Here is a 144,179-nt window from a genome sequence, read left to right as displayed (position 1 = left end):
TTAATTAACCCAATTGGGTGTTCTTGTGGGCAACTTTCTACATTGCTGACTATTGGTGAGTATTGTACTGGAATGCAGCTGCGGTATACTGTGCCGTGGTTTATCATATGTATATATTGTGTGATAGCTTGAGTATTTTTGATGGAAGTAATGCATTAAACGTTTCTTTATTAAACACTATTGGAAGAAGTCTTACCCTGTTGGCACCTCGCAATGCACACACTGTCCACTGCAATGTCAGACTGTGGAGTCTCACCACGGACTGCTTCAATAACAAACTGCAAGAAAGTGGACAATTCAAAGAGCTATTTTGTAATGTACTAGTTTTATTGAATTAATTCGCCGTGATCACTGTTCCCTGTTGGAATAGGTAAGAATAGTATCCTTGTCAACTGTCTTTATAGTCTCTTACTGTGCAACACATGAACTAAGTATCCTGTCAGCTGTGGCTCAGTGGGTGGCACATTTGCCTACAGATCAGTGATATAGGTTCTAGCCCCTTCCAGAGTCTAGGCTGACACTCCCTGTGTGGTACTGAGAGGGTGCTGTATCGTGGACATGCTGCCTTTTAGATTGAGATTTTAAACATAGACCTCATTTGCCCACTTTTGTGGAAGAGAATGATCCCAGTCCTCCAAGAAAAACAGTATGCATTGGACAATATTCTTTAACACATTTATATTTGGGAGGGAGGCCTCTCATTCTATGGGATCTTAAATATGCAGTCTTTTTTTTAAAAAAAAGCCTGAACTAATCAGATGTGATTAAGGAACATCTGGACAAGGGCAATGCTAATAAACTTACACTGTTGAAAATTCTACAGTTCACATGGCACATCACCAAAAGCTGGTTTGTAGTTGGCCCTCAGTATTTTTTTATTTTGTGCATGGAATGTCAGTGTCACTGGGAAAACTGGCATTGCCCACTCCTAATTATCCCCTGAAGATAATGGCTGGCTGGACCACTTCATATACCAGGTAGGAATTAATCACATAAATAGGTCTGGAGTCATGTATAATGCAGCCAAGATATAGATGGTATATTTCCTTCCCTTCATGGCATTAGTGAATCAAATGTGTTTTAATATAATGGTTTCACTATAATTTGATACTAGCTTTTTGTTTCAGGTTTATAGAATTATTTAAATTTGAATTCCATGCCTACTGTCATGGGATTCAAGCTTGTTTCACCAGATCGATAATCTAGGACCCTGGATACCAGTTCAGTAACTTAACCATTTTTGTATGATGTAATTTAGGAGGCCGGTTTGCTTAATCAGATTAATTTATGAAGTATCACATTTTATTTTAGAGATATTTAAATTCATAATCTCTGGATTACCTAACCAGTATCACAATTGCCACATTGCCAAGCGCACCACCGTGCTAAAGGATCTTCACGTTGATTCCCAAACCCATTTTTCTGCTTCCTGATCACGTCGTAATAATTTGTATTTACATCAGAATATTTTAGGAGAATATAAAGGTCCTTGGGCTCTTTCATAGCTTTTATCTCACTCGCCCACTATTTCACCTCATCCCTCAATCTCACCTACTCGCCATATCCTTCATTCCTACTTTTTCTCAAGTCGCTCAATCCCACCTCCGGTGATATCCCTCAGTCACACCTTCTGCAGGTATTCCTCACCCTCGTTCCCGTCATCACGCCTCTTCCAGATCCCGCAATTTCGCCCGTATAACTGAATTTCCCCTCCTGCCCCATCCCACTTTTCCTCCATATTCTTCCAATTCTGCTTTCTCCATATGTATGTAGCTTTCACTATATTTCTTGACCTCCCCACTATGCATTAGGTGGAGACCTTTTAACATTCTTCAGCCTTTTTTTTCCTTACTTTCAACACCAAAGCTAAAGCCCATGGCAAAGGAGGACATTTGAAGATCTGGTCCGGTTCTTGGAAGACCAGCAGTTAAAGCACCGCATCTTCCTCAAAGGAAGCTTTTCAGTATTATTGCAGCTGAACATGGACCCACCTGCACTTGAGCTTTTCCTCTGTAAGTGGCCTCAGCCAGCTTCCAGACTGGTTGTTGGTTTCCTGTGAAGGAGATGAGCGGATACTCCAAGTTGTCTCCTGTTGGTCAAAACACAGAATATTTTGAAGGAATCAGATGAACATCAGATGGGTATGATAAGCATCCATGTTGGACAAATTAAGGGGCTTTGAATTGTGTAATGGGAGACTTTTATAGGCCTAAAGAGGGCTTTTGATCTGGACAGAGGCCTTTGATTGGGTGCTGGGGCTCCAGATGTTCACAACCAATATCAATGATTGGATGAGGAAACTAAGTTGCTGATGATACAAATCTGGGTGGCAGTATGAGTTGTGAGGAGGATGGGGGGGCGGGGGGGAGGGGGAAGATAATAGACTAGCTAAATAAATGGGTGAAATACTTTGTAGATGGAACCGTATCAGGAAAAATGGGAAAGCTTAGTTTTTTTTAATGGTGAGAGTTTGAAAAGTGTTAATTTTGATGGACAGTCCCACCATTCTGGTGCTTTCCAACTGCTGGATCATTGTGAGGATTGAAGGAATCGGGAGGATGGGTGAAAGTTGGAGCATTTGCAGGCCACAAGTCATGTGATGCAACCTGTAGGATGGCGCCCAAATATAGAGCCAGCAGATCAAGGAAGGACTGAAGCAAACTCCTTCCATGCTGTATAATTCAATACAGTGCCCCCCCCCCCCAACCAACCCAACCCAAACCTCACTCTGGTCTCTCAAAGCTGTATAGTACTTGCCTTGCTTTGCTGCATACACATTTAGCTGCATTCTGGTAGCTGTTCCGTACATGAAATAGTGGAACTTCAACGTAAGGCACTCATTGGAATGGACTACTGGGCTTCTCAGGTGGGATCGGTCACCAGGCATGGTTACAGTTGAATCCATCAACATGTAGTAACCAACTGTAATGAAAGACCAAATGAAAGCAGGAAAGTTTGAAAATATACAACCTCTCAATCAACAACCATGCAATGATGAGTCTTGCTACGAAAACAGGGAGAATTGGAAGCCGTTCGTCCCCTCTTGTCTGTTCTGCAATTCAATAGAATCATTGCTGATCTTTTACTTTAGCACAATTTTTCTACAGTAATCTCTCCTGATTCATTTAGTGTCCAAAAATCCATCCAACTCGGTGACTGGGACTCCCATTATCTCTCTTGAGTGCAAAATTCCAACATTCCCTACCCTCTGGTTGAGTCAGTACAATCTATTTTGTAACATTTTTTATCCTTTGTTTCATGCATCGTACTTCTTATTTGAAATTAATAAAAATATTGAAAAAGAAATATTAAAAGAAAAAGAAGACATTTCTTCACATACTGGTACAGAATGGCAAACTTTTTACTTGAACACTCTGGCTCCTGGCTCTAGAGAGGGGAGATTTCTGATTTTTAGGACCTTTTTGTGTAAAGAAATACTTCCTGACATCAACCCCCAATGGCCTAGCTCTGAATTGAAAGTTATGCCCCCCCCACCGTGTTGTTGCCTCTCCCTCCCCACCCCAATCAAATCAAGCTTCTTTCTATATCTTTAAATCCTTTTATTGCAGACATCAGAATGAGATTCAAGGAAACACAAGCTGATCCTGGGCAACCTTAATATCCTTGCCAAAATCTGCAGGGCAACAACTTCAGGGGCATTATATATGAGATAGGAGGTGCACATCAGACTGAATGCAGAGGTTTAGAAAGCCGTGACGTAACTTTGATCACTTAATATTGCAGCCCTCCCGTATGATCAAGTGTATTATTTTCTGTCGGCTTCATCAGAGTTGAAATCTTGTAGGCCATTTTCAGTGGGCAGTTAAGAGTCAGCAATTCCATAGTGTGGAGCTGCATTTAAACCAACATTGGGTATGCACGGCAGATCTCCTTCCCTAAAATCCACACGTGAATAAGGTAAATTTTGACAAGTTTAGCTTCATGGACACCATTACCCTGATCTGCCCCTTTCATTCAGATTTATTTAATTAACTGAATTTAAAAATTCCCAACTGTTGTGATGAAGTTTCCAGTCAAGTCTCCACAACATTAGATTAGGGCCCTTGATGAATAATCTAGTAATTTAATCACTGTGGTACTATACCCTGCTAACCTGCAGGCTGCAATAAAACTCAGTTATGATGCTAGGTTTCTACCCAAAATATACTGTAGGCTATTCCATGGATGCTGAGTTTTTTGCTCCAGATTCCAGCATCTGCAATCTATTGTGACTATAATAAAATGTAAATAGGTGCTTAAACTATGAGACTTGCACAGTGAGTAGCACTGTAACTCTAAGTCAGAAGATGGCTGTTTCAAGTCTGCATTCTTTTAATTCCATGGAAGGTTTGAATTTAGTTGCTCTACTTTGCCCTCTCATCCATTAACACTCTAACAGAGTTATAGAGAGGTACTGCATGGAAACAGGCCCTTCAGCCCACCGAGTCAAGACAGACCATAAATCACCCATTTTTACACTAATGTTATCCACACCCATTTTATGCTCCCCACATATCCTCTCCTTAAAACTTTCCTTTAAAAATCTACCTCCGACCAAACATTATCTAATATCTAATTTTCCTTCCTGTGGTTCAGTTTCAACTTTGACTGCCTTGTGACATTTTACTATATGAAAGGCTGTCCATAAATAGTTTTTTTTTGTTCAGTCCGCAATCCAAAGACTTGAGCCCTTGATACTTTAGTGCAGTGTAGTCAACTACGTGCTTTCTTTCAGATGAGGTGTTACACCAAGACTGCCTGCCTTCAGGAATCAAACATTTACAAGCATTTTTTAAAATACAAATGATTAATTCAAGGGTTGTGGATACCACTGGCAGTGTTGGCAACTGTTGTCCATCCTTGATAGCCGCTGAACTGAAGAGGCAACAACCTTGTTCAGTCTGGGATTACATTTAATCTAGAGTAGGTGAGGAGGGCAAATTTCCTTCCTGGAAGGACATTTTTATGAGAGTCTACTAGTTTCCTGTTTACAGTTGCTGAGATAGCTCCCAAATTTATTTAAAGTCTAGGTTTATTTAAGTGTCTGCATTAAGTTCTCCAGCTATCGTGGTGGGATCAGAATTCATCCCTGAGGCAGTGGTGCAGATTTGTGTCTGCCGGTCCAGTTATTTGACTGTTATGCTACTATTCTCTACGAACTCTCTCTGACTGCTTCCAAAATCCACAGTAACTTCCAAACATTTCCGCATGGGGGATTTCCATCAAAGGAATGGGTTAGGTTAGAAAGTAAGCATTCCCAAGGTATTCCAAAATCCAAACAATTTCTCAGGCATATCCAAAATAGGTTGATTAATAATTTTAAAAGCAAGCATTCAGACGACGATGATTAAAGGGCCATTATTATGAAAAATAACTGGTGTACAAAACGGAAACATTTTCCTTGGAGGCATTTTAATTTTGGAAATGTGCTAGAAACATAGAGCAGCATCTGTGGAAAGAGAAACAGTTCACGTTTCAGGTCGACGATCCTTTATCCGGTCTGATGAGTGTTTCCAGCATCTGCAGTTTCAAACATGTGACATCCCCTTCCACATCTTCTCATTTTGAGGTGCATTCTTACCTAATGTAATCATTCCTTTAAATATTGCACAAAAATTGACATTGTGATTTGAATTGTGGGTTCCTTACTTCCAGGTTTGGAATAGTCATCATCTGGTCCTGTACTCTCTGTGTCAGTCTGTCCAGTCCATTGATCAAAAGCGACCAGGGGTGGAGCCTGTTCATTGGTCCAGCCACATAGGTTGTCAAACTCATCAAAATCGCAGCTGGTGATGCAATCTGTTTGGGACAAAGAAAGATATATTTACTCTCTTACTCCAATTTAATGCCACAGTGGGAATAGTTATCAATAACATGGTATTGCAGTCAATATTCTTTGACACGTTAATATGTTACTACGATTGGCATCCTTACTGATACAGCAAGATTGGAGTGAGGACCAATATTATGAAGTGACGCTGAGATAACTAGGTCTGTACTCATTGGAATTCAGAAGGATGAAAGATGCTATTGAGGCACACAGGATTCTGTGAAGGAGTGGCAGGGTAAATATCAAGAGGCCATCTCTTGTAGAGAGTCTAGAACTAGGACATAACATCTCAGGATGAAGGGTCATTTAGCACTTTCTTCTGTCAGAAGATTGTGACTCTGGAATGAGCCACTGCACTCAGATGTTATCGAGCAAGAGATCGATAGAGTTCTGGGTTTTAAGGGCATCAGTGGATGTGGGGATCAGGTGGGAAGATGGAATTGAGGGACTGAATCTTGAATGTAGAGCAGATACGGTGGGCCAAATGCCCTGCTGCTAGTTCACTCTTGTGTTATACTGAGTAGGCAGCCCTACACTCTAGTTCTGAGTGTCACATGTCTAAGCTTGAATTGACCCTGGAAAATCAATAGGAAGGAAGGAATTTAAGATTAACAACAATCAGAAATAATCAAGGGAGGATCAAGCTGGGAATATTAATGCATAACAAACTAAAAGTGTGTTAACAACCTGCTAGTCTGCCCTTTGGTGAGTTCAGCGGTGGGAAAAGTATTGGCCAGGGAGAACTCCTTTCCTTTCACTGAAAGAGGGTATTTGAATCTTTTATGTGCACTCAGTAAAGCAGATGGGGTCTTGGTATAGCATTTTATCCAGAAGCAATTACAAACTTAAGCCAATGTGCCATGAGCTGATCCATTCGTTATAAACCCAACAAAGTGTCATCGTTGTGACCGTACATCAGAGTACTTTTTTTTGTCACTGGTGGTCACTGCACAGACAGAATAATATCAGAGTCAATGCAAGGGCTTCAAGAAGATTGAGAGAAAGCCCATGACTTTGAAAACTAGGATTAGGAGGCTTAAACTTTCGTAAACTATTCTTGCTATGAAAATGGAAGATTGAAGGGAAAATGACTGAAGTTCCTGATATAATTGAAAGTGAGAGGTGATAATTTGAGTGGAAAACCAATGGAAAATACTTAGGAAAACCATTCAAAGCAAACAGGATCAACCTCTGATCCTGATCCAACTCTCCCTTTGATTCAAGGTTGAATCAAAGAGAAAGTTGGGTCAGGATGATTGGAGCATTCACTGCTATTTATTGGTTTGTTCAAGGAGGTAAAAGGAAAGTTAATGGTTAAGATATTTCTGGAAGGCAACTTACCAGAGCAGGGTCCTGTCCTGATCCTGATGTTGTCCACAGCATTGTCACATGATGTAGTGGAGCCTCGAACGGATTCAAAGATAACCTGCAATATTGGAGGAACAATGTCAATCATGACAGGTACAAGTCCACAGGAGAGTATAACTAAAGTTAGGCTAGACGTACACTGTCCTAGGACAATAATAAAACAATGGAAATTACTTCAGGTTAATAATGTTCAATCTTCTTGGAATAGCTAATGGATCTCCCAGTAAAATCCTCCTTTGCATATTACCCAATGCTATCCTACCTTTCTAAATCACTCAGTATCCAGCCCAGTGTATTACTCATGGTACCTCATCCAGTGGTATCCAACTCATATTGCATCGACAAATGTTAGGACATCATTGGAATTCTTGTAAACAATTTGCATGTACTGGGGAATAGCCACTATAAGAACCCTTACCTTTATACTTGTTGGGGTCTTGAATGAATGGTCGATTGTTCCGTGTAGCCAGGATGGACTCTGAAGTCCAGTTTTACTCCATATCTGCTTTTCGGTGGAAGACTCCTTCATATATACTCTCAGAGCATTGTCAGAATCCACCCCGTACATGTAGTACCTGAACTCCACACACACTTCCCCAGACACTACCACGGTTGGACTCTCCAGCCTCACAAACTGACCTTTGGTGAAGTCATCAGCTTCTTGATAGATGTAATAACCATCTGGAATGGGGTAGGAGAGAATGATCAGCCCTGTTTGTCCAGTGATCCCTACCAGAGCACTGTAGGTAAAACATGTACACCCACGCTCTTGGAATTCACCCCGTCCCCACCCCTCAGTTTCTCATGAGTGTGATTCTGAAATAATATTCCCAGTTTGAATATAATTAATGCTGTTCCATGCAAAGATAGTTCTGTGAGTAATATCTTGCCCAATGGCATATTATTCAATAGAACGTTGCATAATCTAATTGGATTTTTGTGGTTACTGCAGTGGACATCCCATACAGGACGGCCTCTGTTGCCTGGCTGGCAAACGTGGAGGGACCCAGAGTCTAATGGTGAAAGCTGCAGTTGGTAACTGGACTGAGTATTAAGAAGGAACTTTACATGGGATCTTTGAGGGGAGGGAGAAACGAGGGCAAGCATGCTTGTGCCATGCTTTTGCAGCACAGAGGGGCAGCCCTTCCTTTCTTTTTAAAATGTTGATTTAATGACCACTGCCCACTTTGCCCAAACCGGCACAGTTTCTGCTGAGGGATGCAGAGCTCAAAAGGAGTGCCAACCCTCCAGGACAAAGCTTGAGCCTCCATGGTGAGTAATTCAGGGTAAACTCTCATGGGTATTGGAAAATAATTCTGGCTTTGTTTCTGTTCATTGGTTTTAATCTCTTGAAATTAGTTGGTTATAGGCTGTTTGGGTTGGGAGATCAAAGATGGATGGTCATGTGATGAAATCTCCAGAACTAAGCCCTACCAGATTTGGCAATCCTGGTCTAAAATCAGTTGCTAACTCCTTGCAGCACGAACCACAACATAATCAGCAGTGTTGTGTAGAATACAAGGAAAGAGGCAAGGAAACTTCCATACTTCCATCTGGATAGTCTCCAGAGGGCCCTGTTCCCTGTGTTGGAGATTTCACAGATATTCGACTCCAGTCTCCATCATCGCCAGTTGCTTGGGTCCAGTCACAGAATGGTTTCGTGTTGTCATTGAAATTGCAGGCTGTGAACACCGCTGTAAGATGCAATCAGTAATCATCAGCATTGAACAAGAGCAGGAAAAGCATGGAACCATTTAACACTAATAAATAAGATTGGTTTAACTGTGACCCAGTTCCATATCGCACAATACCTTTTTATGAAAAATATCTATTAATGTCAGATTTTAAATTACCACTTGTTTTAGCATTAATTGCAATTTGCAGAAGAGTTCCAAAAATTGAGTTACTGTTCCCTGTAAAAACTCTTTCCTAACTTCACTCTTTAACCTGAAAGATGTATTTTGGATGAGATCTCGAACCAAAGATCTGATCTGTCTGCCCTGTCAAGTGAAGTGAAACATCCCACTGGTCACGCTTTTTGGAGAATAGCAGGGAAGTTCTCTCTGCTGATTTGGACAGTGCCTACCCTGATCAAGGTTTCTAAAGACAGATTGCCTGGTCATTGCTGTTTGTGGCAGTTTGTGTGCACAAATTGGATGCTTGGTTTGAGATCTAAATCTGGGAGATAGTTTAAAAATTAGAGCCAAGGTTTGGTAATTGGTTTATTATTGTCACACGTACCAAGATACAGTGAAAAGCTTTTATTTGCGCTCCATCCAGACAGATCATTCCATACACAACTACATCAAGGTAGTAGAGGGCATGTAGAGCACATCTCACATTCCCTCTCAGAAGAGTGGTACAGTGGGACAATTCGTAGAGCAGTATTTTATTAGCTGAAACCTGCTGCAGAACATCAGAGCCGTAGAAACACAGCACAGAAATGGGTCCTTCAGCCCAGCGAACTTGTGCGACCATCAACTACTAATTTCCACTAGTTCTACATAATCCCAGGTTTTATTCTCTCCCCACATTCTCATCGACTCTCCCCAGGATGTGCCCCTCACCAGCACATCATGGGAAATTTACAGTGGCCAATTAACCTACCAGCCTGCACATCTTTGAGACGTGGGAGGTAACTGGAGCACTGAGGGAAACTCACGCACGATGTACATACCCCACACAGAGTACCAGGAGTGAACGCTATCGCCATGAGGAAGCAGCTCCATTAGCTGCGCACTGTGTCACCCTTCTGAAAGGGATGTGAGATGTACTGTACAAGCCTTCCACTCCTGAATATTTTGGCTCTGAAAAATCTATACCCCCAGCTCTAAATTCTCAAACCCGTGAAATAGTTTCTTTCTGTGCTAACAATTCTGCTTTGTACTATTGAATATGTTACTTATTCTAAGCTACAATTTCTTTTCCAAGAGGTTAAAGAACCTCTAAAATGTGTAGTTGGCTGTGTCACCTGAAAGTTCTTGACTGGGGCAGAGATTACATCGAGTAGAAGGTCCTTGTATGTAACACTGGACACTTGTGATCTCCTAGGATTAGTGTCTGTCAGGATGCTCTAGCCATTGTTGGGCTTGAGGCAGGTGTGATAGGCCAAGGGCTCTACAGCACCCGTCATACAGACCTCCCTGTATAGTATCCTAACAGTATGTTCTACTTACTCCGACATCACAAAACTCCCTCTACAGTACCCCCACATTATAGTTTCCTGTATGTTATCATGACAGTAGAGAGATCTGTCAACAATATTCTGCCAGTAAAGAGCTCCCTTTATACTGTGCATAGTGTCGAGCTACTCTACATTACCCTGACAGCAGAGTCACATCTACGTTACCCCAACAACACTGAGTGCTCACTGTATTAACCTGACAGTACTCCATTATGTTACCCTAACAGTGCAAAGATTCTTCTGGGTTACCCTGATGGTACTGTGCCGCTTCTACATTGTTTCAACGGCACTGACCTCTCTCTTCATCGTCCCAGTAGTACAGAGTTTATTCCACATTACTCTAAAGTACAGAACTCCCTCTACATTACCCCAGTAGTGCCGAGCTGCCTCTACATTACCCTGACAATACAATCCTCCATCAATACTAGCCCAACAGTGCAGAGATAATGTTACCCTAACAGTTTAGTGCTCCCTTTGTTTCCCTGATAGTGCAGAGCTTCAACATTATCCAGACGGGATAGAGATCCCTCTTCGTTACCTTGACAATACAGAACTCCTATGTTGCTCCCAGTACAGAGCTCGCTGCACTACACTGATAGCACAGAGTTTACTTTACCCCTCAGAACAGAACTATCTCTATGACAGTACAGATCTCCCACTCTAATATATCAACATTATATGTTTAAGGATCGTCCGTACTTTAGTTGTTATAGTCTCTTCCGCACTGACCTGGTTTTGTCCGGTAAAGTTGATGTCCATTCTGATGTGAGATGCGAGCAGGTTGCTTTCCGTGTCTACAAAAGTAAGATACAAGATTAATCAAATGTGTAATCTTCTACTTGTTAGAAATCTCTTGGTCAGAAAGTTATGGATTTGTCCCCATCTAGTGATTCCAGGCTTCAGTGTTGTACTGGGAGCTGCCATACTGTTTGATGGCTGATGTTCAGACAAGATACTAAACAAAAGTTCTGTCTGCCCTCTCAAGTGGACGTGAAATATTCTGTGACCATTATTTTGATTTTGAAGAAAAGTAGATGTATTCTGCTTGATGTCTTGGGCAATATATATGCCTTAGTTGTCAACATCAAAGTAGGTGATTAGGTCATTATCCCACTGACCTGAAATATTAGATCTTTGTCTTTCCATAGATACTGCCTAACCTGCGGAGTGGTTTAGCATTTTCTGTTTTTGTTTCAGATTTCTGGCATCTACAGGTTTTTTTTTATTTTCATTTCCCACAGTTACTGTATAAGCTTGTTGCATTTCCCATATTGGTGAGTTGGTATTATTATTGTCACAGTGAAAAGCTTTTGTTTGCTGCTATCCAGACAGATCATTTCCATACATAAGTACATCGAGGTAGTAAAAAGAAAAACAGAATGCAGAATTTAGTGTTGTAGCTACAGAGAAAGTGCAGTGCAGGTAGACAAAGTGCAAGGGCCACGGCGAGGTATGTTGGGAGATCGTTCGCGTATGAGAGATCTGTGCAAGAGTCTGATAACAGCAGGATAGTAAGTTAGTGATTATATTCTGCTTTTGCACTTTCACGGCTGTAAAGTGCCTTGAGGCAGACTGTGATCATGAAAATGAATATCCAGATTTTGGGGTTTTAAACCTGTCAGAATGAGGTGGCAAGGTATTCACCAGGTGAAGATTAAAGGACGTGCTTTTCTAAAATAAACCATTCCCTGTAACTGGTCTTATCCTGCTGACATTGTGGAGTTTCACGAGGCAAGAATATTCTGCAAGGTGGCTATAGTTCTTGTGGACACCTATCAGTATGAGATTGAATTAAAAGTGCACTTCTCAGTTGGCCGCACTACCACTCAGCACTCAATGAGGGGACTTAAAAATGCTACAGAGAATCAAGGGGAAATCAAGGAAGACTTGCATTTCTGTAATGCTTGTTGCAACCTTAGAGCAACCCAAAATTCTATACAGCCAATGAGGTGCCTTTAGAAATATAGTCACTTTTCTGTTGTGGGAAATGTTGCTACCAGTTTGCACATACAGATCTTCCACGGATTGCAACAAAACAAACAAACTGATAACCTGCTTTAAACTGATGACTGGGGGATAAATATTGGCCTAAGGCTCCAAGGTCAACTCTACTACAAACTAGTGCTTTGAACCTAGAAGGTCAAACTTTAAAACATTTCCTGTGAAGTACAGCATTTCTGACAGTACTACACTCTACCGGTATTGCTGCTCTGCAACATCCCTGAATTTAACCATTCCACCGGTGAAACTCACCAGTCTGATCAAGCTGTGGTTATGTGCCAGTGTCTCCTTAATGAATCAGCATTAATTTTGGTTTGAGAAAGGTCCTATGAAGCAACTTATGATGTTAAAGCTATTATATAAGTGGAAGTTGTTGATGATAACGTTCCACTTAGACTCCCAATCCCACGGACCAGTTTTCCACTTTAGTCCTAGATGCCGATACTACCTCAGGGATGCAACAGCTTCTTGACGACAATGCATTTCAAGTTAGTCGGCCTACATTTTACCCATTATAAACTCAAGGTAACCTAAAACCCATTACCAGCTGATCTGCAATGTTCCACACCTGGTATCAGGTGAGCATCACAGCCTCAGGCACTCTAAACAATGGGGGCATAAGCAGGGCCAGCCATCAGTGAGGTACTGTGGTGTATATGTACATGCCTTTAGAATGACATTTGATACATAATTGTATCAGCTATTGCCTTACTGTTGGTGGCTTTTGGAAGCACCAACGATAAAAAGCATACAAACACTTACAAGGAAGGGGGAAATCTGGAGAAAGAGACACTGCAGAACGTCCAATCTGAGGGCAGGGATAAGACTGTGTGACAAAGACGCTTAGAAGGCACCAAACATCAGGAGGGGAATAGCAGAAGTAGTCATGGAGGGTTTTTTAAATCAATAACACTCTCTGTGATCCTTTTCTGGAGGCAGTAATATCAAATTACAAATATTGGTAATCAGTTAGAAAAGATGTTCAAAAGGTAAAAATCTAGTTGAATCAACAACAGAGTGAAGAACAAAGCCAGAAACTATCAGGTGCTAACGACATTGAGGATCGTAGCATTTGAACTGAGCCCCATGCATTGTGGAACAACGACAAGTAATGGCACACCTTTGATATAGCAATGCATCCCAAAGTGCTTGACAATACTCTGGAATTGACACAGCCACATATAGTGGTAAAGAAGGTAGGTTTTATGGAGTATATTAAAGAGGGAGAGTGAGACAAAGCATATCAGAGCAAATTCCGTAGGTTAAGGCCTTGGCAGTTGGAGGCATGGTGGATGATTAATTTCAGGAGTAATGGAAAGCCAGAACTGGAGAATAGAGAGACCTTGGAATGCTGTGGGGTTGGAGGAATTTTCAGAAGCAGACAGGGTTGAAGCCACGGAGGGGTTTGAACACTAAAACAAGAACTATAAAATCAAAGTGCTGCTGAACCAGGAGCCAGAGCGGGCCAGAAAATGGAGGATGAACAGGATGAGTTACGATATGGGCAGCGTAATTTTAGACAAATTTGAATGTTATAGAGAGTAGAGACAAATTTGAATGTTATAGAGAGTAGAAATCAAGGCAAGGGTCAAGAGTTGAGATGACAAAGGTGTGGATGAGAGTTTCGTCGGCAGATTAGGCACGTCGATGTGTGGCTTTAGGATTTGCATAGTAGGGCCCTGCATCATGAGTCATTAGCACAAGTCCTAGTGGAGGGAGATGATACTCCAGTGGGAGAGGTCATATGTGAACTAGGCTGGGATTAAGAGAAATAAAGTACCGCAAATGCTGGAATCTAGGTGAAAAACACGATGATGCTGGAGGAACTCAGGCCAGGCAGCATGACCAGTTCCCTTATATGATGAGATGGACTCTGACCTCATGATCTACCTTGTTGTGACCTTGCACCTTATTGCACTGCACCTTCTCTGTAGCTGTGACACTTTATTCTGTACTGTTATTGTTTTCACCTGTACTACATCAATGCACTCTGTACTAACTCAATGTAACTGCACTGTGTAATGAATTGACCTGTACGATCGGTTTGCAAGACAAGCTTTTCACTGGACCTCAGTACAAGTGACAATAATAAACCAATACCAATACCATCTGTGGAGAAAAGCAGGCAGTCAAAGTTTTGGGTCAGGATCCTTCTTCAGTACTGAAGATAGGTAAAGGGGAAGCCCAATATTTTGGAGGGGAAAGTAGAGCAGAAATAGGTGGACAAAAGAGGGGAGGCGGGGTGGGCACCAGGTGGTGGTAGGTAGATGCAGGTAAGAGACAGTGATAGGTACAGGGGAGGAGGAGAGACCAGATCCACTGGGGGATGGGTCAAAGGTAAGGAGGAATAAAAGGTGGTAGAAAAAAGAGAGAGGCTAGAAAGGAGAAGTAAAGAGGCATGGTGGGTGTGGAGGTGGGGGGAGAATTCAATGTTCATGCCCTTAGGCTGCAAGGTTCCAAGACAGAAAATGAGGTGCTGTACTTGGAATTCCCCTGGCAGCGGAGGAGGCAGAGGACTGAGTTATCTGTGATGGAGTAGGCTGGAATTAACTTCACGTGCAAGATATGCTGAAGGCTCTAGATAAGGACTTCAAATCGATTCTGGAATCTTGACCTCACAATCTACCTTGTCTGCCTGCACTGCACTTTCTCTGTAACTGTAACACTTTATTCTGCATTCTGTTATTTTCCTTTGTACTACTTCAATGCACTGTTGAAATGATCTGTCTGGATGGCATGCAGAACAAAGTTTTTCACTTACACCTTGGTACATGTGACAATAGTAAACCAATTTACCAATGACATGGACGTAGTCTAACACCTACCGCAGGGCATCACATGGATTAGGGCAAGACACAGAATAAACCATGGCAGTTGGCAAGATGAAGCAACATAATGCAAGAAGCAAGTCCCCACATTGCTCAGTGTTGCTGGATAATATACAATAGAACATCAGGAACATATAATAACTGTGGCAGACAGAGCAGAATAAGAAGAACAATTAACTGAAAAAAGTAACTTGCAGAATAACAAAGCAGAATAATTCATTCTCAGAACAGTAACGAGCAGAAAAATCAGCAAACTATTTGTAATTCAGTTGCTGTGTTCCTATTTTACATCAGTGAAGATGTTTCACAGGGTACCTCACTGACTGTGAAATGCTTTGGGGCATCCAGAAGTTAAGGAAGGCACTGTAGAAATGAAGGTGATTTCTTTTGCTTAGGCAGAGTCAGCAATGCAATTTGTGTTAATTTTTTTTTAAACATTTCCCTCGGCAATGTTCTCCCTTCCCTCAATGGAGACGTTAAACACTTGCTAAGTAACTCAGCTCTCTAGATTCCTATTGCTCTTGGCTACATGGCAGTGGTTAAACCTTGACTGCAGAACATGGCCAGATCACAGCATCACCTAAGTGACTTGTGTTTTCCTGAGCACAATTGGTTCTGAGGCTAACTTTGCTGCCCTGCCAGCTTCCTTCCTCTCCACCCTGAGTGCCGGCAAGGATCGCAGCATCAACCAAGGCTGGGGCTGGGAGGAGGATGTTTGGGATCTTCCTGCTCTCCCTGGCTAAGCACCCACCCTATATTTAAGTCACAGAATCACACTACAGAATTCTGTCACACTTACCTGAACCCTGAAGAGGTTGTGAAGAGGCCAAAAATAATAGCGGTCAGTACTGTTAATTTGCAGCATTGAGTAATCTTCATAATGAAATAACATTTGGGTTCAGCCGCCAAGAGTGAATGGGCGAGGAAGTAAATTGCGCGCCCTTTATAAGTTTAAGATTGATGATCAAAGGTTGACAGAAGATGGGTGTGTTTAGTGTGATTGCAAAGTAACTTTGTCATAGAATCAGAATCAGGCTTATTATCACTGACATAATGTCATGAAATGTGTTATTCTGCGGCAGCAGTATGGTGCAAGATATAGAAATTACGACGTTACAAAAATAGTGTAAAAGAGGAATAACGAGGTAGTGTTCGTGGACCGTTCAGAAACCTGACGGCAGACGGGATGAAGCTGTCGGACCTATTGAGATAAAGTGATAAGTCTCTTGTACCTGATACCTTGCACGGGAGTCTGAGGACTGGAGTCTGCAAGCCATCCCAGACCACAAATTCCGCCCCACGCAAGCACCAGATGGAAAGTCCATGATCCACATGGTCTCTTCAAGATGTCTAGTTTCATGTAACTGTAAAATAGAAAGAACTCTATTGGACTGTGAGATGGTGGTCTCAATGGTCTCATTTAGTTCAGAGGATTTGAGGTGATTGTTGACTTCTGTTCGGGCCATATGATAGTAATGTAAAATATCAGCGGGCTTTCAGATAGAGGTGCCATACAGTAGGCAGTGAGGTAGGAAGCTGATTGGTATATATGGTGGAGATTGGGAGGTCCCACAGCATTGGTGGGTGTGGGATACGCAGTCCCTTGGCATTCATGGGTGCTGAGGATGGGACATCCCTCAGTTTTGGTTGTATGGCGTAGGAGACCCTTTGCCTTACACTGCAAGGCTCTAAAGAGGGTTCTATAATCCTGATGTATAGGATATAAGATAAAGTCTCTCAATGTTGGTGGGCTGTGCATTGGAAGTTTAATCAGTACTGTTGGTCTAAGAGGGAAGACTTTTAGAGTTGGTGGGCTGTATGATGAAAGCTTCCTCAGTATGAAAAGGTAGATCCCTTGGTATTTGTGGGCTGGGAGGTCCCTGGTACTGGTGGGTGTGGGGCGGGAAATCTTTGGTATTGTTGGGTGTGAGGTTCCTTGGTCCTGGTGGGCTAAGGTGTGGGTGCAGTCCTTGCACTGCAAGGCTGTGAGAAGGGCTCTTTAATCCTGATGTATCAGTGATGTGAATATCTCTGAACAGTTCATCGGAAGTAAAAACCAAAAATGCTAGAGATGCTCAACAGGTCAGGCAGCATTTCTGAAGAGAGCAACAGGGCCGGTTAAAGTAATGTGATGTGGAGCAACAAATAGCCTGCTGGAGGAGTTCAGTGGGTCGAGAGCATCTGTGGGGGGGAAGGAACATGCTATGGATATAGGGGATCCAGTGGAAATACTTAGATTTCTAGAACTTTAGTTGACTTGTGAGACAGAAGGAGGCCACTAACTGACATCAGTGGCGATTTACAGTAGTCAATTAGCCTCCCGGCACATCTTTGGCTTGTGGGAGGAAACCAGCGCATCAGGGGAAAAGCCAGTCACAGGGAACGTACAAACTTCATACAGGGAGCACTGGGGAGTTGGAGCTGTAAGGCAGCAGCGTTATCTACTGTACCATGTATTATGGTGGAAAATAAAAGCATGTGGGGTAGGAAGTAACACATTGGCATGTACAGAAGGTCGATTAACTAACAGGAAAGAGTAGGCATAAATGAGTATTTATTTGGTAATTGGTTTATTACTGTCACTTGTACCGAGATGCAAGGAAAAGCTTTTGTTTGCCGCTATCCGGTCAGACCATTCCATACGTAAGTACATCGAGGTAGTAAAAAGAAAATTGAGAACGCAGAATTTAGTGCTGTAGCTATAGAGAAAGTGCAGTACAGGTAGACAAAGTGGTATTGGTTTATTATTGTCACCTGTACCGAGGTACAGTGAAAAGCTTGTCTTACAAACCGATCGTACAGGTCAGTTCATCACACAGAGCAAGGGCCACAACGAGGTATATTGGGAGGTCTTTAGCGTATGGGAGGTCTGTTCAACAGTCCGATAATAGCGGGATACAAGCTGTCCTCGAGTCTGGTGGTATGTGCCTTCAAGCTTTTATATCTTCTGCCTGAGGGGAGAGGCGAAAATGACCGGGATGGGAAGAGATCTCGATTGCGTCGGCTGCTTTCCCGAGGCCGCAGGAAGTGTAGACGGGGTCAGTGGGAACGAGGTTGGTTTGTGCGATGGACTGGGCTGCGCTCACAACTCTCTGCAGTGGTTAGCAAGGTGTAACAGGTAGATGGCACAGGGCGGTTAGATTAGTTTATTGTCACATACATCAGAGTTCAATGAAACTCTTTGCATGAACATCACAGAGTAAAGATTAAATACAGCACTAAATACAATGACGAATGCAAAACAGCAGAATGGTGCCAAGATTGTAGTGCAAACTGAAGTAGTGCAGAAAAAGTGCCCAAGTGACAATAACAGAATAATGGAGAAAGAGCCAAGAGTATGAGGACGTGGCAGCACCACTGGGTTCAGGATTCTGGGACCTTCAACTTTTTATAAACGACTTGGATGAAGAAACTGAAGATGTTGCTGAATTTGCTAATGACGCATGCTAAGGAAAGTAAATTGTGAAGAAAACATAAGAAGGCTGCAGGAAGGTTAAATGTGGGCAAAGCTCTGGTGGTATAATACAGCAATTGTGAAATGGTCCATTTTGACAGAGAAAAATTATAAAAGAAGCAGACTACATATTTAAATTGAGAGTTTGTGGAGGTCAGGTGTAGAGGGATATAGTATTCTAATGCATGATTCTCAAAAGGCTGCCATGCAGGTAGAGCAAGTGATTAGAAAAGCTGACAATGTCGTTATGTCTGGGGGAATTGAGTACAAATGCTGCAGTTATATAGGCAGTTGGTAAGACGATATCTTAAGTATTGAGAACAGTTTTGGTCTTCTGATTTAAGGAGAGATGTTAAAGCATTGGAAGCAGTCTAGCAGAGGTGTACTAGATTAATACCTAGAATGGGTGGGCTGTCTAAATGTTGGACAGGCTAGGCTTGTATCTGCTGGCATATAGAAGAGTGAGGAGGGACCTGACTGAAACGCGAAACCCTTAAAATCATCAGGGTCTCGTCAGTGTGGATGTGGAGAGGATGTTTCCTCTTTGAGAGAATCTAGAACGGGGGTGGGGGTTACTGTTTTAAAAATAAGGGTCTTCCATTTAAGACAGATAAAGTGGAATTATTTCTCCTAGTGGGTTGTGAGTCTTTGGAACTTTCTTCCTCAAAGAGCCGTGAAGTCTTTGAATATTTTTAAGGCTCAGGTGGGTAGGTTCTTGATAAGCGAGGGGCTGAAAGGTAACGGGGGGGGGGGGGGGGCAGTGAGAACGTGATTTGCAGTCATATCAGCCACAAACTCATTAAAGTAGAGCAGGCTCAAGGGGCTGAGTGACTTGGTCCTGCCTATACGTTGCATGTTGTGATATATAGATGTTTATTGTTGGTATTTCAGTTTGATATCTCACCAGAACCCCAGCTCATTGTGCCTAGCCCTCTGTTTTGATCTGTTTTTTTATTGTTTAGAATACCATTTCCTTGGAAACAGTATTGAGAACACTTGAGTATCATTAGGTTGAACATGCACCTTTTTATTCACTGATAGTAAAAAATTTATCTCCCTCTTGTAAGGAAAAGTCATTAACAATGAGTCATGTGAGGAAGCTTTGGCTGACGGTTGGTTCCTCCCCTTACAATCACATGAATGAGTTAAGGGTGAATGGGCCATTGTTTCTATGGGAACCAAAGGTTCTGCAACCTCTGGTTGGGCAAGTATTAATGCAACATGTTTAACTTTGCACATGAATCACTTCCTACACGTATGACTGGCAAATGGAGATACTGTGCCTGTCAGAGACTTCAAACATCAGGAAGATGATGACATTTTCTAATCTAAATACAGTTTTGATTATTGACTAAACAATACGTAACATGGCATTATCAACATATTTAACAATACATCAGTATAACTTATTATTACAACGTCATACAATAATTGAGAGTGACTTGTGGTTTTCAATTGTGAAATGTTTTTGGATAGTACAAAATGAAGATGGTTTGTCTTTTGAGTGAGTGGTACAAAGAGTGGGGTGTAAAAAGCGAAAGTAAAGGTGCAGTGAGAGGAGGAGTGGGGATGAGGGGGGGAGTGGGAGTGTAGGGAGAGGAGTGAGTGGAGGGTAAGAGGATGGGGAGTGGTGGTGTAGAGAGATAGGGAATTGAGCCATAAATGGAGATTGTAGAGAGGGGCGGAGTGGACAGATGGGAGGGATACCAAAAATAAGAGGGCACAGGTTAAAATGAAAGGTAGGAGTTTTAAGAGGGATGTGAGGGGGAGTGAGTTTGTGACTGAGGGGTAGATGTCTGGAACATGCTGCCAAGAGGAGATGGCGGAACCACCTGCAATATTTAAGTGGCATTTAGACATTTAAGTGGGTAAGGCGTAGGAGGGTATGATCCTAATGTGGGCAAATGGGATTAGTGTAGATAGTCAAAAAGGTTAGCAAGGATGTAGTGGGCTGAAGGGCCTGTTTCTGTGCTGTAGGACTCTATGACTGTTGAATGGGCTGGGGAGGTGTAAGAACAGAACAAGGTGAAACTATAGGTTTGGGGGAATCCATAGTTAGGGTGATAGCTGGAGATAGATCTGCATTAATGGATCTCTTGCCCACAGTTACTGGAAAGGCCTTTGCACACTACGTCTATCTACCTCCACGCATTAGTGTAGCAGATGCACAGAATATCTGGAATAAAAACTGGTGACTTTGCAGAATGCATGGTAAGATTCCAATGTTATTTCCCAAAACTTTTTCAGAGGAGTTGCATTGCTTAGTTCATTTAATATTAAACCATAGAACAATACAGGCCCTTCAGTCCACCATGTTGTGCTGACCTTTAACCCTCGCTTAAGACTATCGAACCCCTTCCTCCCACATATCCCTCTATTTTAAATTCCTCCATATGCTTATCTAACAATCTCTTGAATTTGACCAATGTACCTGCCTCCGCCACCGCCCCAGGCAGCGCATTCCGTGCCCCAACTACTCTCTGGGTGAAAAACCTCCCTCTGATATCTCCCTTGAACTTCCCGCCCATTACTTTAAAGCCATGCCCTCTTGTATCGAGCATTGGTGCCCTGGGAAAGAGGTGCTGGCTGTCCACTCTATCTATTCCTCTTACTATTTTGTATACCTCTATCATGTCTCCCCTCATCCTCCTCCTCTCCAAAGAGTAAAGCCCTAGTAAAGTCTCTCCTCATAATGCATACTCTCCAAACCAGGCAGCATCCTGGTAAATCTCCTCTGCACCCTTTCCAATACTTCCACATCCTTCCTATAATGAGGCCACCAGAACTGGACACAGTAAGTGTGATCTAACCAGAGCCACGTGGCATTCCTAGACTACAGAGGGATAAGAAATATTGTGGGAGGTTAGACATGGTGTCAACAGAGTCCTGGGTTTGTGGTGGGGAGCAGCAGTTACGATGGGGGATTTAGCAAGGTGCAAATTCTGTGCTAAGTTGTCACTGTGGTCATTCATCCCACTGGCAGTTTGTGGGCTGAGCACTGGAAAATCACCATGGATTAGTGGAAGACTGCACAGTTCACTAAGGTTCTTCTGGGAAAGGACCCCCCTGTCCCACATTCTGGGCCAAAGTATCACACTTGGTTGATTCACTGCTTTCAATTTACTCTAACAGCTCCCGGTTATATGGCACCTTGCGTAGCTAAAAGCCCCAAAGGCATGTATTAGACAAAAATTCCATTCAGCCATTTAAGATATTGGCAGCTGACGAAAAGCTTCTTGTTCCTCATTGAAGATAATCCTCCTTCAGAGATTTTGAAGGAGGTTTCTTTAATGAGGGAAGAGAAGCAGAGTTCCAGAACTTTGGGCCCAGGCAACTTAGAGTAGAGCCTACTGTGTTAGGATGGGGGGTGATCAAGAGGTCAGAATCAGTGGCATCTATAGGTTTCAGAGGGTTAGGGATGGAGAACATAACAGAAGGAATTGAAGCAAAGGGTGGGAATAAAAGGATCCTGTTCTGGTTGGCTACCGGTTACTAGTGGTGTTCCACAGGGGTCGGTGTTGGGGCCGCTTCTTTTTACCTTGTACATTAACGATTTGGATGAAGGAGTAAATGGTTTTGTGGCTAAGTTTGCGGATGACACCAAGATAGGTGGAGGAGTAGAGGGTATTGAGGAGACAGGAAGGTTGCAGAGAGACCTAGATAGTTTAGGAGAATGGGCAAGGAAATGGCAGATGAGATTCAATGTTGAGAAGTGTGCAGTTGTACACTTTGGAAACAGAAATAAACGGGCAGATTATTATCTAGAAGGAGAGAAAATTCAAAGTACAGAAGTACAAAGGGACTTGGGGTACTCTTGCAGGATACCCTAAGGGTTAACCACCAGGTCAGATCGGTGGTAAAGAAAGCGAATGCTATGTTGGCATTCATTTCGAGAGGTATAGTGTATAAAAGTAAGGAAGTGTTGATGAGGATCTATGGGGCACTAGTGAGGCCTCATTTGGAATACGGTGTACAGTTTTGGGCCCCACATCTTAGGAAGGATGTGCTGATGTTGGACAGGGTTGAGAGGAGATTTACGAGGATGATTCCCGGAATGAAAGGGCTTACGTATGATGAGCGTTTGTCGGCTCTTGGACTGTACTCACTGGAGTACAGAAGGATGAGAGGGGACCTCATAGCGACATTTAAAATGTTGAAAGGACTGGACAGAGTAGATGTGGCCAAGCTGTTTCCCTTGGTGGGTGAGTCCAGGACCAGAATTAGAGGGTACAGGTTTAAAACAGAGATGAGGAGAAATTTCTTTAGCCAGAGGGTGGTGAATTTGTGGAATTCCTTGCCAGGTACAGCAGTAGAGGCCAGATCATTGGAGGCGTTTAAGGAAGAGATAGATAGATACCTAAATAGTCAGGGTATCAAGGGATATGGGGATAAGGCCGGAAATTGGGATTAGAATAGGTTTTTTTCTCCTCCCCCCAATTTCTCATTTCTTATTCTTTTTTCCCTTTCCCTTGGAGCGGACTCGATGGGCCGAATGGCCTACTTCTGCTCCCTTGTCTTGTGATCTTGTGAAGTGAAGGTTGCATTTTTTTTTTAAAAAACAAATATCGCTAAACTGAGAGCCCATGTATGTGGGGGTGAGATCTGGTATGGACAGGACCTGGCACAAATTAACATGTGGGGCAATGGGGACAGAGTGGGATAATGCCACAGAAGTGGAAAAAGTTACAGAACTTTGAAGCTGATTGTCAGCTCCTCGGGGCAGTTGGGACTGAGCAGTGAACACGGCTAGCAGGTTCAATGTCCAGAATGTTCAACGTAATCCGGAGGCATGATAAGTGCTTACATCTGAAGGGCCTTTGTTTATGTGGGCAGCCTCGCGCGTGCAGGCTTGTCATCACTATTACAACACAGTTAAGATAAGATCAATAAAAATGAACTGATAATCTCTCCCTCCCAATCTTAAAAAGTAATTTCTACTTGACTCCTGTCCACGCCACAGCTACAGTTCAGGGGTGTAATCTTGCCTCTGGTTTAAAAGATGGGCGTGGGGTGAGAGAAGGTGGATTTAAGTTTGACTCCAGCGACTTGGACACCAGAGTCCAGGTTAAAGCTCTGGCACAGCACTGAGGGTATGCTGCACTGTCAGAAATGCCGTGTTTTGGCTGAAGTGTTAAACTTTTTGGGCAACGTCAAAGATCCTATGGCTAAAATTTTGAAGAAAAGCAGGGCAGTTTTCCCTGGGTACATGATAGATTATTGCCCTTTTTTTTAAACGTATTCATTCAAGGGATGTGGGCTTTGCAGGCTGAGCCAGAATTTAGTTGCCCTTAGAAGGTGCTGAGCTGCCTTGAACCACTGCAGTCCTTGAGGTGTGGGTATATCCACAATGCTGTTATGGAGAGAGCTCCAGGATTTTGACCCAGTTACAGTGAAGGGATGGTGATACACTTCCCAGTCAGAATGGTGTGTGGCTTAGAGGGCACCTTCCAGGCAGTGGTGTTCCCGTCCTTCTAGCTGGTAAAGATCGTGGGTTTGCAAGGTGGTCTCTAAGGACAATGAGCGAGAACAGATCCAGTCACCAGAGAATAGACCCTGTTCCTGAGAGAACGTGCCCCAATCTCCAGAGAACCCATCCTAGAACCTGGGCAAACAGGCCCTACTCATCAGAGAATAGATCTCAATCCCTAGACAATAGGACCCCTCCACTCTCTGCCTCCACTAACATGAGCAAGAAAGCCCTTCGTGTTAATGCCCTTAGCAGAGACCTGGCATGTGACGTCTTTTAACACTAGGGGGGAAAGCGTCAAACCAGAAAGGCTGTTCATTGTCCAGACAACCAGAGACCATCTGCTGCTGTGGCCCGCATCCACCTTCATCGCAGCAGAAACTGGCAGTCTGGAATACCTGAGAACTGGCCACCCAGGGTGGCCTTGCAGGGAGCACCCAACTTCAAGCACAGCACACAAGTCTCCTCATCACATTGAGGATGCGATGCAATCCAAAGATGGGCAGCAGTGAGAGTCACAATGATCGGTGCTGTGCACCTCCACCTTCGGCACGGCTGTTTATGTACTTCTGGACAGCTGAAAATGATCTGTGAAGCTTATCATGGGCTGCCAAACTGAATGATGTATGAAATGCTGTTAAGGTAATCATTAACTCTGAAGGAATTGAAAAAATTCAAGATTCACCAGCAACCCTGCAATGCCTTAGAGCTTCTCCTAAAGAAAACTCATGGATGTTTGCATGAGGAATCAGGGTGAATATGTGGCAATGAATGAATGTATGATTAGTCAGAGCCATAACTTTGTCCCATCACCTGACATTGACTCCCAATCTGGCAACACCTAGTTTTAAAAACATGTACAAATCCTTCACTGTGTCATCTCAATATCTTAAAAAAAATTGTCCATTTCCTTGTCGAATGTACTCGGCGACTGAGCCTTCACACCCTCTGGGTAGAGAATTACAAAGGTTCACCACTCTCTCGGTGAAGAAATTTCTCCTTGTGCCCTGAATGGCTGACTCCTTATTTTGAGACTGTGACCAGCGATTCTAGACACCAACCAAGGGAGGTATTTTCTTGTCACACAAAAGATGGTTATTTAGCCTATCAAGTCTCTACTGGCGCTCAGTTCATGCCTATGAACTCGCTCCTGATTCTCCTATTACCCACCACACTAGGTATAATTTACAGTAGCCAATTAACCTACCAACCAGCACATCTTTTGTACGTGAAAGGAAAATGGAGCACTCATGGGAAAACCCACGTGGTCACAGGAAGAACGTGAAACTCACACAGCACCAGAAATCAGGATCGAACCTGGGTTTCTGGAGCTGTGAGGCGGCAGTAGCACCATGCCCTGCTGCTGTTATCTCCCTGCAACTATCCTGTCAAGCCCAGTGAGAATTTTGTATGTTTTAATAAAATCACTTCTTATTCTCCAAAATGCAAGAGAGTATTGGCCCAATGTCCTTGATTTCTCCTTGTGTGACAAAGCCATCATCCTAGGCATCAATCTGGTGAACATTGGCTGCGCTCCCTCTATCACAAGTATATCCTGTCCTTCCTTGGGTAAGGAGATCAGACAATCTACAGTATTCCTGGTAAGATTTCTTCGCTCTTATCCTCAACTCCTCTCTCACAAACTTGCTTTCCAAATTGCTTGTTGTTTCTGTATGTTAATTTTAAGTGAAACAGCACCCTCCAATCTCTTGCCATTTTAAAAAAAATACTTCACTTTTATATACTTGTCTATCAGAGAAGATATCACATTTTTTCAACTTGTATTCTATTGCTGCATCCAATTATTCTGCCCATTATATATCCCCCTGAACCCTCACTGCATTCTCCTTACAACCTTCATTGCCAACTAGCTTGGTATCATAAGTAAACCTGAATATCCTATACTTGGTCCCCTCGTTACAAATCTTTAATACAGATTGTGAACAACCAGGGCCCAGGCACCAATCTCTGTGGCATTCCACCTGCTACTCAATCCAATAGTGATCTATTTATTCCTACTCTCTGCTTTCTGTCTATTGACCAGTCCTTGCTACACAATATATTACCCCAAAAACCATCTGGTCCAATTTAGTTTAGTAACCTTTAGTGTAACAGTATTATCAAAGGTCTTCTGAAAGTCCTAAGACTACCACAACCTTCCCTTCCCCCATTATCTATTCTGCTAGTTACATCCTCAAAAATACTTAACAGATTGTCACACGGGATTTCCCCTTCGGGGATCCATGTCGACTCTGTCCAATCCAATTATTATTTTCAAAGAGCTGCAAGTAAGTTCCAGCATTTCCCTACTATCGACGTGGGGCTGAATGGGCTGCAGTCCCTCTTTTCTTAAATGTGGACTCGCATGTTCTACCTTCCAAGGTATAGGAACCATTCTAAATTCACGGAATTTTTGGAAGATCAAAATAGCTACCACTTTCAAAATATCGGAATGAAAGTCCTGGAGATTTATTAAGTTCCATTAATGTCTCCAAATTTTTTGTTTTATTGGTGTTAATTTTTTTTTCAGTACCTCAACCATTTTATTGTTGCCCTTTACTTCCAGGTTTTGAGAGTTCTGATCTCCAATGCTGAATTTAATCACTACGCTGTTGAAGGCCATGCATTCAAGTGCTGAATCAGTAAGCTCTTTATTGCCTCCCTAAACCACTTATGAGATTATTATTAGATGCAACTCTTTGACCAAGCCTCTCATCTACTCCTCCTCTGCCTGGGTGACAAAATTCAGACTGATAGTGACGGGACCCAGTGTGCTAATGCTAAAGAAAAGGCCCAAAGCATTCTCAACCATGGAAATGCCAAACCATGTTCCTGCTGAGGCCCCTACCATCACAGAAACCAGTCTGCAGCCTCGTATCCTTTGATTCCGTTAGTCTGCAAAAATTAATTTTTTCTGAGTTCCACTGCTTAATTTTATACCCGAGGATACTTGGAGATTAAAACCCAAGCTGAGCTCAAGGACTTAATTTTTTTGACATCCAACCCAACCTCAACGCACATAGTTAAGGTCCAGCCAGGCTTGGGTTTGGTATCAGACTCATACTTGCAATCCTCTTGGTGAAGAAATTTCTCTTCATCATATTACTAAATGGCTGATTGCTTATTCTGTGAATGTTCCCCCTTGTCCTGACTTTGCAGCCTGAGAAAACAGCTTCGCAGGATCTATGCATAACCTATCCCAGGTAAAATCCAGACTATTGAGTTTTAATGTAAGGACCTCAAGACCATTGACTGGAAATTCATTGACCTTCAGGAAGGGGAAGTCGGGAGAACACACACCAGTCCTCATTGAGGGATAAGCAGCTTCAAGTTCCTGGGCGTCAACATCTCGGATGAACTACCCTGGGCCCAACACACTGATGAAATCACAAAGGCGGCACGCCAGCAGCTCTACTTCATTAGGAGTTTGTGGAGATTCAGAATGTCACCAAAGACTTACAGATTTCTACAGATGTACGGCAGAGAGCATTCTGACTGGTTGCATCACAGCCTGGTGTGGAGGCTCCAATGCACAGGATCGCAAGAGGCTGCAGAGGGTTGTAGACTCAGCCAGCTCCATCACAGGCACAACCCTCCCCCACTATCGAGGACATCTTCAAGAGACGGTGCCTCAAGGTGGTGGGATCTGTCACTAAGGATCCTCACCATCTGGGACATGCCCTCTTCTCGTTACTACCATCGGGGAGGAGGTACCGGAGCCTGAAGACCCACACTCAATGATTCAGGGACAGCTTCTTCCCCTCCGCCATCAGATTTCTGGATAGTCCATGAACACTACCTCGTTATTCCTTTTTTTTTGCACTATTTATTTTCATGATTTCTTATTGTCTTTGCACTGTACTGCTGTTGCAAAGCAACAAATTTCACGTCATATAAATCAGTGATAATAAATCTGATTCTGATTCTCATCTCTTATTTGAACTACTGTGGATAGCAGTTCCATACAACTGAATGGCTTATTGGGCCCCGTCATATTTAAAGGTCAATTATTATTGAATTGGAATCTCGTAGAGTTCTAGACTTGGTTTCTTTCACTACAGAATGTTGGTAACCATTCACAGAGGTGATCAGCTATATGGTCATTTTAACTGTATGGTCATTTTATAGAGACCAACTTTTAGTTTCCTTTCTGTTGGAAAAGGAAGTTTTGCAAAATCTTGAACTTGTTCTCCAAGACTAAATCCAAGCCTCTGGCTTGCTAAGGATCATAACCACAGTGCTCCTGCTTTGATTTTTACCTTTCTTTAGTTGCCCTGGCATGCTATCACAGAGAATGGCTTCAAAAGGTCAGTCACAAATAGTGTGGATACTCACGTTGTAGGCTGGGTTTCCTAGAAGGGAATGCACAAACCAGTTGGAGTTTTAACAAGCCCCATGGCTTCAATTCACAGCTTGTCCCAGTGGGACTGGGATTCACAGCTTCTGGCATTAGTTCAGCAGGTTTTGGCTGCAATCGGGAAACTTGAGGGGAGAATACAAGACAGAACACATCAAGGGTTTCACCTTACAGGGTCAGCATTTGGCTGGAACAACATTTATAACTTGAGTTTGAGGTTCATAAGGTTTTTGGAGGGCAAGTTTATTTAAACTTGCACCAAGGGCAGTAAGTGACCTATAGTGACCCATCACTTATTTGGGAACGTACAACAGCACAGTACAGGCCCTTCGGCCCATGATGTTGTGCCGACATTTCATCCTGCTCCAAGATCTATCTAACCCTTCCCTCCCACATAGCCCTCCATTTCTCTATCATTCATCTTGCTATCCAAGAATCTCTTAAATGTCCCTAATGTATCTGCCCCCACAACCTCTGCCGGCAGTGCGTTCCATGCACCCACCACTCTGTGCAAAAAAAAACTTACCTCTGACATCCCCCCCCGCCCGTATCTTCCTCCAATCACCTTAAAATTATGTCACTTTATGAAACCTCTGTGGGATTTAATTATGATCCAGATATCTCACCTTGTGCAGAGCCAGCCTCAGATTCTCCTCATGTTTGTCTTGGTAGTTGGGGTGCATGTACCTTTTGGAGCCTGCTGAGAATCACTGAAGCCCCTCAAGGCCCCAAAGACTTAAAAAGCTCTGCTGGGGGGTAAGTGAGTTCCTTGATTCAGATTCCAGCAGCTGTAGTCTCTTGAATCTCTGTTTTCAGGGCAGATTTTATTCCATGTGCAATCGCTGTTAAAGATGACAAGGTGAGGGCAGCTGGAGCAGAACAGGCACCTTAATAGCATGCAGCTGGTTGGGTTGTGGGAACGGGCCAGTGTTGGAGAGAGCCTGATACATTGACAGGTGGGGATAACAGTTCAGACTCCTTTGCAGCGTTCCAGCAGCTTAACAGATAGGAGGAGCAGCAATATTTGAATCACCGGAGTTACTGAGTTGGGGACAGTCGGCATGGCCGGTGTTTGGTGAGGGGCTGTGAATAAAGAGCTGGGAGGGGCAAAGTGAGTGTGTGTGGTTCATGAACACTGGTCCATTCAACCTGCCTGGTCTGTGCTGTAGATTCCAAGGTTAAACTGCACAGAAACAAGAGGCCATTCAGCCCCTCAAGCCAGGTCTAGCATTCACCAAGATGTGACTGATCTTTTACTCAAACACCATTTTCCAGCTTTATCTATCCCATTATCTCTTGATTCCTTTAATACGGTAAAATAGCCATAATCTGTGAAGACCTGACAGTTCAGCATCTTAGTCACTGGGCAATGTCCGATGCACTGCCTTCTTACTCACCAGGGCCCCAGTTCCTGCAGTCTCTTTAAACTGACCAGGACTCCATTTCTTGGGGTCCCTTTATATTTACCAGGTTCACTGAAAGAGTTATAATACCATGCAACATCTGCAAAGCGTGAATTCAAAGCGTGTGGGTGTTTTAATAGGAATAACAGCCAATAGCTTGGAAAATCTGCCAGTCAGGCACCACCAAAGTCCCAAACGTACCAGATTACCGGAGTTTTATTGTATCCCGAAATGGACTTCAATGATTCAGTCTCCACAAGTCTCTGGGCCAAAGGTTCACTACCACCTGAGCGAAGAAACTCCTTACTCCAGTCCTAAATGGCTCACCTGTTATTTTGAGACCATGGCTCCCCAGTTCTAGACCCCTCAGACAGGGGAACGATCCTCCCTACATCTATCTGGTTCAATCTTCAAACTATTTTGTGTGCCTCAATGAGGTCAGGCAGCACTTGTTAGAACTCCTATGATTGGGAAGGTTTGGCATATCCAACCCCCAAGCCCAGATATTAACTCCTTGATGGAACTCCCTGCCCTTTATCTCTGTGGAGGTCCAAAGGTTGCTAGGGGAATGGACCCAACGTCTCAAAGGTTTTGGAAACTTTTAATTTCACTCAACTTGCAACACTGTCAGCACCGTTGACGTTGAGTCACTTCATTCTTCTAGCATTCACACTTTTAATGTGATCTGTAAACAAGCTACACCCATCCTTACCCAGATTGTGTCGCACCCAGGGTCAGTGTCCTATGCATCAGCTCAAACACTTTCATAAGCAAACCGGCTTCATCAACGTGAGATCTCCTGACATTAAATGCAGCTGAGGAAATGTCTCCACAGGCTTCTGGATGGAGTTGGGGGATAGTGAGGAGAGAGAGAATGAGTCAACACATAGACCAGTACAGTCAATACTGATACTGGCAGTAAGAAATTCTATATCCTACCAAAATACCACACACCACACCAGCTATCCTTGCTTTGTGCTTTTTTTCCATTTTAATTACAAGTTTTGTTTTTTGTTGAAGTAATAATAAAAAAAATTACAAGTATGCAGAGCTAATAAAACGGTACTGTGCACAAGGGTTTAGATAAAACAGTTATCATTTGGCTAGATCAAACCCAGAAATCACAGAGTAGCGAGGTAGCAGTCTCTTCACCCTCCACCCCCTCAGCGAGGGGAAAGGGGGAGGGTGGGGGAGGATATTTTAAACAAAGGCTCCTGCAGCTCTCAACCCCGGCTCTGTATAAATTATACACGTACTGCGGGGTAAGGCAAGCAATTATTGCTCTGGTAAAAACAGCTCCCTGAAAGGTGTATCGAGAGAGGAAGCACAAACACCTGCTCACACTGCTGCAGAGGTATCTGCCCTGGACAGATTGACAAGTCTCACACCCACCCAACCTCTCTTCCTTCAACCACACCGCATGCGACACTATAACTGAAGCGCCACTTAACCAAAAGGACAGGGGGCCACAGAAGCATGGAGAGTGGGAGGGCTGTCCAGCTGATTAATCCTGCAGGGGCAGGGACAACTCACTGTTCTGCTTCATGGGGAGCCAAGGAGTATTTGAGACACTGACAGAAGTTCCCAAACCTTTTCCCAAGCAGCTGGGAGATTAGAACTGTGCTCTTTACTTACCCCCACCATCTCCTTGCTATCTACCTCCTATGTACCTGGCTCTCCCACACTTACTCATAGCTCCCACCCTGTGTGTATTACCCTCCTCCCCATCGTTCCTATTGTGGAAATTGCACCCATTTGATTATTTTGTCTATGCAGAGTCTAGAAAGGGACAACTTCAAGAGCAGCCTCACTGCAAGAGCAGGAAATATTCGTTGCTCTCTCTGGGCCAGGGACAATCACAGCTTCTGGCTCCCCATCCTTCCTGGTAATTACGACAACAAAACAGGTTAACCAATAGCTTATGCATGGCAGGATATGGCATGGGATTGGCACAGTGTACCCAGACTCTGAGGGCACAATAATCTAGCAGCTGGATTAGGAGGGAGATGCATGTGAAAAATAGGAAACGTGTCAAAACCTCTGCAAGAACAAAAGGAAATGGATATCATCCTTTCCTGACCCTTGCAACCTATGCAAACTAAAGGGCTCGATGCTCTTACTGAGCTTCAAAGTGTGGTCTTGGTGCTGGGCAGATCTGGGTAAAGTAGAAACACATTCCCAACTGATAGATGTGTCACTCCCTCACCGGGGTGTAGACCCAGTCCAGTCCAGATTTTCCCTTCTGGTTCTAGCTCAGTAACCTCCAACTAGAAGAGACAAACTTAAAATGAGAGAGAGTTTTAACTTTAAATCCCGGAGAAGGATTTTTTAAAAATAAAGCAGCTTTCATACTTTCTAAAACATTCTTCCACCATTTGTAAATATTACAAATTTCTGCAAGTTTCACTTGTACTAAATCAAACCAGTGATATTCATCAAATGGACAAACTAAAATTCAAACAACTTCAAGAAAGGCATAACAATAGAGCAGATCTTGTAGCCTGATGTCTCAGCACGTACTGCAGCTCTGCATGCTGCATCAGAAGTAGGGCAGGACAATCTGTCGAAACCAAACTAAATAAAAGTGGGGCTGGGGTGGATGCTCAAGCCTTCTCACGTCTAGGCTGCATGCCTGTGGATCCTTTTAACCTTGCCACCCACTTAGTGCCCACGTCTGCAGGCTCTCAATGATCTGTCCTTTTCCTCCTCCCCCCCTTAGACACTCCTCCCAAATATTCCCTCCTGCTGCTTATCAATTCAGGTGAAGACGTCAAGGTGGGGCTGATGGACACTCCCTTCCTCCCCTGATCACCATCTAACGAGATCACCACCATCCATGAAGCATGTTGTTTAGGCCAAGCTATTTTCCACCCATCTCAAATGCAGCAGAAATGTTCCATAAGTTTCAACACTTACACAAGGAGTCTGACTGGATGAGACTCAAAGAACTTAGATACGTTATTTGCAAGTGTTTCAGGCAACCCTTCTCTACTGTACAGTGAAGGGCAAGTGGGAGCCATCAATTTTAAGCTGTCGTGGGGGGGGGGGGGGACAAATGCGTGCCAGCAAGACTTGGGAAACCAAACTGCGGCAGCGTTCTCCGACGTAACCCAACACGGGTCGTATCTCGGTCACACAACTGCGGCAGGCTTAATGCTTCCTGCCATTCCTTCAGTTTCCAGCTTAAACCCCACCTCTCCAAAGGGGCTGAGCAAAGGCACAAGAGCTTTCCAAGTCACCACTCATTGATTGGGATCTTTCTATTCATGGCAATCACCATAACAAAACACGGACTTAGTTACGCTGATATATAGAGAAAATCAGTTGGTGCTGGCTGGCGAGGTAAAGTAAGGTTTTATGTACCAATTTTGTGTTTTTTTAAAAAATAAGCCCTCTGCAGAGAAGTTGCACCTTTTACCACCTACCCCGACAGAGGAATCTTGTACAACAGGATTAGGATAGGAGTGGGATGATGAAGGGGAAATGGGCTGATGTACCCTTGCACGGTGTGGAGCTGAAGAGTGGGAGACTTTAACATTTCCATTTCCTTGCACACGGTTGCTCCCTCCGTCCTCACCCAGATACGTGGCGGGGGTAGACTATACCCTCAAGCCCATTTCCCCCTCCCCAAACCTAGAACAAAAGTCCCAAAGCAACATTGTTCTCTTTCTAACCACCCCCCCAGTCTTATTAAAAAGGCAGCAAATGCCAGGTTAGCAGCATCACGTAGATCAGTCTGTTTAAGCTGGGAGTCGGTGGGCTTGGCATTGGAGTGTAGGTACCGGAAAGCGCTGGCAGTTTAGCTTGCGATGTTGCGTAGTGTTTCAAGGGGAGGAGGACCCCTCTCCTTTTCTCTGCCCACCAGAGCGTTTCCCCTAAATGGCTCCTCAGGCAGTAGACGTGCTGGCAGGTGAGGAGCCCGAGGATCCGCCGCTGCTTCCCGCGGTCCGCATCTGGGCCTGGAGCTGGGAGAGCTGCTCCGGGTTGGCCAGGGACTTCAGCAGGGCGTTTTCCCGCTCCAGCAGAGTGTTCCGGTCAATCAGCTCCTTGATCTGCTCCTTCAGCACCTCCACCTCCTCGCGGACTGCGTACATCAGGTGACTCTTCACCAGGTCCTGCAACGGCACAGGGGAGGGGTGGGGAGAACAACAGAAGCTCTCAGTCACACGGAAAAGAGGACCCGGGGATGTAGTACCTAGCTTAACAATCAGAGGGATTCAATACACCCAATAGCCTCCCTCCAACCCCAACCTCTCGCTAGTAGTCTTTGCTATTGTCTCTGCTGCTTACTAAGATAATCACACAAACTTAAACAGTTCATAGAACAGTACAGCACAGGAACAGGCCCTTCAGCCCACAATATCTGCACAGAACACGATGCCACATTAAACTAAACCTCTTCTGCCTGCACTGCTCCATATCCCTCCACTCCCTGCATATTCAGGGGTCAATCTAGCAGCCCCTTCAAATGCCACCCTCCTGATAAACAAGAGGCTGAATCAGCGCAATTTTAGAAGCGTATTGTGAGTAAACTAAAGAGAACATCTAGACTCTAGGAGTTTAAACAACAAGGAAGGAAGGAAAACAGTAAGGGGAGGGTGGGAGAGAAAGGTGAAGAGACAGAACTGGGAAGTACCGGCAGCACTCTGTGCCTGAGCCTAAACAAAACCCTCCCGCACCCAAACCACTTCAGGCCACAGTGGCTCTCGTCAGCCGACTGCAGTGGTGATCATCTTGTACCTCAGGCATCCTGGCTGGGTGGTCGTCCCTGGAACAGTGAGCACAGGCAGATCCCTCGGCATGGGCTGCGTAGCTCTCTGCCACCCTTCAGTTGTGGCTATTTCTCTTTAAACTGCACCCACAGCCTCCGCCCTTTATATACGTGTATATTAATACTCTGGGACGGGGAACCAATTGGCGGCGACCGTTGCGATTATTTCCTGTTTTTGGGCAACACCCTAGAAGGCAAACCAAGTCTCCCCGGCAGGGAGGAAGTGCTAACCACAAGAGCTGCCTTGCATCAGACCGCCCTGATGGTCTGATGGGTTAGTCTTGGGACTCGAGGCTCTCGCTGATGACGATGGCAGAGCTATCCAGGATGCGGTGTAGCTTGTCATCCAACCTGGAAGTGTGAGCTTCAGACACCTGCGTTTATGGCGTTGAAGGATTTGGGGGGAAAGAATGTGCAGCAGGGTCAACCTCCGACCCCCCACCTCCCATTGACGTGCACAGTCGGTGGGTTAATTGGCTGCTGTAAATTACCCCCTAGTGTGTGAGTGAGGTGTAGAATCTACGGGAAAGTCAATAGGAATGTTGGGGGAATGAAATGGATTAGGGTAGGATTGGTGTAAGAATGGGTGGTTGACGGTCTGTGCGGACTCGGGGGGGGGTGGTGGGGGGGGCTGCAAAGAGCCTGTTTCTGTGCTGAACAATTTTATGACCTCACCATCGCCTAACAGCAAGGCTTGATAGCCTCGTGGTTAAGGTAACAGTGCTTAACCAGAAATAACAACCCTCATTTCCTCCTCTTCCACTGCCTGACATGCTGACGATTTCCAGCCTTCCCTAAAATCAGTGGTAAATTTCTGGATTAGTTTCCAGAAACCTGGGCCATTGATGCTGAGACGCATCTAAATCCCACCTTGGTGTCCAGGGAATCTATATTCAATTAAGATAATCTGGAATAAAAAGTTAGTGTCACTAATAGCTATCCTAAAAACTGAATTGTTATAAGGACTCCTTGTGGTTCACAAATGTCCTTCAAGGAAGGAAGTCTGCCGCCCTTACCCAGTCTGGCCCATATGTGACTTCAAGTCCACTGGGATGTGGTCGACTGTTAACTGTGCTCTGAGATGGTTGAACAAACCATTCGGTTCGAGGGCAGGTTAGGGATGGCCAATAAAAGCCAGCCTTGCCGGCAATATCCACACCCTCTTAAAGAATCAAACTTCAAAACAGAGAGCTGTTGAGTTTCAGCTTCTGCTGCCTTTACAATTCCCTTATGGGATGTGGGTGTCACTCTTTAGCCCAGTGTTCACTGCTCACCCCTAACTGCCTTTGCATCTGGGCCACTTCTGAGAGCCAATAAGAGTCAGAGTTAATCACATCAGTAGATTGGGAGTCACACATGAGCCAGACTGGGTAAGGATGGCAGATTTCTTCCCCAGATTGGCATCAGTGAACCAGTCAGGTTTCTAGAACAAGTCTCACTTCTGGCAAGACTTATCAATGTCAACCTATTATTGGAAATGTATTTTATTCATTGGGTCCCATGGTGAAATATGCACTTGCATCTGAGGATCATTTGTCCAGGCCCCTAATTTAGCCCAACACACTCAAACAACCCAAGGTGTATTACTCGCACACTATGCGCCCAGTTAGGGGCCTCACTGTGTAGCTGGTGGTGGAACTGGGACTGTGGATGAAAAGTAACGGGTTAACGAGGCACCCCGGAATGTCAAAGGCACCATGTCAATGCATGTTTTCCCCTTTTTTCCATCTACAGCCCACGGACACTTACCATGGCTTGTTCAATCTTGTTGTCGATGGCAACCATGCTGCTGCTGGAACCACTGGGAGAGAGGAGAACAGTGAGTCAGTGAGAGCAAGAGGAGGCAGAGAATACATCAATACTCACAGCAGCGCACAGTCCATCACTGAGGGAGAAATTACTTTCTACACTCAGATCGGGACCAGACTGTTCACACCTTGTTGTAGTGTTTGTCCTCAGATGGGCGACACACATACTAAGGCCACCTATTCCAATGTCTGTAACATTACCTAACTCCATCCCTGCCTTGACTCACCTGCCACTGAAACCCCCATCTGATCCTCTGTTGCCTCTGGACTATTCCTCTCCCCCGACCGGTCTCCCACAGTCTGCCCTCGATTAACGAAGTCATCAAACACACAGCTGCCGATGTATTTGCTCTCACCGTATCTCGATCATCCGTCATAGACTCGTACAGCACGGAAACAGGCCCTTCGGCCCAACCGGTCCATGCTGGCCAAGATTCCCATCTAAGCCAGTCCCACCTGTCCGCATTTGGTCCATATCCCTCTAAACCTTTCCTATCCATGTACCTGTCCAAGTGTCTTTTAAATGTTGTTAATGTGCCTGCCTCAACCACTTCCTCTGGCAGCTCGTTCCATATACTGACCACCCTCTGGGAGAAAAAAGTTGCCCCTCAGGTTCCTATTAAATCTCTCCCCTCTCACCTTAAACCTCTCTAGTTCTTGATTCCCCAACCCTGGGAAAAGACTGCGTATTCATCCTATCTATGCCCCTCATGATTTTATACACAGTCTCCTACACTCCAATGAAAACAGTCCCAATCTACTCCCTGTTCAATTCCATTGGCTGCTGATCCAACAAAGCCAACATTTTGTTCTCATCCTTATTTTCAATTCCCTTCTTAGTTTGGCGTCTCCCTGGCTCGGCATTCTCTGCTGGTCCTGCAGTCCTCAGATATCCAAGCCCCTTCAGCTCTCAACTCCTGATAATCCTCCAGTGTAATCCCTCCACCATAGGAGGCCGTGCTTTCAGCTGGCAAGGCCCTGAGCTCTGGGATTCCCTCCTGGCTCCAGCTCTCGCCTTTAACACTTCTTAAAACCCTGTTTTGACCCCAGTTCATAGTTATCGACCCGATACTTCATTAACCTGACACGCTCAGAACTCAGTGCTGCCAGACGAGATTTGCCGAACTATTGAAAATTATTTCATTAATATTCCATCGCACTTCTAATTCACTTTCTTTCAGAACGATGTTACAGAATAGAATAATATATTTTCCGGTGAACCCAGTAAGTTTAAAGAGAACGCGGGAACTAGGCCCCAGTGAGTGGGAAGGGAGTGTTGGAATGCAGATGCAGAACCATTGGCATTGCCAAGTAGTTAGATAGTGGATTATTGGATTACTGTAGCTTCGTGTGGCACAACCAGGTTTAATTCGATAACATTCCTGAGAGACACTGTGGGACATTCTGCCACATTAAAAAGATTCAATGTAAATACTCATTGTTAACCATTATGACTAGTTTGACACGGTAGCCGGGCAGCACGGTAGCGTAGTGGTTCAATTCCAGCCACTGTCTATGAGGAGTTTGTACATTGTCCCCGTGGGTTTCCTCCCATATTCCAAAGACGTACGGGTTACGAGGTTGTGGGCGTGCTATGTTGGCATTGGAAGTGTGGCGACACTTGCGGGCTGCCCCCAGAATGCTCTACGCAAAATATGCATTTCACTGTGTGTTTTGATGTACGTGTGACTAATAAAGAAATCTTATATAAAGCAGCAAATCCCCACACCTTACAGAAAAGTTCAATCTATTTGAAATGTAAATTGTCCAAGTTTTGCCACAGCTGTACAGAGGCCTGGTTTGGTCACAGAGGGAGTGTTTGTAGTTCAGGAACATCTGGCTTTGGAAGGAGTGTGCAATGTTACCAAGGCTTCAAGGGTTAGGGAAATCCTCTGCATTTTAAATCGGGTTAAAATCTTAACACAAAATGGTAAAATTGTAAGCTTATTAACTGGAATTGTTTTGTCAGCCAGGCAGGAGTGGGTAAAAATTCACATGACCTTGAAGTCAAGATTGTAAATACAAACGGGATTTTCCATGGTGTTGGCAGGTGACAAAGTAATAACTTTAATGCATTATAAAACGTCAGAAAAAGCACTTGCTTCAGGCACGCAGCAGAATGAACATTATCACAATGGTTCAATGGAGTAGACTGCCAATCAGTTTCCACATGGGGAAGAACTAGGGACCATTAATACAAATGAGTCAAATCTGGTGAGAACTCAGGGGAATCCATCTACCTCTGCCTTCAAAGTATTCAAAAGGCTCTACTTCCACTGCCATTTGAGGAATAAAGTTCCAGAAACTCAAATCAGAAAAAAAAAACCTCAATAAATGTGTCTTAAATGGGCAACCCCTTTAAAACAGTACCCTCCAGTTCTAGAGCTGGCATAGACTTGATGGACCGAATGGCCTCATTCTCTACCATAAAGAAATATGTAACAGATTATCCAAGTTCAGGACTCTGTTCCCCCTTCCACACACCCATCCAATTTGTTTTAAAACAGCAACCCTTAATTCTAGATTCTCCCATAAGAAGAAATATCCTCTCCACACCCACCCAGTTTCTCAAGACCCCTCAAGACCTGATCTTCTTCAATCGTCCCCTCTCACCTGTATAGACTCCAGCGGATAGAAGCCCAGCCTGTCCAACCTTTTCTCATGAGGCAAGCTGCCCATTCCAGGATCAGTCGCGAACCTTCTCTGAACTGCTTCCAACACACAAAGGAGATAAATACTGTACACAGTACTCCAGCTGTGATCTCAGCAGTGTCCTCTAGAACTGAGGCACAACATCCCTCATTTTGTATCCAATTTCCTTGGCATGCTGGCCTTTTGCAAAGTCATGTACTGAGACACCCAGATCACTCTGCATGTCAGAGTCCTGCAATCTCTCACTACTTAGTCATAGAGCACAACAGCACAGAAACAGGCCCTTCGGCCCATCTAGTCCATGCCAGCCTGGTTTTCTGCCTAGTCCTATCTATCTGCACCTGGACCATAAGTCCTCCATACCTCTCTCATTCATGCACCTATCCAAACTTCTCTTAAATGTAACAATTGAACCCGCATCCAGCACTTCTGCTGGCAGCTCGTTCCACACTCGCACCATCCTCTGTGTGAAGTAGTTCCCCCTCAGATTCCCCTTAAATATTTTACTTTTCACCCTAAACCTATGACCTCTGGTTCTAGTCTCATGTAACCTGAGAGGGAAAAACCCTGCATGCGTTCACCCTATCTATACCCCTCATCATTTTGTACACTTCTATAAGATCTCCCCTTATTCTCCTGCGCTCCAGGGAATAAAGTCCTAACCTGTCCCTGTAACTCAGGTCTTCAAATCCCGGCAACATCTGTGTAACTTTTCTCTGCACTCTTTCAAGCTTATTGATATCTTTCTTGTGACCAGAACTGGACACAGTACTTTTGAAAAATGCTTTTTATTTCTCCTGCCAAAGTGGACAACTTCACTTCATGTCAACTCACATAATGAGATGTTATCTGCCATTGCCCCTTGTCTGCAGTGACTCTCAGCAAGTGCTACAGATTTTGTCTCGTGTTTAAGGGCAGCGAGTGCCTGAGGTAAGTACTGAGGACAGAGAGCCAACCCTGCCCCCTGGTGGTGCTGCAAAAGCTTCACCAGACAGGTTATACAGAACGGGAATGCAGATCAACAAAGAACACCAAACCTCGATGGGCATGGAGACACAAGAGACCGCAGACGCAGTAATCTGGAGCAACAAACCATCTGCTGGGAGAACTCAGTGAGCGGGTCGAGCAGCATCTATGTTTCAGGTCGAAACCCTGCATCAGGAGGACTTCAAGGTTTCAACCTGAAACGTCGACAGTTGCTTCCCCCCCCCCCCACACAGACGCTGCTCGACCCGCTGAGATCCCCCAGCAGATCGTTTGTTGTCTTTTATACGGATGCCTTCAAAGATATCACGGCTTTACGAGGTGGTCTATGCTGAGGCAGGAATGGGATATGACAAGTGGAAGGAGAGCATTTTAAACAAAAGCACTTGTCCATTATACAGAGGCGGTCAGAACCAATGACATCCCAAAACATTAATAGACAAAGTATAGACAGTGTTGTAATGTTGACATTTCCCTACATGTACACAGCAAGATTCCACAAACAGCGAGGATGTAGTGGCTGTGTATTTGCTTTCCGTGGTGCAGACTGTGGAGGAAATACTGAGCCAGTACATTGGAATATCTGAATATCAAAAAAAAGACCCACAGATGCTGGGAATCTGAAATGCAGACAGAGAAAGCTGATAACACACAGTGCGTGTGGAAAGAGAAACAGAATCACTATTTAGAGTTAACTTCTAAGGTTGAAGACCCATTTCTCTTTCCACTGAGCATTTCCAGAATTTTGTTTCTATTTCACTTGGAACAACTCATCGCTGGTTTTCAAAGTAATAACATGGTATCTTTTATAACCCCAGGGGAGGCACGTGGGGTCCTGTTTTACAACCACATCCAGTGCTTCACTGTCAGCGAGATCACCTTCAGCTGAGCAGTTAAACCAAGGCCCCAGTTGCAAGACACCTGATGTAACATCTCCCTGGTGACCAGCCCGATAATTAATCCCTCATACAACATTACCAGGGACTGATCAGCTAAGAGTTTGCGGGCAAACGGGCTGTTGCACTTACAGCGGCTACACCTGAATGGATTGTCTACGTTTCAGGTCGAAACCCTGCATCAGGAGGACTTCAAGGTTTCGACCTGAAACATCGACAGTTGCTTTCTCCCACAGATGCTGCTCGACCCGCTGAGTTCCTCCAGCAGATTGTTTGCTGTTCTTTATACGCATGGACCACGCTGAGGTTGTGAAAGGTGTTGCATAAATGCAGACTATTTCTCTTTGCCACATTGGGGGAAGATATTGGAGAGGGCACTATCCTGATGACCATCACAAATACTCCACCCAGCTACGGTTATCTTGCACTCAGGCATGTGGGCATGCCAGAAAGACAGTAGCTGGCTTTACTGATGGCAAGACCAACCACACCCCAAGTCTGAGCGAGGCCACAGTGTGTGGAAACAGCTCCGTGCTTCTGGGGTACCTTAAACACCATGAAGCTTGTGGTGAATCACAGCTTCTGGCGGGGATGTCCAAGGGCAGCAGGTAGGTAATTGCCAATCCTCAGAATCCAAAGTCACCAGAACAGAAAGGAGTTTTGCTTCACATTAAATTTTGGTGCCACTTGCAAGGGTACTTGCTTCCCGTTCCCTCCCCAGTGAACCCCAGGCAGGTAACAGACTCTTAAACAGAACGGAGTTGCTTCGACGCCCAATTCAATGCACCCCATCACTTCACAGGTGAGGCTTCTTCAAAAGCATCTCACTACTCATCACCTGAAAGGACAGGGCAGGCAGTCCAGTGGAACACCACCGCCTACAGGTTCCCCCCGTCACTCACTGCCTCAACTTAGGAGGTATATAGCTGTTACTGTCGCTGGATCCAAATCCTACAACCCTCCCCAACAGCATGATGGGATTTCCACTGTGAGGGCTGCAGCAGTTCGATGTGGGAGTCCACCTTCTCAAGAACAATTAGCGATGGGGGAAAATAATGCTGGTCTTTTCAGCAACGCCAACACCCAGCAACTACGTAAAAATGCTCAGTCATCTCCCTTGGCGTGGGGCTGGAATCATCTATGCGCCCAGTCTGGGCAAAGACAACCAGACTCTTCCCTCCAAGGACAATAGTGAACGGGAGTATTTATATCTCACAGTTACACAACCCTTTTTACCGATGACAGCATCAAAGATTTTTAAACCAATATTCAGACTTGAACTGTGTGATTTGTATCCAGGCACCTGGATGAACCCAGCCACTATTCTGTACAACGCTACAGCCTGTCCAATATTATCCTATGTTCCGGCATTCATGTACTTCCCATTTTAGAGTGTGCGTCATATGACCATTCTGCCTCTCATTTCCAAATCAGTCTATATCCCCGGCCCAGTTTGAATGTCCTTTTGCAATCTGCAACCATGGCCTCCAACTGGTGTGGGCTTCTCATTGCAAAATCTTTCTCCAGATTCTGCAATTCAGTTCACCGCTTCACTGTTTGAAATGCTGTACTTGCTTTCCATTCTGAAGTCCCCCCCCCGTGCCTGCTCTGCCATTCAATGAGATCGCAGCTGAGCTTTTGCCTCAGTTCCACTTTCCTGCACTAACCTCGTATCCCCGCCTCCCCCCCCCCCCACCCCCCCCACTGCCCCATCAATTTCCTGTCTGTGGGAACCAGTTGTGTGTGAACTGTCTGTCACAATTCGTACATTGCAACACTGACTACACTTGAAAAGAGAATCAACCACAATAAATGACTGCTAGATGCTCAAATATTAGTCAAACTTCACTGGGCTGGAAGGCACCCCTCCCTTCTTCTTAGCCTGATAACTCCAAAATCCCTGCAGAAAAGTCCTCCGATTGTCATCAACATTTATAGCCCAGTTGCAAACACGTTGCTGCATTGTTGTCTGCAGTGTTTTGGGAGTGCTGAAATGTAGAAAATCCAATAAAGCACAAGTCTTTACCCCCACGCCCCCAAGTGCATCCATATTTGTCCAAGGCAGTAGGTTCCAGGAAACTGGGAGGGCCACGCACCTAGAAGACTCACATCGGAGAGCTAGAGAAAAAAAAACAATCCCATCACCCACACCTCCAAAATCCTTGCTGCAGACCACAGCAAGGAACTAGGAGATCTCACTTTGTTAGAGGCCCTGTGAGGAGGAGGAGGTCTGACCGTTGTTGGCAGCATCGCCTTACTGAAGGACTCTAGAAGCCTAGGACTGCCCAAGTTGTAGCGCAGGATGAGGATGCATTAGTAGCCCGTCATGTGCCAAGTCATTGACAAAGGTTTTCATCCCAGTGAGCCGGTATCTAAAAATTGGATCCTGCTGTCAGTCACAACCAAGAGGGTGACGCAACTTGTGGCATCATTGTGTAGGATTTGCCCACCTGGTCTAAGGAGATTCACTTCCACTTTGTTTAATGGGCTGGCACTGCACTCGACGTACGTGGGGTTAAGTCTCAAGTCAGAATCAGATTTATTATCACTGACTTGTATGTTGTGAAATTTGTTGTTTTGTGGCAGCAGTACAGTTCCATGACATGAAATTACTAAAAATCACAAAATAAATTTAATAAATAAATAAATAGTGTGGGGGCAGGAAAGAAAACTGAGGTAGTGTTCATGGACCATTCAGAAATCTGATGATAGAGGGGAAGAAGCATTGAGTGTGGGTCTTCAGGCCCCTGTACCTCCTCCCAATGGTAGTAACGAGAAGAGGGCATGTCCCAAGTGGTGAAGGTTCTTAGTGATGGATGCCGCCTTCTTGAGGCACCGCCTCCTGAAGATGTCCTCGATGGTGGGGAGGGTTGTGCCCGTGATGGAGCTGGCTGAGTCTACAACCCTCTGCAGCCTCTTGCGATCCTGTGCATTGGAGCCTCCACACCAGACAGTGATGCAACCAGTCAGAATGCTCTCCACTGTACGTCTATAGAAATTTGCAAGTCTTTGGTGATGAACCAGATCTCCTCAAACTCCTGACGAAGCAGAGCCGTTAGTGTGCCTTCTTTGCGATTGCATCAATGTGTTGGGCCCAGGATGCCAGGGCCTCACCTGTCTTATAGCAGTACCTTGAATTTATATTACGTCTTTTAACACAGTGAAAGGACCCAAAATGCTTATCAAATAAAATCTGACAATGATTTGCATCTGGAGATCCAACAGCTTGTCCCGAGGTAGCATTTAAGGAGCTTTTGAAAAGGAGAGGAGAGAGGTAGTGAGGTTTGTGAGGAGGATTTGAGCTCAGGTTCGAGACAGCAGAGGCATAAGTGGCAGTAGTGGGATGATGAAGATGGGGGATGCACAAGAGACCAGAACTGGAGGAGTGCAGAGGTCCAAGGATTGAAGGGCTGGAGGAGGGAAAGAGACTGGAGGTGGGGGTGTGCTGAGTCCATAGAGGGGTTGAAATTAAAGGGTGAGAATGCAGCCACTGCTGGTTTTATATTTAAGGGCTTTCTCTTCTTGCATTTCACCACCCGCCCAACTTCCCAGTACTGGAAACTATTCCTGCCAGCCTCAATTGAACTGTGTCACCAAGCAACTTACAGGTTGCTAAGCAATTGATGAGCTGGTGACAAATCACAATTGACGGGTCCTGGCGCTCACAGTTGTGGCTGTAACTAGTATTCGCAAGTCGTTTCTGAACACCAAGGCCATTCAGCCTCCTAGGCACATTCTGCTGTTCAGCGAGAGCAGGGTTAATCTGCATCTTGTGTCAATCTGATAAATCTCGTTTCCCTCTTTCTCAGTAGCTCTGCTTAGCAAGAATCAATAGATCTCTGCTGTGAAAGTTTTAATCTGCCCCCCCCCCCCCCACACACACACAGGGAAGGAACTCCAACTGATACCCTGCTGTTCCAGCCCAGAAACACTATCGCAGCTTCCTGTACTACTCAATCACAGAACAGACTTCCCAATGAGTCCCAACCTAGAGTTACCCTGATACCTGCCACACCGCGGGTACATTTACACAGTGCTGGAAAACCACTTGGAACTATTCCAATAAACTCAGTTATCTCTGGGGACCATGCGCCTGATTCTGGGTGGTGATCATGGGCCAAATCCCAACATGAGAGCCGGCCACACAATCCAAACCATGGTACTGAGGGGTCACCCTGGCGTTAGTAATGCCCTGCTGCGGGTGGGATGTTAAACCCAGGCCTTGCCTGCCGGACCCACGAGATGCCATGGGCACCAATCTGAAGTCAGGAAAGAGACTTTCAGATGCTTTGGGCAATGCTTCACCGCTCCCTTAAACAGGCCAGTCAGTTAGCTGGCTGCCATTTGTGGGAGCTTGCTGTGTGCAGTGGATCACTGCACGACTGCACAGTCAACCAGCTGCACGGTGCTCTGGGATGTCTGGGGCTTTGTCCAGGCAGGAGGGGGCTGGATAAGTAGGTGCGCATCTCCCTATCCCTGGGGAGATCCTGGCCCCTCGTGCAGTTCTGGCCGACACAGCCCTTTACCTGTGGAAGAAGAGGAGGAGAGACAGGAGGTTCTTGTCCAGGTTGCGGTTGTAACCCTTGCTTCCCACGTTGTTGAGGTGGTCTCCACGGACCCCTGTGCCCGTCCAGCCCTCGGGACCCCGCTGGTGGCGCCTTGGGGAGGATGCCCGCAGGTGGTGGTGGTTGTTGTTGTTGTTGCTGCTGGGAGCGCAGCAGCCGCGAAGGCGGAGGTCGGACATCTCGCGGGCCGACAGCATGATCCTGCCTGGCGGTGGTCGGTGCCAGGGACTGCTGCCTGTCTTACCCACAGAGGGCCCAAGAATCAGTGCCTCTTGGTAGGGCAAGGGCGGGCTTCCAGGGGCCAACTGGCCTGAGCCAGCAGTCAATGGCCCCCCCACCCTCCGCCCTTGCTCGTGTCAGTCACGCCCGGGAGGAAGGCGTCCCTTCTCCCCTCGCAGACTGGCACCGCTGGGCTGTGACTGGGAGATTTTGTCCTGACGCTGAGAGTCCAGGTTCCTCCAACTCTTAATATTCACAGCGAGCACAGCCAGCCATCCTACTCCCTTCATCGTAACAGGCTGGCAAGGAAGGAGATACTCCCACCAGCGTCACTGCTGACGCTGTGCCAAGCTGCAGGATCCATCTGAGTGCCTGCACGCATGCCCCCTTCTCACAGCAGTCCTACACTCAGTGCTGGTGAAAGGAGCAGAGGGAAGAGAAAGGCCACTCAGTCCCTCCACTTTACTCCCACCACCCTTGACAAAATCCTAGCAATCTTCAAATCATTCTCAGCGACAACAGCTTTCCGAGCTGAAAAGGGAGGGGAGCTCCACAGTTTTGCTGTCCTTTTTTGTATTCACCACCCTGCTGAATGATCCAGCTATGATTCGGCGATAGTGGCGTTTAAGAAGCTGTTAGATAGACACATCAATATGCAGGGGTGGGGTGGGGGGGGGGGGCGGGAATAAAGAGCAGGTACAGGCAGAAGAAATTGTTTAATTCTACATCGTGGGCCAAAGGGCCTGTTCCTCTTTTATGTCCCTTAGACTCATCTGCACCATCACCCATCACCCGCCACCCCCCCCCCCCCCCCCCCGGCAGTTGAAAGTATTCCCATTTCCTCAGTCCTTTTAGTTTGTGCCCTCCCATCATCCATTAATCTTCTGTACTCAAGGGACGCAGGCTTTGTCTGGCCTTGATTTAACCCTTTCAGCTCGAAAGCTAAATTTGGATACAAAAAGATAGGTAGGAAAGTAAGTGGTGAAGAGGACATGATGTTAAGTGAGCAGAGGTCTGGCACGCGGAGTATAATACAGGAAAATGTGAAATTAACCATTTTGGCAGGAAAAATAAAAAAAATCTAAATGGTGAGAGGCTGCAGACATCTGAGATGCAGAGCGGTCTGGGTGTCCTAGTGCACAATTCACAAAAGGCTAGTATTCAGGTAATTAGAAAAGCTAATAAAATATTGTTTATTACTAAAAAAAAGCAAAAGTAGGGAAGGTGCGCTTCAGTTATATTGGGCACTGGCGAGGTTACACCGCGAGTTCTGTGTACTACACAGGGCTCCTTATTTAGGGATGTTCAAGCATTGGAAGCAAAGGTTTACTGGAGTGACACCTAGAATGGGCGGATTGTCTCACGAGGAAGGAGTGAACGGGCGGGCCCTTTATCTGCAGAAGTTTAGAATAGTAAGAGTGGGTTTGATCAAAACATCAGATCCTCAGCTGTTGCTTCTGGTGGGGGATCCAGAACTGTAAGAAAGTTATCCATTTAAAACAGATTAACCATTTTTTCCCTCCCAAAGGGACTTTTATAGTATTTTCTTACAACACGGAGGCTATGCCTGCTCTAGAACAACCCCTTTCTTCTGTAACCTATTCTCCCTCGTGTGCCCATCGGCTCTCTCCCATCTCCCACCTTACAGCAGCCAATTAACCAACATGTCCATAAGATGGGGGATGGGGGGGGGTATGGAACCCACAGGGGCGCAGTGATAACGTGCAAACTCCACACATTTAGCACCAGAGGTCGGGATCGAACCGGAGTCCCTTGAGCTGAGGCAGCAGCACTACTTGTTGCGCTATTGTGTTGTCCTCAAGTGGGGTGAGGGCGAGATTCAGAGTCCTTAAGGCAGGAGCAGATAGATCCTTCAAAGGCTAGGGGGATGAAAGGTTACCAAGGGAAGATACCACGTAAGGACGTTTCCATCAGTGGGAGATCAGAGGGCACAGCCTCAGAATAAAGGGACGTCCCTTTAGAACTGAGATGAGGAGGAATTTCTTCAGCCAGAGGGTGGTGAATCTGTGGAATCCGTTGCCACAGAGGACGGTGGAGGCCAAGTCACTGGGTGTATTTAAGGCAGAGATTGATAGGTTCTTGATTGGTAAGGGGAGGTTAAGGGTTACAGGGAGAAGGCGGGAGAATAGGGTTGACAAAAAAATCAGCCATGATTGAATGGTGGAGCAGGCTCGATGGGCTGAATAGCCTAATTCTGCTCCTATATCTTATGGTCTTGTGGAAGGCAGGAATGTAGAGTTGAGTTTACATGACAGATCAGTCATTAGTCTTGTCGAATGGCAGGCCATGCTGGAGTGAGCTACTCCGGCTGCCAATTCATGTGCCCGTGTGTGTCACCTTCCCTCCAAGGCCAAGATATCAGTCCTGGTGGGGTGCCTCAAACTGACAACAGTGCCTTAAATGCAGCAACACTCCAAGGTCTGTATAAAACAGCTGGCCTCATACAGAGTTCATTCACAAAGCAAGACACAAGCATGACAGTTTTAAACTGTTGGAAAATCCCAAGGGATTCCAGCCTGGACAAGTGGGTTATTACCTCCGTGGAGTATCAGCAGATGTGTCTTCTTTGGCTCAGTGGGCAGTACTAGCTTTCCAGTCAGAAGACCATGCGTTCTAATCCAAGTGCAGATTGACATTCCCAATACAGCACAGTGTGCTCCTGAGAAATGGGATTGATTGGGGAAATCCAAAAGATCAGTTTCTAATGAGTATAGGAGTCTCCCCATGTCAAAAAAGGGCACCTGACACGAACACGTTAATCAGCACATGACCAGAAGATGACGAAACTCTCCACATTCCATCTGACTACTTGGCGTGGGCCTGATTATGTTTATTGCGGGGTTAATCTGAAAGGAATCCTGCCCCCCCACGTAAGACCTCAGTAAACAACTTTCCCGCTTATGACTACAGCGAAAGTCTAACGCACAAAAGAGCTTTGGGCTGGTCCCTTTGAAATGGTAATTGGCTTCACTGGAAACAGCTACACCAGAGGATCACGACACAATCAGCCTTACAGAACATGCAGGAAATACTCGACAGCTCAAGCAGGGTACAGTTTCACTCTCCATGTTTACGGACAGATATGTCCAAACTAGAGGCACTGCAGGAAAGGTTCGCCGAGTTATTTCTGGAGATGATAGATCAAGAAAGGTTGCTCCTTGGAGTTTGAAGAATGATAGGCGATTTCATTACCACACAAGATTCTGGCAGGAATCAACAGGGTGGTGGACGCTGAGGAGGGGTTCCCCTCAGTGGGGGTAAGAAGTGAGTTCAGAATAAGGAATGTTTCACAAGATGGAGGCAAGGTGCTGTCACTTATATTAAAAGCAGAGACAGACAGACATTTGAACTGCAAGGGAGTCAGAGGAGATGAGGAGAGAATTGGAAAAGCACTGAGGCCAAGATTGGCTTGGGGGCCGACTGGCCTGTTCCTGCTCCCACTTCTTACACCCGAGCTGTTGCTTCTCACTGGGATGTACCATTGCAGAGGTTTATCAATATCTCCTTAAATAGACCATCTTATCATTTCTTCCCATCAACTTCAGTCAACTCTGTCCTCAGGCCGTTGAAATTGGCTTTTAGGACACTAGTTTCAGACCCAAGTTTCTCATTCTCAAATGGAATTTGAAATTCTACCATCAGCCTTCCCTCTGGGATCCCTCACTAGGAGATCATTAATTAAGCCTGTCTCGTTACATTATACCAGATCTAAACGAGCCTGTTGGGTTGGTTCCTCACTGTATTACTCAAAGAAACCATCCTGAACACACGATGAACCTCATCAATCTGATTTGTCCAATATATATAGTGATCAAAGTCAGCAACTTGGTTTATTATTGTCACATGTACAGTTTTGCATGCCATCCATACTAATTGCCTATGACTATTGCAATACCTTTCTTACTAACCCTCATTATTTCTTGATATGTATTCTGTCCTGAAGCACAGCTACTGTTAGGGTGCCTAATACTACCACCACCAGCAACTTCTTACACTTCCTATTTTTATTCCCATCCAAACTGACTCTACACCTTGAGCTTGAGTCACCATCAACCCCTATTACTGCCGCGATCGCCGCCTTCTTTTCCTTTCTACCTGTCCTTCCAGACTGTCAAGCACCCCTGAATATTCACTCCCAGCCTTGGTCAGCTTGCAACCACACCTCTGCAAAGGCTGTCAGACCTACTTGTACCCTTAGCTCAACTATCCCGTTACCAAATCTGTGCGCATCAGACATCAGCCTTTATAAGATCAGAGTCACGTGTACATCAAAACACACAGAGAAATGCATTTTTTGCATAGAGTGTTCTGGGGGGCAGCATGCAAGTGTCGCCACGCTTCCGGCGCCAACATAGCATACCCACAACTTCCTAACTCGTACGTCTTTGGAATGTGGGAGGAAACCAGAGCACCCGGAGGAAACCCACGCAGACAAACGGGGAGAACGTACAAACTCCTTACAGACAGCGGCCAGAATTAAACCTGGGTTGCTGGCGCTGTAATAGCTTTACGCTAATCGCTACACTACTGTGCAGTTTTACTTTATCAATTTTTCTTACTCCAACTGAATTTGCTGGTGTACTCTCCTGCCTGTACAATCTTCCCAATCCAGATAAACTCTAGTTAATCTGCACTATTGCCCTCTGTGTCTTCCTAAATGTCCCTTCAACTGAACCCCCATCTTCTATTCCCAGTTTAGCCTGATCCTGCTTTCAATTTCCCATCCTCCTAGCTTGACCCTCCCCAACAGCACTGGCAAAGCCCCCCATCTCTCCTGTGAAGATGCAAGTTGTCTGACTTGCAGAAGTCCCACCTCCCCTAAAAATGGCCCCAATTCTTCATAAGCCTAAAGGCCACCCTGGTACACCATTTCTCTAGCCATTCAGTTATTTGCTTTATCTTCCTTCCTGTACTCACTTGCAATGTGGCACTGGTAGAAATACGGAGATAAAAAGAGCTGGAGGAACTCAGCAGGTGAGCAGTATCTGTGGGGGGGAAAGGCACTGTCAGCTGCATCAGGACACAGGGTCTCGATCCGAAACACCAACAATTCCTTCCCCCTCCCACAGAAGCGGCCCAATTTTCACTGAGTTCCTCTTGCAGATGGTTTGCCGCTCCAGATTCCAGCATCTGCAGTTTCCAGGGATTACTGCCATTGACGTCCTGCTTTTTAAACCTCCCTTCCAACTCCCTAAACTGAGGGGCATAGATAGGACAGATAGTCAGTCTCTTCCCCAGGGAAGGGGAGTCTAGAACTACAAGGCACAGGTTTAAAGTGAGAGGGAAGGAGTTTGAGGAGATTTGGTGTGTCATCAAAGATGCTTGCAAATTTCTATGGATGTACAGTGGAGAGCATTCTGACTGGTTGTATCACCGCCTGGTACGGAGGCTCCAATGCAGAGGATTGCAAGAGGCTGTAGAGGGTTGCAGACTCAGCCAGCTCCATCACGGATACAACCCTCCCCACCATCGAGGACATCTTCAAAAGATGATGCCTCAAGAGGCATCCATCACTAAGAACCCTCACCATCCGGGACATGCCCTCTTCTCGTTACTACCATCGGGGAGGAGGTACAGGAGCCTGAAGACCCACACTCAACGATTCAGGAACAGCTTCTTCCCCACCGCCATCAGATTTCTGAATGGTCCATGAGCCCATGAACACTACCTCGTTATTCCTTTTCTTTTGCACTGTTTATTTATTTTGTAATTTATAGTAATTTTATATCTTTGCATTGTACTGCCGCAAAACAACAAATTTCATGACATGTCAGTGATAATAAATCTGATTCTGATCTCCTTTATATAGGAGATCTGAGGGCAAGTTTTTCCACACAGAGGGTGGCAGTTGTCTGGAACAAGCTGCCAGAGGAGGTGATGGAGGCAGATACAACGGCAATGTTTAAAAGGCATTTGGACAGGTACTGGGATAGGAAAGGTGTAGAGGGATACGGGCCTAATGCATCACAGTCGGCGGGGATGAGCTGGGCCAAAAGGGCTGGTTTCTGCGCTGTGTGATTCTATGAACCCTGCCTGTAGGACCTCGTCCCAATTTCCACCCACGTTGTTGGGAATGATGTGACCCATGACTTCTGGCTGTTCACCGTCCCACTTCGGGACGCTCTGCTGCCTTCACTGAAATCCTCGATCTCGGCACCAGGGAGGAAACCTACCATCCTAGATCTTTGACCACAGCTACGATCAGATTAAATGGTAGAGACAGCTCAAACATCTATCCTGCTCCTATCGAACATCTTTCGTTGCTGCCGAGCTCAACTTACAAGCTTGTTACTCTTCAAATAGTGCTATCAACTAGATCACTAAACAACAGCCTGCATGAAAGACCCTCCCCAAACATGGTAAAAGGTCAAATGGGCATTTTCAATAACTCCATCTGATTTAGTGACAAAACTCTTTCTCTGAAGCTTTAGGAACAAGCATGGAGAGAGGATGAGCAGGTTGGGACTTTTTTCATTGAAGTGTAGGAGAATGAGGGGTGATCCTATAGAGGTGTATAAAATTATGGGGGGCATGGATAGGGTGAATGCGCACCGTCTTTTTCCCAGGGTTGGGGAATCAAGAACTAGAGGGCACCGGTTTAAAGTGAGAGGGGAGAGATTTAATAGGAACCTGGGGGGCAACTTCTTCACCCAGAGGGTGGTCCGTATATGGAACGAGCTGCCAGAGGAAGTGGGTGAGGCAGGTACATTAACAACATTTAAAAGGCAGTTGGACAGGTACATGGATAGGAAACGTTCAGAGATATGGGCCAAACGTGGGCAAATGGGACTAGCTTAGATGGAAATCTTGGTCCAGTTGGGCCAAAGGGCCTGTTTCTGTGCTGTATGACTTTGTGACTATTTGTAGGTCACAGAATGGTTTATAGCCATTTGGCCAGTTAAGTCAATACTGCACCGTTTGTGTGTGGGGAACTCAGCTCGTCGTGCTCCCTCCCCTTTCCCCCCATCTCCTTGCCCTCTCTCTGAAAATCTTTCCTTTCAGATACTTATAAACCGAATGCTGCAATCTACCTCCACTACTACCCCAGCTGTTCATTTCAGACCCTATCCAGTCACTAATTAAAAAAGACTTTTTTTATAATGTTAATTCTGGTTCTTTCACCAATCCCATTTATTCCATGTCCCTTAGTTTCTGACCTCTCCACCAACAAGAACATTTTCTCCCTACCTGGACCCATCACGATCTTAAAATGTCAACTAGATTTCCTCATATGCTCCCTGCTACAAGCTTCTCCAGTTTGTCCATGTAACTAGTCCTAATCCCCAAATTCATCTTAATAAACCTTTTCTGTATCCTCTCTAATCCCTTCCTCTTTCCCAAGGTGGAGCACCCAGAAATGAATGCAGTGTTCCTGTTGTGACCATACCGGTATTTTACAAAGGTTCAATATAATTTCCTTCCTCTTCTATGCTGAAAACACAGTACCATGTGGTGTTCTCACTGGGCAACAAAGTCAGCATGGACAGGTTGGGACAAATGGCCCGTTTCCATGCTGTACAACTCTATGACTCTAAAAACCTTTTGGAAGCTCACTTATACCTCGTCAGCTGCATTTCCCTCATTGTCCCTGTGTTACTTCAAACACATGCTTTCTTAACCACTTACTCAACCTGCTCTGCAGCTTTCAATGAACTATACACATTTATCCTCAGATGTCTGTTCTTGCAGCCCTTTAGAGAATTGTCCTTTCATTTATCTTGCCTTTTATTTTTTACAATCAAAATGGAACGCCTCTTGTTCCTTTGCACTAAATTTCACCTGCCATCCACCCACCCTTTCCACCAGCTTGTCCAAATCTATTAGTCCTCTACTCTACCAAGTTTAATGTTGTAAATACAGCCAAGTCCAGTCAGTAATACATATCACCGAAGGTAGTGGTGTGAGCACCAACCCCTAAGGATTCCACTGTACCCTTGCCCTCAGTTTGAAAAACCTTTCATCTGTATTCTCTATTTCTTGTTCCTTTTTAATCCACAGCACTGCTGCCCTTTTTATTCTATGGCTTCAAACTTGATGACAAATCTGCTATGTGACACCTTATCAAAAAAAAACCTTGGAGTATTGTGTACAGTTCTGTTATGGGAAAGATGTTATTAAACTAAAAGGAGTGCAGAAAAGATTTAGCAGGATGTTGCCTGGACTTGGGGGCCTGTTACAAGGAGAGGTTGCATAGACTAGGACTTTATTCCCTGGAACGTAGGAGATTGAGGGGTGACCTGATAGAGGTATATAAGATCATGAGGGGCATGGACAGGGCGAAAGCACATAGTCTTTTTCCCAGGGAGGGGGTGCTAAACACAAGAGGCAAGAGACAACACAGTTGTGACCATATCGGTGTTTTACAGAGGTATGATTTCCTTCCTCTTCTATTCTATGTAGAAAACACAGAGCCACATGGTGTTCTCACTGGGCAACAGTCAGCATGGACGAGTTGGGCCGAAGGGCCTGTTTCCATGCTGTATGACTCTAAAAACTTTTTGGAAGCTCATTTACACCTCGTCAACTGCATTTCCCTCATTGTCCCTGTATTACTTCATCAAAAAAACTATACAGTTAGGTAGACAATTTTGGTGCTACAAATCCATGCTGGATTTCTCTATTTAATTCATACTCATCCAAATGGCTGCCACTTCTGCCCCTGATTATTGTTTCTCGAACATTCCCACCACCAAGGGCAGACTGACGAGGCTGCAATTGCTGGATTGATCTCGACATCCTATTTTTGAACAATGGTGTAAAATATGCAGTTTCCTCTCGAGTCATTGTTATCCCAGTCTTACATTATCACTCTGCTGCAGTCTTTGCAAGCCTCTGTAATTTGCTGCACAATATCCTCCCCACTAGTTGACAGCCTATAGAATAGCCCCGGTACTGTAATCGCACCTCTATTGATGGAGATAGATTTAGTCCTGGAACAATCAAGGGCATCTCTCCCCAGGCATTGCAAAACTCTGCTTAATAAACAGCATATGCATTACTTACTGAACAGCATCACTTTTTATTTAGCAGGGCACTGGTTACTAACTGCGTGACTGTATATTCAGCAGGGTAAGGGTTACTCTCAGGATGACTGTGAAGTTCATGGTTGTACCAAATGTCAGGTTGAGGTTTACACAGAAGGGTTAAAACTGTTATGATTACCCGATCAACACAACCCATCGCCCCCACCCCTACCTCTGACCCCAAACGACGAAAGAAAATTGTTTTTGTCTTTACAGGAACATAAAAGATTATACAACTGCTGGAATAGAATGTTCCAGAATTGAATGCTTCAGACACTAAAGTAATGTTCTCAAGGACAGGGGGATCTTTGTTTTTGAATTCCAGTCAGCTTATTCTGCTCCCTTGCATAATGTTACAGAACAGGCGTAGGAGCATCACAAGGCCTTTGTTTTTCAACAGGAGACATACACTGAATGCCACTGGAACCAGGGAGCGCCTGACTGTTCTGAAAAAAAAACAGGGTCCCGGATCTTAAGGGACACCTGCTTTTTGTCAATAAGAAGCCACCGAACAGGCTAGTCTGTCAGTCAGGAGGGAAAGGCAGCCCCTCCGCTGTTTTCGAGGGCCATCTTCGCAGGACTCAGCGTTCTAGTGCAGCTCAGGTCAAACGAGTTCCCCATCTCTGACAGCCCAGGCACACAGACAAGTCCGGCCTGCACCACTAACCTGGGATCAGTGTTCCTCTGAGGAAGGGGCATTGCCCTGAAACACTATCTCGGTTTCCACAGATGCTGCCTGACCTACTGAGCGTTTCCTGCATTTTGTCTTTATTTCAAATTTCCAGCATCTGCAGATTTTTTGTATCCCCACCTCATGAGAAGATGTAACACAAGGAGCCACAGCCGGGCAGTCTCCGAGTGCTGCCATGTTGCAACATAGCTTTTAAAATGTGGATTCTACCCACTTCAATCAATTCTCCATGACACCTTTACACCTTCTTTCAGCCCTTCACCGAAACCCCTGCACCTTGTCCCCTCCCCGAGAAGCATACCCCCACCTTTGTCAACAAAGGGCCTGTGTCTTTGCCCCTTCATCAAGAGTCTCTCTCCCCCCTCTGGAGGCTCCTAGTGGGGCACACCACCTGTCCCCTTCACAGAGGATCCCACCACCCCCACTTTACTGAAACCCATTTCTCGCCCCTTCACCCATAAGTTACATCCACCAGCACCCTGCCCCCTATCAAAACATTCCTCAGCCCACTTGACGGAGCAAATTGAACAAGGCAGTACCGACCAATGCTGGATCTGTACACAAAAGCTGTGCAAAGCAACTGGGCTCCACCATGTGGTCAGGAGCAGCCAACAGCCAGCATTCCCGCACCATTCCCAGACTGGATTCTCCAGGGACACCAAACACATTCCGTGGCAAGTCACAGCAGCCACCAGTTCGAACCTGCACTCAGGTTCCCTCTCTGGTGTCCGATTATACAGCAAGTCCACACACACACACACACACACACACGGAAGGCTTTTCAAAAGAGATTTAAAATAAAGCCGGAAATCTGAAGGAAAGCCAGCGGTCCATGTGGAAACTTTTATAACGGATTACTGGTTCCGTTCAAGACACCCTCTTCAGAATGGTTCTGATAACATGCATCAATCGTGATTCATTGGGATTGGAATTAGTTGGCCGTGGGTTCAACCCCCACTCAGAACCAAATCCAGGTGGACACTCTCAATGCAGCACAGTCCCACCGATATCTAAGTCGATTGATAGGGTAAGTGAAGCAATGTTCAGTCTCCTCTCCTGGACTAACATCACCAGCACAGAGGCTCTAGTTACACTCATCAAACTCACTCACATTGTTCACGTGCCCGACGCCACACTTCTGTAACCGACACTCCACGCTGAGCTCAGTCACAGCATGAGATAACCAGGCAGACAGAGGAAATGTCTTTGTAACATCCCCACTGAACTGTGACTGCCCAAAACGGGAATGAAGCGTCCGAGATGACATCAAGAACCTTGCGTCTCTTCACTGGGAGCACACAGAAGACCAGCTTAGGGTCCTTCTGGCACTAGACATCGAGAGGCTAAGCCATGTGTAGAAGCCTGCCAAACACTTGTGAAGTTTGCATCATCCCAGGATACCACACTCTGTACACAATGTGCTAACACCACCAATGTATAGAGCCAATAACACTGAAGGCATAGACTGAATGACACTACAAATGGGAATTTACATTGGATTTTGTATTTCTTTTATCTTTTGAAATTAAAAAATAACCAGCAGACACAGCACACCATCTCCCAAACTACCCAGCATCTCAATGAAGCACCTCCATCCCCACACAGGGAGAGTGTGCAGGTTCCACGATAGTCTTGCCGCACTTCAGGACTGGAGTGGGTTGCACAAGGAGGAGGGGGATAGAGGGATGGGCTACCATCTTCAAGAGTGACATGCACAAAATGCTGGAGGAATTCAGCAGGGCAGGCAGCATCCATGGAGGGAAATAAACAGTCGACGTCTCGGGTCAAGACCCTTCATCAGGACTGGAAAGGAAGAAGCTGGAATAAGGTCAGGGGAGGGGGAGGAGCACAGGCTGGCAGGTGATAGGTGAGTCCGGGTGAGGGGAAATGGAAGGGAGTGATGTACGAAGCTGAGAGGTGATAGGTAGAAGAGGCAAAGGGCTGAAGGAGGAGACACAAGAAATTCTGCAGGTGCCTGTGCTCCTCCCCCTACCTTCTTATTCCAGCTCTGCCCTCTTCCTTTCCAGTCCTGATGAAGGGTCTCGACCCGTAACGTCGACGGTTCATTTCCCTCCACGGATGCTGCTTGACCTGCTGAGTTCCTCCAGCATTTTTGTGTGTGTTGCTCCAGATTCCACCAGCCGCAGAATCTCGTGTACTGTCTTCAAGAACCCGGGCAAACCAGCAAAACTGCGACATGATTGACAAGCAGAATTCTAACAGGTTTTGATGACAGCTGTTCCAGAAAACCCTACATTAGATTATATTAGTTTGTTGTCATATACACCAGGGAGCAATGAAATTCCTTGTTAGCATGAACTCAGAGTAAACAGTGTACATGGTAATAATAAATACAAAGGGCAAGACAGCAGAACGGTGCAGAGATAGTAGTGCAGTCTGAAGTAGTGCAAAAAGAAATGCTAAAGTGGCAATAACCAAGAGAGGCAGAGTTAAGGATTCCAAGAAGGTAGCAGCTTAGGGTAATTAGGGCAGTAATGCAAAGGAAAGAGACTCTTAGAGACAAGCAAATTTAGGAGTGATGAAAGTGAGATCTTCAGGCAAAGGGATTGTGACCAGGACTCAGTTCTGGGCAAGGAGTCATTGAAAGGACATTTGGTTGTCAGGATAAATGTCCTTGGTATAAAAGCCTTTGTTTTCTGACGGGGCAGGAACGACAGCCATTTATTCCAGCAGCTTACAATCAGAGAGTTAAGGACAGCTGGGGTTTACATCTGTTCTGCCAGCAGAGCCCACACTGCTCGACTGGATCACTGCAACTGCTGCTATGAGACCTGACCCACGCACCACAATTCAGCAAGGCGAGCTGATACAGGGCATCACTCTGGATGCAGAGCACAGAGCTGAGGCCGCAGTATCCCATTATCGAGATTTATTAGTGGGCTTTAGTTCAGTGCCTAATTAGATTGACTTTAAGCAAACAGCTTCTGTAGGTTTCCAACAAGAATTTTATTAGCAAGCCTCAGATATTCTGACTTTTAATTTAACCCATTAAATGTGTTAAATGTGCAGGGCTCTGAACAAGAATTGTTTTGGTTAAAACAAAAATGATTTTTTTTTTAAAAAAAGAAAAGGGTCTTTTATGATCTCAAGATCCCAAAACACTTTGCAGATAAGAAAGACTTCTGAAGTGTGGCCCTGGTTATAATGTAGGCAACTGGCTGACAACTGTGACATCATTTAAAGGAATGATCACACCGGATCTCCCGAGGTCATGAGAAATGCCAATAATAGGGAGATGGGAAGTTGGGAAGGTTGAGGGAGGAAAATGCACCAGCTGCCAGAATTGGAAAGTACAGTCTTTGGAGGGTTGTAGGGCAGGAGCTTGTAGAGGTTGGGAAGGAACGAGATGACAAACAATCCAAACAACACAGATACAAGATGAAAGTAGATTGGCCAGTGCAGGAGAAATGAGGGAAATGGGATTTAGTGCAAGTTAGGATTCGGACAGGGTGGCTTCAGAGAGCTGGAATGTTAGAGCTTAGCCAGGAGAGTGCTGTAATATTATATTCCATGATTAACAAACTCGAGAGATCCAAATGTTGGAGAGAGAAAAGCAAGAACAGTCACCTGCTCTGGAAGGATTTCTTTCTCACTGCTAACTTCATTCCTCAACTCTCCCTTCTTTTAGCTACAGTCCTGCAAACTGAAGCAGACTTCAAGATGTACACAGGCTTCTGTCAGAGTCACAGTAACCTTGAACTGAGAAGCAGCCTCCATGTATTCTGTACCTTCCAGCCCTACAATCCTGCTTGGTCTTGGTGCTGCCCAAAATCTCGCACTTGGTCGCTACCAATTTTAAAATCACTCCACCATTAGCAGCTGTACTTTGGCTCCAAGCTCTGAAACACTCTCTCTCGAAACCCTAAACCTCACTGCATTGCCAAACCCCTCCATTCCTTAACATGCAGGATTGTAAGGTTGCGGTCACCCTGAACTTAGAAGCAGCCTTGTCAAACTGAAGAGGTTTGCTTTTGGGGGAAATCTGGATGCAGAGTGCACAGATTCAAGATAAGGGCTCATCCATTTTAGACTGAGATAAAGAAGAATGTCTTCTCTTGTGAGTTGTGAACCTTTGGAACTCTCTAGCCCGACAGAGTTACGGATGAGTCATTGTGCATTCGCAGATATATTTTTGGACTTGAGAGTTTTAGGGACTGGGCAGGGGAATGGAGTTGAGGCCAAAGATTAGATCAGCCACCATCTTACTGAATGGTGGAGCAGGTTAGAGACGTCGAATAGCCTTCTGCTATGTTAAGAGGTTCCTGAAGGTTTCTCAGACTGTGCCATTGCTCTGCTGAAGTCTCTTTCTGTAGGCCAGGTCAAATTTTTGTTAAGCACCTTGTGACATTTCTCAACATCGGCACATAAATCCAAGCAGTTGTTGTTGAAATTGTCGTTGCCATTGCTTTTCTTTCCCCAAAGGCATTACCTGCCCTACTAGGTGTTTTCTGAGAGGAACCTCACAGATCACACCCAGGCAGTTTACATACGGCTTAGTGTTATATCTAGAAATTAGTTTTCATATTGGCATCATTAAGGTAGTCAATGTTTCAAGGTGCTCCACAGAATTACCAATTAATATATTATACTGAACCTCATTAAGAATAATTAGGAGTTAAAGGAAAAGTTTGGTTGAAGGGGCAGTTATATAATGAGTTCCTTGGGGAGAGGCAGAGAAATAGAGGGAATCTCAGAGACCATCTGAAGAAATGTAGAAGAGAACAGCGCTGGGGGAACATCAGGATGAGGGTCATTATCCAAAGGGGATAGCAAGATCACAGAGGCATTTGACAGCAACGATAAGAATGTTAAACCTCAAGCTCCTCTGGATACAGAAGCACAAAGGATATACGGCACCACCGTGTTAATTAGGTTTCAAATAATTCTACTGCAAAGATCACTGTAGTGTGAAAGATCTTTCAAGCCAAGATGCTGAGCTTACTTATGCTTTCAGCATCTTTCAAATGTTTTATTACTGGTGGGCAAGAGATTGGTCTCTCTGAACACACATTGTAGGAGATAAACATTGAGGAATAGCTACTTCCCTTCAACCATTTGGTTCTTGAACCAACCAGCACAACCTAATCACTACAACACTATGACACACTTGGCACTAAAATGGACTTTGTGGTTTTTTTTGGTTCTAACTGTCTTCTTTCTTGTAAAAATTGTGTATAATTTATGTTTTTCTTGTGAATGCTGCTTACCTGATGCTATGTGCCTGTGATGCTGCTGCAAGTAAGTTTTTCATTACACCCGTGCACACATGGACTTGTGCATGTGACAATAAACTTGACTTTGACATTATGCAGTGGGCCAACAGCAGAACCACAGACTGGTTGAGTCATTTAGCTTTACAGGTGAACGAACTTGGTCTGTGGGATTAAAGAGGAACTTGCATTTCTATAGCATATTTTGCATCTCCAGTGATGCGCTGCTGAATTGTAGCCACCATTGTAAAATGGGAAACACAGTGTAGGCACAAGGACCCACAAGTAGAGCAACACGCTGGGAGGGGCCCAGTGACCCAGGTTCAATCCTGACCTCTGGTACCAGGAGTGGAGTTTGAACATTCTCCCCGTGACCCCGTGGATTTTCCACGGGTGCTCCTGTTTCCTCTCACATCCCAAAGTAGGTAAGTGGCAAAAGAATCCAAAGGTATTGAAGGAGAGGCCAGAGAGAATAAGCTGCGGGATGACAGGGAAAATAAGGAGGGAGGATTGGGACTGATGGGATCACTCTGTTGGGAGCTGGCATGGATACAGCAGGCCAAATGGCCTCCTCCTGTATCGTGAAAAGTAATGTTATATTGAACTGGTAACTCCCCCCATTCCAAAGCAGTGGCTCCACTGGCCTTGGAGAGGGTGCAAAGCCTTTGCTCCAGAATGACACAGAGGCCAAAAGTGTGCAGAGGTGACATGGACAAGTCATGTAAATTTTCTAGAGCTCAGGAGTAAAAGGGATTTGTAAGGATATACGAAGAATTACTTCAGGCAGGGAGAGACCTGTGCAGGTTTAAAGCTTAAATTCAGAGGGAGAGCATGCGGGGGTGACATGAAGTGGTAGGGAATGTCACAGAGGCTGGGGTGGAATCAAGAACTCTCTCCTCCAAAAGCAGGTGAGGCAGGAGGTCAATAAAATCACTTTAAACCTGGAATTAGACAGATCGAGGATGTTGATGATCATGGAATCAATGCAGAGGAGGGAGCAGCGACGTAAGGTGCGTTCTCCTCATAAGATTAGGCTTGATAGAATTCTGCATTAGTATTTTAAGTTTGTTCACGTTGCATTAAATTTTACCTGAATCAATGGAATTACAAAACAATATTATTATTAGTGGAATAAATAGGGTTGAATAGATTTTTTCTATTATTGACATAATGCTTATCGGAGGAAGAGCTACACATCTTGAACCCCAAGAAAGATGCTTTCCTAAAACACGCGGGAACAATTTATTCACCAACTTACAACAAGATACAGATCAGCTAAAAGTGAATGGCAGTGCAGACTAGAGAGGCTGCTGGTCTCCTCCTGTTCCTATGTTGCTCTCACAGAAGAGATAATGGGAAAGTGTGGTACACAGCGAGAGCAGAGAAAGCCATCCAGAGAAAATTGCATTGATGCATACATGATGTAAGCAATTGCCGTCGTGGTATACAGTTAACATATAGAAGCATTACACCCAGTAAAGGGACACTTTACGCACACAGTGGTAGTAAGTCAGCGACTCATCATTAGGCAATGTAGTTGCGTACGGTCTTCACTTAGTGTAATGCATTGTCCAGCTTAGCGAGGAGGAAGGCAGGAAGGAATTCCAACATTTTAACTCAGTCTAATTATTATACTAGTTGCTTTGAATATCAATAACTCATACAAACCACCTCCACTGGTTAAAATGATACCCTCCACAATATCAAATGGCTAAAAGAGTGGGTAAAAGATTTACTTTTATTTAGAAATGTTGCAACCCTTTGCACTTCTAAATAAAAGTAAATCTTAAATCTTAAAGCTGATGGAAATCTTAAATAGAAACCCTGGATATACTCAGTAGCATGTCAGCTGTGCAGAGGGAGACACAGTGAACATGTCAGATTGATGGCATTTCACCAGAATTGGGATTAGTGGCACAGCTGGTTAGTGCTACTGCCTCACAGCTCCAGGCACCCAGGGTCACTCGACCACAAGTGCCATCTATGTGAAATCCTTGCATGTTCCCTGCGACCAAGTGGGCTTCCCCATGGGTGGCCTTGGTTTCCTGCCACATCCCAAGATATGCTGAATGGTAGGTTAACTGGCCGCTGTAAATTACTTCTAATATAGGTAGCTGGCGGGAAAATCAGAGCACATGAGAGAGAATGGGTGGGAGAACTAGAACTGGTGAAACATTCTGTGTGTTAGTATATATTATATAATTACAGCATGTAATTAAAATCAAACATATCATGTAATCTATACATATATACGATAGATGACATAAGTTTTAAGATCCAGCATAAAATGTAAATGCAATGGGAACAGTCTGTAATAAACTGGAGGACTGGAGAGATTGTTGAAGACACAAGATGAAAGGTGGTGGTATGAAGGAACAAAAGGGAAGTTTTGGAAGAAGTGTAAATGCAGAATAATCAGCTAAAATGCCATGAAATTTGCAACATGTTGGAAATTGAAAATGAACTGAGCCTCCACAGCCCTCCAGGGTCGAAAGCAAAAGGATGTAGGGACAGTGCAGGAAAGTGGACCTGAGGTAAAAGATCAGCTGTGATCTCGGTGGAAACGGGCTGTTAGGGCCTGATTGCCCCCTCCTGCTCCAAATTCTTCAGTTTCTTATATAATTGGCATTAGGTTTGGGAAAGGAAAGTGGATCCAGTGCCTTTTCCCCCCAAAAAGGGAACAGCAAATAGGAAGGAAGCAACTTATCATTTCTATGAAATGACTGCCACAGGCCAATGAGCCACTGGCCACCTTCTGCGCCAGTCATTACAGAGGAACCAATCAGGGACTTGGGTTGTGGTTCCGAGTTCCATTCCAGAGAAATAGCAGAAAATTCCGCCCAACTCTCCAGTGTAGTATGGGGGGGGGTGCAACGTTGTCAGAGGTGCAGTCCTTCTGGATTGCATGTTAAACCAGGGTTGCTCCTACTCTGTTAGATGAAAGACTCCACAGCACCTTTTCAATTCCAAGTACCTGCTCAATATTTTTTTTTACTATTGTTACACTGTTCATGGGAGCTCACTACATGTAAATTGGCTGCTGTATATCCTACACTGTGAAAGTACTAACTGGCTACTAACACCTTGACATTCCAAAAGGGTGCAAAAGGCACTTCTGAACTGTAAGTTCTGCTTTAACCGAGTGAAAGCCCACAGTGGGAGTTTGAATCAGAATCAGGTTTATATCAATGACCATAGGTCATGAAATTTGTTGGTTTTGCAGTAGCAAACAGTGCAAGGCATGAAGACAAAAATAATTACAAGTTACGAAAATAAAATAGTGCAAAAGAGGAACAGTCCATGCGTTCATGGAACCGGTCAGACAACCTGTTCCTGAAATGCTGAGTGTGGGTCTTCAGGCTCCTGTACCTCCTCTCCGATGGTAGTAACGAGAAGAGGGCATGTCTTGGGGGGGGGGGGGCGGGTGAGAGTCCTTAACGATGGATGCCACTTTGTTTTTTTAAGGTACTGCCTCTTGAACATGTCCCCGATGATGGGGAGGGTGGTGCCATGATGGAGCTGGTAGAGTCTACAACCCACTGCAGCCTCTTCGATCCTGCACATTGGAGCCTCCATACAATGCAATAGCAGATACTCTATGCACCAAGCTCTAGCCATTGCCCATTCCTAGTGTTGGGGGTAACGAGACTGCAAATTCCCCTTCAAGTTGCACATTATCCTGACTTTGAAATATGTAATTGCTGGGTCTAATCACAACTACCATCACAGTAGCTCACCATCACCTAGATTGTACCTGGATTTCTGGAGCTGAGAGGCAAGAGTGCTGACTACCAACATCACCAAGGCTCTGGTGTTGCACTAAGATGATCGTGCATGTTCTGTTTTGACTGAAATAACATTGCAGCAATACTTCCTTGCTCTTGTACTTCATCTTCTTGCGATAAGGCCAACCTTACACTTCCCCTCTTAACGTGCCGACACCTAGGTCCTTCTGAGCACTGATACTTAATCTCACGCTAAATAGTTACTTTCCTCTTCTTCCAACTGAAGCAGGTCACCTCACAAAGAACCCACCCACCCCAGATATTCTCTCTTCTCCCCCTCCCATAGGGCAGAAGAGCCTCAAAGCATCAAGCTCAAGACAGCTTCTATTCTGCTGTTATAAGACTATTGAACAGGTCCCCTAGTATAAGATGGACTCTTGACCTCACAATCTACTTCGTTATGGCCTTGCACCTTATAGTCTGTCTGCACTGCACTCTCTGCAATCTGTAACACTATTCTGCATTCTGTTATTGTTTTCCCTTGTACTACCTCAATGCATTGGATGTGATGAAATGATCTGTATGGACAGAATGCAAAGTTTTCACTACAGCTCGGTACATGTGACAATAATAATCACCACATTTCTCCTTGGTGTACTCCACTGGCCCCTTCTGCCACTCACTGAGCAGGTCTTTATTCCTTTGCAGACTTGCTCAGTGCTGAACAAGTCACAGGTGGCGATGAGTCAGAGTAGAGAAACAAGATAGGACACCTGGCTGAGTGGTGCCGTAACAGTGACCTCTCGCTCAAACATCAGCAAAACTAAAGAGCTGATTGTTGACTTCGGAAGGGAAGGAAGGGCGAACACGTGACGGTCTATGCTGGGGGAAAAAAAAATCAGCGGTGGAGAGAGTCAGCAGCTTTAAATGCTTGGTGTTAACATATCAGATGACCTGGCCTGGGCCCCAGCACAGGTGCAATCACAAGGAAGGTGTGCCAGCGTCTTTACTTTTCTTAGGAGATTAAGGAGGTTCAGCTTGTCACTGAACACTAACTTCTACAGATGTACTTTTGGAAGCATCCTGAACCAGTTGCATCGTGATCTGGTATGGTAATTCAAATGCCCAGGAACGCAAGAAGCTGGGAGACTCACAGGCACATCCCTCCCCGCCATCGGTCATATCTACAGGAGGTGCTGCCTCAAAAAGGCAACATCCAAAAATCCCCACCATCTTCTCACAGCTCCCATCGGGCAGGAGGTACAGAAGCCTGAAGTCCCACACCACCAGGTTCAGGAACAGCTACTTCTCTTCAACCATTCAGTTCTTGAACCGACCGGCACAACCCTAATCACTACAGTTTAACAACACTATGACCACTTTGCTCTACAACGGACTTATTTTTTTGTTTGTTTTAATTGTGTTCTTTCCTGTAAAAATTGCGTATAATTTATGTTTAATTTGTTTTTCTTGTGAATGCTGCTTATATGATGCCACGTGCCTGTGATGCTGCTGGTTTGTGCGTTCTCCCTTGTCTGCTTGGGTGTCCTCCGGGTGCTCCCAGTTTCCTCCCACATTCCAAAGATGTATGGGTTAGGAAGTTGTGGGCATGCTATATTGGCGCCAGAAAGCATGGCGATACTTGCGGCTGCCCCCAGAACACTCCATGCAAAAAGATGCATTTCACTGTGTTTCGATGTACATGTGACTAACAAAGAAATATTTTTTAAAAAATCTTAAAGCAATGAAAAACTTACACCTGTGTATTCATGTACCTGTGCAATAAACTAGACTTTGACCCCTTATGTCCTTCTCACCACCTACCCTTCTGCTATCCTTGTGTTTGCCAGCAAACACTACACTCAGTCCTTTTATCTGGGTCATTGATATAGATTGTATGTAGCCGAGGACCCAGCACTAATCTCTGATGCAACATGCTCATTACTGCTTGCTGACCTGAAGACGACCCATTTGTTCTTTTTACTGGGGAGAGGGAAAGAATATTTCTTTAACATCACTGCTATTTCCCTACTCCCCCATTGTTAATTCTGAGCTCATCTTGTGAGGGACCAATTGAACATTGCTAGTCTCTTTGTCAGGGATACATGGTAAAGAATAAACGCTGATACGTTGCTAAAAGCAAGAGAAAGAAAACTGGAGGGAGTTTAATTAAAATAAATAATGTCAACTTAATAAATAGCTTTGGAAAGGAATGCCCTCTTTGTAAATCAGTGAACATTTAAATTAATGACAAGGCACTGGTTAGAATCAGGTTTAACATCACTGACTTACAACGTCGTGAAATGTGTTGTTTTGCGCAGCAGTACAGTGCAAAGACATAAAAATTACTATAGATTATAAAAATAAATAAATAAATAAATAATAGTGCAAAAAACAAAAAGGAACAAGGTAGTGGACCAAAAACCTACATTAAGACTATCTGGAACTGATAAGGCAAGTAATAATAATGTCAGTCACTTAAAACAGTCATAATTTCCCGGAGTTTTGAGAAAACTATTATTGGCATTGGTGCTTGGTGACAATCTGAACAGAATCCTTGCTGAACATAAACTGCAGCATAAAAATATCAGTGTCAATTACACAAAATGAAGTGCTTCAGCCCTCTGAGTAATCCATAGTGTGAATCCGTCCCCCTCCACTGTGTTACCACTGATTCAAGGAACCACATCAACCCAGCACTGAAACAGGCCATTCAGCCGAACAGATCCATGCTGCTGTTTGAACATAGAACAGTACAGCACAGTACAGGCTCTTTGGCCCACAATGTTGTGCCGACCTATATAAACCTACTCCACGATCAATATAATCCTTCCCTCCTACACAGCCCATAACCCTCCATTTTTCTTACATCCATGTGCCTATCCAAGTCTTTTAAATGTCCCTATTGTATCAGCCTCTACCACCACCCCCAGCAGTGTGTTCCAAGCACTTACCACTGCCTGTGTGGAAAAAACCTACCTCCTGACATCTCCCCTAGACTCTCCCCCACTCGCCGTAAACCCATGTCCTCTGGTATTGGCCATTGCCGCCCTGGGGAAAAAGGTGCTGAGTGTCCACTCTGTGCATGCCCCTCAAATCTTATACACCTCTATCAAGTCACCTCTCATCCTTCGTTGCTCCAAAGAGAAAAGCCCTAGCTCACTCAATCTTTCCTCATAAGACATCTTCTCTGATCCAGGCAGTATCCTGGTAAATCTCCTCTGCACCCTCTCTAAAGCTTCCACATCCTTTGTTTAATGAGGCAACCAGAACTGAACACAATACTCCAAGTATTGTCTAACTAGAGTTCTATAGAGCTGCAACATTACCTCGTGGCTTTTGAACTCAATCCTCTGACTGATGAAGGCCAGCACCTTCTTAACCACCCTATCAACTTGCGCAGCAACTTCAAGGAATCTATGGACTTGGACCCCAAGATCCCTGTTCCTCCACACTGCTAAGAATCCTGCGATTAACCTTCAAGTGCGATCTTCCAAAGTGTATCACGTCACACTTTTCTGGATTGAACTCCATCTGCCACTTCTCCATCCAACTCTGCATCTTGCCTATATCCCATTGTAACCTACGACAACCTTCTGCACACAAAGAGCAGGGGTCCCAGAACAGATCCCTGCACAACACCACTAGTCACCGACCTCTAGGCAGAATACGCTCCATCTACTACCACCCTCTGCCTTCTGTAGGCAAGCCAATTCCAAATCTATGCAGCCAAATTTCCATGGATCCCATACCTCATGACTTTCTGGATGAGCCTACCATGGGGAACCTTGTCAAACGCCTTACTAAAATCCATATACACCACATCCGCCTTCATCAATTCGTTTTGTCATCTCCTAGAAAAACTCCATTAGACTCGTGAGGCATGACCTGCCCCTCACAAAGCCATGCTGACTATCCCTAATAAGACTATGCTTCTCCAAATGCTCGTAAATCCTGTCCCTAAGAATCCTCTCCAATAGTTTGAGCACTATTGACGCAAGACTCACTGGTTTATAATTCCAGATTATTCCCATTAGTTTTTTTGAACGACGTTTGTCATCCTCTAATCCTCTGGTACCACTGCTGTGGCCAGGGAGGACACAAAGATCATCCTCAACACCCTAGCAATCTCTTCCCTCTCTTCTCATAGTAACCTAGTATACCTCGTCCAGCCCTGGGGACTTACCTATCCTAACATTTTTCAAGTGCTCCAATATTACCCCTTTCTTAACCTCAACCTGTTCTACACTGACCTCATGTTTGTCAAAGTCTCTCTCCCTGGTGAGCAATGAAGCAAAATATGAGCATTAAGGAACTCCCCTACCTTCTCTGCCTCCAGACACATTTCCCCCTTTATCCATGAGCAGTCCTACCCTCACTCTAGTCATCCTCCTGTTCTACACATACGTATATAGAATGCCTTGGGGGATTTTCCTTAATCCTAATCGCCAAAGCCTTCTCGTCCCCTTCCATTTCTCCTTAAGAGCTTAAGTCCCTTCTTAAGCTCCTTCCTGGCTACCTTATCATTCAAGAGCCCTGCCTGATTTTTGCTTCCTAAACCTTAAGTATGCTTCCTTTTCCCTCTTGACTAAATGTTCCACCTCTCTTGTCAACCATGGTTCCTTCACCCTACCATCCTTTCCCTGTCTCAGTCAGACAAACCTATCCAGAGCTCCATGCAAGTGGTTCCTAAACAACCATCACATTTCTGCTGCGCATTTCCTTAAGAACATCTGTTCCCAATTTACACCCTCAAATTTCTGCCTAATACCATCGTAATTAGCCCTCCCCCAATTAAAATCTTTCCCATATCATCTGCTCCTATCCTTGTCCATGGCTACGCTAAAGGTCTGTACACAAACCTCCTCCAGCACTTCTGAAAAATCTCATACCTCTTAATTATTTGCTCCACTATTATCAAGTGCAGGCCAAGAGCCAGCTTCGGGTTAACACACACCAACTGGGGTTAAGACTATTCTCACCTCCACAGCCAGGCTGCGGTTTTAAAGTATTGATCTTCGCATTTTCTAGTGGGCGTCCAATTTCAATGGAGGATATTTTAACTTGAGCCGATAACAGGGGAATGAAATTTTCCACTAGGTCAAAACTCAAGATCAAAAGAGAAGGAACCATGGCACTGTGCCTATTGAGATGACGCTCGTTCCATTCCTGTATGCCTCAACTACTGGTGTACTTGGCTAACATTCAAACACTCTTTGAACCCATCGACCAACTAGAACCTGCGGGACTTAGAAATCTGTGGAAGCTGAAGAATGTGTTACTGGATTTTCCCTTTAGAATTTTATTTACTTCCACTGAATCTTCTGGCCTTACTATTGGGGAAGAACAGCCCTCCGATCACTGAAGCCCCATTGCCTCACGTTCATGCATTATATTATTGAAGTCTTCGAGATTAAATATTAAAGTGGAGAGCCCTTCCCCCTTTTCAAATGGTGCAAAAGACAGTTTCGAAGAGCAATTCAACCCTTGCCAATAAATTATCCTTCACCTCTTCATTAGTTTTAAAAAAACACAAATGATCAGGTCATCTCTCCAAGAAGCTTGCTGTGTGAAAATTGGCCACTGCATTTCCTAGAACAGTGATTACACTTCAAAACTAATTTATTAGCTGCAAGTGCTTAGGGACATCTTGTGTTGACAGAAAGTGCCATAAAAATGCAAGCTTGTTCTTTAAAAAGCTTATTGTTCCATTTGCCTGGAAGCATCTGGACTCTCTCTGGCATCTTACAGAGGACTAGATGATGCTCCACTATTTACCTTTCCTGAGCACTAGGTGTTGGTGGCCACCTCACTCACGTTGAGCCATAGTTTGCAGCCGGATGGTCTTGCTTAAACCTATCTTGCTGGGTTCCCCTGGTCTTAGCTCTCCATCTGCAGAAAAGGTACCATTTGAACTCGGGTGGGGGGGGGTGGGGGTGGTGGTGGGGAGGTGGTCTGGTGCAACCCTCAGCCAAGCTTTTACTTGCCCATTGATAGATGTATCAGAGCAGAGCAAATCAGTCACAGCAGAGGGCTACATGCACTAAGGCACACCCCTGTGTGAGGCAGTGATGGGGTGCATTTGTTTTCACCTGATGACCACAAAGTAGACCCACTTTTTCTAACCCTTCCCCATCACAAAGACAGAATGAGGGCCCAATAAGTCATGAAACAAAATGCACCCTGTGCAGAATGCTGAATTTTTGCCAGTTCCAAAATCTTATACTGATTATTCACAAAAAAAAAACTCCATGAGGTTCCCCTTGCTAGTATTTCCTGCTCCAGGAGCCAGGCTCCATGCCTTTCATGCACGGCACTGGGGTGATACAACCCCTCTGGTCCCAGGTTCCAGCAACAAGTTGCCAGCTCACACACAGATCGTGTTTACATTCTGCGAGGAGGCCAATGTTTGCTTCTGGGAACTGGAGAAACGAAAAGTAAATTGCTTGCAGTCACCACTTAGTAATCCTTGTTCCTGAGAAAGAAGACTGGAAGAACTTCACCATAACGCTAGCCAGTGTGTCACGTGGACCTGCAGAGTACAGGCTTTAATGCATGGTCCGTACCGACTTAGATGCATTGGTGACCAGCAGGGCTGGAAGGGAAAGTGAGCCTCCATCCAGGTACCCCATTGGGAGTACCAATACCAGTTTGTGTACATCAGTGATATCTCCCCCACTCAGTCAAATGAGCTGCTAGAGAGGATCAGGATGGATGAAATTGAGAGGCACATGTACCAAGGTACAGTGAAAAACTTGTCTTGCATACCGTTCATACAGATCAATTCATTACACAGTGCATCGAGGTAGTACAAGGTAAAACAATAACAGGATGCAGAATAAAGTGTAACAACTACAGAGAAAGTGAAGTGCAGGTAGACAATAAAGGTACAAGGTCGTAACGAGGTCGGTTGTGAGGTTAAGAGTCTCTGGACCCGAATCCAAGGAAAAGGTTAGCGGCATCAGAAGAGAAATCTGATGCAGAGGGGAGCCCGTTTACCCATAAAAAAACTGAAATTCCTCCCCTCGAGAGTGTGAAACCCTGCAATGGAACCTGTAGTACAACCTCCCCCACCTCTTCTAATCCAACAACACCAACTCCCCCAAAACTTGTGATTTTTGCCATTCCTTTTCCCCTTCACTAATCATATGCCCCTCTCCTTGTGAGGTCCACCCTAGCTGCCCATCAGTGCCCTACCCGTCTCCACACCTCATGTTTAGATCCTATATATCTCAGTGCCATTCACCCCCCCAACCATCCAGGATGTGTCCTGTTCCAAGTCCTCCCCTCCAACCACCTGCAAGTCCAACGTATACCACTTCCAGCCCCCATATCCAGAGCATGGGCCCTCTCCTGCCACTCCTCCCTCACCACACCAGGTGCCCACTTCTGCACACCCCACATCTCTGGTCTAGCCCATAATATTACAGAGGCACGTGTAATGAAGTGAACGAAAGGGCTGTTAGTGGGAGATGTTTACATTAGATCCTCCAGCTCTCTGAAAAGCTACATTCTAGATCCTGAAATGAGAGACGGATCCCAGCGAGAGGGCTGACAAACACTGGCAGGCACCAGGGGGGAGTGAAGTTTCAATCACGCAATCCTCGACAGCAAGGTCACTGTGCCTAGAAATTGGGAGCTAATTTGAAACACACTGATCTCATGATCACAAGACACACAAGAGTACATAGAGTCCTGGAAGCCTGTGAAAGGTAGGGCTCCCAGGCCCCACGTTACACCAGCTGCTGCCTTGGCTGTAAAGGCACCTGCTTCCACCTACCGTCCACCACAGAACCAACGCCAACCACTTCCCCCACCCCCAACTCCTGCCTAGCAGCCCTTCCCTCATTGAGGGGAGTCCAGGGAGACAGATATCTTTATCAGTCACATGTACATTGAAACACACAGTGAAATGCATCTTTTGCGTTGAGTGTTCTGGGGGCAGCCCGCAAGTGTCGCCACACTTCCGGTGCCAACACAGCATGCCCATAACTTCCTAACCCGTACGTCTTTGGAAGGTGGGAGGAAACCAGAGCACCCGGAGGAAACCCACACAGACATGGGGAGAACGTACAAACTCCTTACAGACAGCGGCCAGAATTGAACCCGGGTCGCTGGCACTGTAATAGTGTTACGCTAACCACTACACTACCATGCCTGCCCCACGATGGGCTTCCCTTTATATTGGAGGAATCGAGAACAACTTCCTTTATCCAGAGAATGGTAAGAGAGTGGAATTCACTGCCACAGGGATAGCTTTAAAAATGTTGAAAGTGTTGTAGAGGGTAAATGTAGAAAAGAGGTTTCCAGTGGTTTGTTTTTTTGGGGGAGGGGGTGGGGGGGGGGGGTGCTAGCCTAAAATAAATATACTGGTGAATTTACCTCTTCAGCCAGAGAGTGGCAGGAATCTGGAACTCACTACCACAGGGAATGGTGAAGACAAGTAGCACGAGTGCATCCAATATGAAGAAAAAATAAATATGCTTGTTAAAGGTTGTAGTGACAGGTACCGTGAAGTAGGGTGATGCAGCCTAACTGGGTCTGTAGTGTCGGATCCGGTTATTTTCAAATCCGCAGGTTCTTTCAGGAGTCCAGGAATAAGTTGAAAACAACTTGGTGCTTCACAAAGTTTTACTAGAAAAGTTTAAAACAAAGAAACAGTCACAGAGCACATGGCACTGGCTTTACTACTGGGAGATGAGCCAAGACAAAGGGAGCTAAAGATGAGCTAGGGCCGGGGGTGGGGGGTGGGGGGAGAGAGCGCGAGAGAAGCAAGAGGGTGATCAACAAAAAGCGACACCTTTTATACCTGAGATAAGAGGTACTCCTTAGCTAACAATCGTCCAATCAGGAAACCTATTAGATACCTGTGGCCAAACCAACCAATGAGAACACACACATTCACCTGATGGACGAACCAATAAACTAGGGAGCGACCATTCCTTGTGCAGCCACTTGAGGTGTATTAAAAACTATACACATTAAAAAACTACTTAAAACAGTCAAATCCAACAGTAGCTTATGTATAATTTCACGGAACATGTGCAAGTGGTGTCCAGCTTTAAAAGGCAGGTTGCTGGTGATGTGGCTCCATTTGATGTGTTGCATTTTTTTTAAAAAAAAGAGGCTTTTTCCTCAGTAAAAGTCTCAAAGTGGATGCACATAAAAAGTCTGGAGCGACTGGTGATCCTGGGTACCAAGAACATGGTCTGCCAATTAAAGTGAAAAGGGATTATCCAGAAAAATAATCCTCACCCAGGCTAAGGCAGAGCTGGCAGAGGTAGAATAGAAGCTCTAAACAGTGTTAGCAGGGCCACCATTACTCAACCTGTTCTGGACATAGCAGAGGGCTGGCACCAGATATCTCCACCATAATCGGCCAAATCCCCACCTACACTGACTCCCCACCAGCCCGGAACACACAGCCCTGAAAATCTGATCACGAGCCAAAAGTTTTTGCTTATAATCCTGCTTAAACTGTATTTGGGAGCATTCCACGATTCTTATCACAAGGAGTGGAGAGAAAACCTCCTGAAAGACAACTAGAATTCAGGAGTGTAATAGTCGTCAGGAATCTCTGAACAAACAGGGGCTCCCTCCTCTATTAGAGCCCAAGAAACAGGAGGGAGGCTATTCGGCCTCTCAAGCCTGCTCTGCAATTTGATAAGATCTTGGCTGATCTGAGATCCAATCTTCTGCCTGCTCCTCAAAATCCTCGACTCCCCTTTAGTTAAAACAAAATCTTCTCGACCTTGGATGTATTCAGTGACTGTGCTATAGGTCTCCAAGTGGTTAATTTCAAAGATTCAAGTCCTCAAGGGAGAAGAAACCCGTCAACTTGGTCTTAAAGGGGTGACCCCTTATCCTGAACTGCATCTAAACTTCCTACTTGAAGGGAAACGTCCTGAGTATCCACTCTGACAAGCCGCACCCCCCCGCCCCCGAGAACTTTACACTTCAATAACGTCACCTCTATTTCTTCTGAGTTTCAATGAGCATAGGACCAAATGGTTCAACCTTATCTCATAATGAACCTCCGAGACCTCAGTGGAGGGGATTAGCTGACAGGAAGTCTTTAAGATCTTGAGAGGATTTGAGAGGGTAGGCACTTGAAAAGATGCTTTCAAATGTGGATACCAACACTAGGACCATAAATCAGAGGAAACTTTACCCGGAGTGGCGAGAATGTAGAACTGGCAGGGAGCAGTTGAGGCGAATAGCAACGAAGGATTGAAGGAAGAGTGAGATAAAGATGTGAATGTGAAAGCAAAAGAGAGAGGGGTTAAAAGACATGGGAAGACACTTGTGTGGCATATGAACGCCAGCATAGATCAGTCAGGCAAAATGGCTTTCTGTGCAGTTTATATAACACTGACTAATGGGACAACACAACTTATACTTATTCAAATAAGTGAGTCAGATTGCAATGTTACAACATGCCACAAAAACTTTGATCTGCTGAATCCTCGTTTACTGTTCGTCCCCTGAATCTTTCCACCCCATCACACATTCTCCTCATGAAACCTTACATTTTGGACCACGTTTTCGCCCTCCTACTCTTCTCTTTACTTTCCCCGGGGCCAGTTTGGCTCCCTCCACATTAAAGACGCTGCATAAATAATTACACTGCTCATAATTTGAGAGAGGTGGCACCCATCAGTAAATGGGGGCGTTGCTCCTAGATAATGGGAGGAATCTCACGTGGCAAGGGCTTTTAAGCACGTAGTGCATTATCTTGGAATGAATGCACTGCATACAATGCAGCGTCTATGTAATCTCCACAACACAGTACACCCAGCCACCACAAAGCTCAGGTACAACCAACCAATACAATAACAGAGCACCGGGGCATGTACTTGGTCTGCTAAATGACAATGTACATTTATTTAATTCCCTAATCTCAAAAAAAAACAAGAACATAAGGAAAAGAAGCAGGTGAAGACCATCCAGCCCCATCAAGCCTGCTCTATTATGCGACATAATCGTGGCTGATCTTGTCAAGTCCAAACGCCATTTTCCTGCCCTATCCCCATATCCAATTAAATATCCAGAAATCTTCCAATTTCTGTTTCGAACGCATTTAGTGACCGAGCCTCCAGGGTAAAGAATTCCAAATATTCATCACCCCGAGAGTAAAAATGTCTCTCTGTTTCAGTCACAAATGGCTCACCCCTCGTTCTGGACAGCTCAGCCAGGTGAAAACATTCTCCCCCATGTACCCTGTCAAGAACTCTCATTTTATACGTTTCAATGAAGGCATCTCTCAGAAGCATAGCCACCCAATCTCTTTCTACATGACCTGCCAGTGAATCTTGTGGTGAATCTTTGCCCCTACAGTAAGACACACCACCAAAATTGTACACAACCCACCAAGTGCTTTCTCACCATGGCTCTAATTATAACAAGACACCTTAATCTTGTACTCTAATCTTCTTGCATACTATTTGCCTTCCAACTGGCTGCAGTACCTGCGTATAGCATCAACAGGTCCACAGCAACATTTCCCAGTCTATCGCTGTTATAAAAATACTCAGCTTTTCTGCTTTTTCTACCCATGGATAACCTTGCATTTCTTCACACTGATCCCTCGGGTGCCCTTGACCACATCATTAAAACCCCCAAATCCCCGCGGCTTCTCCACTATTCACAGACTGTGGAGGACCCTTTCATTCCATGACCTTTGCTTTCTATCTGTTGGGATAAGCTCAGCTTCTCACACAGAGGTTGCACTTGGGTAGTTAAAGGTGGGAACTCACACTGATAGGACCTGTCCCACGACAAAGAGGGGGCTGGTCATTGACTGCAAGGACAAGGTTTGCTCTTACAAGGGTCGGGTCATTCACTTTAGGGAGAGGATGTCACATTTGCAGCAAGTTATGGGATTTCACTGATCGGATGGTAGCTTCACTCCAAGTGTGGTGATATCGTCAGATGTTGGGGAGTTCCCATTTGGGAAGGTTTTCCAGCCTGACTGTATACAAAACAAAATCACTGTGGAAGCAGTTTCATGTTTCTGTAGGAACAGGGGTTTCATGCTGATTGGAGTGCAGGTTCACACTCACTGCATTGAGCTCAATGATAGTTTGGAGAGCTCCTCACTGTGAATGAGGGTTGGCGAGGAGCGAAAGGGTGGAAGTGGTTAATCACACCGCTTCTCTCCATGTGGATGTAAACTCCTGAAATAACCCAACCAAAGGAAATGTTTTGCATCAATGCTAGGACACAACCACAACTCAAACTTACACCCACTTATGGAATCCCATACAAAGCTTAGTGAAACTCCACTGAATCTTATTACATCAATGCTCGTGATAACCCAGAATCATTGGGACACATTACAATACCATATGAAGAAGAACACATTCCCTTTGGTTTTGAGAAGAGATTAACATTTGCATTCTGCCACACTGTTTCCATATCTGCAAACCCAATCCTACAGGCATGTCACACAAGCATCACCAAGGCAAGTGACCAAGACATTTCAAGATCCAGGGGCAAGGATAGCTGAAGTCTGCAATACAGGAAGAATCAGGGATGCACAATAAAACCAGGATGGCAGTGATTCACAATGGAGCTGGTGTACTTTGACACGATAAATATCTATCAGAATGCAAGCCCTGCACCAGAGGACAGTTTCATATGAATGAACAAGGGCATTAAGGAGACAGGCGGTAACAGATGCTGGAATCTGGAGCAAGCAATAAACTGCTGGAGGAACTCAGCAGGTCGAGCAGCATCTGTGGAGGGACATGGATGGTCGATGTTTCAAGTCGAGGCCCTGCATTAGGACTGAGAGTGTGGAGGGAAAATAGCCAGTACGTAGAAATGAGAGGGAGGGGTGAGGCGGAGGCTGGTGCATGATGGGTGGAACCAGATGAAGGGGAAGGGGGGGGGGGGGCACTGATGAGCAGGCAGAGGTGTGGATTGGAAAGGTAAACCAAGGGAAAATAATCCCAGGTACGGTGGTGATGGGCAGATAGAACCAGGTAACAAGGGATTGGGTGGGGGGGGGGGGGGGGGAGGCATAGAAAAGGTGAACAAAGGGGGAGGAGAACCTTGGGCGGGCCGGTGGGAGTGGGAAAGGAATACAGGGGGATGTGGGTGCCCCGGAATTGGGGAAGTCGACTATGAGGCGCTGTTCTTCTAGTTTGTGTTCTGCCTTACTTCGTGGGTAGCCTACAGCCCAATGGCATGGGGTATTGAATTTTCCAGTTTCACATAACCCACTCCCCTGGGCTCCTCTCCCACTAGTCCATCCATGGTCTCTCTCCCCCTTGTTACCTAGATTCATCACCCTCCTCTATCCGGTTCCATCTGCCATTCACCCACATACCTACCTGGTTTCTTCTCCCTTGGTTCATCTTTCCTCTGCCCTCCCCCACCTGGTTCCATCTGTCCATCATTCCTCCCTTATCTGGTTCTGCCTATTACCCACCAGCGTTTGTCTCCACACTCACCACTCCCAGGTCCATCTGCCCATCATTTCCCCCTCCCCCCTCTCCCTCTCACTTCTAACTACCAGCCATCCTTCTACGCTCTCAGTCCTGATGCAGTGTTTTGACCTGAAACATCGACCATCCCTCTGCCTCCACAGATGCTGCCTGACCCGCTGAGTTCCTCCAGCAGTTTGTTTTTCTGCTGAAGGACACGAAAGGGACTGGCAGGCTGCGCAATTCATCCTAACCTGGCATTTAGTTTTAATGCTGCCAATTCTCTGTAACGGGCCTGACAGTACGCCTTCTAATGGGAATTAGAGATTAGAATCTCACAAGACCTTTAGAAACAAATCAGGGCAAGGACAAGGCATGAGCATTTACATCCACACAAAAGGAACAGAGGTATTTACTAGAAAAGCTATTTGAGACTCAGGGAGTGGGGGTGGTGTTGTGTACACAACAGATTAGCCCTAGTTTGACCCACACTGACTATGAAAGACCTACCTCAGCGGTGATGAAGGCCACAACATCCCAGAGGCTGTGTACATCCACTATGGCCAACTGCCCCGGGGAGCAGAAAAGTCCTCAAAGCAAGCATCATGCTTCCCTTGTTCATAAGGTCTATCTGAACTGCTAGGAAGCAAAAAGGCATTCAAGACTCTAGCAATCTTTGCAAGGAAAAATCTTCATTTGTGATTCTGTTCTAGAATGCCAAATGCCTTGCTTTCATGGCCAAAAAAGCACACCAACACCTCTACTTCCACAGAAGGCCAAGGAAGTTCAGCACATTCTCGGTGACTCTACCAATTTTTATAACGAACCACGGAAAGCATCCTATCTGGATGCATCACAGCTTGGTGGGACAACTGCTCTGCCAAAGACTGCAAGGAATTGCAGAGCTGTGAATGCGCCCTGTCCATCACACAATCCAGCCTCCCCTCTGTTGACTCCGTCTACATTTCCCACTGTCTCATGAAAACAGCCAACATAATCATGGACCCCTCCCACCTCAGTCATTCTCTCTTCTCTCCTCTCCCAACAGGCAGAAGATACAAAAGCTTGAGAAACATACCACTGGGCTCAAGGACAGCTTCTGTCTCACCGTTATCAGACTCTTGAACGGACCTCTCACATGCTTAAAAATGAACTCCTGATCTCCCAATCTACCTTGTTGTGGTCCTTTCACTTTATTTGTCTACCTGCACTGCACTCTCTCTGGAACCGCAAACACTATATTCTGCTTCAGTTTCCTTTTTAATACCTCGATGTACTTGCGTACGGAATGATCTGTCTGGATGGCACGCAAACAAAAGCTTTTCACTGTATCTCGGTACATGTAACAATATTAAACCAATCCTGTTGTTGTCCTTAAACATATTTTTATCCACAACCGCCCTCCATCAAATTCACCTCATTAATGAGATCCATGTCCTGCTCCTTTAGTCCTTCTCCACTAAATCAATGGACAACCAGCTTCTCTTTCTGAACACCTTTCTCCTTCAAAGCTGCCATAGTTACTCCTTAAAATTCCAACCCTTGCTCCCTCCATCTCAGGAAAATAAAGCTATCTCCAATCTTATCCCCCTCCTCGATGTATTGTGTGCCCTGAATTTGTGCCACTTTATCTAGAATACCTAGCTGAATCCTTCCCAACACTGTCAGCCCTGCCACTTGACCAGATAGAGGCCTGTTTGGATAATAAAATTGAAGCTCAATCAGAACTGACCTGGCAACAGACAAATCGGAATTCAACCTGCCAGGTCCAACCTAGAGACATTTGCAGAAAAGCTACAAAAATTACTTACTATAATGTACACGGAGGATATTCAAACTAGGGGCAGGAGACTCAGCTCTTCAAGCCTGCTCTGCCATTCGACGTAAAAGGCTCCTTCCACTGTAACCTCAAGTCTGCATTCTCATCTCCCCATGGCAACCTTTATCAAGTACTCATCTACCTCTCACAAAGTGCTAGAGGAACTCAGCAAGTCAGGCAGCATCTATGGAGGGTCGAGACCCTTCATGAGGACTGGAAAGGAAGAAGCCAGAATAAGATAGTCAGGAGAGGGGGAGGAGCACAGGCTGGCAGGGGACAGGTGAGTCTGGGTGAGGGGGGAAGGTAGGTGGGCGAGGGAGGGGGGAGATACAAGCTGAGAGGTGATGGGTAGAAGAAGCAAACCCTTTATTCCATGGTCCACTGCCCTCTCCTACCAGATTCCTCCTTCTTCAGCCCTTTGCCTCTCCTACCTTTCACCTTCTTACATCTCCCCCTTCCCCCACCCACCCACCTTCCCCCTCTCACCCAGACTTGCCCACCACCTGCCTGCGCTCCTCCCCCTCCCAACAACCTTATTATTCCGGCTTCTACCCTCTTTCTTTCCAGTCCTGATGAAGAAACTCAACTCAAAATGTCGACTGTTTATTTCCCTCCATAGATGCTGCCTGACCCACTGAGTTCCTCCAGCACTCCTGTGTGCATTGGTCCAGATTCCAGCATCTGCAGTCTCTTGTGATTTTATCCTCTAATCCTCTCCACCATCACCACATGTTTGGAATCGCAGTTGCCTGGTTCCAGTCCTAGCTAGAGTCACAGCCAAAGAATCACCTACTAAAGCTTTTTGTTCCCTGCTCCAACTATTACCTTTGGTGTCCTCCATCCTGGCTTCTGGTTCTCATCTACCTGCTGAGCCTTGGTAAAGTCATCCACACACATGGTGCAGATTTCTACATGTATGCTGATGACTCACCACCGCCACTCTCCCAATCCCTCCACTAAATCTGATGTGACAGCCTGTCTGTCCAACATTTGGTGCTGGATGAACAACAGTCTCCCAGTGTTGAGAAGATCAAACCTATTGTCTTGAATTCCCCACCACAACTGGGTTCCACAGCCACCAACTCCCTGACAGCTGTCCAATACCACTCACCACCAGTGTTATGTTTGACTGAGACAACCTTCCGAATAAAATCCATTATCAACAAAACTGCGTCAATAATATTTCCTAATCCCTGTCCTCAAACTCAGCTACCTCCAGACTTGGCATCACCAATGACTGGTCTCTCTCATTCCCCTCTCCGAAAACTCAAGCCATCCTACCCATCACTCTACTGACCAGCTCCTAACTTGCACCAAGTCCTGTTGACCCATTGACAGTGTTCACAGACGTACCCTGACCCTCCAATCCCAAAGTGCACTGACCCTCCATCAACTCATGCCTCAATGTTAAATAACTAAAATTTGCTCTCAAACCCTTCCATGGTCTGAGTGCTCTTTATCCCCGTCATCTTCTCCCCAGCCGGGATATTCTCTCTTCTCTCCTCTTCCATCGGGTTGAAGATACAGGAGCCTGAGGGCACGTACCACCAGACTTAAGGACAGCTTCTGCCCCCACTGTGATAAGACTATTGAACGGTTCCCTTATACAATGAGATGGACTCTCACCTCAATCTACCTTGTCATGACCTTGCACCTTATTGCACTGCACTCTCTGTAGCTGTGACACTTTGTACTGTAATTGTTTTTACCTGTACTACATCTATGCACTCTGTACTAAATGTAACTGCACTGTGTAATGAATTGACCTGTACGATCCGTTTGCAAGACAAGTTTTTCCACTGTACCTCAGTACAAGTGACAATAATAAACCAATACTAATGGGAAAGCATGAAAGAATTGTTACGACAAAAACCCGAATTTATGGAGGACCTTTCATGATCTTGAGATACCCCACAGGACTTGAGCCAGTAAGTACTTAAGGTGTGGCCACTGTTGGTAAGCAGAGATTAATGCCACGTTGCTGTGCATTGATAGCGTAACACTATTGCAGTTCCAGCGACCTGGGTTCAATTCCAGCCACTGTCTGCAAGGAGTTTGAATGTTCTCCTAGTGTCTGCGTGGGTTTCCTCTGGGTGCTCCGGTTTCCTCCCACATTCCAAAGACCTACGGGTTAGGAAGTTGTGGGCATGCTGTGTTGGCACCGGAAGCGTGGCGACTTGCGGGCTGCCCCCAGAACACTCTACGCAAAAGATGCATTTCACTGTGTGTTTCGATGTACATGTGACTGATAAAGATCTCATCTTAAAGCACCTTCAACATAGCAAAAAGCACCTCAAGGCAAACCATTATCAAAAGACCAACAATGAATTGCTTCCCAAATGGTTGGCTACATCTAAAGCTACCAAGACCAAGCTTTCAAATGCTTCAAAATCTCAATATCTTCCTTCCAGCCACTCCTTAAAACCTTCCGCAGAAACCAAGTGTTTGGCCACCTGCCCTGATATCAGTGTTTTGTTTGGTAACGCTCTTTTCCAGAGATGTTTTGCTGCATTGACCGCACTCTGTAAACACAGCCAACAAACTGCAGGAGTCCTGATGCAGGATTTCCAGCTGAAACGTCGACTATTCCTCCCCACCCCCTCCCCTCCGCCGATGCTGCTCGACCTGTTGAGTTCCTCCAGCAGATTGTTTGTTGCTCCAGATTTCAGCATCTGCAGTTTCTGGTGTCTCTGTAAACACAAGTTGTTGCTGCAATAAGGAGCAGGTCAGCACTACGGCATTAATCGCCTACCGTTCAATTTCATAGAATCATAGAACATAGAACAGTACAGCACAATACAGGCCCTTCAGCCCACAATGTTGTGCTGACCTTTAAATCTCGCCTAAGACTATCTAACCCCTTCCTCCACATATCCCTCTATTTTAAATTCCTCCATATGCTTATCTAGTAATCTCTTGAATTTGACCAATGTACCTGCCTCCACCACCGCCCCAGGCAGCGCATTCCATGCTCCAACCACTCTCTGGGTAAAAAACCTTCCTCTGATATCTCCCTTGAACTACCCACCCATTACTTTAAAGCCATGCCCTCTTGTATTGAGCATTGGTGCCCTGGGAAAGAGGTGCTGGCTGTCCACTCTATCTATTCCTCTCAATATTTTGTAGATAAGATCTTTATTAGTCACATGTACATCGAAACACACAGTGAAATACATCTTTTGCGTAGTGATTTTTGGGGGGCAACCCGCAAGTGTCGCCACGCTTCCGGCGCCAACATAGCATGCCCATAACTTCCTAACCTGTACATCTTTGGAATGTGGGAGGAAACCGGAGCACCCGGAGGAAACCCACACAGACACAGGGAGAATGTACAAACTCCTTACAGACTGGCCGGATTTGAACCCGGGTCGCTGGCACTGTAAAGCATTATGCTAACCACTATGCTACCGTGCCTCTGTGTCTCCTCTCATCCTCCTTCTCTCCAAAGAGTAAAGCGCTAGCTCCCTTAGTCTCTCCTCATAATGCATACTCTAAACCAGGCAGCATCCTGGTAAATCTCCTCTGCACCCTTTCCAATGCTTCCACGTCCTTCCTATAATGAGGCGACCAGAACTGGACACAGTACTCCAAGTGTGGTCTTATAGAGTTTTGTAGAGCTGCATCATTACCTCACGGCTCTTAAACTCGATCCCACGACTTATGAAAGCTAACATCCCATAAGCTTTCTTAACTACCCTATCCACCTGTGAGGCAACTTTCAGGGATCTGTGGATATGGACCCCCAGATCCCTCTGCTCCTCCATACTACCCAGAATCCTGCCATTAACTTTGTACTCTGCCTTGGAGTTTGTCCTTCCAAAGTGTACCACCTCACACTTCTCTGGATTGAACTCCATCTGCCACTTCTCAGCCCAGCTCTGCATCCTATCAATATCCCTCTGCAATCTTCGACAATCCTCCACACTATCCACAACACCACCAACCTTTGTGTCATCTGCAAACTTGCCAACCCACCCTTCTACCCCCTCATCCAAGTCATTAATAAAAATCACAAAAAGCACAGGTCCCAGAACCGATCCTTGTGGGACACCGCTAGTCACAGCCCTCCAACCTGAATGCACTCCCTCCACCACAGCCCTCTGCTTTCTACAGGCAAGCCAATTCTGAATCCACACGGCCAAGCTTCCCTAGATCCCATGTCCTCTGACCTTCTGAAGAAGCCTACCATGTGGAACCTTGTCAAATGCCTTACTAAAATCCATTTAGACCACATCTACTGCACTACCCTCATCAATCTGTCTGGTCACCTCCTCAAAGAACTCTATCAGGCTTGAGACATGATCTGCCCTTCACAAAACCATGCTGGCTGTCCCTGATCAGACCATGATTCTCTAAATGTCCACAGATCCTATCTCTAAGAATCCTTTCCAACAGCTTGCCCCCCACAGACGTGGTCTATAATTCCCTGGACTATCCCTACTACCTTTTTTGAATAAGGGGACAACATTTGCCACCCTCCAATCCTCCGGTACCATTCCCGTGGACAACGAGGACTCAAAGATCCTAGCCAAAGGTTCAGCAATCTCCTGCCTCACCTCTCGGAGCAGCCTGGGGAATATTCTGTCAGGCCCCGGGGACTTATCTGTCCTAATATTTTCTAACAGCTCCAACACATCCTCTCTCTTGAAAATTTGTAAGTATTTCATGGGCTCAAGTGCTTTGGAACATCACAGTCATGAAAGGACCACCGTAAATACAAATCTTAATCATAACAATCTCTTCACCCAGTCCTATCAGATTATCCCATTTAATTTCAAGAAGTTTGATAAAAGAGTCCATCTCTGTTCAAGCTCAAATGCAGCCCAGAACATACACTGCCGTGGGGGAGTACCACAGCACCAGAGCCCCATCTGAACCAGGAGTGACCCTAACTGTGCTAGCTGTATCCCACCGCACAGTTCAAATCCTACAAGGTTTGTCTAGCTATAGAGCAATCAGAATCAGGACAGAACAGCCAGCTAGCTTCAACCCTCTGACTAAAACCCATTAGAACAAACAGGCTGCTGTCACAATAATATATATATATAATATATATTTAAAAAAATCAGGGCTTCGGCCCCTGCCCAAACTAACCGTGAATAGTAATGGGGACGCTGATTTGGCCCATCTGACAGCACATTGCAGCAACTGAAAGGTCTTCTGAGCCCCAGTCTTTCCAAGAACCCAAGACCACGCTCCCTTTGCATGATGACAATCTTGCTTTGTAATTCCTAAATCTGCATTTTTCTTGTCCAAACCAGTTTTTCCCTTTTGTGTTACTGACCAGGTTACCTCAAGTGGAACAGACAAGGCTGCAGGTTTATCGTAAAAGTTTTACCTAGAATAATACATCAGATTGGTGTGAATCACTGGTTCCATCAATTCTTGGAATTTTACTTGCATCTTCTCCAGTAATTATACACTCCCAGCAATCCACCCCTAAGCCATAGGACAACCATGCTACTTCTGTAGAAATCACACCACTGCAGCCCTCCAATTCCACTCACACTGAATGTCAGACGATAAGGGAAGGTTTCTGCTGTTAAATTCTTGCCCCGCAACTTTGACCATCTCCATATCCTTCCCTTCCAAGATCTCCTCTGGCTTTTCCAGTTCAGTCCTTGCTGGTCCCATATCCTCCCAGGTCCAGTCACCAGTTGTGCCTTCATCTGCCTGAAATCCCTCCCTAAGCTTCTCCTCCACCAGGCCTCCTTAAACCTTCAAGCTCTTGGTTAATATGCTAAGATCTCACATGGCTACAGCAGTACAGCTAGTGGGGCTGCTGCTTCGCAGCTCCAGAGAGCTGGGTTCAATCCTGACATCGGGTGGTGTGTCTGTGTGTAGTTTGCATGTTTTTCTTGCAACTACATGCGTTTCCCCTGGGTGCTCCTGTTTCCTCCCACTTCCCAAAGATGTGCAGGTTAGTAGGTTAATGTGCTGCTATATATTGCCCTCCAGGATGAGATGAGCAATAGAACCTGGGGGGAGTTGATGAGAATGTGTAGGGCAAATAAAAATGGGATTAGTGTAGGGTTACTGTAAACGGATGGTTGGTGGTCAGCACGGACTTGGTGAGCCGAAGGGCCTATTTTTGCGCTGCATCTCTCGATGGTTTGGTGTCAAATTTTATTTGCTAGCAACTGTGCAACATTCTGGGATGTGGTATTATTGCAAGCTTAATACTGTAATCAATATTAATTACCAATTATCATAACGGCTAGCAACCGGGAGATCCAGAACTTCTTGCCCCACCCACTCCTTCCACCTCCTTAGATCTCCCGCCTTAGATTTGGACACATCGGTTTTGCTAAGTAATGTTGTGATGTAGTTGGAAGCATTTCCACCACCTTGTATACACAAAAGGAGAGAACGGAGCTTGTCGGTCTGTGAAACTAGGAGCTGTGAAATATCACTGCATTGACACAAATTCTTGAGAACATGTACCACCAGGCTCAAGAACAGCTTCTACCCTGCTGTCATAAGACTCTCGAATGGACCTCTCGCACGTTAATTGAGCTCACAATCTATCTCGTCATGGCCCTTGCACCTTATTGTCTACCCAGATTGTAACTGTAACACTATATTCAGCATTCTGTTATTGCTTTTCCCCGTACTGCCACAATGTACATATGTTTTGAAATTATCTGTATGGATGGCATGCAAAACTAAGCTTTTCACCGTACCTCGGTACATGTGACAATAATATATCAATACCGATACCCCAAGTTGGGCCAGGTCCATTCCCCTGCATTTCACGTGCTTTACACCGCCATTGGGTTGGGCTCAGTGGATCATGTTCTCGAGTCAGTAGATCGCAGGTTCGAGTCCCAGCCCACAGCCCATAATTAAAGCTGTCATTCCAGTGCATTAACAGAGGGAGTCCCACCCTGGCCTCTCAAGTAGACACAGAGATCCCATGACAACTACTTCAGATGTCCTGGGCCAACAATTATCCATCAACCAATATCACAGAGATCCAAAATAAAAAAAACAGAAATGATAAAAACATACAGTAGATGAGGCAGAATCTGTACAAAGAGAAACAGTTACTGTTTTAGGCCCAAGACCCTTCGCAAGGGGTGGTAAAGAGAGGAAACAAGTTAGTTTTAACTTGCAGAGAGAGTGGGGAGGGTGGTCTCACCCTATCAGAGAATTCCTCACTGTCCTACCCATCCCTCCCACACCTTCTCTGCAACATTAAACGTGTGTTCTTTCTGTCCCAGTTCTCGCAAAGGGTCTCAGAATTGAAACTTTAACACTGCTTCTCTCTCCACAGATGCTGCCTGAAATGATCCGTCTTTCCTGCATTTTGTGTTTTATTTTAGATTTCCAGCATCTGCAGTTTCTTTTTGCAACTTTCAATCACAGAGATCTGTTCATTTACCTCATTGCTGTTTGAGATCTTCCTGCCTGTAAATCAACAGTCACTTTACAACAATGACTACATTTAAATTGCTTCAAAGGACTTTGGGATGACCCAAGGTTGCTTTGTAAAAATAAATTCTTTCTTAATCCAAATTTCCAGTCAACAGTCCCCAGCTAGTAACAGCATGCTTCTCTCAGAGACACCACCATTACAAATGAGCCCAAATACATCCCTGTGAAAAACAAGTTTTCTTTCAAATAGAATTAAGGCCGCTCTGATAAAAAGTTATTCTTGCACAAGCTTTAAATAGATCTGCAGCACTAAAACTCTGGCTGAATTCACAGTGCGTAACACGCGCACACAGACACACCCGCAGTTTCTGCGTATCAAACAGCACTTTATCAGCAGCAAGAATTCCCTCTCCGTCTGATCACGCTTCCCGCCCAAACAGATTCAAATGTCTCCTGGTGAAGGGCAGATTAAGCACCCTGTGCTAACACCCACCTCCCTGACCAAAGCCTTGGTCTGTTAAGCAGTAACTTGTGTCGGCAATGGGTTAGGGTTCGGTGTTAATGGGAAAAAAAGTTTGTCTCAACGGAGTGATGGCTTAAATAAACTGAAAACAGGGTCTTCCGACATGCAATGTAGGAGGAATGGCTTAACCTAAATAGAGCAAAGCCATGACTAATCCCAAGCACCTTTGCTGCATCCACTACAGAAAGCACCAGAAAAAAAAAGGTTGGGTGGTCTCTACCAATACCATCCACTCTGAAGATTTTAATCCATCATCTAGGCCAATACTCCCAAGTGTAACACACAAGATGCTGGAGGAACTCAGCAGGTCAGGCAGCATCTGTGGAGGGAAATGGATAGTCAACATTTCGGGTCGAGACATTTCAAGGTGCTACATTTCAATGGCTTCATGTCCAGAGGTTGCTTTGTAAAAATAAGTTCGTTCTCTGGGGTGGACGGTCAGGGTCTTCCACCACCACCCCCCCCAGGGTGGAGGTGTCAAGTATTGCCAGGAGTGGCTTTAGAGTGGGAGGGGGAGGTTTTGGGGGAAGATTTGCAGGCCAGGGTTTTTTGTTTGCACCAGGAGCAGTGGGTGCCTGGAATGAGCTGCCAGGGGAGGTGGTGGAGGCAGATACAATGGCGAAGTCTGGGAGGTCTTTGGACCACCACGTGAGCATGGAGGGAACAGAGGGATACAGACCATGTGCAGGCAGATGGGATTCATTTAAATTAGCATCACATCAGCACAGAAATAGTGGGCGGAAGGGCCTGTTCCTGTGATGTGCTGTGCTATGTTTGGAGATTCTTCTATGTTAGCCCAAATTCCCAGTCAACAGTCCCCAGCTAATAACAGCATGCTTCTCTCAAACACAGACACCACCATTACAAATGAGCCCAAATACATCCCTGTGAAAACAGGTTTTCTTTCAAATAGAATTAAGGCTGCTCCGATAAGAAGTTATTCCTACACCAGCTTTAAATAGATCTGCAGCATTAAAACTCTGGCTGAAGTCACAATGGGTAACACGCACACACACCCGCAGTTTCTGTGTATCAAACAGCACTTTATCAGCAGCAAGAATTCCCTCTCCGTCTGATCACGCTTCCCGCCCAAGCAGATTCATGTCTCCTGGTGAAGGGCAGATTAAGCACCCTGTGCTAACACCCACCTCCCAGACCAAAGCCTTGATCTGTTAAACAGTAACTCATGTTGGCAATGGGTTGGGGTTCAGTGTTAACGGGAAAAAAAATTTGTCTCAAGGGAGTGATGGCTTAAATAAACTGAAAACAGGTCCTTCCAGCATGCAAAGGTTTCCAGTGAAATGTAGGATAATGGCTTAACCTAAATGGGGCAAAGGTGAGCAATCCCAAGCACCTTTGCTGCATCCACAAGAAAAAAAAATTAGGTGGTCTCTACCAATATCATCCCCTTCAAAGATTTTAATCCGCAATCTAGGCCAATACTCCCAACAAACAAGATGCTGGAGAAACTCAGCAGGTCAGGCAGCATCTGTGGAGGGAGATGGACAGTCGACATTTCTCTAATTTGCGTTTAGCCTCCACTTAGAAGTGGAGGCTGGGACAGACACGTCGGTGTGGGAGTGGGGTGGACAATTAAAATGGCTAGCAACCGGGAGATCTAGACTTCTTGCCCCACTCATTCCCTCCACCTCTTTATACCAGCTATCTCCCCTCTATCTTTCAGTCCAGATGGAAGGTCTCAACTCAAAACGTTGACTCTCCATTTCCCTCCACAGATGCTGCTCGACCCGCTAAGTTCCTCCAGCAGATTGTTCGTTGCTCTAGCTTTAAGCATCTGCAATCTTTTGACTCCCAAGTGTAACACTGTTGGAGGTGCCATTGTTCACTTGTAATGTTAACTGAGTCCCCATATACCTCCCAGAAGGATGCAAAGCAACCACCGTTAGGCAGGTGGGCAAGTTCTTTAGGCCAAGTTTAATAAATGTACCAGTCCAACTTATTTCATAGAAAGCACATAGTTTCAGATATAGCAGTAACTGTTAGCAGGTTATAGCCCAACATAAACTGGTCTCCAGGCAGAGACATTGTAATCAAACTGAAAACACAGTAGCCCTGCTGGCAAAGATTGGGTCAGGCAGCATCTACAGAGTAAATTGACCATCTCGGGTTGAGACCCTTCATCTGGACTGAAAGATCGAGGGGAGATGGTCAGTATAAAGAGGTGGAGGGAAGGGGTGGAGCAAGAGCTAAAAAAAAAAAAGTGGAACATTTCAACCCAAAGCATCAACTGTCCATTTCCCTCCATAGATGCTGCCTGACCCGCTGAGTCCCCCCAGCATCTTGTGAGTTGCTCCAGATTTCAGCATCTGCAAAGGTTTCACCCCACCTTTTGGGAGAAATGCCTGGAAATAAGACCTTGACTGACATCACCTTTTAAAAACATACTGTAAAGTTTCAATCATTTGCCAACCCTCCCTCACTGGGGGGGTGGGAGGGAAATAAAACGTCTTTACCTGTCATCGTCGCCCTCCTGGTGTGACCCAACCGACAGCATGGACGTGGTGAGGGTCTGCATGGGCGAGATGAAGCGGAGCGTGCTGGCGCCATTGACCTCGGAGATGCGCGTCTTCCTGGAAGGGCTGGCGTCCTGGGTCAGGGGGACTGGTGAGGTGGGTGTGGATCGAGGCTCAGAAAACTGTGGGGTGGGAGAGACGGAACAGTTATGTGGGGTAAACCCTGGCAGAAGCAGCACTTGGGGAGTTGGGCTGAACCCTATAAATCAGCTGGTGTACTGTGGGCATACAACGCAAACAGGCCATTCAGCCCAACTGGTTCATATGGGGGGTTTATGGCTCATTTGTGCCCTTTCCTCATTTATCCCTCCATACACCTCTCCCTCAAATGCTTCAAGGTCATTCATTGCAACCACTCCATGACGCATTCCACATTCTTGTCCCTTCCCAAGTAGGGCATATTCTCCTGAATCTGTTGCCAGTTCTGGGCAAAGGACTTTTAGGAAGGACAAAGAATTCAGAAGAGATTTGCTACAATTGTACTGAGGATGAGGAACTTGGGTTTGGCAAATAAGGCAAGGTGGGGCGGTTCTTCTGAAAGCAGACAAGGTTGCAATCCAATAAAGGTATTCTAAATTAATTGGGGGAGTCCTTATAGCATATACAAAGGGGAACTCACTGGTGGGAGAGTCAGTAACCAGAGGACTTGACTTCAAGAATAATGGCCAAAGAGGAATTTTAAAAACACAGCAAATGTTACGATCTATAACATGCCCTCAGGAGGGACAGTGGAAGCAGATTCAATAAGAACTTTGTAAAAGGGGAACCGGATTATTAATTGAGAAAGGAAAGAGTGCAGGGTTGAGGAGAAAGGGTGGAACCATCCAACCAGCTCTTGGCAGGAGTCTAGTGGGTCAAATGGCCTCCTCCTGTGCTGCGAGATTCTGTAACTCTGGAGGGAACAGACCAACTCCAGCTGCAATGTAGGAAAGCTTCACAGTCAATGCAAGAGTTTGAGGAGCACAGGGTGGGAGAGAAAGACTCTATACAAGTTGAATGGCCTCTTGGCCTTGGCTGGTAACACCATCTCACTTGGGTTTCATTACAGCACAGTACGCTACTTCTTTCAACCGTACTCGACTCTCCGCCCCTCAAAAGGCACTAAGAGCCTATTCAGTTCCACTGTGCAGGAACCTTTGGCAAGGCACCAATGTAAATATTTTGGATAGGCACAAGCAGGGGCCTGAGCGCGCTTTCCATTGCTGCAATGCATGCCAGAGAGTTCACTGCAGAGGGGGCACTGGGTCACCTGAAACACAGGCTTGTCAAACCTCTGGGCATCTGCCCAAGCAGGCAGCCATTTGAGGAAGAGCAGAGCGAGGACTGGGTGTTCCTGGATAGAGTGAAATATCAGCGATATGCCTCGAGTAGAGACTGGTTACCAGTGACCACAGTGATCGAAGGCCAAACGCAGGACTAATGATCAAACAGTGAACAGCCACCGAGATGTTAAACTGAGGCACCCACCAGCCCTCTTAGGGGACACTTTGACAAAGAACATTGCCCTGGATGAATCTTTTCCCTCAAGCTTCTACCCAACCAAGTGATCTGGTCTTTATCGTATCTGGATCTTGCTATGTACAAATATAGCTGATGCCTCAACGGGGGTGAAAGTCACCCACACCTCCTGGCTTATGCAAATGAACACGGCAATCCGGCAGGAAGGGCTCAGTTTTATACGAATGTTCCCTATACCTGGCACCTCACGCTCAGGTGGCGGGCACGCAAGTCCTCGTGTTCAAAACTTGGCTTTGTTTTCCTTAAAACAGATTCAATCACAAGACAAGGGCAAGGTTAACAGATATTACCTATCGACGGGTGTTTGAGGAGACGGTGGCCAGCTGCTTCCTTGAACCACTGTAGCCTCCCCAAGGAGGTTGCTATCTAATGCTTCGCCACACTGGGTCTTAAAACACATGCAAGATGGCAGGACAGGGTGGGAGGAAAGACAGGCACAGTTTACAAGGGCCATCAGCATGAGAAATGAGCAGTGGTCAGACCTTCCTCCATTACCACCATCATAGAACAGTGCAGCACAAGAACAGGCCCTTCGGCCCACAATATCTGTGCTGAACTAAATTAGTAATTAAGTGCCTAACTAAACTAATCCCTTCTGCCTACACAACGTCCATCCATATCCCTCCATTCTCTGCACATTCATGTGCCTATCTAAGAGCCTCTTAAACGCCTCTATCGTATCTGCCTCCACCACCACCCCGGCAGTGCATTCCACACACCCACCACTCTGTGTAAAAAAAAACTTGCCCTGCACATCTCCTTTGAACTTACCCCCCCTCACCTTAAATGCATGCCCTCCGGTATTAGACATTTCAACCCTGGGAGAAAGATACCAGCTGTCTACTCTGTCTATGCCTCTCATAATCTTCTATAGGTCTCCCCTCAGTCTTCTCCACTCCAGAGAATACAACCCGAGTTTGTCCAACCTCTCCTTATAGCACATGCCCTCTAATCCAGGCAGCATCCTGATGAATCTCTCCTGCACACTCTCCAAAGCCTCCACATCCTTCCTATAATGGGACGACCAGAATTGAATGCAATACTCCATATGTAGCCTAACTCGAGTTTTATAAAGCTGCAACATAACTTCCCAACTCTTGAACTCAGTGCCTTGACGAATAAGGGCAAGCATGCCATACGCTTTCCTTACCACCCTATCAACTTGTGCAGCCATTTTCAGGGAGCTATGGACCTGGACCCCAAGATCCCTCTGTACATCAACACTGTTAAGGGTCTTGCCACCAACAGTGTATCGTCCCTTGACATCTGATCTCCCAAAGTGCAACACCTCACATTTGGTCGGATTAAATCACATCTGCCATTTCTCCACTCATATCTGCAACCGATCTATATCCTGCTGTATCCTTTGGCACTCTTCTACACTATCCACAACACCAGCAAGCTTTGCATCATTTGGATCATGTCACCTTCCAATGCAACCCACCACCACACACACAAAAAGGGAAATGAACACCTTGCATTTACACAGCACGTTTCGTAACCTCAAGTGTTCTTGTTGCACTTTATAGCCAATGAGATGCTCCTACAGTGTTGAGGCCATTCTACGTAGGAAACAGCAGCGAATATGCACAGAGCAAGTTCCCACATTGTGATGTTGACCATCTGATCTGATTTCAGTGATACAGATCGAGGTTTAGCTGTTGGGCCAGAACACTGCTATTATAGAAAGTCTGTCCGTGGATCTTTTATAACTGCCAGACCCCACTTAAACACGCCAGCTCTACTTTCTCTGTACTGCACTGGGTTGAGACACGAGTCACTGACCTTCAATCTCAGAGGGACGGTTGGGGGGGAGAGAAGCGGAAGGAGAGCAGAAGTGGGGGCGGGGGCACGCAGGTGAAGACTTGCCTTCCTTATTGCTCCATGCTCTCCTGAAGAGGGCTGGCTCACGTTTGGCGAGATCTGGTTGGAGGCGCTCTGCTCCGCGGGAGAGCTCCTGGCTCCTTGAAGGTGCACCGTGCTGGGCTTCTGCTGGTCCTTGGACATCACAGTGAGTACGCCACCGTCGCCCTTGGGCGCCACGATGGAACCGGGCGCACTGGCGGCCGCACCGGTCAGGGTGTGGACGGGCAACCGGGGAGGACTGGCCCGTCCGGGCTGGTTGTCAACCGGGACTGGCTCGCTCAGGTTCAGAGTCTTGGCCGCCTGAAGAAGCACGTTCAGGGTGTTGCCGGGAGCGGCGGGACCAAACCTCCCCCTCGGCACGTCTCCCTGGCACGGCGCCGGTGGGGATCCATGGCTCTTAGGCACGTGCGGCTTGTGCCGGAGTTGGCTCACGGCCTTGTGGGCGAAGCCGGTGATCTCCAGGTGGGAGTCCAGGGAGTTCACGTTCCTGGCACCATCCAAGACTTTGGCCAGCAGGTGGCCGTCCAGGTCCTTGTCGTACAAGTCCGTGCAGGTCCACCGACCGCGGCGGTACGGCTCGCCCAAGCCGTGGTCAAGCTTCACCACACGGAACCGGGAGCTGCACGAGGCGCCTGGCTGCTGCAAGCTGCCCGGGGAGCAGCCGGTCCTCAGCGGCGACCTGGCGCTCGGGACAGCCCTGGGAGTCACAGCGTCCGCATTCCCGGTGCCCTCCACCCTCGGCGTTTCCTGGGGGGCAGCAGCAGCGGGCAGGCGAGGGGAGTCAGGGGCTCCCGTCTGGGCGTCACGGGTGGTCTCCAGTCCACGCGGCGACCCGTCGGCACCCGGCGGCTCTGTCGCCGAGAGTGGTGGAGTCCGGTCAGCGGGTAGGACGGCTCCCTGGCTGTTCTTCCCAGTGGAGGCGGCAGGCTCCGCCGCACCAGGGGCAGGAGCATGCCCACTGCCCACGTGCCCCGGTACCCCGTTCGCCAGCGGAACTGCCGCCGGAGAACCGCCCATCTCCAGTTCACCGTTCGGCGCCTCCTTCAACCCCTCTCCACCACCGCCGTCGTAATCCAAGGTGACGCTGGTGATCTGGAAGCCGCTCCTCTTCTTGCCGATCATGGCTGCCCCACGACAGATCTCCTTCCTCGGCAGGAGGGCAAAGTCAAAAGCCCCAGGTGACGTCAGCCCTGGTCCCCTCAGTTCCTGAGCTCCCACATCTCCCTCCGGTTAATCCCCGAAAGACCGTCTCCCTTACCCAAATTAAAAAAAAATTGAGCCTATGCCGGAGGTAGAGGGAGCAAGAGGCACCTCGGCTATGAGGCACCTGTCTCACTGTCCGAAGCCATCCTACAATCCAAAGAAAGTGTTACACATCTCTGGGTGAAAGTGCAAGCAAAGTCCTGCTAAGTATCAGCCAGTGGTCGTCCAACTGGGATGATCTGCCATGGATGAGGTAGCACGGCTGAAACCTTTTTAAGCATCCGTTCCTCTAAAGTCACATAGCCTGCAAGTGAAGCAGAGAGAAATGGATGAACACACTTACTCACGCACCCTATCCCCACCACAGCAATAAAGCACAACTCAAAAAAAAAAATCACTGAATTAAATTGCACAAAATGTGGCTAATTGCCCACTGTCTCAGTGGCAGCTCTTAAATCCAATTATTTCTCCTCTTCCACCACCCCCTCCCAATTCCTCATCTGTCTCAAGATATTCCTTTCAGTATTTACTCAGTTCCATTTACAAAGTTGTCGTCAGACCGACTCCCTCCCAGGCTACAGATTCCAACTCAGAGTGCAAAATAAAAAAAAACCCTCTGCATCGGTTCCCTGCTTCTTGAGTAAAGGATCTTAAACCTACACCCTCTGGTTAGCAACCCACCTGCAAATCAAAACAGTTTTTTCCTCTATTACAGGTATCCCCAAACCAGATTACATATTCACAATCACAGCATTGTTTGTGCAGAGTTTGCCGAGAGCTTGATTTCTCTATGATGACGACCTTGTGTGCAGGACTTGGCTGGGAAGCCTCAGGTAAACAAGAGCCCACCCCCGATCCTCTCCTACCCACCCCACCCCCCACACAAAACATGAACCCCAGCGAGCAGACAAGCACCCATATCCCTAAGGGGCAATACAGAGAACTGTCCCCTCCCCAAAACTTCTCCTACCACCCTTGATGGACAACTGCCCCCCTCAATAAGCCTCCCAAACTTCCCTACCCTCCCCCACCACCACGCTGATGGGTATTTGTCCCCCAATGAGCCACCCAAACTTCCCCTACCCCTCCCCCAACCACCCTGATACCGCCTCCCCTCCCCCCACCACAAACTTCCCCTTCCTCACTCCTGCTCCCCCCCCCCAAAGGGGCATCCCTGACCCCCCTCCCAAACACACCCCCTCCTGGACAAGGGCCCCTCGCAAACGTCCTCAAGAGGAGAGGCAAAGCAAGGCGACCCCCCCCCCCCGCCCCAAGTGGCCTCTCAAACCTCCCCCCCCTCCACTCTCCCCCGGCGCTACATCAATGCAATCCTATCCGAAATCCTTCCAGATTGCTGCGGAAGCTCCCCTGAACCCCCGGAGACGCGCAGCTTGGCAGCGGCCGGCCCGAACCCGAACCCCAGCCCCAGCCCCAACTCGGGCGGGGAGCGAGTTGCCAGCACCCCCCGGGAGCCTTGGAGGGATCTCCTCCTCACCCCCGGCACGTCCCACCCGCGGCTGGGCCTCAAAGGCCTCGGGCTGGCCTGCTGCCACTACCCCGGGATACCTCACACTTTGACAGCCCCGGGCCCCGTCGCGTCGCACCCCGCCCCCCTCCAGGCCCAGGGCCCGGTCGCTCACCTGAGGGTCGGTGGTGGCGTCGCCTCGGCTGCGGCTCTCGACACCCCCAGCCGAAGCCCAGGGCTGGCAGCTTCCCCTCAAGCCGCCGAGCTGCCTCTTCCTCCTCTCCGCTGTTGACAACTTTCCACCGGGGCCCAAAACCCCACCTCCGGACTCACCAACCCTCCAACCCCATTGGCTGGCGCATGGGACGCCCCCCCATCCCTCCCGCCCACCCGACGTCCCTCCCCCTTCTCCGCCAGTCATTGCCTGACTCCGACGTCGCTCATCACGCTCTCGTTAATCATTGGCGGAATTCCCAGCCCCGCCTCGGCCTCTTCACTTTTCATTGGTTTCGGCCCGCTGTCAGTCATGCGTGAAGAGTTCAGCCCTCCCGTGCGGCGGCGGGGAACTGCCATCAATCAGAGGATTCTTACCGCTGATTGGTTATCCTGCATAAGACTGTTGATGTAGGCCCGCCTTTAGCGTCTGATTGCTCCCTGAGAGTCCGGACCAATCGGATCTGTCATTACACTTCCCGGATTCAGTTATTCGTAAGTAGAGCCTTGTGATTGGTCAACTCGGCAACCAATGAGGGATGACCCACAACGCGCATGTGCGGAACTGTCCGCCGTGGAGAAAATGGTGACGTGATTGATGGGGGGATCAGCAACTTCCCCCCTCCCCTCCCCCCCTCCCCTCACCCCCCCCCCCACCCCCCCCTCCCCTCCCCCCCTCTCCTCCCCTCCCCCTCCTCCTCCCCTCCCCTCCCCCATCACCCCTCCATCCCCTCCCCCTCCTCCCCCCCCCTCCTCCCCCCCCCCATCACCCTCCTCCTCCCCTCCCCCCTCCCCATCACCCCTCCTCCTCCCCTCCCCCCTCCCCCTCCCCCATCACCCCTCCCCATCCCCCTCCTCCTCCCCTCCCCTCCCTCTCCCCTTCCTCCCTCCCCATCCCCCTCCTCCTCCCCCATCACCCCTAACCCCCCTCCTCCCCATCCTCCTCCCATCCCCCTCCCCTCCCCCGTCCCCCATCCCCCTCCCTCTCCCCTTCCTCCCCCATCCCCCTCCTCCTCCCCCATCCCCATCACCCCTCCCCCCTCCCCATCCCCCCTCCTCCCCTCCCCATCCCCCTCCTCCTCCCCATCCCCCTCCCCCTCCCCTCCCTCTCCCCTTCCTCCCATCCCCTCCCCATCACCCCTCCCCCCTCCCCTCCCCATTACCCCTCCTCCTCCCCATCCCCCTCCTCCTCCCCCTCCTCCCCTCCCCCCCTCCCCATCCCCCCCTCCCTCCTCCCCTCCCCCCCCCTCCCCTCCCCCCTCCCATCCCCCTCCCCCCTCCCCTCCCCCCGCTCCCCTCCCCCGCCTCCCCTCCCCCTCCCCTCCTCCTCCCCTCCCCTCCTCCCACCTCCTCCCCTCCCCCTCCTCCCACCTCCTCCTCCCCCACACTCCCCCTCCCTCCTCCCCACCCCTCCCCCTCCCTCGTCCCCTCCCCTCTCCCTCCTCCCGCCCCTCCTCCTCCCTCCTCCTCCCTACCCCCTCCACCTACCCCCCTCCTCTCCCCACCCTCCGACCCTCTCCTCCCCTCCTTCCCCCTCCCCTACCCCCCACTCTCCCCTGCCCCCTCCCTAAAGACATGGTGTGAAATAGAAATGACGTTACTGGGTGACGGGTAAAGTCGCTGCCTCCCAGCTCCAGCAGCCCAGGTTCAATCCTGATCTTGGGTGCTGCCTGTGTGGAGTTTAGACATTCTCACTGTGACTCTATGGGTTTTAGAAACAGAAAAAACCTACAGCACATACAGGCCCTTCGCCCACAAAGCTGCTGAACATGTCTCTACCTTAGAAATTACTAGGCTTACCTATAAGCCCTCTATTTTTCTCAGCTCCATATACCTATCCAAAAGTCTCTTAGGAGACCCTATCGTATCCGCTTCCACCACCATTGCTGGCAGCCCATTCCACGCAATCACCACTGAGTAAAAAAACTTACCCGACATCTCCTCTATACCTACTCCCCAGCACCTTAAACCTGTGTCCTCTTATGGCAACCATTTCAGCCCTGGGGAAAAGCCTCTGACTATCCACATGATCAATGCCTCTCATCATCTTATACACCTCAATCAGTTCACCCCTCATCCTCTGTTGCTCCAAGGAGAAAAGGCCTAGTTTACTCAACCTGTTTTCATAAGACATGCTCCCCAATCCAGGCAACATCCTTGTAAATCTCTTCTGCACCCTTCTATGGCTTCCACATCCTTCCTGTAGTGAGGTGACCAGAATTGAGCACAGTACTCCAAATGGGCTCCCCACTTCTTCTCTTGTACTCGCACCTAACTCGACTGGATGAGACTGTAACCAAAAACCTGCAGATGGTAAACTCAAAGAAAAATTTAAGCAGATGGTCATCAAGCAGAGATGAACGCTCAGACTGATACCGAGTACAGTTCACCAGATCCAACTGCAAGTTCAGGTGCAAATTAATAATCAGCCAACTCCCATCGAACCAGTGATCGACTCCCAGTCATCCAAGAACTCAATGAGCAGAGGCTACAAGCCCTGAGCCTGTGACAACATTCAATTATGTCATGGTTGATACCCAAACTTCATCTATCCATTCCTGTGCACCCTCAAACTGCCCATTAACTCCTGGCCTCAAGAGCTTCCACAGCAACCAATTAACTTCACAGCCCCCACATCATTGGGATGTGGGAGGAAACCGGAGCACCCGGGGGGAAACCCACACGGTCACAGGGAGAACATGCAAACTCCCCACAGACAGCATCAGGGGTCAAAATCGAACCCAGGTCACTCTACTTACTGCGCCACCTTTTATCATAGTTTTCCTAAGACACAGGATGCTGCCATTTGGCCCATTGAGTCTCTTCTCTCAGAGCACCCTTCCCCCCCACAACCTGTTCTCTCTCACGTGCTCAAGTCTCTCCTGCCACCCACCTGCAATAAAAGGTCATTCACAGCAGCCAATTAACCTACCAACCCCGTCAGTCCTGGGATGAGAGGGGAACTCAGAGCACCTGGGAAACCAACAATGTCACAGGGAGAATGTGCAAACCACACAGACAGCGCCGGAGGTCGGGATCGAACCTGGTCTCTGGAGCGGTAAGGCAGCGGCTTTACCCACTGTGCTGCTCGGAAATTGAACCCAGGGCGATTGCTTGGAAGGCAGTGTTGCTTATTGCTATACCACCACTACGCACTGATGAATGAATACACAAGCCCAGGTTAACAACCAATTTATAGACACCCCTACACAAGCAAGCTCCCATAATATTTCAAATTCAGAAGCCCAACATGCGTTCATTCATAAGAACAGCAGAACTGGTTTCCTCTCTCTCCACCTTAATAAATTCTCTCTCTCATCAGTCTGAAGCGTTTTCATGCCATTCATTAGAACACCATGAAGTATGGTTACCACATTGATGCACTTTCCGACGTGACAATAATTGCAAGGACACCTGCAAAGACAGAACCCAGGGACAACCTGTGCAAGTGCTTCCTGGTTTCACTTTGCACTACATGAAAGATACACTGCTGTCAGATTAGCTTTTAGATGCTCAGATAATTGGCAGAAGCCCAGATTACCTGATTCAGCGCTGTTCATTGAGAAATAATATTGGACACAGGAAGAACACCCATGCACTTTTGCAAATAACAGGCATGGGATGTTCTGCACCTTGCCGAAAGGAGACACTGAATGGTAGGGCCTGGGAGCATTGTAGAATAAGGAACCGAGGAGTATAAGGTTCCCTAAAAATAGCGTCACAGATAGACAGGGTGGTAAGGCAGCTTTTGACACGGTGGCCTTTATCAATCAGGGCACTGAGTATAGAAGTTGGGATGTTATGCTCCAGTTGTAGGAGAGGTGATGAGGCTCCATTTGGAATAGTGTGTTCAGTTTTGGTTACCCTGCTATAGGAAAGATGCCATTAGGCTGGAAAGAGTGCAGAGGAGATTTACAAGGATGTTGCCGGGACTCGAGGGACTGAGTTATGGAGAGAGGTTGGGACAGTGTCTAACACAAGGGGACATAATTTTGGAGGAAGGTATAGGGGGGACATCAGGGGTAAGTTTGTTACACAGAGAGTGGTGGGTGCGTGGAACGCACTGCCTGCAGAGGTTGTGGGGGCAGATACATTAGGGACATTTAAGAGGCTCTTAGATAGACACATGAATGATAGAAAAATAGGGGGCTGTGTGGGAGGGAAGGGTTAGATAGATCTTAGAGCAGGATAAGACGTCGGCACAACATTGTGGGCCGAAGGGCCTGTACTGTGCTGTAGTGTTCCACGCCTATATTTAGAGGGCATAGATTTAAAGTGAGAGGGGAAAGATTTAAGGGGGATCTGAGGGGCAACTTCTTCACACAGGATGGTGGGTACATGGAACAAGCTGCCAGAGGAAGCGTAGAGGTGGGTACACTTACATTTAAAAGGCATTTGGGCAGGTAAATGGATAGGAAAGGTTTAGAGCGGTATGGGCCACACGCAGGCAAATGGGACCAGCTTAGATGGGCAACGGTCGGTACGGACGAGCTGGGCCGAAGGGCCTGTTTCCGTGCTGTGTGTCTCTGTGACCTTCTCTGCCTCAGCGAGAACACTCCCAGCTTCTCTGATCCAAGTCCTGCATCCCTGAAACCATGCTCCTGCCTCTACACACACAGTCCACCAGTCCCCTGCCACACCTCCCCCCCCCCCCCCACCAAAATCTGGTCCCGGTTCAGTCCGCCATACTCCTCTCCCCTGATGGTTCCCATTCTCACCTCAGTTACAGAGTCCAGCACTGGGAGTCCTTTGCGTTCCTGCTTACAGTATCTCCCTCCAGCAGCAACCCTCACACTCCCCACCACCGCCCGCCCCGCTCCCGTCTGCCTCTCAATATACATTTCTCCCTCCCTCTGTCTGCCTCCTTCTGTCATCCACCTCCCACTGTCTCCCAACTCCACCTGTATCCGCCTCCCCAACCTGCCCGCCATCTTACACCTCTCCTCAGTCCACCAATCACCTCAGACTCCCGTCTCACCACTCCCCCTCTCCTCTTTGTACCGGCCTTCTCCCTTCTACTCCTTTACTGAGAATTGGCAGAATCACGGATGGTGACGAGGAGGGATACAGATGAGTCATTACAACCACCTCGCACTCAACGTCATCAAAACCAAGGAACTGGGAGACGGTACCATAAAGGGCCTGGAGGCAGTGAACCAGGAGCTGGCGGAGATTCGACTTTATGCCCAGCAGACCCGGTACGCTGTGGACTACCAGTTGGCTCGGCAAGGAGGAGTATGTGCCATAGTAGGGAACAAATGTGAGAGACGAGTCCTACAACATTTCCCATGCCATTCAGGACATTCAGAAGCAGGTAGATAGCTTGAGACAGGGACAACACAGGTACCTGCACCCCGGGGTCTCTCTGTTCCACAACACTCCCCAGGGCCCGCCCGTTCACTGTGTACGTCCTGCCCTGGTTTGCCTTACCAAGAGACAAAGTTGAAGAGGAGATTTGATAGAGGCGGATGTGATCACATTTTTACATTATTGATATTTTCATACAGCCTAGGAGGCCATTCAACCCATTGAGTCAATGCCAGCTCTCAAAGTAATCCCCACTGTCCCAATCCCCCATGTATTGCCCTGTTACATGTCCATCAACTCCCTCACCCCTCCTACCCCTCACCTACGTCTTACAGCGGCCAATTAACCCACCGACCCGCACGTCGTTGGGATGTGGGAGGGAACTGGAGCACCCGGGGGAAACCCACGGGGTCACAGGGAGACTGTGCAAACTCCACACACACACACACACACACACACACACCACAACACACACACACACACACACACACGCACACACACACACAGTGCCGGAGGTCGGGATCGAACTCCGGTCTCTGGCACTGTGAGGCAGTGGCTCCACCAGCGCGCCACCCCATTTCTGGGGGCAAGAGGGTTGTTACTTAATAGGCGATGTAGATTTAACTGGCAAAAGATCAGAGGGAACCCAGGTTCGATCCTGACCCCCGGCGCTGTCTGTGCAGAGTTTGCACGTTCTCTCTGTGACCCCGTGCTCCAATTTCCTCCCACAGCCTTTCTTCACGGTTACCCCTGTTATAACCTATCAGAGACACCCCCACACACTCTCTGCAGCCTCTTTTGTCTCTTTCTCAAGTCTTCAACCTGAAGGATTAACTCTTCTTCACTTCCCACAGACGCTGCCTGACCTGGTGAGTGTTCCCAGCATCCTCTGCCTTTTATTTCAGATTTCCAGCATCTGCAGTTGTTTTGAGTTTCATACACGTCACTATGAATTCCTTTCCCCCAAAGGCATTTGAATCATCCAGATATGGCAAGGATTGCCCCCTAGCTGGGTCACCATCAATGAACTCCTTTCTGGACGTGAACCATCTTTAACGAAGCTCCAAGATATGATCGTCGAGAATCACTGTTGAAGGTCAGATTATATGTCGCTATCACATTGCTATAATGACTATTGAACGGTCCCCTAGTGCCATAAAATGGTATCTTGACCTCACAATCTACCTCATTATGACCTTGCACCTTATTGTCTACCTGCACTGCACTTTCTCTGTAACTGTAACACTTTATTCTGCGTTCTGTTATTGTTTTCCCTTGTACTACCTCGATGCACTGATGTGATGAAATGATCTGTATGGATGGCATGCAAAACAGTTTTTCACTGTACCTCAGTACATGTGACAATAATAAACCAATTTACCAACATGTGCACTAGCAAGTCTTCCAAGTGAGATGTAGAAAGCAAGTGAATGGAGCAGGAATGTCAGTGCTTGTATTTTAACCCACTGCACACACAACACTCACAACCAGACCCACCACAGAGCTCACAGTCTACTGGGCAGCAGTGATTCCTGAACTCCCCTACTCCTCAAAGACCTGAACTTCCTACAACAGGCATCTCAAGTATCTACCTGCACTGCACTTCCTCTGTAGCTGTGACACTTTACTCTGTACTGTTATTGTTTTTACCTGTACTACCTCAATGCACTCTGTACTAACTCAGTGTAACTGCACTGTGTAATGAATTGACCTGTACGATTGGTATGCAAGACAAGTTTTTCACTGTACCTCGGTACAAGTGACAATAATAAACCAATACCAATACAACAGTACTGCCAATGACTCTGTGAAATGCCCCAAATCTAACTGGTAGGATATTAGTTTATTGTCAGATGCACAAGTCCGTGTGTGCACAGGTTCAATGAAAAACTTACTTGCAGCAGCATCACAGGCACACAGCATCAGAGACACAACATTCACAAGAAAAACATAAATTAAACATAAATTATACACAATTTTTACAAGAAAGAACACAATTAGAACAGAAAAAAAGTCCATTTTAGTGCATAGTGGTCATAGTGTCGCTATACTGAGGCAGGGATTAGGGTTTTGCCAGTTGGTTCAAGAATTGAATGGTTGAAGGGAAGAAGCTGTTCCTGAACCTGGTGGTGTGGAACTTTGGGCTTCTGTACCTCCTGCCCGATGGGAGCTGTGAGAAGATGGCACGACCCGGATGGTGGGGATCTTTGATGATGGATGTTGCCTTCTGGAGGCAGCACCTCCTGTAGATACTCCCGATGGTGGGGAGGGATGTGCCCGTGATGTATTGGGCTGAGTCCACTACTCTCTGCAGCTTCTTACGTTCCTGCACATTCAAACCAATATTGGTGCCTACTTGCAGTCAATCAGCCTCTGCTGGGCAGGTCATGTTATTTGGTACCCCTACAATAGACCCTGGAAACAAACACTCGGATCTGAGCTCTGGTGTGGGAAGAGATTACCTGGTTGACATACAGAAAGATTCAATCGTGGCCCAGTGGCGCAGCGGGAAGAGCCACTGCCTCCCAGCTCCAGAGACCCGGGTTCGATCCCGACCTCTGGTGCTGTGTGTGTGTCGAGCTTGCACGTTGTCCCTGTGACTGTGGTTGATGGTTGGTGTGGTGGACCTGTTCACATGTGTTCAATTCTGTGGTTCACTGTTAACAGTCTTCCAGCCTCAAAGTACCAGCCAACTTTTACCAGCTGTACTTACGTATGGAATGATCTGTCCGGATGGCAAAACCTCTCACTGTCTCTTGGTACATGTGACAATAATAAATCCGATACCGGTTGTTTTCTGTCACTGCGCTGAGTGTGATCCATAGAGTTACAGAGAGATACAGCAGGGAAAGAGGCCATTCAGCCCACTCAGTCTGCACTAACCCATTTACAACCAATCCACTTTTAGTCTCCCAACATTCCCATCACTTCCTGCCCCCCCCCCCCAGATTCTACTCGTCACCTACACACTGGAGGGGGGGGCAATTAACTCACTGACCCCACACGTCGTCAGGACGTGGGAGAGAACAGGAGTACCCAGGGGAGAAACCCACAGGGTCACAGGGAGAACGTGCAAACTACACACACACGCACACGCACCACAAGCGGCAGAGGTTGGGATCAAACCTGTACCCCGCTGCGCCACTGTGCATTCTCCATTTTGCCACTCTCCACACTGATGTTATTCAGTAAAGATCGGCGATCAGTGTGGATGAAGGAACTGGATAAAAGGGATTGCTGAGAGAATGCTGCTTTGCCCAAGGTACCGTTACACCAGACTCAACAGGACCAAAGATCCAGCAGCAGCATTTTGAAGGAGGGTGCGGGCTTAAATGTAGCTTCCCAGCCAATACTTCTACAGGGCCGTTGTCGGGATAACGAACAGGCTCCATTTTACAGACATCCATAAGTCGATTTTGTCCATCAGTGGGAAAATACGCAAAGTCGCTCGACATGGCAACACAACCCTCCACCGCGTTGTAACAGAATGGCATCAAACGCAGGCTGATAAGACAGAACAATGGGTAAAAGTGGAGAGAGAGAGAGAGAGATAGAGGAGAGAGAAGAAACTAGTTCTGCTGCTCATACGAACAAGCGTGTGGTACATATGCCGGACTCTTGCGTTTAATAGATATTATGGGGTCTGATTAGTTTGTAGGGGTGTCAATAAGGCCGGGTGTTTGTAACCCAGGGGATTGGTCTGTCAAGTAGGATAATCATCTCTGCTGATTGCTCTCTGGAATCTTGCAGTGCGCCACACCGAGGCTCTGAAGTGTTCTCAGACGCGCCGAGGAGCTGCAGTTGGCTGTCAGAGAGTTCTGTCAATCCCTGTCTCGAGAAAGACAGATCGAGTGGGCAGTCAGAGACTTTTTTCCCGGCGAGACAATGGCTAACACGAGGGGGACATAATTTTAAGGTGATTGGAGGAAGGTATAAGGCTGATGTCAGGATTAAGTTTTTTTACACAGAGAGTGGTGGGTGTGTGGAACGCACTGCTGGCAAAGGTTGTAGGGGCAGATACATTAGGGACGTTTAAGAGATAAACACACGAATGATACAGAAATGGAGGGCTATGTGGGAGGGAAGGGTTAATATAGATCTTAGAGCAGGATAAAATTCGGCACAATATTGTGGGCCGAAGGGCCTGTACTGTGCTATATTCAATGTTAAAGTTTGGTCACAGAGGTTTATTTGATCATAACTTGCTTCACAGACACACAAATACACTTGGAGACACTGTATTTGTGTGTCTGTGAAGCAAGTCATGATCAATGCAGATGCTGGAATCTGGAGCTAAAAAGAGACTGCTGGAGAAACTCAGCGGACCAGGCAGCTCTCTCCCCTCTGCACTCTCATTCCCGATGCAGGGTGTCAATCCAAAACGTTGACCACCCCTCTGCCTCCACAGAAGCTGCCTGACTCGCTGAGTTCCTCCAGCAGTCTGTTTTTTTACAACGGCTTGCTTTCGTATTGCACCTCTGACACAGTAGCATACTAAACAGGAGAAAATTCGTGCTAGACCTTGAGTGGCTGCCCCTTAGGAAGACAGGAGAGAGAGGTGGCGCGTTCAGTGATGGGATCCAGAGTGCTCAAACAGTGAAGACGAAACAGACCTGCAGTTGCTGGAATCTGCAACAAAAAAAACACAGAACTGTGGGAGAACTCAGTGGGTGAGAAGGTGTGTGTTCATGTTTCAGACCCTGCATCAGGACTGAGAGGGATGACGAAAGATTCGACCACTGGATACAAGTGGACCAGAGCAAATCAGTGACCATGCCTCGAACCTCATGGTTCCCCTTCCCTGCACTGCCCGTTTCTACCTCCTGCCCTGGCAAGCCCATTGTTTCTGCCTGCTCCTGCCCCACTGAACTCGTGTCCTCGTATCTCGACTCCACTTTGTCCTCCTTGGTCCAGTCCCTTCCCACCTACGTCCGCCACACTTCACGTGCCCTCCGTCACTTCAACAACTTGCAGTTCCCCGGCCCTGACCGCCTCACCTTCACCATGGACGTCCAGTCCCTGCACACTTCCATCCCCCATCAGGAAGGCCTTAAGGCTCTCTGCTTCCTTCTCGACAACAGACCCGACCGGTTCCCCTCCACTGCCACCCTCCTCCGTCTGGCAGAACTTGTGCTCTCAACAACTTCTCTTTCTGCTCCTCCCACTTTCCCCAAACCACGGTGGATTGTCCCCACCGTGGGGACTCGCGTGGGCCCCAGCTATGCCTGCCTTTTCATCGGCTACTTGGAACAATCCATGTTCCAATCCTACACCAGTAACGCTCCCCAACTCTTTCCCTGCTTCATTGACGACTGCATTGGGGCTGCTTCCTGCACCCGTGCGGAGCTCATAATTTCATCAACTTCCAACCCACCCTCAGATTCACTTGGTCTGTCTCTGACACCTCTCTCCCCTCTCTGCATCTCTCTGTCTGCATCTCCGGAGACAGATCGTCTACCAACATCTTTTCCAAACCCACTGACTCCCACAGTTACCTTGACAACACCTCTTCCCACCCCGTCACTTGCAAGGATGCCATTCCCTTCTCCTGGTTTCTCTGCCTCCGCACCCTCTGTTCCCGTTGATGAGGCTTCCCATTCCAGAAAATGGGAATTTCCATTCCAGTCCTTTTTTTCTCCAGAAAACGGGGATCCCCCTCCACTGCTGTCAATGCAGCCCTCACCAGGATCTCCTCCATTTCCCTCACCCCATTCCCCCTCCCAGAGGTCTCCCCTTGTCCCCCCCACCACCCCACGAGCCTCCGCATCCAACGTATCATTCTCTGCAACTTCCGCCACCTCCAACGGGATCCTGCCACCAGGCACGTCTTCTCCTCCCCCTCTCTGCAGGGATCGCGCTCTCTCCGTGACTCCCTTGTCCACTCGTCTCTCCCCTGTCGATCACCCTCCTGGCACTTATCCCTGCAACCGTGCTAAGTGTTACCCCTGCCCCTACACCTCCTCCCTCACCGCCATTCAGGGCCCCCGACAGTCCTTCCAGGTGAGGCAGCGCTTCACCTGTGAGTCCGAGGGGGTCATTTATTGCATCCGGTGCTCCCGTTGAGGCCTCCTGTACATCGGTGAGTCCCGACGCAGATTGGGGGTGACCGCTTCGTCGAGCACCTTTGCTCCGTCCGCCGCAACAGCCGGGACCTCCCGGTGCCCGCCCACTTCAATTCCACATCCCACTCCCACACCGACACGTCCGTCCACGGCCTCCTCTCCTGCCACGTTGAGGCCAGACGCAGGTTGGAGGAGCAACACCTCATATTCCGCCTCGGGAGTCTCCAACGTTGATTTCTCCAACTTCCGGTAACCCCCCCCCCCCTCTCTGTTTTCCTCCCCCACTTGTGGCCCCCTCACCCCTTCTCTTTGCCCTACCCCACCCTCACGACCTGCCCACCTCCTTCCCTCGATTCCATGGTCCACTTGCCTCTCGTCAGATTCCTTCTTCTTCAGCCCTTTGCCTCTCCCAGATACCACCTTCCAACTACCCACATCGTTCCCTTTTACCTACCAACTCCCCCACCTACCTACCTACCCCCCCTCACCTGGACTCACCTGCCAGCTCAGGCTCCTCCCCCTCACCCTACCTTTTTATTCCGGCTTCTGCCCTCTTCCCAGTCCCCATGAAGGGTTTTGTCCCGAAACGTCCACTGTTCATCTCCCTCCATAGATGCTGCCCGACCCACTGAGTTTCCTGGGTGTTGCTCCAGATCTCCAGCATCTGCACTCTCCCCTGGGGACCTTCCAGAGCGGACCAGTGACCATGCCCACAACAGCCGCATGATGGCAGGAGAGAGCCACTGAACAATCTGTAATACTGGCGATGGCCACATGAGGGAGCCGGGCGTTAAGTTGTGGAGCAGGGAAACGCCGGGGTTCCTGAATCAAACGTGTTTGTCACAAATGATGCCTTCAATAAAAGCCAGTGGTCTCACTGGTAAAAATCAGGGTTTTGGATTCTTTAGGCCTGATTACATAGGTATAATTATCATTATATCCACAATTTCAATCACATACTCCCGGGGTCAGACACAGAGTGAAGCTCCCTCTACACCGTCCCGTCACACACTCCCGGGGTCAGACACAGAGTGAAGCTCCCTCTACACCGTCCCGTCACACACTCCCGGGGTCAGACACAGAGTGAAGCTCCCTCTACACCGTCCCGTCACACACTCCCGGAGTCAGACACAGGGTGAAGCTCCCTCCACACCGTCCCGTCACACATTCCCGGGGTCAGACACAGAGTGAAGCTCCCTCCACACCGTCCCGTCACACACTCCCGGGGTCAGACACAGAGTGAAGCTCCCTCTACACCGTCCCGTCACACACTCCCGGGGTCAGACACAGGGTGAAGCTCCCTCTACACCGTCCCGTCACACATTCCCAGGGTCAGACACAGAGTGAAGCTCCCTCTACACCGTCCCGTCACACACTCCCGGGGTCAGACACAGAGTGAAGCTGCCTCTACACCGTCCCGTCACACACTCCCGGGGTCAGACACAGAGTGAAGCTCCCTCTACACTGTCCCGTCACACACTCCCTGGATACGGGTTAGATACAGCGTGAAGCTCCCTCTACACTGTCCCGTCACACACTCCCTGGATACGGGTTAGATACGGCGTGAAGCTCCCTCTACACTGTCCCGTCACACACTCCCGGGGTCAGACACAGAGTGAAGCTCCCTCTACACTGTCCCGTCACACACTGTAGTTGACCCAAGAAAACTGCAAAATTCAATAATGAACAACAGAGCTATCATTGCCAGTGGCATCCAGATCCCAAGAATAAGTTGCTGCCTCTATCAAGGACACCAAAGATTAGTGTAGACAGGCAATAAGATAGCCATGGGGCCTGTTTCTGTGCTGTACAACTGGCTCTGCAACCCGCTGTTTGATCATGTTACTCTGCATAAAGATATCTTTAAGATTATCTGCAGTGGGATAAATTGTGTGGAGTGATTCAGATAATACAAAGGAGTGAAGCCCTGTGGAAGTTAACCGGAATGATACAAAATCCTCACAGGGCTTGACGGTGCAGTTGTCGGGATGTTTCTTTTGGCTTGGTTGTCTAGAACCAGGGGGTCAAAGTCTCAAAACAAGGGTCGTCCATTCATCGAGTCACACAGCACAGAAACTGACCCTTCGGCGCCACTTGTTCATGCCGGCCACGGTGTCTACCTGAGCTAATCCCATCTGGCCCATATCCCTCTAAACTTTTCCTGCCCATGTACCTGTCCAAGTGTTTTTTAAAGGTTCTAATTGTACCCGTCTCCGCTGCTGCGTCTGACAGCTCGTTCCAAGTACGGACCACCCTCTGTGTGGAAACCCTGCTCCTCGGGTCTACTTCAAATCTCATCTTAAACCCACACCCTCATTAGATTTCCTTACCCTGGGACTATCTAACCTATCTATGCCCCTCATGATTTTATAAGTCTCTATAAGGTCACCACCCCACTCCAGGGTGAAAAGTCCCGGCCTATCCAGTCTCTCCTTACAACTCAAGCCCTCCAGTCCTGGCAACATCCTTTCTGCTCCCCCCTCCAGATTATAGTGTGGTGACCAGAACTGCACACAGTACTCCAAATCCAGCCGAACCAACATTTTGTAAACTGTAACATGACGTCCCAGCTCCTGTACTCAGTGCCCTGAGCGATGAAGGCCAGCGTGCCGAATGCCTTCTTCACCACCCTATTTGTGTTGCCACTTTCAGGGAACCATGTACCTGCACCCCAAGGTCTCTCTGCTCAACAACACTTCCCAGGGCCCCGCCATTCACTGTGTACGTCCTGCCCTGGTTTAACTTCCCAAATGGGCAGGCACGGTAGCGTAGCGGGTAGTGTCACGCTATTACAGCGCAGGCGACAAGGGGTTCAATTCCGGCCACTGTCTGTGAGGAGTTTGTACATTCTCCCCGTGTCTGCGTGGGTTTCCTCCGGGTGCTCCAATTCCAAAGACGTACGGGTTAGGAAGCTGTGGGCGTGCTATGTTGGCGCCGGAAGCGTGGCGACACTTGCGGGCTGCCCCCAGAACACTCTACGCAAGAGATGCATTTCACTGTGTGTTTCGATGTACATGTGACTAATAAAAATCTCATCTTAAAGCACCTTCAACATAGCAAAAGCACCTCAAGGCAAACCATTATCAAAAGACAAACACTGAGCCTCTCAGGAATCCCTGAATTGACCAATAAAGATATCTTATCCTCTCTACTTTGCACTGAGTTAAATTCCAACTGCTATTCTCTTCCTCAGTTGATCAGTATCCTTTTTGTAATCTTAGGCCACCTTCTTCACTGTCCACTACACCAACAACCATCACCAACAGCCTGTCCTGGTCAAATCACGTAGATGCCACGGCCAAGAAAGATCACCAGCGCCTCTATTTCCTCAGGAGGCGAAAGAAATTTTCCCCTTTGACACTCACCGACTTTTATCGATGCACCACAGAAAGCATCCTATCCAGATGCATCACGGCTTGGGACGGCAACTGTTCTGCCCGGGACTGCAAGAAACTGCAGAGAGTTGTGGACACAGCCCAGCGCATCACGGAAACCAGCCTCCCCTCCATGGACTCTTTACCTCTCGCTGCCTTGGTGAAGCAGCCAGTGTAATCAAAGACCCCACCCACCCGGGTCATCTCTCCTCTTCCATCAGGTAGAATATACAGGAGCCTGAGGGCACGTACCACCAGGCTCAAGGACAGCTTCTACCCCACTGTGATAAGGCTATTAAACGGTTCCCTTATATGATGAGATGGACTCTTGACCTCATGATCTACCTTGTGACCTTGCACCTTATTGTCTACCTGCACTGCACTTTCTCTGTAGCTGTGACACTTTACTCTGCACTGTTATTGTTTCTACCTGTACTACCTCAATACACTTTGTACTAACAATGTAACTGCACTGTGTAATGAATTGACCTGTACGATCGGTATGCAAGACAAGTTTTTCACTGTACCTCGGTACAAGCGACAATAATAAACCAATCCCAATACTAATCATGCCACCTACGTTCTCATCCAAAACACTAACAGATATGACAAACAACAGAGGACCCAGCACCGATCCCTGCGGCACACCACTGGCCACAGGCCTCCCGTCTGAAGAACAACGCTCCACTACCACCCTCTGCCTCCTACCACCAAACCAGGACAGAGAAGAGGAGAAATTTCTTGTCCTAGAGGGAAGTGAATCGTTGGACTTTTCTCCACACGAGGGTCGATCACTGAGTATATTTAAGAAAGAGGTTGATAGATTTTTGGATGTTCAGGGAATCGAAGGATGTGGGGTTAGTGCAGGGAAGTGGTGCTGAAGTCAAACTCGAGTTTATTGTCATCTGCACAAGTTAGTGTGTGCACAGGTGCAATGAAAAACTTACTTGCAGCAGCATTCACATGAAAAACCATAAATTAAACATGAATTTTACACAACTTTTACAAGAAAGAACACAATTATAACTAAAAAACAAAGTCCACAGTGGTGCAAAGTGGTCAAAATGTTCCTCTACTGAGGCAGTGATTAGGGTTGTGCTGGTTGGTTCAAGAACCGAATGGTTGAAGGGAAGTAGCTGTTCCTGAACCTGGTGGTGTGGGACTTCAGGCTTCTGTACCTCCTGCCCGATGGGAGCTGTGAGAAGATGGCACGGCCCAGTTAGTGGGGATCTTTGATGGTGGATGTTGCCTTCTTGAGGCAGCGCCTCCTGTAGATACTCCCGATGGTGGGGAGGGATGTACCCGTGATGTGTTGGGCTGAGTCCACTACTCTCTGCAGCTTCTTACGTTCCTGCGCATTGGAATCGCCGTCCCAGACCCTGATGCAACCAGTCAGGACACTTTCAACAACTATAGAAGTTTCTAAGAGTGTTTGGTGACAAGCCGAACCTCCTAAGTAAAGCCGTTGGCGAGCCTTCCCTGTGATTGTATCTATGTGCTGGGCCCAGGACAGGTCGTCCGAGATGTTAATGCCCAGGAACTTAAAGTAAAAGATCTGCCATGAGCTTATTGAATAGTGGGACAGGATAGAGGGGCCAAATGGCCTCCTCTTACTCCTATTCTACATCCTTCCTCCAAATCACTGAGAAGACCTGTGCCGAGGTTAGACCCTCGGTGAGGGACAACCAGCAAACCGTCTGCAATTCTGGGCCTGACCACAGGAGGGAGCAGGACTGTAAAGTACAGTCGGTACAGGAGGATAATTGGACTGAATTCTCGATGGTCCCTGAACCAACTGAGTTTTTCAGGAGTGTCAAATTCACCTCGAACAAATACTTTAGCCCCACAACTGGAGAGAGTAAAACTGGATGGAAATTAGGGCTTTAGATACTTTAGACCCGGGGACCATGGGTATGTCACCAAAAACTCTTGCAAATTTCTACAGATGTACAGTGGAGAACATTCTGACTGGTTGCATCACCGCCTGGTGTGGAGGCTCCAAGGCACAGGATCGCAAGAGGCTGCAGAGGGTTGTAGACTCAGCCAGCTCCACCATGGGCTCAACCCTCCCCGCCATCGAGGACATCTTCAAGAGGCGGTGCCTCAAGAAGGCGGCACCCATCACTAAGGACCCTCACCATATGGGACATGCCCTCTTCTCGTTACTACCATCGGGGAGGAGGTACAGGAGCCTGAAGACCCACACTCAATGATCCAGGAACAGCTTCGTCCCCTCCGCCATCAGATTTCTGAACGGTCCATGAACACTACCTCGTTATTCCTCTTTTGTACTATTTATTGTAAGGTAATTTTTACGCCTTGCTCTGTACTGCTGCCGCAAAACAACAAATTTCACGACATATGTCAGTGATAATAAACCTGATTCTGGGTAGGTGATGCCATATTCTCTATGACTGACCCTCCATTGCCCTCTGACACGGAGGATCCCAAAGATTCACCCCACCCGAGGGCAAACCTTTCTCTTTATCTCGGTCCTAAATGACGCTGCCTTTATCCCGAGACTGCCCTTCCTCAGCCAGAGGAAGGCCACCTTCTCCTCTCCACTGCCAATGGATGTGTCTCCTCTCGCTCTCTGGAGAGTATCGGTCTGGTCTACTCAACGAACCTCCCCTCCCCACCACCCACCACCCGAGGAATCTATGGCACACCTTCGCTGCGCTCCCCGAGCCAAAATCGACCAGAACCGTACACGATGCCCCACACATTTTCCCATCATCAGCCCTCTTGTGATGAAGATAAATGGTACCAGTTACCTTCCAGACCGTGGCCGTGCCTGCGTAGTTCGGGTAACTTGCTTCCTCAGTCTGTATCACCCATCAATCCCTGATATTGCCTTAGCTTTGTTTTCTCTTCTACTTTCCTCTCCCTCTGGGAGTGGGGGACCTACCCAGTCTGACCTGCCAGGCACTGCCTCCTGCTCTGCATTTTGCGACCCCCACATTCTTTTGCCTAGGTTCTTTTAGTCATCGAGTTATACAGCACGGAAACAGGCTCTTCAGCCCAGCTAGTCCATGCCGACCTATCTAAGTTCATCCCGTTTCCCCTCGTTTCCTGTCCGTGTACCTGTCCAAGTGTCTTTTAAGCGTTGAAATTGTCCCTTCCTCCGTGTGGTTGGGGAAAGGGGCGATCTCCCTGACAGGGTGAAACTGGGCTGAACACGGGGAAACGCTGTAACAAGGTTATCAGGTGTACCGAGAATGTTTTAAAATTCGTTGCTTGTTCTTTCCTGATCCAGCAGCAAGATGTATTCACAAACAAAAGAGGTGCTGTATACGTGTTAAAGGCTATAAAGACACTACAGGATAATATGAAAACAACATATTAACCACTTCAAAAACTGCAGAAGTTATCAACTTGAGAAACAAAGGACTGCAGAGGCCGGAATCGAGATGAAAAACATGATGATGCTGGAGGAACTCAGCAGGCCAGGCAGCATCCGTGGAGAAAAGCAGGCGGTCAAGGTTTCGGGTCAGGACGCTTCTTCAGGTCTGAAGATAGGAAAAGGGGAAGCCCGATATATAGGAGGGAAAAGCAGAGCAGTGATAGGTGGTGCAGAAAATGAGGTGCTATTCCTCCAGTTTGCGCTTGGAATTCTCCCGGCAGTGGAGGGGACCGAGGACTGACATATCTGTGACAGTGTGGGAGGGGGAGTTGAAGTGACCGGCAACGGGGAGACGCAGATCGCGGTTACGGAGCGCAGGTGTTCTGTGAGGTGTTGCTCTCTCTAGGGAGGAGGGAATAGCTATGTCGGCGCAACATTGTGGGCCGAAGGGCCTGTTCTGTGCTGTACTGTTCTATGTATGTTCTTACCTTTGACCCATCGCCCAGTGGATCTGCTCTCCCCTCCTCCCCCACACCTGCCCATCACTGTCTCCTACCTGCATCTACCTATCAGCACCCTGTGCCCACCCTGCCTCCCCTCCTTTGTCCACCTATCACTGCTCTGCTTTTCCCTCCTATATATCAGGCTTCCCCTTTTCCTATCTTCAGTCCTGAAGAAGGGTCCTGACCCAAAACGTTGACTGCCTGGTTTTCTCCACGGATGCTGCCTGGCCTGCTGAGTTCCTCCAGTATCATCATGTTTTTCAATACTTACCAACTACTTAGTGGACTGATCTACACAGTTGGAGGGAATCCCAGATGTTCAACAGCCACTTCCCTTGTTCTCTCTCTCTCTTTTTCCCTTCCACTCACTCAGTCTCCCCCTTAGATCTGGTGAGCTCCCTTTTAAGATTTCTTTATTAGTCACATGTACATCGAAACACAGTGAAATGCATCTTTTACGCATAGTGTTCTGGGGGCAGCCCACAAGTGTCGCCACGCTTCCGGTGCCAACGTAGCATGCCCACAACTTCCTAACCCATACGTCTTTGGAATGTGGGAGGAAACTGGAGCACCCAGAGGAAACCCACGCAGACACGGGGAGAACGTACAAACTCCTTACAGACAGTGGCCGGATTTGAACCCGGGCCACTGGTGCTGTAAAGCATTATGCTATCCGCTACACTACCACGTTAGTGTAGAGGGGCAAAAGGGTCAGCATAGATGCGATGGGCCTCCTTCTATGCTGGGCTCTGTGTGACAGTATCTCCAAAGCTTGGCTTGGGAATAAAACATTAGTGGCATGTTGACATCTTGAAAACATTGTCAGCAAATATAATGATATGTTTTGCACAGTGACTACAGACCATACCGGGACTGGTTTGTGTAACTGTAGATTCTAAGAATAAAGTATAAATTTGGGAAAGGAGATGGTGGCTTCGTTGGCAATGTCGAGATCCTGGAGGATAAATGCATAGAAGTGATCCGAGGTCATTCGGTGGGGCAGGCTGTGGACTGAGCTCCACACCAAGAAGGCAGGTTTATAAGGAATCCAAGGGTATCGAGGGAGGCCAAGGGGGTGGTAGGAGGCACTACTGAGGGGGTGGTAGGAGTGATCACAGGAAGTCCTCGGGGAACTAGAAGTGAAAGCAGGTGGTTTTGGAGTAATCGGGAGTGGACGTTGGAAACGGTCAGCGGGTGTGGTGGGAGAAACAGTGCCTCACGTTCTTCAGAGGTGACAGAAGGTCTCGGGCCTAAGCTGTCCTCCCTCCCTCCCCCCGCCCCCCCCACCCACGGAAGGGGCCTGACCTGCTGAGTGCTTGCATATCTCCTCTGCCAGCACTTGCACTTTCCTGTGATTTTCGGAAAGTTTCCGAGACTTTGAGGAGGCTCCAGATGTGACTTGCAAGAGAAAACATCAGAGGATCAGAGGGTGAGTCACTCACATCTGTTCCCCCCACCCTTTCCTGCACAGGTTTGCGAGGCTCCTGCTTTGAACATGTTCACCTCTCTCTCCCCTCCCTCCTTCCCTCTCCCCTCCCTCCTCCCCTCTCTCTCCTTTCATCCCTCCTTCTCCCCTCCCTCACTCCCCCTCTCTCAGAGTGATACAGCACGGATACAGGCCCTTCGGCCCAACCAGTCCATGTCGACCACGGTGCCCACCCAGCTAGTCCCAATTTCCTGCGTTCGACCCAAATCCCTCCAAGCCCTGCCCCTCCATGTACCTATCCAAGTGCTTCTTAAATGATACTATTGTACCTGCCTCACCCACTTCCTCTGGCAGCTCGTTCCACACACTCACCACCCTCTGCGTGAAAAAGTTGCCCCTCGGGTCCCTTTTAAATCTTTCCCCTCTCACCCTAAGTTTTGGACTCCCCTACCCTGGGGAAAAGACTGTTACTGTCCACCTTATCTATGCCTCTCATAATTTTAAACACCTCTATAAGGTCGGCCCCTCATTCTCCTACACTCCAAGGAATAAAGACCCAACCTGGCCAACCTCTCCCTATAACTCAGGCCCTCGAGTCCTGGCAACATCCTCGTAAATCTTCTCTGCACTTTCCATTTTAACCACGTCTTTCCTATAACAGGGTGACCAAAACTGTACACAGTGCTCCAAGTGCGGCCTCACCAATGACTTATACAACTGCAACATGATGTCCCAACTCCTGTACTCAATACCCTGACTGATGAAGGCGAGCATGCTAAACGCCTCTTTCACCACCCTGTCTACCTGTGACGCCACTTTCAACAAACTATGCACTTGTGCTCCTAGGTCCCTCTGTTCCATGACACTCCCCACTGCCCTACCATTCATAGTACAAGTCCTATGCTGGTTTGACTTTCCAAAATGCATCACCTCACCCTTCTCTGTGTTGAAATCCATCTGCCACTCCTCGGCCCACTTCCCTAACTGATCAAGATCCCCCTGTGATCTACGATAACTTTCTTCACTATCGACAACACCTCCTAATTTTGTGTCATCCACAATCTTACTGATCGAGCCTGTGCATTCCCATCCAAATCATTTATATAAATAACGAATAACAAGGGTCCCAACACCGACCCCTGCGGCACACCACTAGTCACCGGCCTCCGTCCCGAGAAACAACCTTCACCCTCTGCTTCCTACCTCCGAGCCAATTTTCCAACCTCTGAGCCAAACTCCCTTCCACTCTCCCTCCCCCTCACCCCTTTAACTCCTCTCCCTCCTTTCCTTCCCTCCCTCCGCCTCCCCAGTCCCCTCCCTCTCTCCCCTTCCCTCACTCCCACTGACCCTCCATCCCCCTCTCCCTCCCTCCCTCCCCCTTTCTTACCCTCCCTCCCTCCCCCTCTCCCACCATCCCTCCCCTCCCCTCCCCCACCATCCCTCCCCACCCCTCCCCCACCATCCCTCCCCACCCATTCCCCTCCACCCCCACCTTCCCCCTCCCCTCCCCTTTCTCCCCCCCTCCCTCCCCCCTCCCCCTCCCCCCTCCCCCTCCCTCCCCCCTCCCCTCCCTCCCCCCTCCCCTCCCCCTCCCTCCCCCTCCCCCTCCCCCTCCCTCCCCCCTCCTCCCCCCCCTCCCTCCCCCCTCCCCTCCCCCTCCCTCCCCCCTCCCCTCCCCCTCCCTCCCCCTCCCTCCCCCTCCCCTCCCCCCTACCCATTCCCCTCCCTCCCCCCTCCCCTCCCCCCTACCCATTCCCCTCCACCCCCACCTTCCCTCCCCCCTCCTTCCCCTCCCCCTCCTCCTTCCCCTCCACCCTACCCATTCCCCTCTGCCCCACCTTCCCTCCCCCTCCCCTTCCACCTTCCCTCCCCTCCCCTCCATCGCTCCCCACTCCCCCTCCATACCCAATCCCCTCCCTCCCTACCCCCTCTGCCCCACCTCCCCTCCCCCTCCACCCCTCATCACTCCCCACTCCCCCTCCAAACCCCTACCCAATCCCCTCCCCTCCCCCTCTCCATGCCCCTCCCCCTTCCCTTCACCCCCACCCCACCCGCCTCACCCCCCCACCCCACCCACCTTACCCCCCCACCCCACCCGCCTCACCCCCACTCTCCCTCACCCACTCACCACCCCCACCCCCTCCAACTCCCATCCCCCCACCCCCCTGCACACACTCCCCCCCCCCACTCCCCACCCCCGCACGCCCTCCCGTTACCAACAGGTCCGGTCGGACGGTCCCTGCCCCGGGGAGGGTGGGGACACCGAGGGGGAGGTCCCTCCCGGCCCGGCCCGGCCTCCCGACCGAGGAGGAAGTCGGGGAACAAAAGAGGAGCGGCCGCGGAGGGAGAGACGGTCGGAGGGGGAGCGGCGGCCGCAGGTGGGTGGGGAGGGATGAGGGAGGGGTGCGGAGGGACGGAGTGGCCGGGGGTCGGCTCCCGGCTCCCTCCGGCGGTGAAAGTCCGATTGTCTCCGTCTCGGGAAAAGTAAAGTCTGAGGGACTTCTGAGTGCACGGGGCCGGGATCTGGCCCTCCGCTCCCTATTCCCTCCGCTCCCTATTCCCTCCTCCTCCTCCCCTACCTCCTCCCCTACCCCCTCCCCTCCCCTCCCCTCCCTCCTCCCCCTACCTCCTCCCCCTACCTCCTCCCCCCTCCCCTCTACCTCCTCCCCCCTCCCCTCTCCCCTCCCCTCCCTCCTCCCCCTACCTCCTCCCCCCTACCTCCTCCCCCCTCCCCTCCCTCTTCTCCCCCTCCTCTCCCTTCTCTCCCTCCTCATCCCTACTCCCCCGTCACCCCAACTCTCTCACCCTCAACTCCCTACTTCCTCCTCGCCTCCCTGCACCCCTCACACCCTTCACCCCTTGCCCCGGGGTCTTGGGCTGAGCCCGATGTGGGACCAACGGTGGAGCAGGAGGGGGTGGGTGAGGGTCTGGGTGGCGACGGGGTGGGGGGGTCCCGGCTCCTGGCTTGGGGATGGTGTCTGAACGGTTCAAAACAAATGTGCTGTCAGCTCCCTGTCGGTGGCTCACCGTCCCTCAGTAATTCCTCCGCTCCCCTCTCTCTCTCCCTCTCTCCCTCTCTCCCTCCCTCCCTCTCTCCCTCTCTCCCTCCCTCTCCCTCTCCCTCCCTCCCTCTCCCTCTCCCTCCCTCTCCCCCCCTCCCCCCCTCTCCCCCCCCTCCCCCCCTCTCCCCCCCCCTCCCCCCCTCTCCCCCCCCCTCTCCCCCTCTCCCCCCCCTCTCCCCCTCTCCCCCCCTCTCCCCTCTCCCCCCCTCCCCTCCCCCTCCCCCTCCCCCCTCCCTCTCCCCCTCCCCCTCCCCCTCCCCTCCCTCCCCCTCTCCCTCCCCCTCCCTCCCCCTCCCTCCCCCTCCCTCCCCCTCTCCCTCCCCCTCCCTCCCCCTCTCCCTCCCCCTCTCCCTCCCCCTCCCTCCCCCTCCCCCTCCCTCCCCCTCCCTCCCCCTCTCCCTCCCCCTCTCCCTCCCCCTCCCTCCCCAGCTCCCTCCCCCTCCCTCCCCCTCTCCCTCCCCCTCTCCCTCCCCATCTACCTCCCCATCTCCCTCCCCTTCTCCCTCCCCCTCCCTCCCCCTCTCCCTCCCCTCCCTCCCCCTCCCTCCCCCTCCCTCCCCCTCTCCCTCCCCCTCCCTCCCTCTCCCCCTCCCCCTCCCCCTCCCCCTCTCCCTCCCCCTCCCCCTCCCCCTCTCCCTCCCCCTCCCCCTCCCCCTCCCTCCCCCTCCCCCTCCCCCTCCCTCCCCCTCCCCCTCCCCCTCCCTCCCCCTCTCCCTCCCCCTCCCTCCCCCTCTCCCTCCCCCTCCCTCCCCCTCTCCCTCCCCCTCTCCCTCCCCATCTCCCTCACCATCTCCCTCCCCATCTCCCTGCCCATCTCCCTCCCCATCTCTCCCACTATCTCCTCCCCATCTCTCCCCATCTCCCTCCCCCTCCCTCCCCCTCCCTCCCCCTCTCCCTCCCCCTCCCTCCCCCTCCCTCCCCCTCTCCCTCCCCCTCCCTCCCCCCCTCCCTCCCCCTCTCCCTCCCCCTCTCCCCCTCCCCATCTCCCTCCCCATCTCCCTCCCCATCTCCCTCCCCCTCTCCCTCCCCCTCTCCCTCCCCATCTCCCTCCCCCTCCCTCCCCATCTCCCTCCCCATCTCTCTCCCTCCCTCCCCCTCTCCCTCCCCCTCCCTCCCCCTCTCCCTCCCCCTCCCTCCCCCTCTCCCTCCCCCTCCCTCCCCCCCCCTCTCCCTCCCCCTCCCTCCCCCTCTCCCTCCCCCTCCCTCCCCCTCTCCCTCCCCCTCCCTCCCCCTCTCCCTCCCCCTCCCTCCCCCTCTCCCTCCCCCTCCCTCCCTCCTTCTCCCCCTCCCTCCCTCCTTCTCCCCCTCCCTCCCTCCTTCTCCCCCTCCCTCCCTCCTTCTCCCCCTCCCCCCTCCTTCTCCCCCTCCCCCCCTCCTTCTCCCCCTCCCCCCCTCCTTCTCCCCCTCTCCCTCCCCCTCCCCCTCCCTCCCTCCCCCTCTCCTCTCTCCCCCTTCTCTCCCCCTTCTCTCCCCTCCCTCTCTCTCCCCTCTCTCCCCCCTCTCTCCCCTCCCTCTCCCCATCCCCCCCCTCTCTCCCCATCCCCCCTCTCCCCCCTCTCCCCCCTCTCCCCCCTCCCCCCCTCTCCCCCCTCCCCCCCTCTCCCCCCTCCCCCCCTCTCCCCCCTCCCCCTCTCCCCCCTCTCCCCCCTCCCCCTCTCCCCCCTCCCCCTCTCCCCCCTCCCCCTCTCCCTCCCTCCCCCTCTCCCTCCCTCCCCCTCTCCCTCCCTCCCCCTCTCCTCTCTCCCCTTCTCTCCCCTTCTCTCCCCCCTCTCTCTCCCCTCTCTCCCCCCTCTCCCCCTCCCTCTCCCCCTCTCTCTCCCCCTCTCCCCCTCCCTCTCCCCCCACCCCCCCTCTCCCCCCACCCCCCCTCTCCCCCCCATCCCCCCCATCTCCCCTCCCCCCCTCTCCCCCTCTTCCCCCCCTCCCCCCTCCCCCCCTCTCCCCCTCTTCCCCCCCTCCCCCCTCCCCCGTCTCCCCCTCCCCCCCTCCCTCCCCCCCCCCTCTCCTCCCTCCCTCCCCCCCTCTCCTCCCTCCCTCCCCCCCCTCTCCTCCCTCCCCCCTCTCCTCCCTCCCCCTCCCCTCCCTCCCCCCTCCCCCTCCCCTCCCTCCCCCCCTCCCCCTCCCCTCCCTCCCCCCCTCCCCCTCCCCTCCCTCTCCCCTCCCCCTCCCCTCCCTCTCCCCTCCCCCTCCCCTCCCTCTCCCCTCCTCCCCCCTCCCCCCTCCCCCTCTACCCCCCTCCCCCTCTACCCCCCTCCCCCCCTCTCTCCCTCTACCCCCCTCCCCCCCTCTCTCCCTCCCTCCCCCCCCCTCTCCCCCCCTCTCCCTCCCTCTCCCCCCTCTCTCTCCCTCTCCCCCCTCTCCCTCCCTCTCCCCCCCTCTCCCTCCCTCTCCCTCCCTCCCTCTCCCCCCCCTCTCTCCCTCCCTCTCCCTCCCTCCCCCTCTCTCTCTACCTCCCTCCCCCCACTCTCTCCCCCCCTCCCTACCCCCCTCTCTCCCTCCCTCTCCCTCCCTCTCTCTCCCTCCCTCTCCCTCCCCCCTCTCTCCCTCCCTCTCCCCCCCTCTCTCCCTCCCTCTCCCCCTCTCTCCCTTTCTCCGTCTCCCCCTCTCTCCCTCCCTCTCTCTCTCCCTCTCCTCTCTCCCTTTCTCTCTCTCCCTCTCCTCTCTCCCTTTCTCTCTCTCCCTCTCCCTCTCCTCTCTCTCTCTCTCCTCTCTCTCTCTCCTCTCTCTCCCTCTCTCTCTCTCCCTCTTTCCCTCCCTCTCTCTCTCCTCTCACACTTTCTCCTCTCTCTCAGCACAAACTGATCATCGGCACATGGGATCCTGCTGTGCACACTGACAGTTGCCTTTTCTATTACAGAGGTGTCGGTATAGTGAAGTGATTGGGTTGTCCTGAGATGCTCCAGATGTTTGGGGCCATGACTGATGATTCACTGTGGTTCCCTGTGTTGGCAGTGTTGCATGCTTGTTAGTAGATATGTTCAGCCCAGAAAGAGGCCATTCGGTCCATCTTTCCTGTATGGTGCTATCCTCTTGATTGGAGCTCAGTCTCTACCTTCTGATTGGCCCCAACCCTCCACATAACCCCACCTCACGAACGTATCCCCAGCACAAACTCCGAGAATCTGAGTCACAATTTCCAATTCATAAGCATAAAATTTCCTAAGTGGGTTTTGTTTTGGTATTTGCTGTGTGACGTGCATCAGCAGTTTGCCAGCTGTGGCTGTGTTGCTGTCATCCTGAGGCCTAGATTTTCTAACTATGAATGCACAGCCGTTATTGATGCTTCACACCCAACTGGTAGTGGTATTGGTTTATTATTGTCGCTTGTACCGAGGTACAGTGAAAAATTTGTCTTGCATACCGATCGTACAGGTCAATTTATTACACAGTGCATTGAGGCAGTACAGGGTAAAACCAATAACAGAATACAGTGTCACATCTACAGGGAAGTACATTGCAGGTAGACAATAAGGTGCAAGATCATAACAAGGTAGATTACGAGGTCAAGAGTCCATCTCATCGTATAAGGGAACTGTTCAATAGTCTTATCACAGTGGGATAGAAGCTGTCCTTGAGCCTGGTGGTACGTGCCCTCAGACTCCTGTATCTTCTGCCTGATGGGAGAGGGGCGAAGAGAGAATGACCCAGGTGGGTGGGGTCTTTGATTATGCTGGCTGCTTTACTGAAGCAGTGAGGTGTAGACAGAGTCTGCTGGGGCTGTATAAGGCATTGGTCAGATGGCATTTGGAATACTGTGAGTAATTTTGGGCTCTGTATCAAAGGAAGGATGTGCTGGCCCTGGAGAGGGTCCAGAGAAGGTTCACAAGAATGATCCTGGGAATGAAAGGGTTAACATATGAGGACCGTTTGACGTCTCTGGGCCTGTGCTCGATGGAGTTCAGGAGGATGAGGGGGGAGATCTCATTGAAACCTCCCGGATACTGAAAGGCCTGGATAGAGCGGGCGTGGAGAGGATGTTTCCATCAGTGGGAGAGTCCCGGATCCGAGGGCACAGCCTCAGAATAAAGGGACGTCCCTTTAGAACTGAGATGAGGAGGAATTTCTTCAGCCAGAGGACAGTGAATCTGTGGAATTCGTTGCCACAGAGGGCTGTGGAGGCCAAGTCATTGGGTGTATTTAAGGCAGAGATCAGTAGGTTCTTGATTGGTAAGGGGGCTAAGGGGAGAATGGGGTTGAAAAAAAATCGGCCATGGTCGAATGGTGGACCAGACTTGATGGGCTGAATGGCCTAATACTGCTCCTATATCTTACGATCTCCAAGTGGTGGTGCGTGGCCATCTTTGATCATAGCACATCCAGGTCTGAAACTTTGGTTCTGGCATATCCAGTTTCTTGAGCATTGCCACCTTTGATCCTGGCATGCACAACCCTAGAGCGTTGCCATCTTTAATCTTCCCATATCCATCTCCTGGAGTTTCTCCATCTCCTTGCCTGGCGTACCAAGTTTCCAGTAATCCAAATGCCTGTGGTGTCGTTTGAGACCTAAACCTACGGGGAACAGCAGCTAGTTATGCACTGAGGTGGTAAAGCACTGGACAAGGGACAATTTCCTCTGATTGGCTCACCTAAGCGTTAAGCCATCTCCAGATAGCTCCAGAGTCCAGCATCTGCAGCCTCTTGTGTCTCCATTGCCTCAACTGAGATCCAGTTTGTTATTTCAACCACACGTCACTGGGGAAAGGTCCAGTTTGAATAGAACGGACCCCTCAATGTGGGGTTGGGTGCCTCAACCACCAGAATAACCGAGAGCCTCATCAGAAGCTGGGAAGCCTTGGTTTCCTCTGCAGTTCCCTCCCTGATCACTCATTTTGAGGTAACAGCGACTTCTATGTATATATATTTCACAAAATGAAAAAAGACCAAAGATCTTGTTGGGTGGTTCGAGGGCCTTTGTCTGTCCCATTTTCTTGTTCTTTTCAGGACTGGAGATAAATCTGAGGACAGGTTTTTCTCTCCATGGACGCTGCCTGACCTGCTGAGTACTTCTAGCTTTTTCTGTTTTTGCTCCTCTTACATTTTGTTCAAGTGTCTCTCAAGGGTGAAATTGAATAAAAAAAATAAAGCACATACTGAGACGGGGAAAAAGAAAACACTCAGCAGGTCAGGCAGCATCTGTGGAGAGGGAAGCGGTTAATGTTTCAGGTCACAGACCACGGAAACAGGCCCTTCAGCCCGAGTCTTCCATGCTGACCAAGTTGACCTGAGGTAGTCCCATTTTTCCCCATTTGGCCCATATCCCTCTATCCATCTAAATGTCTTTTAAACACTGTAATTGTACCGACTTCTACCACTTCCTCTGGCAGCTCAGTCCATATACCCACCACCCTCTGCGTGAAAAATTTGCCCCTCAGGTCCCCTTTAAATCTTTCCCCTCTCACCTTAAACCTATGCCCCCTAGGTTTAGACTCCCCTACACTGGGGAAAAGTACTGTGACCATCCACCTTATCGATGCCCCTCATGATTTTATAAACCTCTGTAAGGTCATCCCTCGGCCTCCTAGGCTTCAGGGAACAAAAGGCCCCAGCCCTTCCAGTCTCTTCCTAGTATCTCTTTCCCGTTAACGTCTTCATGAATCTTCTCACGAGTGTCGATGGGATGTGAGGGTGGGTTACCAAAAAACTCAGACAATGAGGCCGGTTTTAAGGAATGTCTTGCTTTCGTGGAATTCTCTTGGCATTAGAAGGGGCCATTTGGCCCACTAAGTTAATCCTAGTTTTCAGTAAAGCAATCCCATCATTCCTATCCCTCGCTCTTTTCCCATGACCCTGACAATTATTCTCTTGTAAGCAGCCATAGAATTCTTCTTTGAAGACCCTGACTCTCTTTCCAGCTTCCCTGAAGGGAGCAAGTTCCAGAAATTTGCTCCTGCTGTCCTGTTCTCCACAAAAAAACATTGTTCCTCCAACCCCCCTCTCGTATATTTTGCCTAAGATTTGAAGTGGGTGCTCCCCTTGGCCTCAAAGCCCATTGGGAACAACTTCCCCGCCCCACCCCCTCCATTAACCCTTTCCAACCCGGCCGTGATCGCATCCACTTCCGTCAAATCTCCTCTCAGCCTCCGCTACTCCGAGGAGGATAATCCTAACTTCTCCACCCTGTCCCCAGGGAGTCCTCACCCCTGAGACTTTGTGGAGACGGAGAGGCTCAGGTAGGGAATCGGGGACCGGGGCTGCTGAAGGCATGGCTAGCCAGCAGTGAAGCGGCTCCCACTTGGGAGCTGAGCCAGGGTCCAGAATTGGAGGCAGGGAGGGGTGGGAGGATTTGGAACCAGGATAGAAAATTAGGACATGGACCACATAGAGACCAAACTCCTTGTGTTGGCCAAACTCCTTGTGCCTTTGCCATTAACTTCCAGGTGTCTCTACAAGTCCGTCAAGGGCACTGTGCAGATGCAATTTGCCACCGTGTCCTTGGGCAGCTAATTGAAATGTATTTCTCGCTGAGACTGAATAGCAGAGTCTGGGCCGAACACTGTGGTTGCTTCAGAAGGGAAACAGATGTTTGCAATAAAAATGCACTCCGAGCCACCGCTGCCAAAACCTCTCTCTCGACTGCAACTCGCTGGAAGCTGTGTGTTCAATAAAGTGGGACAAAGGGTGGAATTTTCCTGTTGGGAGCAGGAGCCAGGAAAGCTGCTCTGTATGTCCAGCAGAAGATAGGTTGTTGCAGTGAGGCAAAACCTCTTACTGGAGCACACTTGTTCTTCTCGCAATGTGTTTCTTTTCCTCTCCCTCAACTTGCACCAGTGCTATTAAGCTTATTTTGCCGTGTAAGTTATGTTTAATTTATGTTAATTTAAGTTTATGTTATGTTTGTAATGTACTGCTGCTGGGAAAAGCTCATTTTCATGGTGTTTTATGCCCGTGGCAATTAAATTGAACTCGAGCAGTTCTGGGCACTGGGATTCAGGGGGGAGAAAGGTTGTGTTGAAACTGGACAAGACTGTGGTGAGCTCACGACCAAGGTCTCGTGTCCAATTCCACTGCCACACTTTGGGAAGGGTGTGGAAGAGTTAGGGAGGTGTTCGAATGGTGAGGCTGGGCTGACGGCACTGAACGCTCCCGGTCTGGAGGAACCTGGAACAAAGGGGAGGCCGCTGGAGGAGCTTTTGGCCGAGCAGCATCTGTGGGGAGAGGGATTGACTCAACACAGACTGTCGACAGATGATTTTTTTTGCTCCAAATTCCTGCAACTGCAGTCTCTTTTGTCTCCCTGTGAATTGTGGATGAGGTGGGAGTCATCTTCTGGTAACTTGAGCAGGGTGTGTCTTTCCAATAGCTGGGGGGGTTGTAAGTTGACTTGGTTCTGGGGAGCCTTTGATACACTGTTTGGAGCGGTGCACTGTTAAATAGACTGTGGACTGTCTGGAGCGGTGCACTGTTAAATAGACACTGGACTGTCTGGAGCGGTGCACTGTTAAATAGACACTGGACTGTCTGGAGCGGTGCACTGTTAAATAGACACTGGACTGTCTGGAGCGGTGCACTGTTAAATAGACACTGGACTGTCTGGAGCGGTGCACTGTTAAATAGACACTGGACTGTCTGGAGCGGTGCACTGTTAAATAGACACTGGACTGTTTGGAGCGGTGCACTGTTAAATAGACACTGGACTGTTTGGAGCGGTGCACTGTTAAATAGACACTGGACTGTTTGGAGCGGTGCACTGTTAAATAGACACTGGACTGTTTGGAGCGGTGCACTAAGACTGGACTGTTTGGAGCGGTGCACTGTTAAATAGACTGTGGACTGTTTGGAGCGGTGCACTGTTAAATAGACGCTGTAGACTTTGGAGCGGTGCACTTAAATAGACACTGTGGACTGTTTGGTGCAGTGCACTGTTAAATAGACACTGGACTGTTTGGAGCGGTGCACTGTTAAATAGACACGACTGTTTGGAGCAGTGCACTGTTAAATAGAGACACTGGACTGTTTGGAGCGGTGCACTGTTAAATAGACACTGTGGACTGTGGAGCGGTGCACTGTTAAATAGACACTGGACTGTTTGGAGCGGTGCACTGTTAAATAGACACTGGACTGTTTGGAGCGGTGCACCTAAATAGACACTGGACTGTTTGGAGCGGTGCACTGTTAAATAGACACTGTGGACTGTTTGGAGCGGTGCACTGTTAAATAGACACTGGACTGTTTGGAGCGGTGCACTGTTAAATAGACACTGTGGACTGTTTGGAGCGGTGCACTGTTAAATAGACACTGTGGACTGTTTGGAGCGGTGCACTGTTAAGATCTGGTGATAAAATCCTCAGCCTGAGCTCACACTCTCACTACAACTTCGTAGGTTCAAATCCTCCTTCAGAGACTTGAGCACGTGATCCAAGACACTACTGTCAGTGCCGCTATAGAGGGACTGACTTTTGAATAAAGCATCAGATGGAGACCCCTCTGATTAGGAAAGGCTTAGTATTAAATTACTAATTTTATACATCACCAAAACAGGCCGTTAGAACTAACTAATCTCCACACAACCCTTTCCGTTCCATCTATGTCACCTCCACCCCTCGGTACGTCTCCGCTCTCCTTCTACTTGCTCAGTGCCTATAACCTCAACCACTTCCTGAAGTCTCGAGTTCTAGATTCTAACTCATGCTCAGTGACAGAGACGTCTCCTCGTTCCACTGAAGGGTTTATCAGCAACAGGTAGGGACTGTGTTTGTGGGACGAGGCTGGGAAATTAAGGGCCTTGGATGAAGTTACAGGAGGCCAGGGATTGTGGTCGGTAAATTGGTTTATTATTGTCACATGTAGTGAGGTACAGTGAAAAACTTGTCTTGCAAACTGTCCATACAGATCAATTCATTACACAGTGCACTGAGGTAGTACAGGGTAAAACAATAACAATAAAGTGTTAAAGTTACAGAGAAAGTGTGGTGCAGGCAGACAATAAGGTAGATTGTGAGGTCAAGAGTCCATCTTAACATACTAGGGAACTGTTCAATGGCCTTATAACAGTGGGGTAGAAGCTGTCCTTGAGCCTGGTGGTTCGTGCCCTCAGGCTTTTGTATCTTCTGCCCAATGGGAGGGGGGAGAAGAGGAAATGTTCAGAGTGGGAGGGGTCTTTGATTATGTTGGCTGCTTTCCCAAGGCAGCGAGAAGTGTAGACAGAGGGAGGGGAGGCTGGTTTCCGTGACACGCTGGGCTGTGTCCGTAACTCTCTGCAGTTTCTTGCAGTCGCAGACAGAGCAGTTGCCGTACCAGGCCGCGATGCATAGTATACGGTGAACAATGGCGAGAAGGGTAGGAAGTGGCAGAGGGTGTCGGGAAGACTCTTGCTAATGGATATCAGCGCGAGGTCATGCACTTTGAATGGACCAGAGTGATTTTTAAATGGGGAGAAGCCAGAAGCTGCGATGGAGCAGATAGATTCGGAGCCCCCTGTTCAACAATGTCAATGAATCGGGATTCACTGCATTATCCACACTTGTACAATAAGACCTCACAATCTACCTCATTATTGCACCTTCTTGTCCACTTGCATCGCATTTCCTCTGTAACTGTAACACTTTATTCTGCATTCTGTTATTGCTTTACCCTGTACTACCTCAATGCACTGTGTAATGAACTGATCTGTATGAACGGCATGCAAGGCAAGTTTTTCGCTGTACCTCGGTTTGATGATGGAGAGGTGGTTATCAAGGCATACTGGGTACTTGATCTTACAATTCTGAATACAAGAGACTCACAGCTGAGTGGGGAAGGGAATTAAACTTGGATAAGTGCCAAGTGCTTTGGGACGTTAATCCAGGGCAGTGAATGGCAAGACCCTGGGGAGAGTGGTTGAACAGAGAGACCTTGGGGCACAAGCACATAGTGCGCTGAAAATGGCAACGCGAGTAGACAGGGTGGTGAGGACGGCGTATGGTACGCTTGCCTTCGTCGGCTGAGGCAGTGAGTCCAAGAGTTGTGACGTCATGTTGCAGCTGTACAGATTTCACCCCCATAGATGCTGCCGGACCCGCTGAGTTCCTCCAGCGCTTTGTGAGTTGTACAAATCATTGGTTAGGCTGCGCTTGGAGTATTGTGAGCAGTTCTGGTCACTACGCTTTAGGAAGGATGTGATAAAGTTACAGAGGGTGCAGGAAAGATTCACGGGGATGTTGCCCGGACTGGAGTCCGTGCCGACAATCAATCACCCATTTCCACCGATCCCATTTTATTGTCCCCATATTCCCATCAACTTCCCCCAGATTCTCCCCCTCACCCACATACTGGGGGAGGGGGGGGAACTTACAGCGGCCAATGAACCCACCGACCCTGCACGTCGTTGGGATGTGGGAGGGAACCAGAGGACCCGGGGGGGAAACCCACGCGGTCACAGGGAGAACGTGCAAACTCCACACACACACACACACACACACACACACACACACACACACACACACACACACACACACACACACACACACACACACACACACACACACACACACACACACACACACACACAGCTCCGGAGGTCGGGATCGAACCTGGGTCTCTTGTGCTGTGAGGCAGCGGCACTAACCACTGGGCCACTTTGTATTCAGCTTGAAGCCTTGATCAATGAGATGTTTTGTAAGGAACATTATGAAGGTGTAGGGGATCAGCGAGGGAATCTCAGGGTCTAGAGATTCAGCAGCTGAAGGCATGGCCACTAGTGGAGGGGTGTTGACATTGAGGGCTTTCAAGGACACGGTGGTGTCACGGTTAAGTTATTGGACCATAATCCAAAGTTTCAAACCATTGATCTGACAACAGAAGTTTGAATCCCAACTGGATCATTTAAATTCAGCCAATCAAATAACTCCAGCCTTAACAACAGTAACCATGACATGACCCGATATTGTAAAAACCCACCTGGTTCACTAATGTTCTTAAGTGGAAGAAATCTGCCGTCTTCAATATTACAACGCTTAAGAGACATTTAGACAGGTACATGGATAGGAAAAGTTTTGAGGTGTTGTCCTTTGGGAGATCAAATGTGAAAGATCGGTACACGGTTAATGGCAGGACCCTTGACAGTGTTGATGTATGGAGGGATCTCGGGGTCCAGATCTATAGCTCCCTGAAAGTGGCTGCACAAGTTGGTGGTAAAGAAGGCGTATGGCTTGCTTGCCTTTGTTAGTCGAGGCACTGAGTTCAAGAGTCGGGAAGTTATGTTGCAACTTTATAGAACTCTAGTTAGGCCGCACCTGAAGTATTGCATTCAGTTCTGGTCGCCCCATTGCAGGAAGGATGTGGAGGCTTTGGAGAGGGTGCAGAGGTTTACCAGGATGCTGCCTGGATTAGGGGGCAGGTGCTATAAGGAGAGGTTGGACAAACTTGGGTTTATAGCCTCCTTGAGCGGCGGAGGCTGAGGGGAGATTATAAAATTATGAGAGGCACAGAGTAGACAGCCGGTATCTTTTTCCCAGGGTCGAAATGTCTAATACTGGAGGGCATGCATTTAAGGTGAGAGGGAGTAAGTTTAAAGGAGACGTGCGGGGTACATATTTTTACACAGAGAGTGGTGGGTGCCTGGAATGCGCTGCCAGAGGTGGGGGTGGAGGCAGATACCATAGAGGCGTTTGAGGCTCTTAGACAGGCACATGAATGTGCAGGAAATGGAGGGATATGGGTGGACATTGTGTAGGCAGAAGGGATTAGTTTAGTTAGGCACTTAATTACTAATTTAATTAGTTCAGCACAGATATTGTGGGCCGAAGGGCCTGTTCCTGTGCTGCACTGTTCTATGATGGTGGTAGTGGAGGAAGGTCTGACCACTGCTCATTTCTCATGCTGATGGCCCTTGTAAACTGTGCCTGTCTTTCCTCCCACCCTGTCCTGCCATTTTGCGTGTGTTTTAAGACCCTGTGTGGCGAAGCATTAGGCAGCAACCTCTCTGAGTTTCTGCTTGCCTTGGGGAGGCTGCAGAGGTTCAAGGAAGCAACCTGCCACTTGCCACTAGCTCAGGAAGGCACCTTGGTTGGCATGGATGAGTTGGGCTGAAGGGCCTGTTTCCCTGCTGTATAATTCTCTGCCTCTTTATCTAGCCTGGTCTGCATGTGACTCCAGACCCAACAATGTGGTTGACTCTTCAGGGACGGACAATAATGCTGGCACCATCAGCAGTGTCCGCATCACAAGATTGGAGGGCACGGGGTTTTTGGAGAGCGGTAGGGTTGGAAGAGGGTACAGGGACAAGGAGGGCATGATAAAATTGAGAGCTCTCCCAGGCGTCAAGGTTAGTGGCAACGATCCATCGGGAGGTGATGTCAGCAGATGCCCTGCCCATGACCCCGGTCAGAATCCTGATTAGTTGTTGGGATGGCTGGTTCGCTGTACAAGGAGAGTGTGGGACTGCGTTCCCCAGAATTTGGAAGAATGAGAAGTGATCTCATCAAAACGTACAAAATTCTTGCAGGGCTTGACCGGGAGGAGGTTTCCCTCGGCCGAGGAGGATAGAATCGCGGCTCATAGTCTCAGAATAAGGAGTTGCTCTCGAGGACAGAGATCGGGACAAATGCCTTTACTCAGAGTGTGGTGAATACTTAGAATTCCTTCCCGGTGGCTGTGCAGTTCTTTCAAGCCAGAGATTGATAAATTTCTAGATATTAAGAGATTCGAGGGTTATGGGGACAGGAAGATGGTGCTGAGGTAAAAGGTTGGCCATTGAATGGTGGAGAAAGTTTCAGGCACGGTTTGGCCTACTCCTAGTTCTATTGATGTTCTTCTATAAACCTAACCACTAAAACATAAGGAGGTAAATCACTTCTCTACCCATTCCTCCTTTTCCCAAAAGCTTCAGGTGACAAAGGTCTATCAATCACATATTTGGATTTAACAATTGTCCGAGCGTTACTCTCCATTGGCACAAAGAGTTAATCTCCCAGTCCTTCTCCGCGTGATTCCAAGTAGCGTTCCTGAATTGAGTTTGTAGCTCTTGCTGATAATTCTTTCAGTGGAACAAGGAGACGTTTCTTTTACTGAGTGTTAGAATCTAGAACTTGAGACTTCAGGAAATGGTTGAGATTGGATGATATTGGGTGAGTCATGCACAGAATAGAGAACCACAGTGTACTGAGGGGTAGACATGACGCAGATGGAAAGGAAAGGGTTGTGTGGAAGATGAGTGGGTTCTAACGGCCTGTTTCGGTGATGTATAAAATTAATAATTTAATCCCCACGATTTCCTAATCAGAGAGCCCTCCATTTTATGCCTCATTCACGAGATGATCTGTCGGCACTGGGAGTGATGGCACGAATCAGGTCTCTGAAGGAGGATTCGAACCCACAATCTTGTGTCAAGAGTGTGAGCCAAAACAGGCCCTTAGACGTAGCTTCTGGTCCATTTTGTTCCCCTCCCTGGAATGTCTCGATGGGTGTGTGTGTAATTAGTAACTGGTCTATTATTGTCAAATGCACCAAGATGAAGTGAAAAGCTTTGGTTTGCACGCCATCCAGACAGATCATCCCACACATCAGTACATCGAGGTAGTACAAAAGGAAAACAAAACAGAACGCAGAATATAGTGTTACAGTTACAGAGAAAGTGCAGCGCAGGTAAACGATAAGGCGGAAGGGCCACGACGAGGTAGATTGGGAGATCAAGAGTTCATCTTTTTTGGATGAGAGGTCCGTTCAAGAGTCTGATAACAGCGGGATAGAAGCTGTCCTTGAGCCTGGTGGTCTGTGCTCTTAAGCTTTTGTATCTTCTGCCCGATGGGAGAGGGGTGAAGAGAGAATGACCGGGGTGGTTGATTATGTTGGATGTTTCCCGAGGCAGCGGGAAGTGTAGACAGAGTCAGTGGAGGGGAGGCTGGTTTCCGTGATGGACTGGGCTGTGTCCACAACTCTCTGCAGTTTGTTGTGGTCTTGGTTTGTGTGTGTGTGTGTGTGTGTGTGTGCGCGTGTGTTGGTGCTGAGGTCAATTGTGGTGTCCCACAAGTGGAGATCCCTCTTCAGGACAGAACCCTTGCCCATTTTCTACACCCATTCCTGGCCTTCTGAATCCTCCAGAGCTCCCCCTTCACCAGACAATGAGGGAGGTGGGGAGGAAGACATGAAGACCAGGTGGGACTGCAAGTAGGCTTCCATGGTGATATGGACTAGCTGGCTGAGTGGGTGAACAGCCCAGGTTCGATCCTCTGTGTTTATACAGATTCCTCTTGTCCACCTCCACAGTTCTCTGAATTCCACATCATCTCCGTAACAAACTATGTTTATGATCGAATATATTTACTCAGCAAACAGTCCACAGAATTTGATAAGTTGGTAACTAAATTGGTAAATTGGTTTATTATTGTCACATGTAACGAGGAACAGTGAAAAGCTTGTTTTGCATGCTGTCCGTACAGATCATTTCATCACATCAGTGCATCGAGATAGTACAAGCGAAAACAATAACAGAATGCAGAATATAGTGTTACAGTTACAGAGAAAGCGCAGTGCAGGCAGATAATAGGGTGCAAGGCCATAATGAGGTAGATTGTGAGGTCAAGAGTCCATCTTATCGTAGAACAGTACAGCACAATACAGGCCCTTCGGCCCACAGTGTTGAGCTGACCTTTAAACCTCGCCTATGACTATCGAACCCCTTCTTCCCACATATCCCTCTATTTTAAATTCCTCCATATGCTTATCTAGCAATCTCTTGAATTTGACCAATGAACCTGCCTCCATCACCACCCCAGGCAGCGTATTCTATGCCCCAACCACTCTCTGGGTAAAAAACCTCCCTGATATCTCCCTTGAACTTCCCACCCATTACTTTAAAGCCATGCCCTCTTGTATTGAGCATTGGTGCCCTGGGAAAGAGGCGCCAGCTGTCTACTCTATCTGTTCCTCCTAATATTTTGTACACCTCCATCATGTCTCCTCTCGTCCTCCTTCTCTCCAAAGAGTAAAGCCCTAGCTCCCTTAGCCTCTCCTCATAATGCATACTCTCTAAACCAGGCAGCATCCTGGTAAATCTCCTCTGCACCCTTTCCAACGCTTCCACATCCTTTCTATAATCTTGCCCTGACTGCCTTACATGACCTCCAGATCCATCCACATGCTTGGATTTTAGTTAAGGGAATGGACAATAAATGTTATTGTGTAATGGGAATGGAATTGGTAATGGACCCCCTGTCCTGCAGGACCATCCCCCTTTCCTTTGTAGGACGGGGGAAGTATGGAGGTGGGGGTTTCCTTGCTTTATCTTCTAGGGAATGAGATGGGGTGGGTTTGTATCCGACGGAGTCAAAGGGGGAAACTCTTGAAGGTTCAGATCCCAAAGGATGTTGGTGGGATGGGTGTGGAGGGGACAATTCCTCCTGCGGGAGAATCCCGAACCAGGGGAGATTTAATGGGAATGTGAGGAGATTAAAATGGAGCTTGGGTAGGATCGCTGTAAATGGTTAGCATGGACTCGGTGGGCAGAAGGGCCTGTTTCCACACTGTGTGACTATGATTCTCGATAATATTAAGAAGTTGCCTATTTAAGGCAAAAAAGATTTCTCTCAGTGGGTGCTGAGAGTTTGGAACTCTCTTCCTCAAACACTGGTCAAGTTCAAGTTCAATAAACTTGAACAATAAGGCCAAGATAGATCCTTGCTAGTTGGGGGGCAGAGGTGAAAGGTATTGGAGGTCAGTGGGAACACAGACTCAAGGCAGGGCAGACTCGAGGGGCCTATTCGTCACCATTTTCATGTTTGGAGGGGATGAGGGGGTTAGAACGAGTGAGGGAAGAGGGAGGACTGGCACCGAAGAGGGTGTTAATGTCTGTGTGAATGAACTAACACATCCTCAGGAAAACACCACTGAAAGGGTCACAAATGATGAAGCGACTCTGAGAGAAAAATATTTTCAAGCCAAAGGACGTGCACAGGCTGTTTGAAAGAAGTGTTTTTGTGTGGCTTTCAACGCAGTTGTATATTGCGAAACCACTTAAAACTGGCTCGCCCAAGGGAGCGTCTCCAAACTCTGGGCTTGCTGCTGTGGGAGTGCGTCTCAATGTCACAGGGCCTGTGTGATCCCACTGTAAACCTGCGGTGGACTTCAGCCATGGCTTCCCACGCAGCCCCTCCTCCCGTTGACCTCCACAGCCACGGTGGAAATCTGAAATGAAACGAGGGGGATACTCGGGTCGGGCAGCAGCTGTGGGGACAGAAACAGAGTCAAAGTTTCGGTCAAAGGTTCTTCATCAGAATTATCTCCAAAGTAACAGAGGCAGGAGCAGGACATTCTGGTCGTCAACAAGGTCTGTGGCCTCACTTTGAGGAGACCTTGCAGTTCCCACTTCTATCTCCTACCCCAGATCCACAAAAATGCTGGAGCAACTCAGCGGGTCGGGCAGCATCTGTGGAGGGAAATGGACAGTCAACATTTCGGGTTGAGACCCTTCATCTGGATGGAAAGATCGAGGGGCGATGGCCAGTATAAAGAGGTGGAGAGGTGGTGGAGCAAGGGTATGGACATTTTGTGTAGACAGAAGGGATTAGGTTAGTTAGGCAGCAGTTTGGTGAACCTCTTCTGCACCCTCTCCAAAGCCTCCATGTCCTTCCTGTAATGGGGCAACCAGAACTGCGCACAGTACTCCAAGTGTGGCCTGACCAAAGTTTTATACAGCTGCAACATGACTTCCTGACTCCTCTACTCAATACTCCTAGTGAGAATTTCATAGCAAGAATCTTGAAGGATCTCCCTCAGACATACACCTATATTTCCTCAGGACGCTAAGGAAGTTCAGCATGTCCCCGATGACCCTCACCGATTTTAACAGATGCACCAGAGAAAGCATCCTATCCAGATGCATCACGGCTTGGTATGGCAACTGCTCTGCCCGAGACTGCAAGAAATTGCAGAGAGTTGTGAACACAGCCCAGTCCATCACGGAAACCAACCTCCCCTCCATTGTCTACACTTCCTGCTGCCTTGGAAAAGCAGCCAACGTAATCAAGGACCCCTTCCGCCCCAGACATTCTCTCTTCTCTCCCCTCCCATCGGGCAGAAGATACAAAAGCTTGAGAGCATGTACCACCAGGCTCAAGGACAGCTTCTATCCCGCTGTTATCAGACTCTTGAACAGATCTATTTTACAATGAAGATGAACCCTTAATCTCCCAATCTACCTCGTCGTGGCCCTTGCACTTTATTTGTCTGCCTGCACTGCACTTTCTCTGTAACTGTAACACTATATTCTGCATTTAGATTTCCTTTTTACTACCTCGACGTACTTACGTACGGAATGATCCGTCTGGATGGCACGCACACAAAAGCTGTTCACTGTATCTCGGTACATGTGACAATAATAAACCAATTGCCAATGATGGATCCCATGGTGCTACAGTTTCCGATCTGTGACCTGTTTGTGAGCAGGATATCCCGCGACCTGAGCGCTTGCCTTTCCGAGGTGTCCTGTCCGTGCACTGCGCGTCCAACCCACACCGACGTCTGACTGTAAACCAGAAACTGCCATGGGAGCCTCACGGTGACGGGCGGCCTCCGTGTGGACTTGGTGGGGTGACGAACCCCGAGGGTTGGTCTTGTCCTATCGGGAGCCGGGAACACCGTGCGCCTGCGACTCTCCTGCACTCCAGCTCACCGCCTGTCTCTCTCTTCCAGAGTGTTTCTGGCCCCCCTGGAACCCACTGGGTGCTGACAACAGCCGACGGCTGCACATACCGCACTAATGTCCACCCCAGGTAGGTGCCGGTGTCTCCACTCACTGCCATCCCTCCTCCACCGTTCACCGTCTCACTCTCCCTCTGTAGGTCCCGCCTGACCTGTCCAGCATCTCCAGCACCTGTTGCTGTATATTAAGGGTTGGGACACGCTGACTGTGTCAAGGAGGATCTGTCCTTGCAACGTTCTTAGTTTGAGATAGCGGCAGTCTCTTTACAATGAGCGTCAGTGAGGTTAGACAGAGTGAAGCTCCCTCTACACCGTCCCATCACACACTCCCAGGGTCAGTCACAGAGTGAAGCTCCCTCCACACCGTCCGATCACACACTCCCAGGGTCAGACACAGAGTGAAGCTCCCTCTGCACTGTCCCATCACACACTCCCAGGATCAGACACAGAGTGAAGCTCCCTCTACACCGTCCCGTCACACACTCCCAGGGTCAGACACAGAGTGAAGCTCCCTCCACACCGTCCGATCACACACTCCCAGGGTCAGTCACAGAGTGAAGCTCCCTCTACACCGTCCCATCACACACTCCCAGGATCAGACACAGAGTGAAGCTCCCTCTACACTGTCCCGTCACACACTCCCAGGGTCAGACACAGAGTGAAGCTCCCTCTACACTGTCCCGTCACACACTCCCAGGGTCAGACACAGAGTGAAGCTCCCTCTACACCGTCCCATCACACACTCCCAGGGCAGGGACAGCATGGGTCAGATACGGCGTAAAGCCCCCTCTACACTGTCCAAACTCTGAAGACCATCCCCATCTCTACACCAACACACAGTTACGTTTTATCCTCCCACTGTTTGACCAGTTTGGAGCGGATGTCTCTGTGCTGCTGGGTTCAGGTTCCCCCCGGGAGGTGACGGGGGAATGAGCTGGGTTGGGTTTGGAGTTACTCAAGTGGAACTCCCTCACTAAGAAGGCTCCAAATGCCTTGGGCTGTACAGACCGGCTCTGACCCAGCTCTCTGAGGCAAGTATTCTCTGCCACAGGTAGAAGGTCAATATCTATCTCAAAGAAGTGAAGGACAAGCGTCCATCTCACAGAGTGAGAAGTCAATGCCTCCCCAGCTGCCCCAGACCTTCCCCTCTCAGTGAATGACAGGCAGTAAAGTGCAGCCACTCCCAGATTCCACCCCTAATAACAATGGTCACCACGTCCTCCCCAACACCCGGACACCAAACGTCAGGTCAGTCCCAGGGAGGAGTAGATGATCCCATTCCCTGCCGAGGTGATCGGTCAGTGTCAAAGGTCAATACCTAGCTCACAGGTTACAGAGGTGGAAGGTCATTCTCTACCCCGCTGTATTCAGATGTGAAAGGTCACTCATGGTATTCAGGGATGAAAGGTCAGTGACCGACCTATGGATGTGAATGGTCAGTGACTGTCCTAGAGGGGTGAAAGGTCAGTGACTGATCTACAATGTTCAGGGGGTGAAAAGTCAGTCACTGACCTAGAGGGGTGAAAGGTCAGTGGCTAGCCTATAAGGGTGAAAGGTCAATGACTAGCTTACAGGGGTGAAAGGTCAGTCACTGACCTAGAGGGGTGAAAGGTCAGACAAGCCTACAAGGGTGAAAGGTCGGTGACTAACCTACAGGAGTGAAAGGTCGGTGACTGACCTACAAGGGGTGAAAGGTCGGCGACCAGCCTCGACGTCGTCTGGTCTCCCAGCGTAAGCGATACTGATCCCTCAACCTCTTTCTTCTGTTTCAGGCTATCCGACGGGACCCTCGCCCTACCCTGTGGGCCAGCCAGGAGGGTACCCAGTGCCGCAGTACGGCTATGCACAGCCTGGCTTCCCCGCCCATGACACCAGCCAGCATGCCCCACCTCCTGGCTTCCTTCCCTACCCGTCTCCCCCTCCAGCCACAGGGCCCTACTACAGTGGCCCGCCGATTCAGAGCCCACCAGCGGGCGCGCACCACAGGCAGCAAGACGAGGATCCCGGCATTGTCCACGCCCCCTTGATGGGGAGCACCAACTGCCCCCCTGGACTGGAGTACCTGACGCAGGTGAGGCTCGAGGGGTGGTGAGTTGGGTGGTGAGTTGGCTGGTGACGTCTCAGCCTCACTAAGGGCTGGGTAAGGCATTGCGGGAGGTAACGGTGGGGTCCGACAAACAAAGCTGTGCCTTCTCAACCTCTGCCGCTCCAGGGAAAACAACCCAAGTTTGCTCGTCCTCTCCTTATAGCTCAGACCCTCTAATCCAGGCAGCATCAGAATCAGGTTTATTATCACTGACATATGACGTGAAATTTGTTGTTTTGCGGCAGCAGTACAGTGCAAAGACTTAAAAATCTATAGATTACAAAAATAAGTAAATAGTGCAAATAAAAAGGAATAACTAGGTAGTGTTCATGGGTTCATAAATCTGATGGTGGTGTCGGATCCGGTTATTTTCAAGTCCAAGAATGAGTTGAAAACAACTTGGTGCTTCACAAAGTTTTATTGGAAAAGTTTAAAACAAAGAAACAGTCACAGAGCACATGGCACTGGCTTTACTACTGGGAGATGAGCCGAGACAAAGGGAACTAAAGATGAGCTGGGGCCGGGTGGGGAGGGAAGAGAGCAAGAGAGAGATTAACAAAAAGCGACACCTTTTTTACCTGAGGTAAGAGGTACTCCTGAGCTAACAATCATCCAGTCAGGAAACCTGTTAGATACCTGTGGCCAAACCAACCAGTGAAAAAACACGTATTCACTTGATGGACGAACCATTGCAGCTATATAGGACCCTGGTCAGACCCCACTTGGAGTATTATGCTCAGTTCTGGTGGCCTCACTACAGGAAGGATGTGGAAGCCATAGAGAGGGTGCAGAGGAGATTTACAAGGATGCTGCCTGGGATGCGGAGCATGCCTTATGAAAGCAGGTTGAGGGCACTCGACCTTTTCTCCTTGGAGAGACGGAGGATGAGGGTGGACCTGATAGAGGTGTATAAGATGATGAGAGGTATTGATCGGGTAGGTAGTCAGAGGCTTTTCCCCAGGGCTGAAATGGTGGCCACAAGAAGACATAGGTTTAAGGTGCTGGAGAGTAGGTATAGAGGAGATGTCAGGGGTAAATTTTTTACTCAGAGATTGGTGAGTGTGTGGAATGGGCTGCCGGAAACGGTGGTGGAGGCGGATATGACAGGGTCTTTCAAGAGACTGTTAGAGGGCTATGGGTAAGCCTAGTAATTTCTAGGGTAAGGACATGTTCGGCACAGCTTTGTGGGCCGAAGGGCCTGAATTGTCCTGTGATTGTTCTATGTTCTATGTTCTAATAAGCTAGGAAGCCATTCCTTGTGCAGCCACTCGAGGTGTATTAAACACTATACATGTTAAAAAACTACTTAAAACAGTCGAATCGAACAGGATGGGAAGAAGCTGTTCCTGAGTCACTGAGTGTGGGTCTTCAGGCTCCTGTATCTCCTCCCTGATGGTAGTAACGAGAAGAGGGCATGTCCTGGGTGGTGAAGAAACAGTGTCCTGGGATGAGGTTAAGCCTCACCCACTTAAGATGGAGGTGAGGCAAAATAGTGTCCTGTGCAATCTCTCAGTGTCCAGAGAGATTGCATAGACTGGGACGGCACTCAACGGAGTTTAGAAGAACAGGAGGAAATCTCATTGTAACAGAGGGATTAGCAGAGTGGATCCTTGGGAGATAATTTGTCCTAGTGGCTAGGACCAAGAGGGACAGCCTTAGGGAGAAAGGCTTCCTACATAACACCTACATGAGTCAAAATTCCTTTCCAGAACGCGGTGAATTTTCTCCCTCGGAGCTCCTGATCTTTTGAGGACTGGGATTAGTAGATTTTTGGGATTCAGGGCGATCGTGGGGATTGAGCGGGAAACTGGGGTTGACTTTTTGAACGACGTACAATGCTGAGGGACTGACTGGCCTTCTCGTGCTGCTTTCACTGGTGCTTCTTCTCCCACCTGCAGAATCCTGTTGGTGTTTTCCTCTTCCGTCAGATCGCCCTTTGATCTTCTAAGATTGCTTGGGAACCTGGAAAAGTTGGACAGGCTGGGCTTGTGTTTAGGAGAGGGGATTTGATTGCAGCACATCAGATCCTGAGGGGTCTCGATAGGGTGGGTGCGGGGACGATGTTTCCTCTTGTGCGAGAATCAAGGGGTCACGTTAAAAATAAGGAGCTGCCCACTTGAGATGGAGGCGAGGCAAAATATTTTCTCTCCAAGCCTGGTGAGACTTGAATTCTCGTCCTCAAAGGGTGGTGGGAGCAGAGTCTGGGAGTAGTCTTGAGACAGAGGGAGGTTTGTTCTTGACAAGCAAGGAGTGGAAAGGTTGCAGGGGTGGATGGGAACGCGGAGTCAAGGCTACAGCTTGGGTCACCTGTGATCTGAGCGGGTCAGCCAGCAGCCGGGGAGGGCAATGGACAAGTCGACGTTTCGGGTCGAGGCCCTTCGTCTGGACTGGCAGTCCTGATTAGGGACCTTGAGCTCGTGTGCACTTCTCGCCACGGATGCTGCCTGACCCGCTGAAGCCAGAAGCTTGTCTTTTTTTTGCTCCAGATTCCAGCATCTGCAGCCTCCTATGTTAACTATGAGTTAACATCTTACTGAGGGTTAGAGAGTTGTACAGCACAGAAACAGGCCCTTCAGCCCTGCTCGTAGAAAGCATCCTATCCGGATGTATCATGGCTTGGTACAACAACTGCTCTGCTCAGGATGGCAAGAAACTGAAGAGAGTTGTGGACACAGCCCAGTGCATCACGGACACCAGCCTCCCCTCCTTGGATTCTGTCTTTACCTCTCGCTGCCTTGGCGAAGCAGCCAGCATAATCAAAGACCCCACCCACCCGAGTCATTCTCTCTTCTCTCCTCTTCCATCAGGTAGAAGATACAGGAGCCTGAGGGCACGTACCACCGGGCTCAAGGACAGCTTCTACCCCACTGTGATAAGACTATTGAACGGTTCCCTTATACGATGAGATGGACTCTGACCTCACAATCTACCTTGTTGTGACCCTGCACCTTATTGCACTGCACTTTGTCTGTAGCTGTGACACTTTACTCTGTACTGTTATTGTTTTTACCTGTACTACCTCAATGCATTCTGTACTAACCCAATGTAACTGCACTGTGTAATGAATTGACCTGTACGATCGGTATGCAAGACAAGTTTTTCACTGTACCTCGGTACAAGTGACAATAATAAACCAATACCAATACCATGCCGACCATCACATCTATCTGAACTAGTCCCAGTTGCCCACGTTTGGCCCATATCCCTCTAAACCTTTCCTATCCATGCACCTGTCCAAGTGTCGTTCAAACTTTGTAATTGTACCCCCCTCTACCACTTCCTCTGGCAGCTCGTTCCATGTACCTGGAACAAGGAGGCACTTAACCGAAGCTGCCTCCCCTGGCTGGAGAATGTTGATGTCGTGTCTGGACCAGGGAGGGACCATTCAGCCCATTCCTTCACTCAAAGCTCACTCAATCTCTCTCCCAGTGGACTGGAGGTACCTGGCTGTGGAGTCGGTTCAAGGTTGAGGTTGAGAGGTAGAGGAACGGAGGAGTGCAGGCCGGGAAGGGGGAGCTGAGGCCCGGGATGATAGAAGGGCGGTGCAGATTCGAGGGGTCAGGTGGCCTCCGCCCGCTCCCACTGGTCACGGTTCCGGGTCCTCGTTCTGTGCTCAACCTGCCGTCTGATTTTTGTTTGCAGATCGACCAAGTCCTTGTCCATCAGAAGGTGGAGGTGATGGAAGGTAGGACCAGCAATGTCTCCAGCTCTTGGCTGGGCCCAGCCCTCTGTGAGCACCCCCCGCCTCGGTTCGGGGGGGGGGGGCAAAGGGGGGGGGGTGGTCTCCGACCCGTTGGCCTGGGGGGAGTAGAGTTGGGTGTAGAGTCGCAGGTTGCTATGGAAATGGCTTTGGTCGCCACCCGGCTCAGAAACTCTCTGTCCATTTAACACGGGACCAGCCACCCCAGCTGAGGTCCGAGTGGACAATAGTGGCACGACAGGGGAGGGGGAGGGTGTTCCCATAATCATCCCATTGGCAACCTGACCCCAGTGACGGCTCTGTTGCTAGGGGCAACGGCTGCCCTAAACTATTGGGTCAAGGCTTCTTTAAGGATGGGGAGAGACCTGTGGGGTCAAGGGTCATTCAATAATAGGGGGAGATCCTGGGGCAAAGGGTATATTCAATGATGGGGAAGGTCAGGGGTCAATCTATGAAGGGAAAAGATGCCAGGGGTCAAGGGTCATTCAATGAATGGGAGAGACTACTGGGGTGAGGGGTCAATGGTCAAGGGTTATTTAATGATGAGGAGAGACCCCTGGGGTCAGGGGTCCATTAATGAGGGAAGTGGGGAGAAGCCAGAGATTTTCCCCTGAGCTGAAGGAGCTGAGACAGGGCGGCGGTGACTTTAAGCGGTGGGGTGGTCCGAGCGGGGTCCCTTTAACCATTCCCACGTGCCTCCTCCAGCCCTCGTGCGCTTTGAGACCAAGAACAAGTACGTGATCAAGAACAGCCTGGGCCAGAAGATTTACAGCGCCAAGGAGAAGAGCGACTGCTGCACACGCAACTGCTGCGGCTCGCTGCGGTACTTCCACATGAAGCTGATGGACAACTCCGACAGAGAGGTCATCCACCTCGTGCGGCCCTTCAAGTGCGTCAGCTGCTGGTTCCCCTGCTGCCTCCAGGAGGTGGGTGAGAGGGCTGGTGTCCATGGCCAACGGCCTTGGCTTCCTAGGGGTTACTCATCTCCATAGGATAGACTCAGAGTGTGGGCCCTATGATTGGATGGATTCCAGACCTCAGGGCTTTTTGATTGGATGGATATTCCAGACCTCAGCGGTTTTTTTGATTGGATGGACTCCAGAGCTCAGGGCTCTGATTGGATGGATTCCTGAGCTTGGGGGCCCTTTGATTGGATGGATTCCAGAGGTCAGGATCTTTGGATGGATTCCTGAGCTTGGGGGACCTTTGATTGGATGGATTCCAGAGCTCAGGGCTCTTTGATTGGGTGGATTCCTGAGCTCAGGGGCCCTTTGACT

At 48.3% G+C, this 144,179-nt stretch overlaps 3 protein-coding genes across 5 annotated transcripts in view; 1 reads left to right on the top strand and 2 right to left on the bottom strand.

The window, feature by feature from the left end:
- The window catches only part of LOC127586508 (IgGFc-binding protein-like), a 118,316-nt gene extending 108,293 nt beyond the window's left edge, over positions 1 to 10,023 (bottom strand). Inside the window, exons 1-8 of the mRNA XM_052044520.1 lie at positions 9,876 to 10,023; positions 8,746 to 8,892; positions 7,617 to 7,879; positions 7,172 to 7,256; positions 5,650 to 5,799; positions 2,758 to 2,922; positions 1,992 to 2,089; positions 197 to 278 (exon numbers count right to left, since the gene is read on the bottom strand). Coding sequence (XP_051900480.1) covers positions 197 to 278; positions 1,992 to 2,089; positions 2,758 to 2,922; positions 5,650 to 5,799; positions 7,172 to 7,256; positions 7,617 to 7,879; positions 8,746 to 8,892; positions 9,876 to 9,927 — 1,042 coding nt within the window. The 5' untranslated portion in view covers positions 9,928 to 10,023. The remainder of the gene's footprint in view (positions 1 to 196; positions 279 to 1,991; positions 2,090 to 2,757; positions 2,923 to 5,649; positions 5,800 to 7,171; positions 7,257 to 7,616; positions 7,880 to 8,745; positions 8,893 to 9,875) is intronic.
- Positions 10,024 to 30,857: 20,834 nt separating this feature from the next.
- Positions 30,858 to 96,526, bottom strand: LOC127586691 (TSC22 domain family protein 2-like). The gene is made up of 5 exons (XM_052044831.1): positions 96,389 to 96,526; positions 93,549 to 95,052; positions 90,102 to 90,283; positions 36,413 to 36,464; positions 30,858 to 34,007 (listed from the first exon to the last, which is right to left on the bottom strand). The coding sequence occupies exons 2-5, from the start codon at positions 94,665 to 94,667 to the stop codon at positions 33,780 to 33,782; spliced, it is 1,581 nt and encodes a 526-aa protein (XP_051900791.1). The 5' UTR covers positions 94,668 to 95,052; positions 96,389 to 96,526; the 3' UTR covers positions 30,858 to 33,779.
- Positions 96,527 to 118,697: 22,171 nt separating this feature from the next.
- Positions 118,698 to 144,179, top strand: part of LOC127586694 (phospholipid scramblase 2-like) — a 156,998-nt gene continuing 131,516 nt past the window's right edge. For all 3 annotated transcript variants that reach the window (XM_052044840.1, XM_052044839.1, XM_052044838.1), the window contains exons 1-5: positions 118,698 to 118,819; positions 137,108 to 137,187; positions 138,889 to 139,187; positions 142,845 to 142,887; positions 143,608 to 143,828. In XM_052044840.1, the coding sequence (XP_051900800.1) occupies positions 137,175 to 137,187; positions 138,889 to 139,187; positions 142,845 to 142,887; positions 143,608 to 143,828 (576 nt within the window). In that variant the 5' untranslated portion in view covers positions 118,698 to 118,819; positions 137,108 to 137,174. The remainder of the gene's footprint in view (positions 118,820 to 137,107; positions 137,188 to 138,888; positions 139,188 to 142,844; positions 142,888 to 143,607; positions 143,829 to 144,179) is intronic.

Source organism: Pristis pectinata, chromosome 37, assembly GCF_009764475.1.
Source record: "Pristis pectinata isolate sPriPec2 chromosome 37, sPriPec2.1.pri, whole genome shotgun sequence".
NCBI lineage: Eukaryota > Metazoa > Chordata > Chondrichthyes > Rhinopristiformes > Pristidae > Pristis > Pristis pectinata.
Note: the sequence above shows the minus strand (reverse complement) of the source record. Positions and strands in the feature narration are given on the sequence as shown.

Excerpts from the sequence above, each read along its gene's own strand:
- LOC127586691 (XM_052044831.1), bottom strand. The coding sequence starts at position 94,667 with ATGATCGGCAAGAAGAGGAGCGGCTTCCAGATCACCAGCGTCACCTTG. Across the intron at positions 36,465-90,101 it reads CAGGAGGGCGACGATGACAG|TGGTTCCAGCAGCAGCATGG; the intron begins GTAAAGACGTTT and ends CCTCTCTCCCAG. Across the intron at positions 34,008-36,412 it reads ACAAGATTGAACAAGCCATG|GACCTGGTGAAGAGTCACCT; the intron begins GTAAGTGTCCGT and ends GTGCCGTTGCAG.